Source organism: Hemiscyllium ocellatum, chromosome 5 (assembly GCF_020745735.1).
Source record: "Hemiscyllium ocellatum isolate sHemOce1 chromosome 5, sHemOce1.pat.X.cur, whole genome shotgun sequence".
NCBI lineage: Eukaryota > Metazoa > Chordata > Chondrichthyes > Orectolobiformes > Hemiscylliidae > Hemiscyllium > Hemiscyllium ocellatum.
This window is the reverse complement of record NC_083405.1, coordinates 30,553,028-30,662,271: the sequence shown is the minus strand read 5'-3', so window position 1 is coordinate 30,662,271 and position 109,244 is coordinate 30,553,028. Positions and strand designations below refer to the sequence as shown.

The window sequence follows — 109,244 nt, the reverse complement described above, 5'->3', positions numbered from 1 at the left end:
AAATACAAATCACCTCGTTGATACATTTTCATTTACTCCAGTTAAAATATTAACAATTACAAATACTTAAAAAGACGCAAACAAATTTAAGTACTGCAATAAACACAATAGTTAACTGCTTAGAGGTAAAGTGGAACTCTGTTAGGAATTTAGAGGTAAAGTGGAACTGAGTTATGATTGCTATAGAAGGGTGTGGTCCATTGAGAAGTGCTTGAGAATTGCAGAACAGCTGTAAGGCTATTGTATTTGAAGATACGTTCACTGACTTTTGACCATTGATGTGAGGTACATCTTTTAAATCAACCATGTTCATAGACATCATAATACACTTCTAGTGCAGGTGAGACTTGAACCCAGGTCTCCTGGTTCAGATGTAGGGACACTACCATGGCACCATAAGAGGGCCTTAAATTGTCCCCAGTGTGCTCATCCAAAGATTCTGCCTGGCAAGCTACCAGCACAAATGGCAGCAGGGGGACTTGTACTCACACCTCCAAAGAGAGTGGAGCCTTAGTCCAGTGCCTTAGACCACTCAGCCAGCACTGCATCTTTAGGATTACACTCTTGGAATTGACCACCACAATTCCTTTATCAAATTGCACTTATAAAGTTTGGCTGGAGGGCCTCCTGGCCCCCAGTGAATAGAGAACATCACTTCTTTTCATTTTCTTCAGTAAGTGTAGTGTCATAAAGTGTGGAATCTGCTCACTGCCATTTTGTGTTATTATTTGGTGTTCTCATTTTCAGACTGACTTCCAGCATCTGGCCCAGACACAATGCACTTTTGCTTTCAGAGACATTTCAGCAGCACTGGTTAGCTGTGCCTTGTGCTCACTTGTCACAATTTTGCATCCTTTTGCTGAGGCCTGAAGCCATTCAACAGCACAATTATCTCAGTTGGATAATACAATCATTTAAACTAGCAGGCATTACAAAGCATGTATGCTGGTTGCATCCAAAGAAATGGGGGAGGAATAATTCTGCACTGTGATGTTACACTTCTCTTGTCCAATTCTGTGACCATGGCCCTTAAACAGCCATTTATTCAAATACTATGCAACAGAAATGTTCAGAAAATAGAAGCACATGGTATTAAGCATACATGGTGACTTGGGTGTGAAACTGGCTAAGGGATACTAGAGAGTACTAAAAAGTCAGAGATATACAGCACAGAAACAGACCCTTCAGTCCAACTTGTCCATACTAACTAGATATCCTAAATAAATCTACTTCCATTTGACAGCACTTCGCGCATATCCCTTCAAACCCAAACTATTCATTTACCCACCCGGATGCTTTTTAAAATATTGTAATTGTACCAACCTCCACCACTTCCTCTGGCAGCTCATTCCATATACACACCACCCTCTGTGTGGAAAGATTACCTCTTAGGTTCCTTTTAATTCTTTCCCTTCCCACCTTAAACCAATGCCTTCTAATTTTGGATTCCCTCATCCCAGGGGAAAAATATTGCTCATTTACCCTGTCAAAGCCCCTCATGGTCTTATAAACCTCTATAAAGTCACCCCTTAACCTCTGACACTCCAGGGAAAATATCCGCAGTATCTTCAACTTCTTCCTGTAGCGCAAACCCTCCAACCCTGGCAACATCCTTGTAAATCTTTCCTGAACCCTTTCAAGTTTCACAACATCCTTCCTGTAACAGGGAGACCAGAATTGCACTCAGTATTCCAAAAGTGGCCTAACCAATGTCCTGTACAGCCGCAACATGTCCTCTTAACTCCTATATTCAATGCACTGACCGATAAAGGCAAGCATACCAAATGCCTTCTTCGCTATCTTATCTGTGATTCCAAAGTTTCTTTGTTCAGCAACACTCCCCAGGACCTGACCATTAAGTGTATGAGTCCTGCCCTGTTTGGCCTTTCCAACGTACAGCACATTTATCAAAATTAAACTCATCTGCCACTCCACCAGTCCATCTGATCAATCATCCCGTTGTACTCTGCAGTGACCTACTTCACTGTCCACTACACCTCCAATTTAATATCTTTCTAATGATGGGAGGTATACAGTGGGATTTCCTCCACCACCTTATCACTCCCATCCCTCTCCAGAGGAGTTTTAGATAAACTGATTCCCTTGCTTTATAGCTACATCATTTGGATGTTTGGGGGGTGTAGTTTTGAAGTCTGTGGATAATACATACATTTGGTTTAAAAGATAACAACAAAAGAATTTCCAAAAGATCATTCATACCAACATCTCAATGGCCATGACTGGTTCAGTTTATGATGTGCAATGCTGATCCTACCAAAGATATTTTAGTTTCAGTCATTCACTATAGCAGAACAATATAATTTTACAAACACATTAAATCAACAGCCTTAGGTTTCATTAGTCATGGTCTACTGTAATCAGCATTTGTGAATACCTTATGTTGGTCGGGTCAGGGAAAATATAAAAGTTTGCATTGATGCATAGATGTAGCTAATACTGTAAAGTTTTGAATTCATTAATGCTCCTATTACAAAGTTGGTACAGTGCTTAAAATATTCTTCAACAATTAGGAGTAAATAAGGAATAATGACACAGGATATCTAAATATAACATCTAAGGAAATCAGTGCCCCGTGAGCCAGAATTCTCACCATGCATGGTGTAAAGAGTTTGTGAGCAGCTGACTTAAAGATGCTGGAATACAGATGGAAATGACAAAGAAGTAGTCAGTACACAAGTATCTGAAGAGATTTAATTTGATCTGAGAGGAAGATTAATATTTGACCTATTGGCCTTGAACAGTAACAATATCAGAAGAGAGCTAGCTGTTGAGTGGAGGAAAATCGTCCTATGTAAATTCTAGGAGGGTGTTGTATACCAGAGTGGCAGTCTCAAATGTCATAAGACTGAGCTGTAAAAGGCTGATAGTGAGGGAAATAGAGGCACAGGGTTGTACTGAGATTGAGCAGATTATTTGCAGGAAGAAGCCAGGGTACCAGCTGTTAAGTGAAACCAAGTGGAAAACTGTGACCTATAGGAAACTATGTGAGGCACGTTGCTCTCTGATGGGTTCAAATGAGCTGACTATATCAGCACTGGAACAGATGCTAAATTAGTTTAAATATTTTTGGTCGGGGCCTCAGTCATGAACATTGCCCTCAAAAATCAGAACAGATCAAGTGCTCACATCATCAGCTCATCAACTGCTGATGTTGCAAATCTGAAATACACACTCATTTGGCTGGGCAACGTGAAAGGAAATGGACAGATTTTTTTGTGTGTGTAGACTCTGTCAAAAATACAAAGCAGCCATGAACAGCATTTAAAAAGGAACATTTAAATAGAGAGAGAAAAGCGGTAAACACAAAGCACACGGACATAGACAGTGGCCAGTGGAATGTTTCAATGGAAATCGGAGATGGTAAATGTAGAAGTGTTATTACAGAAGGTGTGCTGCCACTATTTACCAATCAAAAACCTCAAGGCTACTCCACCACATCCATTTTCAGCAGCCTCGGTGCAATCCATCAGGCAGTTGACTGCCTGGCTTTGTAGCTTCTGTCCATTTACAGGTGAAGCTCCCACCTACAAGAGCTGGCAGTCAGTCAGAGGAACACCAAACCTTCAATCTAAGCAAGTGGCCCAGGGAGTGCTGGCCAATACTATTACTGCTGCTGTTCTGGAGATGTAAGAGGTCCGAGAACCCAGGCAATTGCTCCAAGATTGCTAGGAAGTCACAAGCTTTTACTGGCAGCCTCCTGATATGCTTAGGGCCACTCTTTGTTAGCATTCTACCAGTATTATCTCTTATGTGACCCTTACTTGTACAGGTGCACGGGCTTCAATTTGCCTCCAGACATGATACAGCCGAGTCGAGAGTGTGGTGCTGGAAAAGCACAGCAGGTCAGGCAGCATCAGACGAGCAGGTGAATCGACATTTTGGGCAAAAGCCCCTCATCATACCATCCCTGCCATCCCTCATTTTTACCGTGTCAGAGTGACTCAAGATTAAATATAGATTTTACAATAGAAGTATAATTCTATTATCATTTTTATAATATAAAAATGAACATGAGATTTCAAAACACTTCCCATTACTGAAACAACAATGCTTTTTAATCCGTTTTGGCTGCAGTTCATGTTACTGCTGAAGCAATCAAATGAAAATCTTTATCTTTAGTGACTTTATTCTGGAATAGGATTCAAGGCAAATTACTCTTTACAGTACTGCTATAAATACCCAAAGTATTAATTTCATTAAATTAGGTTTACTGAACTGAATGGATATCAACAATTTAAAATTAATGTCAGACTTTTAACTCAAATGCAAAAAATTCATGTTTTGGATCATTTTAGAATTGATTTATGATATATGTGGTGCTAATTTTTAACCAGATGGATAGCTTACAAAGTTGTATTTTGTCTGTACAGTCCATGTCATACAATAACTCATATGATCCATTTTATGGTTGCACATGCTGCCATATATTGAGGAGATAGCCAGTAAATCCATGAAATTTATTCTAATTAGAAGGTAATTTTGAATTTCTATTGAACATAATTTGCCTGTAAACATTTGTTTAATTTTATGTTGATTCTGGTTTGTTTGTTGAAGTGAAATTTCATCTTTTGGTTTCTTCCTTTGGGATCAGTTAGTAATTTGGTTCTTTTGGGATTTGGTCTCCAAAGGGATTAAAACACTAATTCTAGTTCCATCAGCTAATAGAAACAACAATTTTTTGTTTATCATCTCTAAACTTGTCATAATCTTCTATACCATGATTGTTAAATTTCTTTTGCTTCAAGAATAATCTGAATTTCTCTAACCTAACCTTCAGGCATAACACCTCCCATCTCTGAAACAATTCTAGTGAATCTCCTTTGCACTACCGTGAGGACCCACACATCCTTCTTAAATTGTGGTATCTAGAATTGTCTGGCCAAACTAAATCACCCATAGTGTTAGGTGGATTAGTCAAGAGTAAATGTAGGGGAATGGGTCTGGTGGGTTGCTCTTCAGAGGGTTGGTGTGGACTTGTTGAGCTGAAGGGCCTGTTTCCACACTGTAGGGAATCGAAGCTAATCTTTCTACTCTCTAGTTAGGGACCAGCCATAGTTTCCTAAAGGTTAGGTATAATTTCCTTGCATTTGTATTCAAATCCTCTGAAGCCCAAGATCCTATTTGCTTTGCTACTTAGTCTCTCTTCATGTTTTACCAACATCAAAAGGTCAATGCACATAAATCTGATGGTTTTCTGTCCTTGCACACCTTTGAAAATGTACTTTATGTCTACATTGCTTCTAACTCTTTTGCCAAAAAGAATTACCTTACACTTCTTAGTATTAAATTCTACCTGCCACTAGTGCCTCCATTCTGGTAACCTATCTACATCCTATCTGACAAGTCCCCAAGTTTAGTGACATTGGCAAATTTTATTATTTCACTTTGTATTCCAATATCCAAGAGATTTACACATAAAAGCATGGTCCTAGCACTGACCCTTTGAAAAACATGATTTTTGACAATGTTCCAGCCTGAAAACAAATAACACAGTTATCTATTATCATCATTTTTAAATCTATGCTGACATTGACCCTCCAATTTCATGAAGGTGAATTTTTAAAGTAGCCTTTTAAATGTACTTTGTAAAGCACTTTAAAATCTGTGAAACCAACATCCACTTAATTCCCCTCATTAACCTTCATTGTTACTTCATCAAAAAGCTAAATTAGATTGGTCAAACATGATGTGTTTTAAATCTCTCCTTAGTTAAAATGATTATAATCATTTTGCTTCTTAATACTAATCAAATGGATTCTGTCCTGGTCACCTCAGGGACATTCCTTCTTTCCAACACATCTTTTTCCTATTCATCCCACTTCCCTTTTTCCCTTCCCTATCATTTCTGAATATTTTGCACCCTGGAAAATCTCCTTTAATGACTACATTTCAATTCATTGCTGCTCTCCCATACAACTTATCCATCAGTACCATGGTCTGGACTACACTCCAACCACTGAGTACGTGCTTGAGTTACCTGAGGATTTTTTTTAAACACTACCGCCTCTTCCTACTTTTCTGGTTGACCAACTATATAGGAGCCTCAACTCCTACTAACCGTGGGGTGACTACCTGCTGGGACATGTGATCCAAGAAATCCCATCTTTCCCGATGTTCCATAGTAACTCCAACTCCCCTCTGAGCTCAATCACAGGATGTTTGAGCTTGTCAGTTGGAGACACTTTCTAAACACATGAACCTCCGAGACCCACATTAAGTCCCATGTGACAGAGGAATTCCAAGAAACAGGGACCAGTTGCCCATTGGCGATCTAAAAAACAATCTGTCTTTACTCTTTTGTAATCTAATTGATCCTTTGTATAAACTATTAATTTTAATTAATGGCTCTAAATCAGTTCTGCATGAATACTCTCATACTGTGGGTAATGTTTAGCCTAACTGAAATTTTATTAAACTAGTCAAGCTACCAAAGTAATGCATTACTTTATAGATTCCTGATGCTAGCTTAGAGTTTAAAAAAAAAAGCAATAATACTCACCAAGCCATCAATTACTTGCTGTCCTGTGGTGTTACTGTGGCCATTGTGGGAATACACAAATCAGATCCATGCTCTCACCCTTTTATTCTCCAATACTGCTGCTCCCTCTCTCATTATTCCTTGCTCCTGGTGGTATCTTCGATCAGGTCCACACTGTTCCTCTACTTTCTCTCTTTATTCTCTCTCACTGCTGCATAACTCTCTAATCAGGACTACACAACACATATGAATAAATCAAAGATGATGGCAATTGAAGATAACAATTGAAATTTTAATGTAGTTGAAATTATACAAAGGTGAAACTGCTCCAGGATGATATGAGGTCTTGGTTTGTCTTATTCTATGGCTCCCCTATGCTTGTCCTAGTATTTGTGATGAAAATCAATGCTCGTTCTGTTAACCACCCAATTATTTAAAATAATTGCTAAGATTCTAGTGCTGGGAGAGTGTCCAATTTTACAATTAATTTGCAAGATTGAGCATGTCAAGGGAGGTAAGTTAGAGCAACTCCTCAGTTGGTTCAATGAATGCACACAGGACACATAGTGAACCCCTCACATCTAGAAATGTCCAATTAAATTCTTGGTTCAGTGCTGAATTTATTTACCTCAGTCGGAACAGAAGAAAGTTATTGATTCCAATGATTGGTGAGGATTTTGTGGGCAGCCATAATAGCATTTGCCGAAACACATCATGAGGATCTAGCAATCTTTGTGAATGCCACCTTTTCCAATGTTCTTCAGGCATCTCAAGGACTGGAAGCTCTGCATTTCTCAGACCTCACTATATTTGAAATCAATCTCCTCAGCCTCCACTGCAATTCCCAGATGCTAGGTCTATGTTTCTCTGGGTCGTGAGACCAACTTGAGGCACACACACTGCTGATGATGCTAGATATTAATGACTTTAGCGGGTGTCCTCTGGGGGCTACAGGACAAGATGACCCCAGCCTCCTCAGAGGGTCCTCCACCAGTATGGGTACACTGCCATTGACCCATAGCAACAAAGGCACTGGCAGAGAGGAAGGTTCACCTCTGGAGCAACCTGAGGCAGGTATTCGTCCTCCCTGCCCCTCGAGGTGAGCCAATACCTGAAAGTGGAGGTGCCGAGTCCCCCTTGTCGTTGCTAGAGCCACTGTGTGTTCTGCAACACTGCTGCTCTGGAAGATGATCACCAACCTTTATGTGGAGGCAATTAAGGTGCGACATGCCCAGACCCACAACAGGAGATAGAGCCTAAATGGCCCCTTCCCTGTTGTGTTCTGTTTCAGTGAGAGTCTTTGACAGCATTGTTTCCTTGTGGAACCTGTCATTTAGGACAGGGTGCAATAGATGAGAGACGTGCATGAGGCTGAAGAGGTGCCTGATCTGCAGCAGTCCTCAGAGTCTCCGAGACCTTGAGTTGTTGCTTCCCCCATCAGCTGTGGACCTGTGACAGTGATGGGCTCAGCAGGTCATGACTTCTCTAGCTGGGGCACCCACGGAAGTGATTGTCCCTGTGCTGATGCCTTCCTCAGAGGGGTCAGAGACACCATCCTCAGAGGTGATGGTGCTAATGGGGGGGGTGGCTGTGGCATCTTCTCCTTCCTCATCTTCCAGTGGCTGCTGCTCCTGGGAGTGGAGGAGAGAAAGAGCTAGTTGATGAACATGTATAGGCACTTACACAAGCAAGGTGTCTGCACGACTGGGAACAGGAGAGTGCAACCTTCCTCACTCACTTCTTGTGACAATCCTGTCTCAATTAGTGTAGGAATCATCATGGTCCTCCCCTGCTCCCTACTCTATGAAACGGATAAAGATATCCAGGACCCTCCACTGGTCTGGTCTCACTCACTGACTTTGTGAAGAATCTTGTCCTGAAAGAAGAGAAAGAGAAGTCTTGAGTGAGATGGCAATGGGCACTTCTAAGCATGCAAAGGCATGACATATGAACAGGAAACAGGAGGAAGAGTAGGCCATTTAGCTCCGTTAGTCTGTTCTGCCATTTAATATGATCATGGCTGATGATCCAATTCAGTAGCCTCTTACTTCTTTCTCACCATATCCTTTGATCCCTTTAAATCTATGAAGTACATCTATCTCCTTCTTAAAAACAGTCAATGTTTTAACCTCAACCACTTTCTGTGGTAGTTAATTCCACAGACTCAGCACTTTCTGGATGAAGTAATCTCAATCCTAATTGGCTTACGCCATATCCATAAATAGAGATGCCAGCTCCTGGACAGTCTTGAGCCCTCCCCAGGAAGCAATTAAGGGTGCACTGCACGGCAACTGTTCAAACATTGACAGCATGAGGTGTTTGTCAGCTCTTCCTCATCCCTGGTGGTGCTGAGACATGCAGACCGTAACCAATGTGACATACTAATGTAATGCCACAATTAGGCTCAGTGATGCCCTGATGTATGTCAGTTAACAATGAGAAGATAGTGCCCCTTAACCTTTCTGAGTTCAGGAGATTGCTCATGCTCTTCCTGCTCTGGATCTGGACGTTTTGCATCAGCCACTGGCACTGACCTAGGAAAATAGGAGTAGGAGAAGGTCACTGAGTCTGACTCACCATTCAATAAGATTCAATGGGGCGGCATGGTGGCTCAGTGGTGAGTACTGCTGCCTCACAGCACCAGGGACCTGTGTTCAATTCCACTCCCAGGCAACTGTGTGCAGTTTGCACATTCTTTCCGAGTCTGCATGGGTTTCCTCCCACAGTCCAAAGATGTATGGGTTAGGTGGATTGGCCATGTAAATTATCCAAGTGTCCATGGATGTGTAGGTTAAATGAATTAATCATGGGAAATCTAGGGGTTACAGCATAGCGTAGGGTGATGGTTCTGGACAGGATGCTTTATGGAGGGTTGGTGTGAACTCAATGGGCCATATAGCCTGCTTCCTCACTGTATGGACTCTATGATTCTAAGACCATGGCTGATCAAATATTTCAATGTTTTTTACTCACCCCATCCCAATATCCTGCTATGTCATTGGTAATCAAAAAATTACCAATTTCTACCTTAAACCAACTCAAAGTCTGAGCTTCTACAGCCTGCTATGGTAGAGAATTCCAAAGGTTCTCGACTTTCTGCGTAAAGGTTTCTTCTCATCTCAGACCTATGGAGTAGGGCCTTTTTTATAAGTAATCTCTGTGAAAGATATATCTGATCAATCTGCTTCCAACACTCACTTTATTTGATAGGAATCTTCAGTAATTGGTTGATCCAGTGTGATAGAGGAAAACCACTTGGATATCTAATGAGAAGGCACTCTGTTTGAACACGATGTAATTTATTGCCTGTTAGCAACTGAGTACAAGTTATATCTGTATGTGAAACATTGTTCCAGTGACTGTAAAGGAGACCTCAACATTAACTCTCTTTTGAATGATCAATCTTACATTGTACACCAGTAAGTCAATTATGATTGTGAAATGCTGTTGGCACTCAAAATAAATGTTTACTGCCAATCCAATGGACCATCAATTATATTGACACATTCTTGGTTGTTCTTTAGCTCCTGTTATTTTTGGTGGAGATGGCACCAGTGAGCAGGAGATGCCAGTGCCAGAAGGCAGGTCCCCTCAGAAGACGGAGAGCTGACATAATCTGCTCAACTGAGCACAGATACAATGCCTCAGGAGCCACTGACCAGCTGAGGCTCGCTGATGTCACAGAGGAGGACAAGCCCTCCATCTTTTTAGAGGCGCCTTCATCATTTTCTGCCTCCTCAGCTCCTCTATGGACAGAGCATTTGTGTTTCAGAGTCAAACAGTAATGCAGATGCAGCAGCCACACTGACACCTCCATGACAAGTATGATGTCACATACATCGTGACTTCAGGAAAAGAGCAGTGAGCGGCCTGCCACTACCTCTGCAAGGCCACAAGGGGAGCTCTGCAGAGAAGTGGCTGAATGCAGAGGCACCGTGTCATTCAAAACATTGAGCGGGATCATTGGGCATCTTCTTAACAACGATGTGCTCTATTTCCCTTTGATGACATGTTTCTATAAATAAGTGTAGTCAAGATTCAAGGCACACAATTGAGATTCCTTTCATCGGTGCAAATAATGTGGGTGGCACTGCTGTCTCACAGCGCCTGAGACCCGGGTTCAATTCCCGACTCAGGTGACTGTGTGGAGTTTGTATGTTCTCCCCATGTCTGCGTGGGTTTCCTCTGGGTGCTCCGGTTTCCTCCCACAGTCCAAAGATGTGCGGGTCAGGTGAATTAGCCATGCTAAATTGCCCGTAGTGTTAGGTAAGGGGTAAATGTAGGGGTATGGGTAGGTTGCACTTCGGCGGGTCGGTGTGGACTTGTTGAGCCGAAGGGCCTGTTTCCACACTGTAAGTAATCTAATCTAATCTAAATGGTTGGAGATAAAGATGTGATTGAACAGATGGGACTGCTTCAGTGGACAGGAGATTGTTTGATGATCGATGCTCTGACCTTCATCTTTAGTGGATGTATATTGATAATGATCCCAGAGTTGATGATGTCCCACACCCTTCCTCTGGACTCCGAGGACTCAGTTGAAACATCTCTGCTTCACCTTTTTGTGCAGCAAATTGGGGTTCTGTACCCTCCTGGTTTTTCTGAGCCTTGTTTCACTCAGCTTTCACCCTCAGGTGTAGCTCTGAGTCATTGCTCTCTCTTGTTCTTTCTTCTCAATATTCAATAATCCTCCACCCAGTGTTGAAGTCAAACAACTGAACGTGAATACTGCATGTGGGATGACCAGCTATATATCATTAGCTGAGTTATTGACAGACGGTTTGGACCAGATTCATATTGCTCACATGGTTAAGTAGGATCTCAAATCATTGCGAATCCACAAATCCCCAACTTCCAGACTGCTTACTATGTAGAACAACACAAAGGATAGGAATTGCACCAGTGCATTAGAACACACCAATATGTATTCATATTGAACCGCTATTTGATAACACAATCCAAAAAGCTTCACAAGAAAACAAAATGACAGAGCCATGTTAGGATATATTAGGGCAGCTGACCAAAAACTTGGTCAAACAAGTAGGTTTCAACAACTTGCTCGAGGAGGAAAACAATGCAGAAGTTTGAGAAGGGAATTCCAGGGTTTTGGGCAAAACAACTGTAGGCCAGCCACATAAATTTGAAGACGTTCCATGACCAGAATTGGAAGAATGCAAATACCCGCAGAGGGACCTGGGTACCCTAGGGGAAGAATCAAAAATGGTTAATGTACAGGCACAGCAAACTACCTCTGCATGGCCACAAGGGAAGCTCTGCAGAGAAGTGGCTGAATGCAGAGGTAAACTAATCGAATTTTACCATTTATCAAAAGAGGAGTTGAATACCACAGTATGCTTCAGTTACAAAGGGAACTGTAAACCATATCTGGAGTAAAGGCAGAAAATAATTTTCCTCTTATGGGGGAATCTGCAGGTCAATGTTTAAAGATCAGGGATTGCCCATTTTAAAATCGATTAGGCGATTTATTTTTCACTCAGAGGGCTGAGAATCTTGGAACTCTCTTCATATTCATGAATATTCTTAAGACAGATAAAGGTGGATAGATCCTTATTCAGGGAATGAAAGGTCATTGGTGGGTGGGTGGGAATGCAGATTTGAGATTATGATTGGATCAGCCATGATCTTATTAAATGACAGAACGAGGAGCTGAATGACCTGCTTCTGCTTTGTTTGATCATATTTTGGAGCTGGAGGTGCTCGCAGAGCTTTGGGGGGGGGGGGGGGTGAGGTCACGTTTGCCACCACAAGAAATTCATCCAATTATTGAGCTGAATAGCATTGCTCTTACTGAGACATCAATGAGGCGATGTCTAGCTCCCAGTTGAAGTTGAGAAACATGACAGCTTACACATTCAATTGGTTCCTCTTGTCTTCAGACCCTAATTGCTGAAGATTTGATGATGGAGTTGAATGTCGTAACAGTATTATAAAGCATGCTTCAAAAACTGCATTTCTATTGCCCTCACTCACAACTTGTGTCATGCAAGGGTACCAGTTTGGTTGCGTGAATAAGCGTACAGATTATTCTTGTCTATGGCATCAAATCATGCATTTTGAAACAGACCATGTGGAGAAAATTTGACCTTTACCAAAACTGAACCTCACTTAACAGTAATGAAGACTTGAAAGCTGTCACTTGCTGCTTTTTCTCCTGAAAAAGGAAAGCAAATAATTTCAAATAAAAATTGAGTGAACAGAATAACGTTGAATCTTTTTAGAAGAGTTGGGAATCTGTATGACCATCAGCAAACACAGAAAGCAAACTGGGTGGACCATGCTCTTGTATCATCTAGCAAACCTTATATTAATTTTCACAGATTGAAGGAGGCAAGGCTACAGGGATTTAATCATACCATTGAATATTTTGTGGTTATTATCTGGAGTGTACTTTCAGCAAGGATGGGAAAAGCACATCAATAACTTTCAAAAGAGTTGGATAAATACATAGAGCCATCACTGACTCCTGCTTTGCATCAAGTTATAATTTTAGGATTTTTGACCTGAAAATTTGAAGAACCTGGAGACAATATACTGTTGGTCAGTAAGGTGATGGGGAATAGGACTTGATATAGGATAGCAACTACAACTTTGGGAGAGTTTGATTTCTGTTATGAGCACAGTAGTATAAAATGACAGAGCTACTGACTGATTATGTCAATCAATCAGCATCAATTAGTCCATATTAGACTAAGATATCAATGATTCACCTCATCCTCAGACCTCTCCAGTGGTCCCCCACAAATCAATAACTGCCTTAACCCTCCCAAATTAATACTCATTTCAAAATCCTTCCCCTTCCCCATCAATGGCCCAACTGACCTCTGAACTTTGGCTCCACCCTCACCCCCAACAATAAATGACCCTGTTGACTGCCTACATCTCCAGCCCCTCCCCATGCTACCATCTTCTCTTGCATCTCTCCCCACATTACAGTTGCACTAATGTCTCCTGCAACCCCCCAATGTTCTTCAAAGGACGAATCGCTCTAACCCATCCCTAACATTACCCCAGCCTCTGCCAATCTCTCCAGGTTCCCAACCAACAGCAATGTCCCTACTGAGTTCTTGCAGCAAATCCTGTATCCACCTTCAACTTAACATCCCAATCGTTGCCTCTTTCACCATTTCCTGCTTATGTACAGCTACCAGAAGCTGACCATTCTAAAGCCCAGCCAGCTTCTCAATATGGTTGGTTGCATTTGAGAAAAGGTTTTCAAAAATGGGAATAATGAACTCTTTACTAATACAGAACATAATTATTGTTTAAAAAAAGCATTGTGTCAAATACTTTCATCTTGCACTCAGCAGGGCAACTTGCATAAAATACCCAGCAGAAAACAATGTTCATATTGCCTGAGAGGACAGTGCTGATACATCAACAAATGTACCCTGCTTGGTAGATGTATTGCCAATGAAGTATGTGCTATTTAATGATGACTGACAGTTAACTGAAAGGTAATGGCAATCATTCAGAATGCATAGGTAAACTGTAAACATTACTCATTTTTGTCTGGTGCAAAAGTAAAATGGGAAAGGTGGCCAAAACATGGCTTAAGGGAAATAAAGGACAGCATTGATACCAAGGAAGAGGTTATAAATTGGTTTGAAAATAAAAACAGATCTGAAGATGGAAGCAGTTCAGAATTTAGCAAAGGGAGACTAAAGGGATTGATTACGATGGGAGAGTATGAGAATAAATGTGCAGGAAACATAAGTACTAACTGAAGGAGTGTCTATTAGTATGTCAAGAGAAAGCTAGGTGAAGATCCCTGTCAGTCATTCGCAGGGGAATTTATAATGGGGAACAAAAAAATGCGTGACCAACTAAATATATACTTTGGTTTTGTGTTCATAAAGGAGGACACACATAACATACCAGAAATGCTGGGAAACACAGCAATTAATGAAAGGGAGGAACTGATAGAAATAAGAATTAGTGGGTAAATGATGAGGCAATTGATGAGATTGAAGGCCAATAATTCCCCTGGACCTGAGAATCTACATCTACAGAGTACTTAAGGAAGTGGATGCATTGGTGATCATCTTGCAAGATTCTGTAAACTCTGGAACAGTTCCTAAGATTGGAGAGCAGCTTATAAAACCCTGCTGTTTAAAAAACAGTAGCAGAAACAAAACCAGGAACTATAGATCAATCAATTGACGTTGGTAGTGGAGTCCATTTTGAAAGAATTCATAACAGAACGCTTGGAAACAGTGGCAGGGTTTGACAGTCAGCATGGATTTACAAACAGGAAATCATGCTTGACAAAACTACTGGAGTTCTTCAAGGATGTAACTGGTAGGCTTGAGCAGGGGAATCGATGAATGTTATGACTTTCAGGGAAGGTGTTTGACCAAGTCCCACGTAAGAAATTAGCATGTAAAATCAGAGGGCATGGGATTGTGGGTGGTGTATTGAGATGGATAGAAAACTGGTTGACACACAGGAAACAGTAAGAATAAACAAGTTATTTTCAGAATGACAGGCAATTGTACTGCAGGGATCAGTGCTTGGATCCCAGTTATTCACAATATATCAAAATTATGTCAATGAGGAACTAAATGTAATACCTCCAAATTTGTGCATGACACAGAATACACAGAGATGCTTCAATGTGTTTTGGAGAAGTTGACTAAGTGGCCAAGTGTATTACAGATGCAGTATTGTGTGGATAAAAGAGGGGTTATCCACTTTGGTCGCAGAAACAGCAAGACAGTTATCTGAATAGCTATAAACTGAGAGGGGGGGGAAATGTGCAATGAGTCTCGGATGTCTTCATGTATGTTGCTGATGATAAGCGTGCAAGTGCAGCAAGTAGTGAAGGGGGCAAATGGGGGCTTTCATAGTGACAAGATTAGAGTACTGGAGTGGGGATTTCTTGCAACAATTACACAGGGCCTTGGTGAGATCACATTTGGAAAATAGTGTACAATGTCCGGTTTACTTATCTAAGGGAGGATGTTTCTGCTGTAGAGGGAGTGCAGTGAAAGTTTGCTAGACTGATCCTTGGGATGGCAGATGAGGAGAGTTGGAATCAGTTTGGAGTATATTCACTGGGGTTCAGAAGAAGGAGCAGTTATCTAATGCAAACTTTCAAAATTCTAAACAGAGTAGACAGGGTATATTCAAGATGATCCCCACCTTGGCAGGGAGTCCAGAACCAGGGGTCACAGTCGAAGAATATGGGGTAAACGTCTTAGGACTGAGATGAGAACAATTTCTAAACTGATCGTCACCAAAATGTTTTAACACACACAGGATCATGTAACAAATACTGTCCAAGTGCAGAGTCACATTGAATGTTGGACATTTGTAAGTGTTGGCTGTTGGTTATTGTCAGTACCTCACTGATTGAGAATACCGAAATGGACATGCTGTTTGCTAAGATCTATCTTAAGGATGTGCAGCACACACTTGGTATCACACTGGCTCTGAAATTCATATATCATACTACTCAATTGTGAAAGATGCAGAGTGTCTATTAGTGCATCCTGTTAGTGACAAATACCACACATTTTGCCAGATATGGCCTTAGAACGATTCCTGATTTTCCACAATGTACAGTGAGAAATGATCTCATCAGGCAGTTATGTTCTGGCTTTGATTAACCCTATTTCAGCATGAAGCCTGCACAGTGAACTTATGATTAGGTTAGATTAGATTCCCTACAGTGTGGAAACAGGCCCTTCGGCCCAACCAGTCCACACTGACCCTCCGAAGACCCATTTCCCATTGAATGATGCACCTAATATTATGGGCAATTTAACATGGCCAATTCACCTGGTCTGCAGATCTTTGGGCTGTAGGAGGAAACCGGAGCATCTAGAGGAAACCCACGCAGACACGGGGAGAATGTGCAAACTCCACACAGACAGTCGCCAGAGGCTGGAGTTGAACCTGGGATCCTGGTGCTGTGAGGCAGCAGTGCTAACCACTGAGCCACTGCGCCGCCCTTTGAAAAGTACCCAATCTACCTCAACTTGCCCTGGAGGGGCAAAATATCTCAAATATTTGAAGAAATGGTGAAGCTAACAGTTTCATATGACTAATGTGCAGTCGCAGCAGTATGGTGTAAGTTAAACTCAAGTTCTTAGCTCAGACCTAGATTCCGCTTTTCTCTGGTAATCAGGACTTGCGACGTGGTCTTTTTCTCTCTTTTGCTCTGCTTCATAATTGAAAATGGTTTCATTAGGTAGTTCTGCTGCTTGGTACTTTTTAAAATAGTCATTGCCAAATTCATTATTTTAAACGATCAATTTATTGCTTAGGAATTGCTTATTTGTTTTCACAAAATTTGTGTTTGCTGTCTGGCAAACGTTATCATTCTGAAATTTGCTCATCAGTCCCATGCAGAAACAGAAAATAGGAGCAGGAGTAGTTATTCAACCTATTGAGGCCACTCCGTTATCCAACATAATAATGGCTGATCCTCCACCTTAACACGATCTCTTTTTCCCCATACTTCTTGATACATTTTGTTTCTAAGAATCATCTTCTTTCAATAACTTGGCCTCCACAGTCTTCTGTGGTAGAGAATTTGACAGGGTCACCGCCCTTTGAATGAAGAAATCACTTCAATATGACCCAACTCATATTCTAAGACTCTGTACAACTTTTCTTGAAATCAAAACTGCACTGTTTAGGTCTTATCTCAACAAGGTCCTCAGCGACTGCAGTAAGACTTTCTTGTTCATATACCCAACCCTTTTGCACTGAAAGCCAACATACTATGACTTTCCTAACAATTTGCTGCATTTGCATGCTTGTTCTCAGTGACTGGTATAGAAGGATATACTGACTACTTTGTACATTTATATGTACAATCTATAACTACTTAAACAATACTCCACCACTGTTTTTCCTACCAATATTGATACATTTACTCACATCTACATTAAACTGCATTTGCCAGGCATTTGTCCACTCACTAAATTTGCCTACATAATCTTGAATATTTTTAAATCAACTTCACCACTCTCAATGCCTTTGCGTCATCAGCAAATTTGAAAAATTACATTGGATTCCCTCATCCAAATTGTTGATATACATTTTGAATAGTTGGGGCCCCAAGCATTTACCCCTGCAGCTCCCACTTGTCACCACTATCCACTCTTATGCTTACTCTATACTTGCTGTTTGCTAACCAATTCCCAACCTATGCTGGTTAATCACCTACAAATGCCTTGTTGTCACACAAAAATCTCTGATTTGGGATTTCATCAAAAGCTCTCTGAAAATCCAAATACACTGCACCCATTAGTGCTCCCTCATTTATTCTACATGATTTCATTTAAATTTCTTCATTTATTTTAATTACATCCTCAAAAGAAATTCATAGGTTTATCAAATATAGTCTTCCTTTCATGAATCCATGTTGAGTGTGTGCAATCCTGTTAGTACTTATTAGGTGTCCTGTTAACACATGCTTCATAACATATTCCAGTGTTTTCGCTACTACTGATTGATGTTACACTGACTACTTCAACCTCCCATTCCCTCCCTACCTTCTTTTTAAATAGTGGAGCGATATTTGCCAATCTGCTAAAATGGTTCCAGAATCTATGGAACTTTGGCGAATGACAACAAATGCATCCATTATTTCCATGACCACCTCTACTAGCACAATGGAGTGTAGGTAATCAGGCCCCGAACATTTATCAGATTTTAGCTCTATGAATTTCCCCAGCATTTAGATTTGACGGTATATCTAATGCTCGATTAACAATACCTCTGCAGCATCATCTCTCCTTTAAGTTAATTAGCATCTTGTAATTTTGAACTTGATCAGTGTTGAGGAAGCATACCTTGTGTGCATTTGGGTCAGTTTCTTTGTCCCATAATTATATAAAAAGGAGGATTGTCTGAAGATCTGTATGTATTTGAATGCCAATTTGTTTTCTCTTGCATTTCTGGCAGTCATTTGATTCAAATGACTCAAGATGCTATGATTGTCAACGTATTCCCATTAACAATCCAATTATATCAAAAAATAATAAAAATGCAACATTTTATTAAATAAGTACAAAATTTATCCATATATATGTATATATACACACACACACACCACAAGTACACGTTCAGTTAAATAAATTCTCATGGCTATAATTACAGGCTAAGTCCATTTACTGCATCGTAGAAAGACTTCTAAAATCTAGACTAGGTTAAGTTAGTTCAGTTACCCCAGGTGATAAGTTGGCAGGACCATAAATTTGCCAAAGAAGAGTGTTGGCAACTTCTTCACATTGAGTAATAATTTTGAAATGTTCATGTCAACTTATTCTCTAGGTTCTTTTATAGCTCAGGCCTTTTCCCCAATTAGGTTTGGAGTTGACCTTGTGTTCCAGTCAGTTGTCTACAGAAGCCTGTGCATACAAATTGCATTGGAGATGGATTACTTTGGCACGTACCTTGGCCATTAATTCTTCTGTCCCTTTACATAATCAGGTAGAATACTGTTTCAACTTATCACTTCACTTCTGAAACATTGGACTGGAACAGCTAAAGTAGGGAGAGTTGCATGGATTAGTGTGTACAGACCTAGCCGAAACAACTCTGCTGCTTCGAGCAGAGGTCAGAAGTGTTTTTGCTGTAACATTCTCAAATTAGCTTTCATGTTAAATAAAGTTCAGTGGCAGTCTCCACAAATCATATTTAAAACATAATTACATTATAGCTGTGCAGGTTATGAAATAGATTAAAATTATGTCCATTGATTTAATCAAAATTCTCTATCACATCATAAATTATATTAAATTCATACATTATTAGATTTGGACTGACTGGATTTGCTTTTGGGTGATATTTTTAATCATTATATCAATTAGTGCCTCGAAAAAAAGCAAAATACTGCAGATGCTGGAAATCTGAACCAAACAGAAAATGTTGGAGAAACTCAGGTCTGGCAACATCTGCAGACAGACAAACAGAGTTATGGTTCTTCAGCGAAGAACTAAATTAACCAAAACATTATCCTATTTTGCTCTCCACAGATGCTGCCAGACCTGCTGAGCTTTCTCCAGCATTGGTGGACACTGCTCATCTGCTTAAGCTCATTGTGTCTCTAACAAGTGAAATGTACCATATTCAAGCAGATTCAATACAAAGAAAAGTCTTCGTATCAATCACTTTTAGAGGACATTAAGAACTCAAATTTACAAAATAGAGAACAAGCAATTATTTTCAGGATGAACACGCAATGTCATCAAACATAAATAGTGATCAGTGTTTCAAGTTAATTTGTAAATTTTCAGGCCCTGGTGGTCATTTTGCTAGAAGGTTTTCAAGGAATAAGGTGACATATCTGAACTCCAATATACTTGGATGAAAAGCACTAAATATGCCACTACCTTCAAACACACATGCAGAAATGTACCTCCATCGTCCATTACAGAGCACACACATAAAGTTTTGGAATTTAACAGAATGTAGTTCAACTGAAAGCAAAGGGCTTGGCTAAAACAGAAATTAATATTTTGCTGCATATTTCATTTTTGGTGAAAGGTGACCTAAAAATGTCATGTTTCTTCCTTTTCAATCAACATTATGAGGAACATTAATTTATCATTATACCACTTCATCGGATTCTAAATTATATTCTTCATACAAAGCATCCAAGATCTCTATTTGCTTCCCCATGGCCGGAAGATACTGGCTTAAATCTCTCTTCATTCCTTCATAGAAAGCCTCATTCAGTTCATCTCCTTCATTTACAGCAAGAGCTGCCATAAAGCCTTCATAAAATGGAGCTGCTCTTAATGCCAACTGTGAATGTGAGAATAAGGCAATTGCATTTATTCATGGTTTCACTGGAAAAAGGAATATTCAAATATACAAGCCATATTTTGAAAAGAAAAAAAACTTACTGCAAAGACACCTCTAACGACCCAACCGTGATATTGGCGTAATGTTCTACTGTACGATGTGTCTAAACAAGAGAACCAAAGAAAATTAACAGGACATGATTAACTGTACAAAAGTTATACACAACTGCAGGAGCCAATGTTCAGTCTGAAGCACATCAGCAATCTGTCAAACAATAGACTGACATCATGGAAATAGAACAAAAAGATTATATCAACAAATGCAGAAGCTATAGCTATTACCAGAATCTAGATGTGGTATACAGGATGTCCTACACACTGCACTGGCTTCAACAAATACTTTTCCACGTAAATTCAGTCATGTAAAGGTGACATCAAATCTCCCACTAATCAGCGTAATTAATTTGTGACTGGCATCCCCCAGGATCAAATGGAGTGAGTGTGCAAGAAAATGAACCATTCTTTAATTTTTTTTAAACTGAGTAGATCTGTAGAAGAGTAGGGTAGATCAACTTAATGCTCTTGCTCTTAATTGTTGTAATTGACTGTTTGTGTGTGGTGACATAATTGAACTAACAATCCAGACAATCAGCTTTATTATCTGAGGTCATGGATTCAAATCCCAGCACAGGAGTGAAAATTTGAATTCAATTAATAAAGCTAGAATCAAAAGCTAGTTTAATAGTTACCAATGAAATCAACATTGATTGTTGTAGAAAAATCCATCTGGTTCACTATCATCTTTTATGGAAGGAAAGCTGCATTGCTTACCTCGTCTGTCCTACATGTGACTCCGGGCCTTCAGCAATGCAGCTGACTTTGAAATGTCCTCTGAAATGGCTTAGCACATCATTCAATTGTATCAAACAACCACAAAGCATAAAGAAAGGAATGAACACCTAATATTAAGCCAGGCACCAGAAATGGCAACATATAACCCAGCCTTGTCAATGCTGCAAAGTCATCCTTAACAACATCAGGAGGCTTATGCCAACATAAGAAGAGCAAGCAACAGCATGACATTGTCAGGAAGGTAGGATTCTGAGAGTATGACAATGGCCTTGATACCAACACACCCAATCTTGGGATGTCACACCCCACTAGCAACTCAGTCCAACCAGGATTGGTAGTCAGAAGGGAGATCCTCGGTATTCCTCAACAATAAATCCATACTCCGTGGAGTCTCAAGGCCTCAGGTCAAATGTGGGCAAGGAAATGTCTTCGGATTACTTCCTACTACCCTCCTTGGCTGGTGAATCAGGTTTCCTCCATAGAGTACCACTGAAAGAAGGACTGAGTGGGCAAGGGCACAATGTATTCTGGGTGAAATTCTTCAATGTATATTGTGAGAAATACCCTGGTCACACCACCACTAACCAACTTGGCTGAATCCTAAAAGTACATAGATTGGGTCAGTGGGAGGTACTGAGGGAACCAGAGGGAAAAACCGTACTTGATCTCATCTTCACCATTCTAATAGTCGTAGATACATCCTTTCTTAGACACTGATGCAGAAAAGACAGATCACCTTTCCTCATGTTATACCAGAATGTAGTGGCAATATCACTGGGTTAGTAATCTGGGAGGACTAGACTAACTCTCACAGGATGGCTTCAAAATCCACCAACTTAGTTTGTGTAATTTAAATTCAATCAACAAATCTGAAGTTGAAAACTTGTGTTAATGAGGGTGACCACAAAACCTACCTGGTTCACTAATGTTCTTCAGGGAAGGAAATTTATCATCCTTACCTGGACTACATGTGACTCCAGACCCACAGTAACATGACGGACTCCTGCCTGCTGAAAATGCTCACCAAGACAACCAGTTCAAGGGCAATGAGAGATGGGCAGCACATACTGATAATCACATCCAACTGGGGGAGAAAGTGAGATCTGCAGATGCTGGAGATCAGACCTGAAAATGTGTTGCTGGAAAAGCGCAGGTCAGGCAGCATCCAAGGAACAGGAAATTCAACGATTCGGGCATAAGCCCTTCTTCAGGATTTCTGATGAAGGGTTTATGCCGAAACGTCGAATTTCCTGTTCCTTGGATGCTTCCTGACCAGCTGCGCAATCACATCCAATTAAAGACTAAAGAAAACAAAATCACATATTGCGCTGACCCACTTAAATTCTTTAAGCTAATTAAAGAATACTGTATTAAACAATAGAATTATATGGAAGGAGACATATATCAATGGACTGATTATTTTATGGATTAGGTGCCAAATGGAGGCCTTATGTCATAGAGATGTACAGCATGGAAACAGATCTTTCGGTCCAACTCGTCCATGCCGACCAGATATCCCAACCCAATCTAGTCCCACCTGCCAGCACCCGGCCCATATCCCTCCAAACCCTTCCTATTCATATACCCATCCAAATGCCTCTAAAAATGTTGCAATTGTACCAGCTTACACCACATCCTCTGCCAGCTCATTCCATACACATACCACCCTCTGCGTGAAAAAGTTGCCCCTTAGGTCTCTTTTATACCTTTCCCCTCTCACCCTAAACCTATCCCCTCTAGTTCTGGACTCTCCCACCCCAGGGAAAAGACTTTGCCTATTTACCCTATCCATGCCCCTCATAATTTTGTAAACCTCTAGAAGGTCACCCTTCAGCCTCCGACGCTCCAGGGAAAACAGCCCCAGCCTGTTCATCCTCTCCCTGTAGGTCAGATCCTCCAACCTTGGCAACATCCTTGTAAATCTTTTCTGAACCCTTTCAAGTTTCACAACATCTTTCCAAAGGAAGGAGACCAGAATTGCACGCAATATTCCAACAGTGGCCTAACCAATGTCATGTATAGTTGCAACATGAGTTCCCAACTCCTGTACTCAATACTCTGACCAATAAAGGAAGCATACCAAACGCCTTCTTCACTATCCTATCTATCTGCGACTTCACTTTCAAGGAGCTATGAACCTGCACTCCAAGGTCTCTTTGTTCAGCAACAGTCCCTAGGACCTTACCTATAAGTGTATAAGTCCTGCTAAGATTTACTTTCCCAACATGCAGCACCTCACATTTATCTGAATTAAACTCCATCTGCCACTTCTCAGCCCATTGGCCCATCTGGTCCAGATCCTGTTGTAATCGGAGGTAACCCTCTTCGCTGTCCACTACACCTCCAATTTTGGTGTCATCTGCAAACTTACAAACAGTACCTCTTATGCTGGCATCTAAATCAGACAAAAAGTAGAGGGCCCAGCACGGATCCTTGTGACACTCCACTGGTCACAGGCCTCCAGTCTGAAAAACAACCCTCCACCACCACCCTCTGCCCTCTACCTTTGAGCCAGTTCTGTCTCCGTCTTCTTGAGTAGTATTATCACATATTATCATTCAAAAAGCAGCTTTTATTGCTCAGCCACTTAAGGTCACAGCTCATAACTGCGATTGCCTGTAGTAACACTGACTACATTTTAAAGTCAATTCATTAGCTGTGAAATACAATTGAAATTTCCAAGGCTAAAAATGACAATCTATAAATATAAGTATTTCTGTCTTAAATATAGATTTTTAAGAACTCAAAAATAGGCGGAATCTATGGAAGCTTGATTTAAATATTTCAATGAGGTACCCCACCTCTCCAGAGTGAATTATAGATATAGTAAAACCTTTGTCGCATAAATCAGATCTTGTCCAGGTGAAGTACCACTGGAAGGAGCACAGAGGGTGGCAAGCACACAGAATGTATACAGGGTGGGGCCAGGTAGGTTGGGGTGTGTTCCAGCTATGTTCATCTGTAGTGGGGCTTTTAAAAAAATTGCGTCCAAAATATTGCTACTCCAATAAGAAAGGAAATGCACTACTTGTGCCGAATGATTCAGAGCACAAGTGTAGCCTTATTGTTTCCTCAATCTTGCCTTACAATCTCTAGCATACAATTAAGTTCAGGGTACAAAAAAAAACAAAAATGAAGAGTGAGCACAGGTTACCAGATTACAAAATGTAGAGCAATGAAAAAAGATCTTGTCCAGTTTAATTAGGAACTGGATTTTGACTTTTGGTTCATTTTGAATTGATTTAGTGAGACACAGCTCCTTTATCACAAAAGCAAAGGTATCCCTGGAAAGATACAGCCTGTCAAAAGAAGACTTAGGTTTCCTAATATCAAGTACAGAACTCCCCCAATTTGTTAGCGCACTACCAAATCACATTCTGTTGTTAGAGCCCACCCTAATTTCTCCTTTTTTAAAAATTAATTTTGATTTGGATCTGTGAACTTAAAACTGAGAGCTTAATATGACACTTGGACAATGGGATAACAGCTTGTGCTAAAAGGAAAATAAAACCAAACAGGTTCATTCACAAGGCCAAGGCTGGAAGTTAATTGCAAGTTGGTTCCTGGTCAAAAAACTTCTGTAAATATTTTGTTACCATGGATCAGCATTGTGTTTAAACAGATAGTAGAAGTTTCTACTAACGAAGTTAGAACAAGAGAATTGGTTCCAGCAAGTCTGGAAAATACCAGAAGATTTGTAAGCTCCCTGCCTAACATTCCATGAACAGCTCTTCAAAGCTCAGAGAATAGAAAACCAAGTATCACTGCCATTATCTGTGTGAACTGTAAAGGTGACACTGCTTGACATCTTTAGGAAATCTACCAAGAAACCATCATCTATACCTGTGGAACAAAACATCATGTAAACTGCTTAAGCAGTTGGTCAGTTGGTTATTTTCTTTTACTTAGACAAACAAACACTGTTAAGGGATGTCTGTTTTTTGTGTGAATGGGACTGAAAACAAACATTTTTCATAGAATCCCTACAGTGCAGAAATAGGCCATTCAGCCTATTGATCTGTCCTGACCCTCTGGAGGTGCATCCCACCCAGACTCATACACTATTTCCATGACTAATCCACATAGCGTACACATCCCTGGAGACTACAGACAATTTAGCACAGCCAAACCACCTAACCTGCACATTTTTGGTCAATGGGAGGAAATCAGAGCATCTGGCGGAAACCCATGCAGACACATAAAGAACACAATCAGCCACCTGAGGCTGGTTTAGAATCTGGGTCGCTAGTGCTGTGAGGCAGCAGTGCTGACCACTGAGCTGCCTTTTTTGGGGTTTAAAGCATATACTAATTCTATATTTGTTTAATTTTGCTTTACTAATGACATTGTATTATTAAGAAGCTGCTAAATCTCTTGTTTAAGATACAAACTGATGTCTAGTATTGATTAATCAGAGAGTCCGGGAATGGTTATTGAAAAAGCCTGGTTAAGCAGCACTAGGGTCAACTTTGACGCTCTTTGAAGGTTTTAATTTTGACTATTTTGGTCAAAAATTTGATTTGATTCGGCTGCCTGTCTCCATGTCATTATACTGTGGAATGTTCTTTCGCACTCACATTTTTAAATTAAACAGTGGCTTCATCTTGAGGTAGGGGTGTGTGTGTGTGTACGTGTGTGTGTACGTGTGTGTGTGTGTGTGTGTGTGTGTGTGTGTACGTACGCATGCAAGGAGTCATCAGAAGTTGTCTTGCCCAAAGTTTACCCCAAAAAAAAGCACCAAATAGATTGTATACATCTCATTGATATTTATTGTCACAGGAATCTGTTGGGTTTGCTTACTTGACAGCTATTGAGCACGCTTCAAAATGTAATTCATTCACTATAAAATGTTTTGGGTCATTCCAAGAAGGTGCTATTTAAAGCAGGTTCTTTCTTGTTGATTGACCTTTTTCTAGCTCTTTTTTACTATTTTGATTAAACAGAGTAACAAAAAGGCAATCCCACAAAAACAGTGGTTAATGCAGACTTACTTAGAGCTTTTTGGATATCCTTTTCTCCATTGTTCACTTCTTCCAGAAATCCTTTCAGAAACTTTAACCCTCTGTCATGTAAACATTGACAATGAGAATAATGGTGACTTTCACACATTATTACTTATTTCTTGATATATTTTATAACAATGCCTAGAACAAGTTCACTCACTAAAAGTATGGTGGATTTTGCTGATTTAGGCAATACTGAAAATTGCCACTAGGTGGAATATCTAAACAGAGCAATCTACAAAAATGGAAAAACTAACTAAATAGCTTTGAAAAGCTTGTGCACAACAGGTTCACAATTTAAAACATTGTACGTGCAAAGTTTGTCTAAACAAAGGCATATGAGCAACACTATTGCTTTCAAGAAAAAATGATATTATTTCAGGTAGCTGGCAAAAGAACATGGCATAACATTATGTTTTTTAATAAATGCAGAAGGTGATGGAAACATTAAATAATAACTTTCCAAAATGAATAGAAGTGCTTGAAGGGGGAAACAGAGGATTTTTGTTAAAGTGGGATTAAGAAGATAACTCTTTCAAAGAGCTGACATAGATATGACAGACCATCCTACAATGGTGTTCAGCCCACTGGGTTCCAAACCCTTTTAGTATCAGGCCTCACACTCCACAATGTCATTTCCTGTGAAAAATCACCTTCAGGTCCTCATAATCAACAAGTAAAAAAGAATAAAGTGTGAGGACAGAGGTAGTTAACTGGTCATGACATCAACTGCAGTCATACCTCTGATGGAATATGGAGTATCACTGGGAGAAAAATTAAGTAAACAAGTGATATTTAGCAGGTTTTCTCAAGCTACCTTCCCAAACATGTCTCGATACGCCAAGTTCACATGTTACTTGCTCCTTGCATTCATACACTCGCTGTAGGTGAAAAGGTCATCACTGCCAGGACCTTCCAGATCCCTGGCGCTGGCACCAGGTCAAGCACTGGCAGCCCAGAGCTGCCCTACACATCGCACACAATATAGGAAGGCAACCAAAAACAATGTCTCTCAGGACATATAGTTGGCACAGCTGACACTTTCTACATGCAAGTCCACATTCTTACACCTGTTGCTGTTTAAGAACCAAGAAACACAATTTGCCCATTCTTCACCTTATCCCATTTTAGAACCCAGTTTAAGTCTGTGCTACTCTCTCCTCAGTAGCAAGTGTAGCCCAGCATTCTTCAGTGGGAGACAATAGTGTAGAGGAAATCCTTCAAATTATTCAATCATTCATTCTTTAGTCAGCAACAACAAAAGCAAACAAAAAAAAATAACAGAAGCTGCATTTGTCTATCAGAACAGAAACTGACATGAAAAGACGGCCATTCACTCCATGCTGCGATTCCTGCTTTAGCAGCTGACATCATTCAAAGATGGTTTCCTGCAGAATCCTTCCTCGCCAGCAACATTGTGCCTTGCTCATCTGGAAGAAATGGCATCGAGGATGATAGACTCTGGGCCTCTTGTGCATCTCAAAGAGACCTTTAGCTGTGACATCATGTGGAGGATATTCAGCATTCACTGGATGTTGCTGCTGATACTGGGCTAGAGACAAAACAACTGCAGATTCTGGAATCCAAAGTAGACAGGCAGGAGGCTGGAAGAACACAGCAAGCCAGGCAGCATCAGGAGGTAGAGATGTGACATTGTGGATGTACACTGGTACTGGGCTGGCTGGGTGCACCTGTTCCTCCTTCATTTCTCTGTACCAATGCTGCACAATAGTGACAATATCACTGTTCTTTTTCCTAATTCACAGTTGGTGTGCATTGCTGGCTGTGCCAGCATTTATTCCCCATCCCTAGCTGCCCTGGAGAAACTGATGATGAGCTGACTTGCTAAGGTTCTGCAGTCTATGTTTATCCACAATGTCATCTGGGAGGGGAGTTGCAGCATTTTGACCCAGCAACACTGAAGGAACTGCAATTATTCTGAGTCAAGATGATGTTTGACTTGGAGGGGAAATTTGAAGGTGGTGATGTTCCATGTTTCTGCTGATCTCGTCCTTCAAGATGGTAGTGGTCACGGGTTTAGAAGATGCTATCTGAGGATTAGATTAGATTAGATTCCCTACAGTATGGAAACAGGCCCTTCGGCCCACACCAACCCTCCAAAGAGTAACCCACACAGACCCAATCCCCATATCTACCCCTGATTAATGCACCCAACGCTATGGGCAATTTAGCATGGCCAATTCACCTAACCTGCACATCTTTGCATTGTGGGAGGAAACCAGAGCACCCAGAGGAAACCCACGCAGACACGGGGAGAATTTGCAAGCTCCACACAGTCGCCCGAGGCTGGAATCTAACCTGGGTCCCTGGCGGTGTAAGGCAGCAATGCTAACCACTGTCTTTGATGAATGTCTGCAATGCATCTTGTAGATGGTACACACTGCTGCTCCTGAGTGTCAGTGGTGGTGGAGGGAGTGAGTGCCTGTGGATGCAGTGCCAATCAAGTGACTGCTTTGCCCTGGCTCTTGTCAAACTTCTTAAGTGTTGTTGGGGCTGCACCCATCCAGGTGAGTAGAAAATATTCCATCACACTCTGGATTTGTGCCTTGTAGATAGTGGACAGGCTTTAGGGAGTCGGGGGTGAGATGCTTGCTGCAGGATTCCTAGTGTTTCAGTGTAACTGCAGTTTGGTGAGCCTGGCATTTCTCACATACAGCTCGTTTGCCAGACAGAAATAAACACAATCGGACCACACATTAGGTCCCAGCTTTTTGCCATTTCCAATGTACATTTACCCTCCCATTAGCATGGAAGACAATGCTGATCATGCTTGGTTCAGTGATTTATATCCTCAGCCTGATGATCAGGGACCCCTACACAAAACCTCAATGTTCCTTTCTTCCTGATCATCCATCAGACCAATCAGTGCAGAGACTCCACATGTTCCCACACAACACACTGAATTACAACTTCATCTCACAACATGAACCCCCACCCATCCCTAGCCTGCCAGGCCAACTATCATCTGCACTGTCCCTTTGTTGTGGTCAGGGTGGTTCTGACTGCCAGTGATCTCCCTTCTCTCTGCAATCTTCCATATCATCCAAAGGGTTGCAGTAAAATGCTGAACCATATTGTAAGTGGATCAGAGATATGCCACGTGGATGCAGCAGGGTTGGTACCTATCCAATGCCAAGGTCTGTGAACGGGGAATGCATATGGTTGTTGCCCATGAAGCATGCCCTGGACTGTTCATTGCTGGTCTCCAAAATGGGGGTCTGGAGGGGTAAACAGTGAGCTCAAGTCTGACACTATTGTCAGGAATTATCAGCATTTAGTTGCTGTCCAGCAGGTGGGAGAATGGGAATTCCCAAAGAAATGATGTGAGATTAACTAAGGATATGACATTAATACATGCTAATGCATGCAAATGGACTTCTCGTTGCTCACTAGCAAGAATCCCATCTCGCAGTTCAACACTTGATTAGAAAATGGGCCTTACTGCATCAGCACAGAGAAGTCCCTCATCAGTGACCACACCCAACTTTCCCAACTTTCTTGCCAGTGCCCACATCGTTCAATGCTTGGGAAAACTGCACCTGCTGCCATTTTCCAGTAAGGCTCAGCACGTGCTAGAAGAAACTGAATCTCATTTTCCACCTGGGAACTCTCCAGCCTTCATAACCCAGTAAGTTCAATAATTATAGGGCCTGAGTATGTTCTTCCACGTCCTTCACCCACACCCACACAACAAGCCTTGTCATTACACGGTCTGCTTTCACCACAGTCAACCCATTTTCATCTAGTAATAGTCCCCATTAGCAGCTTTTCTTTCTCCCTGGCTTACCATTATCCATCCCTTTTGCTACCAGACTGCTGTTTTCTCCCTCTCTGGTCTCCATCTCCACCCATAGTTCACTTTCCCCCACCTCCCACTAATCTGAAGTTCTGAAGAAGAGTCGCTGGATTTGAGACATTGACTCTGTTTTCTCTCCACAGATGCTGCCAGATATGTTGAGTTTCTCCAGCAATTTCTATTTTTGTATGTACTCGTGGGTCGTGGGCTATCAGAGGCAATCTCTTTCAATAGAATCCAAGGAGAAGCAAATGTCTTGAAAAGAAGAAAGACTGAACAGAGAAAAATCAAAAGGAAAGGAACTTCCTTCGTAAATGACAATTAGATCTTACTTCAATGTCAGTCAACATTGTTATCAGTTTTAGAGTATTCACATAATGGCCTCTTTTAAACTCACATTGCGGTCACTATGGGGGACATATAATCTGACAACACAAAGCAGCCACAATTGAAAAGAATTGATGTATACAAATGCTTAAACCTTCCCAATTATCCATAATGTTCTAAGGCTCAATGAAGCAACAATGAAGACTATTAACAATCATCATTAAAAAATCCAATTACATACTTATACCCTCACTACAGGATAACCATATTCTCATTAGCGTGACCTGGTGTAGACAACTCTGTCTATTACACAGTAATACTCTTTAGAAAGTTCTCCAATTCAAATTTTGCTTTTGAAGCTAATTGTATGTAGCGCATATATAAAAGAGAGTGACTGCATTTTGGAACAGGAGGGACTCTTTAGAGACCTTAAATGAAAAAAAAAGCCTGTCAATTTGCAGCATTCGCTTTGATTGTCCCTTCATGTCAAATCAGACTGATACTCCTCGTTTGTCAGAGATGTGTGAAGAATGGGTTTGGAAAAGATTCAAGATTCACTAGCACCACAGCATGAAAGCACATTCCAAATATAAACCTACGGCTTCAGGGCTGAACCAATGAAGAATTTTTTTTCGTTGAAAAGAAGGTCAGAAAACTGCACATACATACCTCTTCAACCACAGGAGTGCCTCAGTGGCAGAGTTCCTCACTGTAGCCTCATCAGTTTCCAATTCATACAGTACTATCTTCTGAAGGGTAGTGAACCTTATGGAATCAGTGATGTATTTCTGATTTATTTTCTGAAAATAGAATACTTCTTTGCAACCATGATCAAACTTAATTGGTTTTAAAAAGCTGATATAATCTATTTTATAAATAATCATTGACGAACAGTGAATAAATGTCACCTTGAGGAATAAAATAACATATCCCTTACCTTAATATTGCCCACAAAATCTAATTTAACTGGAGCAAAGACCGTTGGGCCAAGTTTATCTGTGAGGGAAAAGCGACAGAGATTTAGTGTAAATACTGAAACTGAAATTAGAAGTAAAGAGGACATCTCTGCAATTCATAACCACTTGCAGCAGCTATCTAACCTTTATGATTTGAAAATAATTAGGCAAGCTGTTAGAAAAGTATTTATTTCAAAATTAAAATAAATGGGACATTGAAATCAGTTTCATCTATTCATTCAGAGGATGTAGCCATCACAAACTGGATCATCAGCAGCTTAGCTGTAATATCTTCGGTCACTTCATCCTAGACCCAATACCAGTTGGAAGCTACATTGTATATGGTTGAGACCCCAGCACTGATCCCTGCTGCACTTCTAGTTACAGTTTGTCAACCTGAAAATGGCTCATCTATCACTTTGCTTCTTATTAACTAACCAAGCTTCTTTCCATGCTAATTTGTTACTCTCCTCACGAGGTTTTTTTTTATTTTGTGCCATATTGTTTGCTGTGACAACATGTTGAATGCTTTTTGGAAATCCAGGTGGTTAGCTTGCTTGTTACTTTCTCAAAGAACTCTAATGAATTAGGCAAACTCCTTTTCACAATACAAATCAAGCAGAGTAAACAAAGTTTCACGATTTTCGAACCATCTTGCTGAAATACCTCCTTAATAATGTTTTTGAACTTGTTCTTTTTGAGAGACATTGGGCTAACTAGTCTATAGTTTCCCGCTTTCTATCTTCCTCCTTCCTTATATATTGGCTACATTTACAATTTTTGCTGAGACATTTCCAGAATCCAGGAAACTCTGGAACATTGAGTATCAGAAATAAAAGTGATGAACTTAGAGCATGGATCAGTATCTGGTGCTATGATGTTGTAGCCATAACAGAGACGTGGGTTTCTCAGGGGCAGGAATGGTTGCTGGATGTTCCAGGGTTTAGAGCATTTAAAAAGAATAGGGAGGGAGGAAAAAGAGGAGAGGGTGTAGCACTACTAATCAGAGAGGGTATCACAGCTATAGAAGCTTCCATTGTCGAGGAAGATCTGTCTACCGAGTCAGTATGGGTGGAAATTAGGAGGGAGCAGTCACCTCGTTAGGGGTTTACTACCGGCCCCCCAATAGCAGCAGGGAGATGGAAGAAAGCATAGGTAGGCAGAGTTTGGAAAAGTGTGGACGTAGTAGGGTTGTTGTAATGGGTGACTTTAAATTTCCCAATATTGATTGGAACCTCCTTCGAGCAGAAGATTTGAATGGAGCTGTTTTTGTAAGGTGTGTTCAGAAGGGTCTCCTAACTCAGTACGTTGACAGGCCGACAAGGGGAGAGACCATTCTAGACTTGGTGCTCGGAAACGAGCTGGGGCAGGTATCAGATCTTGTGGTGGGAGAGCATTTTGGTGAAAGTGATCACAACTGCCTCACATTCTACATAGCTATGGAGAAGGAGAGGATTAGGCAAAATGGGAGGATATTTAATTGGGGAAGAAGAAACTATGATGCGACTAGACATGAGTTAGGAGGCATGGGTTGGGAGCAATTGTTCCATGGTAAATGCACTAAAGACATGCGGAGACTGTTTAAGGAACAGTTGTTGCAAGTGATGAATAAATATGTTCCTCTGAGACAGGCAAGAAATGGTAAGATAAAGGAACCTTGGATGACGAGAGCTGTGGAGCTTCTTGTCAAAAGGAAAAAGGTAGCTTACATAAGGTGGAGGTAGCTAGGATCAAGCTCAGCTCTAGAGGATTACAGGTAGGCGAGGAAGGAGCTCAAAAATGGTCTGAGGAGAGCCAGGAGGGGGCATGAGAAAGGCTTGGCAGAACGGATTAAGGAGAACACAAAGGCATTTTACAATTATGTGAGGAATAAGAGAATGGTCAAAGAAAGAGTAGGGCCGATCAGGGATAGCATCGGGAATTTGTGTGTGGAGTCTGAGGAGGTAGGGGAAGTCCTAAATGAGTTTTTTGCTTCTGTCTTTACGAAAGAAACAAACTTTGTAGTGAATGAAACCTTTGAAGAGCAGGTGTGCATTCTGGAATGGATAGAGATAGAGGAAGCTGATGTGCTGAAAATTTTGTCAAACATTAAGATTGACAAATCGCCAGGCCCGGACCAGATTTGTCCTCGGCTGCTTGGGGAAACGAGAAATGCAATTGCTTCGCCACTTGCGAAGATCTTTGCATCCTCACTCTCCACTGGAGTTGTACCTGAGGACTGGAGAGAGGCAAATGTAATTCCTCTCTTCAAGAAAGGAAATAGGGAAATCCCCGGCAATTACAGACCAGTAAGTCTCACGTCTGTCGTCTGCAAGGTGTTAGAAAGGATTCCGAGGGATAGGATTTATGACCATCTGGAAGAGCATGGCTTGATTAAATGCAGTCAACACGGCTTTGTGAGGGGCAGGTTATGCCTCACAGACCTTATCGAGTTCTTTGAGATTGTGACTAGAAAAGTTGATGAGGGTCGAGCTGTGGATGTGGTGTAAATGGACTTCAGCAAGGCATTTGATAAGGTTCCCCATGGTAGGCTCATTCAGAAGGTCAGGAAGAATAGGATACAGGAGAGCTGTCTGGATACAGAATTGGCTGGCCAACAGAAGATAGCGAGTGGTAGTAGAAGGAAAATATTCTGCCTGGAAGTCTGTGGTGAGTGGTGTTCCACAGGGCTCTGTCCTTGGGCCTCCACTGTTTGAAATTTTTATTAATGACTTGGATGAGGGGATTGAAGGATGGGTCAGCAAGTTTGCAGACAACACAAAGGTTGGAGGTGTCGTTGACAGTATAGAGGGCTGTTGTAGGCTGCAGCAGGACATTGACAGGATGCAGAGGTGGGCTGAGAGGTGGCAGATGGAGTTCAACCTGGATAAATGCGAGGTGATGCATTTTGGAAGGTCGAATTTGAAAGTTGAGTACAGGATTAAGGATAGGATTCTTGGCAGTATGGAGGAACAGAGGGATCTTGGTGTGCAGGTACATAGATCCCTTAAAATGGCCACCCAAGTGGACAGGGTTGTTAAGAAAGCATATGGTGTTTTGGCTTTCATTAACAGGGGGATTGAGTTTAAGAGTCGTGAGATCTTGTTGCAGCTCTATAAAACTTTGGTTAGACTGCACTTGGAATACTGCGTCCAGTTCTGATCGCCCTATTATAGGAAAGATGTGGATGCTTTGGAGAGGATTCAGAGGAGGTTTACCAGGATGCTGCCTGGACTAGAGGACTTATCTTATGAAGAGAGGGTGACCGAGCTCAGACTTTTTCCATTGGAGAAAAGGAGGAGAGGGGACCTACTTGAGGTGTACAAGATAATGAGAGGCATAGATAGAGTCGATAGCCAGAGACTATTTCCCAGGGCAGAAATGACTAACGTGAGGGGTCATAGTTTTAAGCTGGTTGGAGGAAAGTATAGAGGGGATGTCAGAGGCAGGTTCTTTACACAGAGTTGTGAGAGCATAGAATGTGTTGCCAGCAGCAGTTGTGGAAGCAAGGTCATTGGGGACATTTAACAGGCTACTGGACATGCATATGGTCACAGAAATTTGAGGGTGCATACATGAGGATTAGTGGTCGGCACAACATCGTGGGCTGAAGGGCCTGTTCTGTGCTGTACTGTTCTATGTTCTATTACAAACAATACATTTACTATCTCTGCATTTTAAAATTTCAGAGAACAGGTCGTTTGGCCCAGCAATTTTCTACCTTTCCCCTAGTGATTATGATTGTTTTAACTTCCTTCATCCTTTTTACTTCTTGTTTGTCAACTGGATAGACTGAGGCTATTTTCCCGAGAACAGAGGCTGAGGGATGACCTTATACGAGTTTATAAAATCATGAGTAGCATAGATAGGTAAACAGACAAGGTGTTTTCCCCAAGTCCAAAATTAGAGGGTATAGGTTTAGGATGCGAGGAGAAAGATATAAAAGGGACCTAAGGGGCAACTTTTTCACACAGAGTTTGATGTGTGTATGGAATGAGTTGCCAGAGGAAGTAGTGGTAGTTAGTACAATTACAATATTTAAAAGGCATTTGAATGGGTGTATGAATAGGAAGGGTTTAGAGGGATAGGGGCCAAGTGCTAGCAAATGAGACTAAATTATGTTGGGATATCTGGTCGCTGGTCGGCATGGACGGGATGGACTGAAGGACCTGTTTCCATGTTGTATAGCTCTATGACTTTATTTTTCTGATTGTTTAGGTCTTCCACAGCAAGGATGAATAAAAGACCTGTAGAATACTCAAGAATAGACAACCGTATGAAGTTGTCCCAGATAGACTCTATAAATTCATTTTCCAGGCTGTGTTTGCCAAACCAATTCATGCAATTTGTTTAAGGTTAAGCTATGATTATTGAAGTTGCTTTTGATGTACCCCTATTATTTCTTCCTGTGTTCTCTGTTCTGTAGTGTAACCACTGTCAGGCAGCCTGTCATGTTCTCTTACAATATTATTACTTTTCTCCACACAAAAACTGCCTTTACATATAAATTTTCTGAAATAAGGTAATCTCTCATTACTACACAAACATCATCCTTAAATAGCAGAGCTAACCTACTGGTTTTACCTTCCTATCCTGTTAAAAAGTGAAAAATTCTTGAACATTTAGGTCGTAGATTTGATTAGATTACCTATAGTGTGGAAACAGGCCCTTCGGCCCAACAAGTCCACACCGACCCGCCGAAGCACAACCCACCCATACCCTACATTTGCCCCTTACCTAACACTACGGGCAATTTAGCATGGCCAATTCACCTGACGTGCACATCTTTGGACTGTGGGAGGAAACCGGAGCACCCGGAGGAAACCCACGCAGACACGGGGAGAACGTGCAAACTCCACACAGTCAGTCGCCTGAGGTGGGAGTTGAACCCGGGGCTCTGGCGCTGTGAGGCATGCCAAAAACATGCCAAATTAATGATCCTTGGGAAGAAGGAGTTGAAGCAACATAATCAAACTGTTTCCTTGGAGAGAGGAGGTAACAACGTGGGTGACACAGTGGCTCAGTGGTTAGTGCTGCTGCCTCACTATGCAATATCACCTGCTTTCAACAGGAAGGATCCAATGGTGTAAAATGCCAGGGTGACTCAACCTTCACAGTCAGGGAGATGATTATCTTGATTTATAGCTGGGAAAGTCCTCCTTCTCCCTTCTTGCAATGCTTCCCCTGTCTGCCTCCTTTGCTCCACGCCGTGGTCATGGTCACACCATCACATTCCTGATGATGGCCGAAACGTCAACTCTCCTTGCTCCTCGGTTGCTGCCTGACCTGCTGTGCTTTTCCAGCACCACACTCTCTGATCTCCAGCTTCTGCAGTCCTCACTTTCTCCTCTTTTCATGTAAGACAGTTTCATTAAGGAACAAACAAAAAGCCTCAGAAGGGTTTGTTTTCCTTAAAACAAAAACTGACCAGGTTAGAGTTAGTTCCCCTCTGTATTAATGGAAAAATCAGTGACGCATAAGAAAATAAGTAAGCAAGCAGCACAGCAAGAAAAGAGTTTTACTTATTAGGCTTTTATGGACAGGCCCATAGATGCATAGATTCATACAAACATGCAGATTAGGATTGGGAGGAGGTCATTTGGCCCCAGAATCTGTTCCATCATTTAATAATACTCCACCACTGATCACATTTCCATCTACTCCTGATAACCTGACACTCCCTTATCAACAATCTATCCATCTCTGTATTAAAAATATGTCAACACTATTTCCACAGCTTTTTGAGGAAAACAGTTCCAAAGACCTCTGATCCTTTAAGAGAAAAGAAATTCACCATCTCGGTCTTAAATGGATGACTCTTATTTTTAAATGATGACCTTGAATTCTAGATTCTCCCACAAAAGCAAAGATCGTCTCCACATCCAGACTGTCAGCTCCTTTAAGATCATATATTTAGATCAATCTGCCTTTTACTCTAAGTTCCGGCAGATGCAAGTGTAGCTTTTACAACCTCATTAGGCAACCAGACATTATTCAGGTAAACCTTCTCTGAACTACTCCCAGCACATTCACGTGACACCATGGAGTAGATTTCCATTCAATGCAATCAGAACTTGGGGCAGGGAGAGGGTAGATTGAAATATAACTTTACTGGGTATCTTGCTGCTGTCTCGTCACCATCAATTTAGTGATTTTCCATATGCATAACATGCCAATACAATGACACTATGAGCTGAATTTTTACTGACCCAACTCTCAGGAAGCAGTTTGTTCAGAAAGTCAGGGTGATGAGGAATCCATCATATGGGACTCCGCCACCATCACACCTCCCTGACACACTGCGGACATTTAACCCCACTTCGTGTTGGGGAAGTCAATAATTGGTTCTCCACCTGGGAAATGGGTTGATTAAGACTGGACTGACAGCAGGTCTCTGAAAGCTGTGATAACAGGAATGACCATGCCAGAAATGGGGGTTAACCAAAGGGTGCGTGCAACTGAGTAACATGGGCCGGGGATAGGAAGATTAGAGGACTCGTTATGAAGGGAATGTGAGATGTTGCAGCCTGGTGGGAGAGATGGAGAGAGGTGGTAACCACAGAGGCTCTCCAGGCAGTTCCCTGGATCCACAGATTAATAAGAAGGCACTCATCTTTGATCTGTCTAGTTGTCATCTTGAGGAAATAATTGGCTGGCATGAGATTTGAGAACCCCAGCCTCCAGCAGTAAAAGCTTGGAAACTGCACAACAGTCAGGCTTGCTGCATTGTTACGGTATTTGAAGTCGCCACCTACATCCTTGGAATGGATTGGTTGCCCATCCATCTTCCAGATTTGGTTAAATCTTGAAATGTGAGAATTCAGGTGGATTTGGAAAGAAACAGATTTCAACAGTTTTGATCAACCTCACCCCATTTTTAACCCACCACTCTACCCTAAACCCACCTGCTTTTCCAATTGTGATTCAATAGAATGTTCTAAAGCACTAATCTGTGATATAAATTATGGCATAATATTATACATTTCCCATGATCTGTGTCATAGTAATTTTAAGGTGCTCCTGTGTAGAATATAAAGATTGGCAGAATTAGATAAGCTGAGTTACTTTACAGCACATGAACAAGTCAATGTTCAGCTGGGTAATGGTTTATATAGAAACAGAGAGAACCACAATAATTAGGAACAGGAGAAGATCATTTGCTTTGTCAATCCCCTTGGCCACTCAACGTGATCATGGTTGATGTCCTCAGTGCCGTATGTCATACCCCTTGACACCTTTAGCCTCTCATACTCCATTTCTTTCTTCATCACATTCAGTGACTTGGTGTCCACAGCCTTTTGGAGGTGGAGACTTCCACAGGTTCAGTGCCCTCAGCGGAGAAATTTCTCTTCGCCTTCAATCTGCAATGGCATACCATTTATCTGGGACCATGGCTTCTTCTTCTGGACAACCACCACTACAATTCTCAATCTCCTGGGAAATATCAACCTCGACTCCCATTAGAATTTTATATGTTTGCATGAGATCCCTTATTGTTCTAAACTCCTGTGAATCCAGGCCCAGTTGACCCACTGTTTCTTCATACAACTAGCATGCCATCCAAGAAATCATACTATGAACAGATTGATTATTAGTTATAGCAGCAAATTTTAAAAGTCCAACTTGGGATTTTCTCTCTTTTCAGATGGGACTGTGGAACATGCTGCAAAAATGTCAATCTTCCACCAGCAATAACTGCCTACCCTATCAGCAATCAGCTGCTTAGTTACATCATATATGACCCTGACAGCTCTCCAATTATTTGTTTACAAGACAATCATTATCAGAAATGCAGATACCTCAGAGGTATGACAAAAAAAATCCTAGAAATTGCATGCTTTTTGCATTTTCTTTGCCTCCCTATCTTTGGACTTATTACTAACAAAAAAGGTTAAAAAGGTTAAATGATTCACACAAAATATTAGAGCACAATTACATTTGGGTTATGCCATGACTTAAAGATTTTTTAAAAAGTTACTTGCCAACAAAAGAAAACATTTTGAAATTAAAGGAGTATTAGAATAAGTTGCTTGCAACTCTCCCTCCATGATAGAACACACATTTTCTTTCAAATTTACCCATAAATATATTGCAGAAATTAAGGTGCAATTTCCTACCTAATACTGGAACTATTGCATAGCAAGATTCCAGAAATGGTAGAGTAGGAATACCATTCTCTTCCTCAAATTCGATATCATTAAATCTGAAAATGAAAACAGCGCATACCATTGGAAAGTATTGAGAACTATACAAACAAATTCCAGTGAACACTATCATTATGGAAGCTCAAATTTAAAAAATCAATAAATAGTGGATAGGTTATCATGGAGAAGTTGAAATGGTATCAATATCGGCACAGAAGTTCAATCAGGGCAAATACCATGCATAATCAGTAATAACAAAATAAAACAAGATAACATTACTTGACTGGTGGTCAGTTGAAACGGTATCAGCTATTTGAATAAATTTACATAATAAATTGCATCATATAGCCAAAATCAGAATTTGCTGACCTGTAAATCCATTCAGATTGTTTAAAGTATTAGATCAATGTTATGATTAGCTGAAACATATGTGTCCCAGTTTGATTATTAGATTAGATTACTTACAGTGTGGAAACAGGCCCTTCGGCCCAACAAGTCCACACCGACCCGCCACCCACCCATACCCCTACATATACCCCTTAGCTAACACTAGGGGCAATTTAGCATGGCCAATTCACCTGACCCGCACATCTTTGGACTGTGAGAGGAAACCGGAGCACCCGGAGGAAACCCACGCAGACACGGGGAGAATGTGCAAACTCCACACAGTCAGTCGCCTGAGGCGGGAATTGAACCCAGGTCCCTGGCGCTGTGAGGTAGCAGTGCTAACCACTGTGCCACCGTAACCTCCAGTCGGTAGAGACTAATTTTGAAACTTATTTTTCCCCCAATGATTAACTTCTGGCTAAATAATTGCAATTTTCATTGACAATTGAAAAGCTAATTTACTTTATCACTAGTAATTTCAATATTGGTTTTCCTTAACTCTGTACACAGTACATAAGTGGTGATTTATGCTACTTCTTTGGGAATTTCATCAACTTTACATTGACAGATTGAGGACAAGCATAACTTCATTATTTCTATCGCAATCTGTCACAATTCCTTTAAGAGAGTACTTCAAATGAAAGCATTAAAAGGGAAATACAGCTGTAAATCTTAACATCCCACCATACCCAGAGGATTTCATGCTATGGAAAAAAAAGTTTGTCCATGTTCCAAAGCATCACTAACCAGTTAGAAGGATGCCCTTTATTTCAAGGGCGAAACCAGACAAAGTTTAAATAAACAAAAAAAATTATCATTTGCTTAAAGAAAATTACAGTGATTACAAAATCAAAATGATTGAAATCCTGTTCCTGAAATGAAGCAATTTTTTTGGCAATGCATGGGGATTCTCATGCAGACTTTCCATACCTTTGTTCCATTGCACTGAAAAATGTCTGAATCTCTCTGTCTTCTGTTTCCGGCGTTGCATTTGTGTCACCCAGGTCCTCGCCACTTGTGGGAACTTCGTCTGCAAATTCAGAAGGCTGAAGTTCAACATTCACATCAGTCTTCTCAGAAGCTGCAACCACTACTTCAGTGTTGTCCATCCTCTCTGCTTATATGACAACAAGAAAGAAAAGCAGAGAATTAGAACAGACTTGGCAGAAGTCAAATTTTCATTGTTTAAAAGAATGCTCATTCGGATTAGGCTACTTATAAATTATAGACTGACACCGAATTAAATACCCAATGTATATTTTCTGGAACTAAGTTTTAATACAAACATCTTGGGTTTCCTGCAACAAGAGTAATTTACCCCAAAATAACCCAAGATCATTGACTCATTTGTTGTAGCACTGTATAGATAATGACTGTTAACATACTTTGCAAGAGGTTCAGTGGCAATCCGATAAGGCCAAGTTTTGCTTGCATCTGAAATGCTGCTATTCAAAGAAGTGGACTTTATAACCTCTGAGTAGCTGGGAAAATTACTGAAAAAAATGCTGAGCTGCAACTGCCTCCATTCAGTTTTAGTTCAGCATCATTTGCAGAAAACAAACACCAGCATTCATAACGGAAGCAGAGCCTGTATTGCATGGCAGCTTCGGAGATGCAGAGTGCTGCTGAGTTGCACCATGCACAGCTTAGGAATTTGCATACTATGAAGTACAGTGATTTCATTCTTCTACTTCACTCGTTCAGAACAAAAGATAATGGGAAACAAAAAGAAAATGCAATTGTTTGGAAGGATCCATTACTTAGGTTGTACAATCTTTCTTTTGTTGGGCTGATTTGAAAATCTTGTAATATTTTTCAAGAGCTTGCTGAGCTTTGAATACTCTGCTTAAAAATATTCACTGCTTTCATAAACGGTACTCTAAAATCCCCTTGTCCCATAAAACGGTCACAAGGTGCATTAAGCAATACATATGCAAAAAGCTTCTCAGAGACTTCAAACAATAAAGGTTCTTATGCAAACTATATGCTGTAGCAAGAATACTCTACTGAAGCAGCATCAGACCACTGCAAGAAGTACATTTAAAGTAGCTTCACCATTAGTGAGCATTCCAGGGAAGTTGAGGGAGTTTTCAGAATGCTCCAAAACATTAAGCTGTATTACAATGAATTCATTGGTCAAAGGCAGTGGGGGCAGGGACGGGGGTTTTGCACTTCACTCGTCATGTAACAAGCTTTCACCCACAGATTTTAATAGGGGAAAAATCGAAAGGTGCTTTAGAGGACCACTCTGGGCCTACCTAATTGGATTTTACTTCATTGGATTGAACATCATTGCTCAGCTTAATTCTTTTAACTTTCGTTTGAGAACTCCATCCAGTTACATACAAAATTCCCAATTTTGGTGTTATGCAAAAAAAAACTGTTGACTGGGTTTCTACTGCAGTGCACTTGTACTAACGTAATTTTATAACTTAAATAGGTTACAGTCAAGGATTCCATTCATTAGCTTGTTCCATTACCACACACTCCAAGCAGGGTTACAAACATTTAACCCACTCCAGGGCTTTGTCAATATGGCTCTCTTGACAGTTTGAAATGTTATTTATTCTTCAATTTATTGAATAACATACCTTCCATATTTTCTGCATTTTCCATTCTTGAGTTTAGTTGATGCTGATTGTCATTTTCTGACTGTGGTCTTCCCACAGTCTTGAAGTTGGCCTCGTCTATTGTCGATTCATTTTGAAAGTTATTCAGCTCATTCCTGCTATAAACAATAAACTTTATTATTTATATAAAATAGCTTTTCCAGATTCTGTCAGATCAGCAATAAAATCACACAAAATGATGCCTTCATTGAAATTCATTCATTAACAATAAAATTCTTTGGGACTTTAGCAGTGACAGCAATGTAATTTCACTATTACATCACCATTAATATGATACTATCATCCAACAAATTCCAAGTTATGCCTTTTCAAGCAAAGAAAGAATTTTAAATAAATTTACACTGTCTATTGTTTGGAAAACAAAGTATTTTTTTCCTCCACATTTCCAGGTAATTCCTTCATGTAATATTCTCAAGTAAGGAGAGGCAAATTACCTGTTTCCAAAACTATTAATATTTTCCCAAAGATTAACTACCAGGAAATATTTGAATGGAAGAAATTAAGCCTCCAGATCAGGTATGGGGAAGTGAAAAACAACAAGTGCACTAGCACTTGTGGGCGGCACGGTGGTTAGCACTGCTGCCTCACAGCGCCAGAGATCCGGGTTCAATTCTTGCCTCGGGCAACTGTCTGTGTGGAGTTTGCACATTCTCCCCGTGTCTGTGTGGGTTTCTTCCAGGTGCTCCGGTTTCGTCCCACAGTCCAAAAATGTGCAAGTTAGGTGAATTGGCCATGCTAAACTGTCCGTAGTGTTACGTGAAGGGGTAAACGTAGGGGAATAGGTCTGGTTGGCTTGCTCTTCGGAGGGTCGGTGTGGACTTGCTGGGCTGAAGGGCCTGTAAGTAATCTAATCTAATCTAGTTTTTACTTTGTACATCACTAATCTGTCTTTAGCCACTGACCAAAATTAATTGTTTTTATATGTTCCCAATTTTGATCAATTTTAACAAGACTGACCATGCTTTGGATCTACAATGACACCACTTGTTTTCACTCTCATAGCAGCAGCAGCAAGATCGTTTGATAATAGCAACTCAATCAACTTTTTTTTTCATAAAAGCCTTGGTTATTAGTTTTATGACTGTGAAACATGGCCAAAACAGAAAGCTTGCCACATTTATTGAGTTATCGGTCACTGAAAAAGAAATTCATAATTTGGAGCTCTGAGATTTTTAACAATTATGGGTAGCCAAATTTGAATGTCAATTCTGAATGGAGAAACTGCAAGTCTAACATTGTATTCCAAATGTTACTGATCTATGCAATACATTTGGCATGAAACCATTTGCGATAAGTTCTGACCTTTTTGTGCAACTGTAACTGGATTGATGATGGTGTTTAATCTACAAAAATGATAAAAGAACACAAATTAGAATAAAATGGCAACATCTCTAACTCCTCATTTAACAAATGATAAAATGTTGCTGATGAATTTTATAGTAACAATCATCCTGACCCTCACTGTTTCAAAAGCTTGCTTCATTGAGATATATGACCAATATCATTTAAATCTCAATCTAAAGTTTAAATGTGTCTTGTACAACAAGAAAACGGTCCTTAAAATTTCAACATTCCCAACTTAGGAGACTGATTGAGACTACAAAAGTATGTGACAAGTTCAGATTGTTGAATTAATCAATTAATGTCCAATTAGACCATTTTGGTATCGTCCTAGCATGTGGGACTACTGAACAAGTCGGATCCCAGAATGAAATCTGGCCTGATAAGACCATATTTTTATTTTAGTTAGTGTGGGGTCAGTCAACATCACAGAGTTTCTTTAACAGCAGAACAGCAGCTTATTACTCACAAACAAAACCAAAGTTATACAGATGCAAAATACAATGAGAAAACACTTTTAAAACATACAGTAAGATAAAGCTTGAATTAAGACAAATCCAGAAAAGCTAACTCTCGATATCTGATATTTAAATTTGAGTTAGTTGATTCTCCCCAGCTGTTGTTTCTTGTGAACAACATAATCTTCTTAAATGAATAGTCTCAAAACCTGCAGCTTGGACTTCTTAGCTTTTAATTATCTGCAAATTCCTAACCAAATCTGGTTGGTCTGTAATTTGCAAAAGCTTAAGTTTCCTCCTATGATAATATGTGTTTTGACTGAATGGTTTGATACTTATTTCTTGAAAAGAAACTATGATTGCTTCTGACCCCAGTCAGGGCTCACCAGAATTTGCTAAAAATTTTAATTCCCTAGGGATTGTCAATCCTTGACTACCCTTAAACAAAAACAATTTCAGGGCCTTCAGTACTCACACCACCTGTCATAAACCAACACAGTAAAAATAATCCTCCGTTACCAATCCAGGGTCCCTACTCTAACTTATTCTGAATTAGTCATTATCCTGGAAAGACTGCCTGATAGTTATTATGATAATGTTTCCAACCCGTCATGAAAGTATCCAACCACATGGGCTACTATTTTAAAATCCAAAGTCTACAAATGATATTTAAACATACAAGTTTCATCACAATTCCCTCTTTAAAATAAAATTGTATGATCCCAACTAATATCATTACTCATAAGTCAGATCCCAAACTGCAATTTGGCTCGATAAGAGTTTTTTTTTGTTTTAGCAAGGTGGACAGGTTTGCAATGCTTCAGATTTGGTTTTGACAATAAAACAGAAGTTTATTACTCAAAAGAAATGAAGATAAAATGAAATAAACTATTTACTTTGTGTCACATTTAAAGATTTTGAAACACACTGTAAAACACAATTCCATTTATCCCAATGAAATTCGAAAAAGAATTCCCTTCTTTATCATATCTACAACTAAACCATCAACTTAACCGATGTTTCAATTCCCAGTCTTGAGAAACTGATAGCCTCTACTTTAAGCCTGTATACAACTGGACTTTGGTAATGTAACTAAACAATTCTGGTCTGGAACTTCCAAACTAAATTCCTTACACTGAGGTAACCTATTTCTTAGCAGTTTGAAGCTTCCTTCTGGACAAATTGTTTACATATTCAACTTCAACCAGGAATTCTGCAGACTGAATGTAAACTGGTTTTCCAAGTAATGGGTCTTTCCTTTAGTCAACTAGCAACACAATTCCAGATCCTTCTAACTGAAATGTAATGCACTACAATGTTTATTTTGTTCACTTGCAAAACTTTTCTGATGTAAACAAATTCCCCTTAGCCTCCACAAATTCTCTTTTTTTTTAATCAAAGCTTCAGCGAGCCTTTTAATTGAATCATTACATTCTTTTAGCAACACAAAAGCCCACATACAATACATACAAACCTAAACTCAAAAATAAATTATTTTAAAATATATAATAAAAATTGCACACATTATATCAGAAAATCTAATAATTTTGGCTTTTATAAAAGAAGATAGTTTTAACATGTAATTTAAGGGAAGAGAGTTTCCATATAGAGCTAGGCATCTGCAGGATCTTCGACGATCTAAACTACAAGAACTATTCATCAAGGTTAATGAAGGTTGCAAATTCACAAATAAAAGACTTAGAGATAATTTAAAGAACAAATTATATGAGCAAACCTTGAAAATATCCAAAAACTGTAATATAAATTAGGTAAGATTGCAAATAGCTATAATGTCCGCCAATTTAATTGTGTTGCCTTAGTAGATGCTTTCACCCAAGGACATTGAAATGAATTGTAACACCAGCACTGAGATTTATACACAATGTTGATCAATTGTAAGGTAGGCAGAACACCAGTTTGGATTTCAGTCTTCTGTCAGTGCAAAGTAATAGTCACATTACCACAGCACAGCGGTAGTATGAAAATTCTTGTTTAACTTATTGTTGAAATGCTTCAGATATTTTCAGATTATTTGCTGCCCAGCTTATTTGATGATTATAAAAATGCATATTAAAAAACATTAAAAATACAACCATGTAGGAATTTTCCTTCTCGAACACCTGCTCTGGTTGTGTAGTTACTTCTCTCATAAAGGGATCAAGGAATATTAGCAAAGGGACAGAATTCAGATCAGTTTCTTTCCCCATTTATTAAAAGCTTTCTCATTTCATTTTCCTTTTTTTTAAATTGCTTTAATAGCAGCCATATAGCAGGATAATGAACTAGAGCTAAGCCAAAGAAATAAATATATTAAATGGTGTGTAACTTTAGTAAGGAAAGTGTGTTTGTGATCCAATTTATTAATAAATATCTCATGGTTCCAGGACTTTGTATTGCAATCAATTTGGACCTGCCAGAGCAAGTTAAAAAGACAGAGGTTTAAAAGAGATTCAGCATATATCATTTGAAGAGAGCCATTACCAATAGTGAATGTAAAAAAAAATTGCTTAAAAATCAAACATACTCTGTTTGGTTTTATGACCGTCACATGTGGGGAACTTGGAGGTGTCGGTTGAAACAGTTCAGGCCTCAAGGTAGCATTTGCAATTTGCATGCATTCGTCCAATGTCTTCATAAAGGTGTTGCAAGTTGATCGTAGAAGAGTTGCCATATCAATCTTCATGAAGAAAGAGGAACAAGAAATAGAACAATATCATTATTTTGTTTTAGGCTGTCTAGAGTGGGATTGTGACGGTGACAATACATTGGTGTGTTTGTCAGCCCATGATGCCATGACATTAATGGGTTCCTCAAAGTCAGTGTCAAAAATAGAGTAGCATGCAAATCACAATAAAATTATTGTGGGACTCCCCACCCTCCTTACAACAGTAAGAATCCCCCTTGAAAATCAGAATGTAAGTACTTACACAGGAGAACAGTACATGACTCAGTCGTTCTAGTAGACAAATAAAAATCAGGAAAAAGCCATGCCCTTAATATTATTTTATCTTAAATACCTTTTATTTTGCAGTGTTATGTCACTGTCAATACAAATGGTGTAAAAAATAACTATTTGCATATGATTGATTATCAGAGGGGGAGTCTGGTTTCCATAGCTTGCAAACAAATGTGGGGAATAGAAGATTAAAGTGCAGCTAGTGATATTTGTTTTGCCATCAACAGAGGAAACTACAAAATGACCTGGAATGTACAGGAGAACAAACTTAAAAAGACCAATGATATAACACCTTTGTTCTCTCTGGTTCCACATTTGGGATTTTAAAAGGTGTTAGTGAACATAAAACACTCAGCGTCAAATTTTGTCTTTAATAAGTTTCCATCAAAAGTAAAAGCCACACAGCACCAGAAATCCTAACATTCAGGATTAAGTAACAATTCCAAAAAAATGCAATTTCCTTTGGAGGGACGGTACACAAAGCAATAAGTTAGTGTGCACAAGTCTTGTTCTCAATTGATTCAAAGAGTTCTCTTTGGCTGCTCTCATTAGATAATTTTATAGCACCTCATTCAAATTGAGGAAGCAAACAATTACAAAAGATGGTTGGTCTGTTGGTTTCAGAAGCAGTGATGTCAGGACAACAATGGCTGCCTCCAGTACTGTTTGCTATTTTTCATTCAACAGTTCAAACACTGAGCCATGCAATTTTTAACCTTTGTGGATCTGACCTTCCTTCATCCGTCGTGCAACAAGATTCGTCTACACTATTTGTCCGTCATCAGTGCTTTAGAATGACACTAGAATTCCATAAGAATCGCAACTAGATTTTGAGGGGAGTGGAAATCTCACGCAGAGATTTCTGACACAAGATACAGATCAGAACTTATTCAGAAATGTGGATTTCCATACTGACTACTCGCTCATTGGGCAAAACAGTCAAGGGAAGAATTTTTCACAACAGTCATCTGTTATATTCTGTAATTTGAAAGGTCCAGAACCACAGACAGCCACTTCGACAGCTTCTATCAAATGGTAGAAACAAAAGGTTAGGGTGCGGAAGGTATGGTAGCAGTTAAGTAACATGCCAGCTGGATAGGACGCCAGTTAAATTGGTTACCAGGTGGGTAGGTGGTATGGTGTCAAATGGTTAGGCAGGGTAAGTGATACAGTGTTCAGGGTAAGTCAGATTTGGTGGGAGAAATAGCATCCAGCAGGGGCAGAAGTGAGGGGGTTGGATTCAGTGGGGTGAGGGTTTGGGTCTGAGACTACCTTAAAATCATGTACAAGAAAGGAGGTTTTACCTAGTCTATTTATGTAAATCAATTCATTGTTCTGTAATAGCTTCTGTAAGTAACTTCAATAGTTCTCTGGGAGAGAATGAAATAGTCCTTCCAACTTCACAAACACCTCCATATTATTCAATCTGACTACAGGTGGGTCAACGTTTGAGGTTCAATTTCTACTTTAAAGTATTAAATTATTAATAATTTAGTCATGAATCATTCTGATATTTTTATTCCACTCCAGACTATCTTCCTTGCTGTGGTATCGCTTTAACATATTAGAGTGATAACCTCCCTGATATTATCTGCTGTCTGGAGAACACATCACATAATTCAATTGTTAGAGTTTCTTTTGGACTTTATAAGGTCCAGTGAATCTGGCTTTTAGTAGTTCCTTGGAGACGGAAAACAGCATTAACTCATTGTCTGCAGCAAAAAAAATCCAAGCTTTTTATCAGCTCTAGTTTTCATTGCTTGTTGAGCATTTTCTGGCCAACTCTCATCATTTGGTTAGATCTTTTTCAGAAACTGGCACACAAGTCTCCAAAGATCGGTTTCTATGTATTGCTTTAATTAATGCCTGGATTCCTTATATTACATTCAAAGTGCCATGTTCTCACCCAACCCATCTATATCCCTCTGCAGACTCTTTGTGCCCCTCTCAGAGCTTACATTACTGCTTTAATTTTATCATCATAAAACTTGCTACACTCACCTCCCTCATCTAAGCCGTTGGGATAGATTGTAAGTAGCTAAGGCCTAAGTACTGAAATTTGCAGTATCCTGCCAGATACTTGAAAATTAGCACGGCCAGCATCACACCCTCGACTCTGATCTCCAGCATCTGCAGTCCTTACTGTCACCAAGATACTTGAAAATGTTCCAATTTATATCTACATTCCATTTTCTGTCCATTAAGTAAACCTTATTCCATACTAATACATTACCCCCAACCCACAAGTCCTAGTTTTGAATGGTAGCTTCTTGTGTGATACCTGGTTAGCACTGCTACCTCACAGCGCCTGAGACCCGGGTTCAATTCCCGACTCAGGCGACTGACTGTGTGGAGTTTGCACGTTCCCCCCCCCCGTGTCCACGTGGGTTTCCTCCAGGTGCTCCGGTTTCCTCCCACAGTCCAAAGATGTGCGGGTCAGGTGAATTGGCCATGCTAAATTGCCCGTAGTGTTAGGTAAGGGGTAAATGTAGGGGTATGGGTGGGTTGCGCTTCTGCGGGTCGGTATGGACTTGTTGGGCCGAAGGGCCTGTTTCCACACTGTAAGTAATCTAATCTAATCTACTCTGACAGAGTAATCTAACCTCACTGAGTGCTTTTTGAAAATTCAAATACACATATCCACTGGCTTCCCATTAACCATCTTAACAGCTGTGTCCTTAAAAAAACATAATTCTGCATTGATCATGCTTAACCATGTGATCATTTTATTTATGCATAATAAGAGACTAACTCATACAATTCACTGCTTTATCATTAGCAGTATTAGGTTTGTTAATTTCTTTGGAAACAGTTCTAGAACTTCAGGAATCTGAAATGCCAAAACCAAACGTGTCAATTATTCTGCAGCTACCTCCAGTACTATTCATTTTCTTATTCTGATGACTTTAAATTTTCTTATTCTTGCAAGACTTTTGGTATGCTATCATTTCTGGAATGCTTTTAATCCCTTCCATTGTGAATCAACAATAGTCAAGGATGGAATAAGAGGCAGGGAGGAAAATGGAGGAGAGTCAATAGCCAGACCAACCACAAGTAACGTTAAAAATCACACTACACCAGGTTATAATCCAACAGGTTTAATTGGAAGCACACTAGCTTTCGGAGCGACACTCCTTCATCAGGTGATAGTCCGAAAGCTAGTCCAACACTGGCATTCCAAATCATAACCACGAGTAAGTAAGTGTTATCCCTGCTTCTATTTGTTTACGTTCTTACAAATACAAAGCGCTGTTTAATGACCTTGTGAATTCATTATTCGAAATTACTATTACATCTATCTTTGCCTAAATTGGTCTATGTTTAAATGCTCTGATCACTTCCTACATGTACACTAAACAAAATCAGATAGTCATCATCTGTGTTTTTGTCTAGTTTACTAATTTTCTTTCCTCATTAATTCCTTGGTCCTCCATATCGGAGTTTTAAAACTCAGAATCCCCAGGCTTACTGCTCGTTTTAGCAAACTCCTTAGATGCCAGTTACTGTTTGTCTCCCACCATATAGACTCAGTGATGTACAGCATGGAAACATACTCTTCCGTCCAACTCGTCCATGCCAAGTAGATATCCCAAATTAATCCTGTCCCATTTGCCAGCACTTGGTCCATATTCCTCTAAAACCTTCCTATTCATAGACCCACCAAATACCTTTTAAATGTTATAATTGTACCAGCCTCCTCCACTTCCTCTGGCAGCTCATTCCATACATGCACCACCCTCTGCGTGAAAAAGTTAGCCCACAGGGCCTTTGGACCTGTTGGGCTGAATGGCCTGTTTCCACACTGTAAGGATACTATTCTATTCTATTTTATATCTTTCCCTTCTTACCCTGAACCTACGCCCTCTAGTTCTAGACTCCCCACCTTGTCTAATTATCCTATCCATGCCCCCCATGATTTTATAAACTTCTATGAAGTTATTCCTCAGCTTCCGACGCTCCAGGGAGAACAGCCCTAGCCTATTCAGCCTCTCCCTGCACTTCAAACTCTCCAACTCTGGCAACATTCTTGTAAATATTTTCTGAAGCCTTTCAAGTTTCATGACATCCTTTCAATAGGAGGGAGACCAGAACTGCATGCAACATTCTAAATGTGGCCTAACCAATGTCCTGTACAGCCGCAACATGACCTCACAACTCCTATACTCAATGCTCTGACCAATAAAGGAAAGCATACCAACTGCCTTCTTCACTATCCTCTCTACCTGCGACTCCACTTTCAAGGAACTATGAACCTGCACTCCAAGGTCTCTTTGTTCAGCAACACTCCCCAGGACATTATCATTAAGTGCATAAGTCCTCCTCTGATTTGCCTTTCAAAATGCAGCACCTTACATTTATCTAAATTTAAGTACAACCATAATGTTATCCCAAATCAAAAATGTCACACCCCCTTCCCCCTCCCTTTCTACCCTTCCTATAGTGTCAATATCCTTGAACATTAAGCTGCCAGCCCTGTCCTTCCCTGAGCCATGTTTCTTAATCGCCATGATATTTCAGTCCCATGGTCCAACCATACCCTGAGTTCATCTGTCTTAACTGTCAGGCCTAGTGCATTGAAATAAATGCAGTTTAATTTATCAGTCCAACCTCATTCTCTGCTTTTTTCCTGCCTGCCCTGACTGTTTGACTCTCTTCTTTTCCCAATTGCAGCCTTTTCTCACTATCTCCCTGAGCACGTCATTCTACTAAATGCACTCTATGCATTCTACTCTATGCACCTCAACAAGCTACAGACCTGGAAAATAGCACAGTCTTGCTGCTCTAAAAACACTATTCCAGGATAACCTAGTATCTATGTTTATGTTTTTAAAGTTTAATCAAGAGACGGATCTCAGTAAAGCAATAAAAAAAACTACTCTAAATCACTACTGTAGATTTCACAAAAATAAGCCACTTAGCTGCTCCCCTACATAGTGAAATTCACAGCTGACTTTGGAGAAACCTATTTGTTTCATTTTCTTAGAATGAACTCCAATGTCCAAAGATACTTGTTACTGGACAGCAGAAGCAGTCAGCTGTGCAGGTTCACTGTGCAAGATTACGTCTCCATTTTTTTTTACCTCTCACTGATCTCTGCTTTTTCAAGTGCTGTTGCTTTGATCCTTTTCCCCCCCCCCCAAAGTTCCAGCTTATAAAACAGTAAGCATTGCTCCAAAAATTCAAGGATATCAGCTCCAACCCTGAAAAAAAGAGCAGTCCTTACAGCCATAAAGTCTTCATGTCGTCCATCTTGGATTACCCAGAACCCTTTTCATAGTTATACCCAAACTGATGCTCCTGAACAGCAGGTGAATGATGCCTGTGTGCTCTGGTCTAATTATTGCTGCTCTGCCTTTTTTTTAAAAATTCATTTACACAATGCAAGCATCACTGATAAGACTAGTATTCACAGCCCATTCATAATTGCCTCTGCAGAAATAGAGAGCCTTCTGAAGCATTTCCATCACGCGGTGAATGTAGCCCATTTTGACTGTACCTATTTGTTACAACTGAATCAGTGTTGTGAAATTAAATCAGCAATAATTAGAAGTCAACCAAAAATGTCTATACAGGTTTTCTTTCCTAAATGTGAGATAAGAAACGTGATGGATTTTTACAACAATCTCGCAGTTCCCGGGTCCACCAATACTGGTCCTTTCCCTTTTTAAAAGATAAATTCAAATGTTTTTTAATAACACAAGTTAAATTCCTCAGATAATTGGTCCAATGTTCTGGATTGTTAGGTCAGTAACATAACCACAATGCTACTATATCACAAGGTATTCCCAGCTTGTCAATGAATCCACGTAAACCCAGGGTCTCAGCAAGGAGTGTAGGATTTGGTTTAAGAGATGGGTTAAAGTGGGGTATAACATTAAGGTAGGAGGTACCTCCAATGAACTGTAGAATTGAGCAAAAATCCCCTTTATCTAAAATACTGGACAAATGCCTGACCTCCGGCTGCAACAGAAAAAAAAACAGACGTTGCTGCAAAAACTCTGCAGGTCTGGCAGCATCTATGAAGAGAAATCAAAGTTAACGCTCTGATGACCCTTCCTCAGAACACAGAGTCAGAATGATTTCAGTCTGGGACTATTGTTCAAGCTGGAATTCTAATTCACACCTCCAAACCAAGAGAGCAATCTGACACTTAAGACTGAAACTAACTTCTACATCTCGGATTAACATTTTGGAACCTAACATTCAATTCAATAAATATTCATTCACAGACATTCAATCAGAATCAAGTTATATGCTCTTAACTATCAGGATGTGGAGGTGTCTCTGTTGGACTGGGGAGAGCAAAGTTAAAAAATCACACAACACCAGGTTATAGCTAGCTACCTGACAAAGGAGCAGAGCTCTAAAAGCTTGTACTTCCAAATAAACCTGTTGGACTATAACCTGGTGTTGTGCTTTTTAAATTTAACTATTAGGAAGCCAAATGACCTCACATGAAACACCAGAAACACAATGGTAACACAGTTTTGAGAGGAGGTAACGGGGCACCCAGTTTGTATAACTACTAGTCCCGATCTGAGGGAGTGTGAGAACCTTTTCAACAACAAGAGTTTGCAAAGACAGCTTCCCCACAGGCTCCAGCCCCAACAACAGCTTTGAAGCCAAGAATTTCAGAGGCCGAACAGAGAAGCTGAACAGGCAAGACAAACCAAGGGCATCATTGCAACAAAGGACATCTGAGAGGGGGAATGCCAACCAAGCGCTATCTGAACAAGAGCTTCCTGACACAGGCCTGTCCTAAGCCATGAGAAATGTTGGCAAGAGTCTCAGCAACCAGGTGCACTTTAAACCTGCATTTTCCTCAGTAGTGAGCTGAAAACTCTGGAGACCCCCAAAGTATCCAACCTAGTTAGCAGGGAGGCAATGACAGGTGGTGACAATGCAGGCACCCCAGCGCTAGGAAGTCTGATTAAAGTTTCTGTGATTAAAACTGTTTAGTTTCTAATCGCGTTTAGCCCAAGCTTAATTTAACTGTGTATTTAATTACTATCCTCTATATAGTTGATTGTGTCTATTTCACTCTTTATTACATTTACTTTCATTACTTGTACTCTACTTACATGTTGTATTTAATAGACACAGTGATTCTTTTGCCCTGAAACAACTGTCTACTGTCTTCTTCATTTCACATTCCTAAATAAGTCCAGTGTCAGAACCAAGGATCTGGGGGTGATTCGAACCAGCTAAAAATCAGCAAATTACCGATCACAAACCAGAAACCACAAGCCCCCCACCTCACCCTAGTTCCAAACTTCCAGCTCAGCACTGTCCCCATGACTTGTCCTTCCTGCCTATCTCCTTTTCCACCTATCCACTCCACCCTCTCCTCCCTGACCTATCACCTTCATCCTCTCCCCCACTCACCTATTGTACTCTATGCTACTTTCTCCCCACCCCCACCCTCCTCAAGCTAATCTCTCCACGCTTCAGGCTCACTGCCTTTATTCCTGATGAAGGGCTTTTGCCCGAAATATCAATTTTGCTGCTCCTTGGATGCTGCCTGAACTGCTGTGCTCTTCCAGCACCACTAACCCAAAGACGATCATCCCATCCTTTGCCCAACATTAGCCTACACAGCTGAAGGTGGGGTAAAATACTGCTGGGGCTGCATGAGATCCTTACATGACTATTAATTGACAAGTAAATTGTACCAATGTGGACAGGCTACCCAATACCACACCCCATCTTGCTGTAAGATTTCAGATGGGGTGCGGCAGGCAGGGTAGGGAATAGAAAGGACGTCCATTGGATTTTACATACCTCCTATCTTCAAAGCTTACAGCAGCCCACACAATTGGATTCCAATTCGGAATTTGGGTTAGCTTCACTATCACTTTCAATCTCCAGGGACAGGTATTATCCTTTTCCTATTTGAAGATAAACATTAAAATCCTGGCTCTCTCAACCTCAAAGTCAGCATCACCTATGGGAAGCTCAGTATAATGCCTTCTTTCATGTTTGGAAAACAAACAAACAGCTACTGGCTTTCATTGTTTATTGTGTGGAAATAACAAACTGCCCTATTCATAGTGTTCCTTTTGTTAACTAAGGATGCTCTTTTGCGATGGCTTTGCTCTCGGTACAAACGTATTTCATATACACATTTTCTTACATCATAGTCACCAACTTGTACCAGTCACTTGCTTCAGACTTCAGCAGCATGACAACTTCATTCGATGTGCACAGTGTTTCCAGTGAGTTCTAAACTACAAATAATTTTGAATGACATGCATGAGCTTTTATTTGTAACTGAGTCAACTAGTTATTTCTGTTTGTTCCTGTTGAATTTCAGTAAGTGTTCACTCAAGCAATTTTGGATGCTTTGACTGTCACTTAAGAACTAAAATAACGTATAGTATTTAAAGATGCACAAATATTTCCACTTCATGCTCAATATTTGCACCCACCTTCAATGAATGAATGAAACATGCCTATAAAAAAACAAATTTCACTCCGTCTGCTTTTGTAGGAACTACGTATCCATCACAAATTTACTACATTTCATAATTGTTTAAAATTTCCATTGTTGCTAAATTTTAATATTTTACAATTAATTCAATGGAAATTTCATTTGTTTTATATCTTCCTTCAAAACATTGTTATTTAGTAATTTCCTACTCTTGTCCAAATTGACACATTCACATTGCCTGAATGATCCAACTGTAATGCTGCCCACTGGGTTAAACTTGAAGCAGCTACTTAAGTTGCTTTTCACACTGTCTCAGGAATGTGTTGATTTCCATTTCAAGGAGGAGCTTGTAAATGATACCTTGCTTTCTTCTGCCAGTTTACCTCCTACTGATTAAACTACATTCTAACTTAAAATAACCACATTGAAAATGCAGTCAGTCGCAAGGCAGCATATAGGTTTGGCCCGGTTAGCTGCTTTGTCACAATCTAAGTCAACACTTCTGCATTATACCAATCATTTGGATTTGCTGGTGCTGGCCTGGGGTGTACAAAGTTAAAAATTACACAACACCAGGTTATAGTCCAACAGGTTTAATTGGAAACACTAGCTTTTGGGGCACTGCTCCTTCATCAAGTGGTTGTGGAGTATACAATTGTAGGACACAGAATTTATAGCAAAAGTTTACTGTGTGATGTAACTGAAATTATACATTGAAAAATACCTTGATTGTTTGTTAAGTCTCACATCTGTTAGAATGACTATGCTAGTTTCACTTCTTTCATATGTAAATCACAAAACATTTTTTAAAAGTTACGTTCTCAGGTTAACTTTAACAATTGGTGTCAGCCAGATAATGTGTTGAAGGTGTTAGCACCGTGTGTGCTGTTGTCTGTGCCATAATGTTTAGACTGATTCTAATTTTAAAAATGAGTTAACAGAGTCTTACATGGATTCATGCAGTTTTTGAGCAAAGTACAATGTAACTCTGCAAGTACAAATTCAAAGTACAATGTAACTCTGCAAGTATATGTGTGTGTGCGCACTTAGATGCAGCTTGTGATTCTTACGTACAGTGATGAGAAACCAGACAGTGATAACTCTTATTTTGAACAGCAGAGCGGTTACCTGGCACGTCCACCCTCTATCCGCAAACAGTAACATCGGCAAAACATCTTCACCAGATCATCATGGTTGTTCTCTAATTAACTCTGAAGATATTATACTAGTGCACTCTAACCTCCCTGACACCTTACATGGTAATGCTCCAGCCAAGTCGTTCTCTGCCCAGGGACACACATACACCTCCTGCGTTTGCACAGGATACATCTCAGCACTCTTAGCTAGCTCTCTTAGTGTTCACTGATTTGTGCTTACATGTACATACCCAGCATCTCTGGCTTGCCTGGACTTTTAGGACTGACAGAAAGCTTATCAGTGAGTCTTGATTGCCAGTACTTAACTGTCAAGGAAGTGGGCACGTTACTGTACATCTGTGTCACATCCATATCGTGTGCCAACAACTAATATGGCAAATACCTGTATGTGCTCCACGCAAGTGCAGCAGTCTTCAGGACAGTCAAGGAGGTTTATGGTCTGTCTGGGGGGGAGCTACTGCCATAGTCCATCAAGGGCATCATCCAATCTCAGGCCAGGTAGCTCGCTATGGACAGTCAGCCACAATATGCAACCAGAGTTGAAGCATTCATGTCATTCCGGTCTGGGGATTGAGCTACAGTCAGCCCTGCAGATAAGGTCGAGCAATCTGGGTGTTACAGGCAATTCAGTCCAGGAGCCATGGAGGCATCAGTCTGAGAGCTGCAGCTTGCATAGTCAGGGCTGACTTCAAAAGACAAACCGAGGGCGGTGCTTAGGCCACGATCAGCCCTGGGGTTATGGGAAGTAAACATCAGGGTGGTTCTCAGAGGGCTGTCCATGTAGTGTCTTGGGAAGTGTAAAACCTTCCTGTCAGGACTGGAGCTATTATGTTGGGCTGCAGAGGGCACAATAATAGTGAAGGGTAACTCCAAATTTAAACTCCAGACGCAAGGTACTAGAAGACTGGAGAATAGCCAATGTGGTTCTTTTGTTCAAGAAGTGAAACAGAGATAGTACAGGGTTTATTTGCATTTGGAGAAGAATGAACTTATTAAGGATACTTGGTTGAATTTTTTGAGGAAGTAACAAAGATGAATGACGACAGGAAGGCTGTGAATGTTGTATACATGGACTTTACTAAAGCAGTTACAAGGTCCTTCATGATCAGTTGGTCCTGAAGATCAAAATGCATGGAATCTATGGTGAGTTGGCAAGTTGGATACATAATTGGCTTGGCCATCAAAAACAGAGGGTAGTTGTGGAGGACTGTTTTCTGACTGGAGGTCTGTGACCAGTGGTATTCTGCAAAGATCAGTGCTGGGATGTTGGAGGCTGAGGAGCAACCAGATAAGAGTATTTAGAATTATGAGAAACATGGTGATTAGTCAGTGCCTCTTTCCCAGGGTGGAAATATCAAATACTAGGGGAATATATAGAGGTGAGAGGGAGAAGTTTAAAGTAGATGAGCAAGGAAAGCTTTGATAAAAAAACAGAGAGGGTAGTAGGTGCCTGGAATGTGTTGCCAGAGGTGATGGCAGAAGCAGATACAATAGCGAAGTTTAAGAGGCATTTAGACACACATAAGAGGAGGCAGGGAATAGAGAGATACATGTGAGGTACGGCAAATGGAATTAGCTTAGAATAGCATTATGGTCCATGTAGACATGGTGGACCAACGGTACTTTTCTATGTTCTGTAAGAATGGATCTAATATAGCATGGTAAGACATAGGTATTAGAAGAGGAGGAATGATTCACATGTCACCAACACCCTAGTTTCAATGGGAGCAGTGTATAGCGATAGTAACACTGGCAATGCCATAGCCAGGGGTCGCGAGGGAATAATAAGATACTGACTGTCAAGTAAAAGAGGGCTGAAGGAGTGGACAGGAACAGCTTCACAAAAGGGTACATGAAGAACCCTTCCACAATGAGCAGCAGGGGAAATTCTGACTTTCTGGCAGAGCTACAACTTTATCTCAGGAGCTTGGCCTGAATAGCATTCCACTGCAACCAAACCTGAATGGTGGCTGCCAGCACACTGTCAAGGATGCTGCCTGACCTGCTGTGCTTTTTCAGCACCACTCTAATCTTAACCAGAATCAAAGACATGCAGGTACGATCACAGGAAAAATGTGTGTGTGTGTGTGTCTGATATATTGTATCACAGCCCTGTAATAAAGCCTCATTTGTGTTAGGTCTGACTGCTCAGAAATCCCATCTCTGAGAAGCTGTTCTGCTTCTGATGTTCCTCACAATAACCTCCAGCAGCTGCTGCGAAGGCTCCAGGGGGAGAAACCACAGCAGCAGATCCCTTCAGTGTGCTGGGAGGGAGACTGGGGAAAACCAGAAATAGTGGCCTACATAAACAATTTTGATTTGAATGCAGGAGGGTTGTTCTGTTAGTTTGCAGATGGTATAAACATTGGTGGTGTGGTAAATAGTGAAGAGGAGAGCCTTAGATTACAGGCAGATATAGATGAGCCAGTCAGATGGGCTGACCAGTGACAACTGGAATTCAATGCAAATAAATGTGAGGTGACACATTTGTGCCAGACAAACAAGACAAAGGGAATACAGACAGGTAGTTAAAGTGGTTAAGGAGGCTCTGGGATATCCAAGGAATAGAATTTAAGACCAAGGAGATCATGCTGGAATTGTATAAAATGTTGGTTAGGTCACAGCCAGGGAATTGTATGCTGTTTTGGAATGCACATTATAGGAGGGATGTGATTGCACTGGAGAGGCTGCAGAGGAGATTTACCAGGATGCGTCCCGAGCTGCAGAGTTTTACATATGAGAACAGATCGAATAGATTGTTTTACTTGGAACAGCAAAACTGAGGGGGCACATGATTGAAATTACAAGAGGGAATAGATCGGGTACACAGAAAGGAACTTTTCTCTTGTTAGAGGGATCAATGACCAAGGGAAAGAGGTAGGAGGTTTGGAGGGGATGTCAGGAAAGAAGTTTTCACCCGGAGGGTGATGGGAATCTGGAATTCACTCCCTGTAAGGGTGGTAGAGGCAAAAACCTTCCTAACATTGAAGTAGAATTAAATGTGCATTGCAATGTCACAGCCAGGTAATGGAAAATGAGTAGAACAGTTAGGTTCTTGTCTTTGACCAGTGCAGACTTGAGGAGCCATGCGACCATATTATGTGCTGTAGGCTTGGATGACCCTAAATTGGAGTCCTCCTGACCAAACCACAGTGAAGGTGCATACTGAGAATGCCCTGAGGCATAATAGCTGAACTGTACTGCAACCAGTGCTCTGAAGGAGGGGGTGGCCATCTTGTCCCAGAAGCTATGAAGGTAACAACAATATTTAATCTTTATACAGCTGGCTCGTTCCAAGAATCCACTGGGGCACCTGTGTGGAATCTCCCAATCCTCAGCCCACAAATGGGCTAAGGATGGTACAAATGCAGTTTAAGAGACCATAAGACACCGGAGTAAGGCCATTCAGCCCATCGAGTCCACTCCGCCATTTAATCATGGCTGATGGGCATTTCAACTCCACTTACCCGCATTCTCCCCGTAGCCCTTAATTCCTTGTGACATCAAGAATTTATCAATCTCTGCCTTGAAGACATTTAACGTCCTGGCCTCCACTGCACTCTGTGGCAATGAATTCCACAGGCCCACCACTCTCTGGCTGAAGAAATGTCTCCGCATTTCCATTCTAAATTAACCCCCTCTAATTCTAAGGCTGTACCCACGGGTCCTAGTCTCCCTGCCTAACTGAAACAACTTCCCAGTACACACCCTTTCTAAGCCATGCATTATCTTGTAAGTTTGTATTAGATCTCCCCTCAATCTTCTAAACTCTAATGAATACAATCACAGGGTTCTCAGCCGTTCATCGTACGTTAGGTCTATCATTCCAGGGATCATCCGTGTGAATCTCCGCTGGACACGCTCCATTGCCAGTATGTCCTTCCTGAGGTGTGGGGCCCAAAATTGGACACAGTACTCCAAATGGGGCCTAACCAGAGCTTTATAAAGTCTCAGAAGCACATCACTGTTTTCATATTCCAACCCTCTTGAGATAAATGACAACATTTCATTTACTTTCTTAATTATAAACTCAACCTGCAACTATTAGAGAATCCTGGACTAGCATTCCCAGATCCCTTTATACTTTGGCTTTATGAATTTTCTCACTGTTTAGAAAATAAGGTCATAACTCATTATTTATTTTTCCTTCACAAGGTCAATCCTACGGCCCAACCAGTGGGGTTTTCCAACCTCACTAGCTTTCCCAGGTACTTTCCAGGGTCCAGGGTGCTTTCCAACATACATCATATTGTGAACTCCACATTAAAACATTGCTAAGCTCATGAACAGCAAATGTTTTTTATCAATCAACGTCCAATTCATCCATCACGATCATCTTAGAGGGCTGTGCCAGATATCCTGAAAGCTAACATGATGCTCCTCCTCTTAGACCATAAGACATTGGAGTGGAAGTAAGGGCATTCAGCCCATCGAGTCCACTCCGCCATTTAATCATGGCTGATAGACATTTCAACTCCACTTACCCGCATTATCCCCGTAGCCCTTAAATTCTTGATGTCACAAGGAATTATCAATCTCTGCCTTGAAGACATTTAGCGTCCCAGCCTCCACTGCACTCTGCGGCAATGAATTCCACAGGCCCACCACTCTCTGGCTGAAGATATGTCTCCACATTTCTGTTCTGAATTGACCCCCTCTAATTCTAAAAATGTGCCCATGGGTCCTAGTCTCCTTGCCTATTGGAAACAATTTCTGAGCGTCCACCCTTTCCAAGCCATGTACTACCTTGTAAGTTTCTATTAGATCTCCCCTTAATCTTCTAAACTCCAATGAGTACAATCCCAGGATCCTCAGCCATTCCTCGTATGTGGACCTACCATTCCAGGGATCATCTGTGTGAATCTCCGCTGGACACGCTCCAGCGCCAGTATGTCCTTCCTGAGGTGTGGGGACCAAAACTGGACACAGTACTCCAAATGGGGCCTAACCAGAGCTTTATAAAGTCTCAGTAGCACATTGCTGCTTTTATATTCCAACCCTCTTGAGATAAATGACAACATTGCATTCGTTTTCTTAATCACTGATTCACCTTTAGAGAATCCTCGACTAGCACTCCCACATCCCTTTGTACTTTGGCTTTATGAATTTTCTCACCGTTTAGAAAGTATTCCATGCTTGTATTCTTTTTTCCAAAGTGCAAGTCCTAGCATTTGCTCACATTGAACTTCATCAGCCATTTCCTGGACCACTCTCCCAAACTGTCTAGATCCTTCTGCAGCCTCCCACTTCCTCAGTACTACCTGTCTGTCCACCTATCTTCGTATCATCGGCAAACTTCGCCAGAATGCCCCCAGTCCCTTCATCCAGATCATTAATATATAATGTGAACAGCTGCGGCCCCAACACTGAACCCTGCGGGACACCGCTTGTCACTGGCTGCCATTCAGAAAAAGAACCTCTTATCCCAACTCTCTGCCTTCTGTCAGACAGCCAATCCTCAATCCATACCAGTAGCTCGCCTCGAACACCATGGGCCCTCACCTTGCTCAGCAGCCTCCCGTATGGCACCTTATCAAAGGCCTTTTGGAAGTCTAGATAGACCACATCCACTGGGTTTCACTGGTCTAACCCACTTGTCACCTCTTCAAAGAATTCCAACAGGTTTGTCAGACACGACCTCCCCTTACTAAATCAATGTTGACTTGTTCTAATCAGACTCTGCTCTTCCAAGAATTTAGAAACCTCATCCTTAATGATGGATTCTAGAATTTTACCAACAACCAAGGTTAGGCTAATTGGCCTATAATTTTCCATCTTTTGTCTTGATCCTTTCTTGAACAATGGGGATACAACAGCGGTCTTCCAATCATCTGGGACTTTTCCTGACTCCAGTGACTTTTGAAAGATCTCAACCAACGCCTCCGCTATTTCCTCAGCCACCTCCCTCAGAACTCTAGGATGTAGCCCATCGGGGCCAGGAGATTTATCAATTTTAAGACCTTTTAGCTTTTCTAGCCCTATCTCTTTTGTAATGGCAACCATACTCAACTCAGCCCCTGACTCCCTTTAATTGTTGGGATATTACTCATGTCTTCCACTGTGAAGACTGATGCAAAGTACTTATTAAGTTCTCCAGCTATTTCCTTATCTCCCATCACTAGGCTTCCAGCATCAGTTTGAAGTGGCACAACGTCTACTTTTGTCTGTCGTTTGTTTCTTATGTATTGAAAGAAACTTTACTATCATTTCTAATATTACTGACTAGCCTACCTTCATAGTTGATCCTCTCCTTCCTTATTTCTCTCTGTTTGTTTTTGTAGCCTTCCCAATCTTCTGATATCCCACTGCTCTTGGCAACTTTCTAGGCTCTTGTCAGCCATGGCTGTCTAATCCCTCCCTGGATAATCTTTCTTTTCTTGGGGATGAACCTCTGTACTGTGTCCTCAATTATACCCACAAACTCTTGCCATTCTTGCTGTCCTGTCTTCCCTGCTAGGCTCTGCTTCCCGTCGATTTTCGTCAGTTCCTCGCTCAAGCCCTCGTAATTACATTTGTTTAACGGTAACACCATTACATCCGATTTTGCCTTCTCTCTTTCAAACTATAGACTGAGCTCTACCATATTATGATCGCTGCTTCCTAAGTGTTCCCTTACTTTAAGATCTTTTGTAAATTCTGCCTCATTACATAGCACAAGGTCCAAAATAGCCTGCCCCCTTGTGGGCTCCATGTCAGGCTGTTCCAAAAGCCATCCTTTAAGCATTCCAAGAATTCCCTTTCTTTGGATCCACTGGCAACATTATTTACCCAGTCCACTTGCATATTGAAGTCCGCCATGATAACCGTGACCTTGCCTTTCTGACATGCCTTTTCTATTTCCTGGTACATGTTGCGCCTCTGGCGCTGACCACTGTTAGAAGGTCCCATTATGATTTTTTTGCCTTTGTGGTTCCTCAATTCCACCCACACAGACTCCACATAATCCGACCCTATGTCATTCAGTGCCATAGATTTAATTTTGTTCTTAACTAACAAGGCCACCCCACTCCCTCTGCCCACCTCCCTGTCTTTATGATAAATCCACTGTCATTATCACCTCTTTATTGATACTTTTGCTTCTGGAGCCATGACTCACCTTCTCTCGCCTAGTATAAATACCTCCCTTTTTTTAGCTTTGACAAAGGGTCAGTTAGACTCAAAACATCAGCTCTTTTCTTTCCTTACACATGCTGCCAGACCTGCTGAGATTTTCCAGCATTTTCTCTTTTGGTTTCAGATTCCAGCATCTGCAGTAATTTGCTTTTGTGAAGACATTATTCAGTTAGGTTAGATATTGTGTTGTTGCAAAGGTAAGCAGTTCCTGTTTCACAGCAAAAGCAAATGTGGTTTCTTTGTTTGGCCTTTCCTTGCCTTTCCTGTTTTGCAGGAAATTACTGTTAAAAATTGGTTGAACGCATTGTAACTTATGTAAGATGTTCCCACATGCAAAAATGTCAACATTGTATGACCTGATGGGTGTTAGGAGGAGCAAAACAGTCATTCAGACAGCATTATAACATTGCATGGTGCGAAAGAAAACTAGCTACTGAAGTTTGAGTCATGGTCATGTATCTGAAAACTATCTACTTGATGTTTCTATCACCTTTATCAGTTTGACAGGCATCCATTGGGCTTCCCCACCATTGTTCAGCCTTCAGTGAATGCTGTGATACAGACTGTGAGATTTATATACAATTTGCAGTACCATTTAAATCTGAATTTTGAATCAGTGGTAGGTGGATTTTCCAAAGAGTGTAATGGTTTGCTTGTAGATGTTTCTGCAGCCACAGTGACTTATTTTAAATATCTAGCAAGAATAACTTTCAGAACTAAATGGAGGGTTTATGACAGAGCAAGGTAAACTACTGAACATTAGGGATTGGTTAAAAAAAATACAGCCAGATCTCTGTCAGAGAAACAGGGTAGAACTTTCTTTTCTAGGTCATATCCCTAATGATGATGGCTGCAAAGCACAGTGCAAGGGACAGTTTCTGGTTTGCAATGTTTGAAGTGATGTGCAGCTATATTTCAAATCTGCTACCCATGTGACATGACCATCGGAAAGTACCAGCACTGGCAAGCACTTCCATCTCTGCTGCCACACAACTGAACAAGGATGCATTATTAGTGAAGTGAGCAGTGGCCATTTGGGTGAGAAACGTCATGGTGGGCCATGGTAACATCACTATGCCCCTCTATACTACATCCCAAAAATAACATTTCCATATAAGATGGGAAAATTCAGTCCTATAGTACTATGTGAAGAATAAGTTAGTTATTCCCATTGTTCTAGTCAATATTAGTACCAAACGAATATCACAATAGATCATCTGGTCTTTGATTTAGCACTGTTTGTGTGGCCTTGTGTCCAAACTGGCAGCTGCTTTGTCCAAATGACAATAGTGACTATATTTCAAAGTATTTCTCTGCCTGTGAAACACTGTTGCCATGTCCCACGTTCAAGAAAAATGTAAGTTTGTTCTTATGGTGCAAAATTTGATTAGATAAGTAGACTTGGGAAATGGTGCTATCAGAACAGGATGGACAAGCATGATTTAAACTATTTATTGGATTGGAGGGCAAATGATAACAGGGTACTGACTGAACTGAATAGCCTTCCAGAATATTGTCACTTTTGTTTATTTTGATGGTCTGTTTATTAATGGTATCTTTCCCCGATGGCTAGAATTGCTGTTAGCCTAATTCTTTTAATTGTGTTTAACCAAGTTCTGCTGCAATGTTTTGTTTCCACTGAGTTATTGAACATTCCATTCGATTAACTTGGCCATTTGCTCAGAAAAATAACTATCCTTCAAGATACTACATGTATTAGAAAAACATTAGCAGCAGTAGGCATATCTATTAACTAATACATACAATGCAATGCCACAGAATTAATATGTACCTCTGTATCAGTTGGGTTTGACTGGTTCGATTGTGCACTCGCTTTTAGGTTATTCACTTGGTGGAGGAGAAGATCACAATACAATCTCAGCTCGGAGACCTTCTTTTTCAGGGATTCAGTGTTTTCACTTATTTCTTTAGTTTAAAAAAAAGGAACTTAATATTAGTTGCTTTCCCTTGAATTTTCTATTAGCCAACTATGCTCTCACAGCTTTATACACATCATTATATCTTTTACAAGAGAAATTGGTTTGAAGTTTGTATCCAAATAGATAACAGCAAATCTTGCAAAGATAACTTCAACTTCTTCCTGCAACAACAGTTCACAAGTTTTCTAAATTATCACATAGCAATTTTCAAGCCTTTGGTTATTAGTGGTTATCCTTTATACAAAGAAAAACCCAGATAGTATTGTCAGATTATTCATTCACAGGAAGATATCTGAACTCAAGTCCATCCCCTCCTTACTCAGAATCCACATTCGTAAACTTCATTAGTGAGCAAACAGAGGCAGGCATATTGTATATACAGGCTACCTACGTGGTTCCTGAGCTTTTCAGAAATCAGAATTGAACAAAAATGGTCTGGATCTTAACTGCCCAACACAATCATGTATTATGTACTTGTCTCAAATATTCAGATAAATTTGACAGAACAGATAAAATAAATCTTCCAAAAATGACTAAGTAGGCTTCATAAGACATGAATGATAGAGATACCTTAAAACCATTTAATAATATCTATACTTTAGATTGAATAATCCCACTAAATCATATGTAATGGAAATTTAAGGGATCATATTTCATCGCCAGTAAAGCTAAATGTTTGAGGAGAAACTTCATAGCAAAATAAAAAGTCTTTGCTTTTAAAAAATGTTGCATTAACAGCATTAGGTAGAGTTGTGTCACTTTGAGTACAATAACCCAAAAACAATTAGGACAAATTCAGGAAAAACATTTTCTTCAGGGCACAATTTTTAATTCAAACATCAGTGAAGGCTGTGCTATGATATAATGAGGACTTAATTCTAATAAACATTCCAAGAATTGATGTGAAACATGTGGAAATGGAAGTTTTCACTTACACAGATTATGTGGTCATTATCACTATGCTGTTTGTGAGAGTTTGCCGTGCACAAACTAGCTGCTACAATTGCTAAATAACAACACAGTGATTACATTTAAATGTACTTAATTGGCTGTAAAGTGCTTTGACACACCCAGTTATTGCAAAATGCTTAAATCGAAGACTTTTATCTCTTTCTACTTCAACTTTTGGTCTTAGCTCCCACATTGATTTGAGAGGTATTACAGAGAGATCCGGGGTTAAGGAGCAAAGCTAAATATAACATAGTACATTGAAACTCAAAATGATTCTGCAAAGAACTGATAGGACATCAAAATAATATTACTAGAAACTCCTCAAATGTCTGTATAATGAGCCAAATTACCCAAATTTGGGGTATAAGGTGATGAGAAAGGAACACGGATGGAGGAAGATAAAGTGAAAAGGTAAGGTAAATTGTACCTGTAGTCTTACCAGACCACAGGGCTGCTCTGGGAAAGGGAAAAGGGATGACTGGTGGTGGTTTAACCTGTGTGTCACAGTCAAGGGGAGAAATTGAGAAAGGGTTCTTCATGGTAACTTCAGCTGGTGTGGGAACTGAGCTCTCACTTTTGGCATCACCCTGTATATTACAGGCCATGCATATTCCCAAACTTAAACCAGACACTGCAAAAATATATTTTTTTAAAAAGTAATATTACATCTTCGTCTGTGCAGCATTCAAAACAAGATTGATGAAATGGTTAGCACAGATACAAATCAACATGTGGGACCCAAAAGTCTTTGGAAACAAGGTTGCACAGTGACTAAGGCTGGGACCTGTGAATTGAAGAATATTTGACAAAACATAGGAAAGAAAGCTAGGAAGATGTTGGATTCTTTTGTTGGAAACATAGGAATAGGGGTACACCATTCAGATTATTAGGACTTGCTCTGCTATTCAATTGGATCATGGCTGATCATCTGCTCAAGTTATTTTCCTGCTTTATCTCCATACGGCATGGCTCTAGAAATCCCTCAAAACATGCTCAATAATTAAGCTTCCATAACCTTCTGGGACAGAAAATTTGAAAGATTCAAAACCTCTGAGCAAAGAAACTCTTCCACATTTCAGTCCCAAATAGCCTTTGCATAATGTTGAGAATGCAGGCTCCTATTCTGGACTCACCATCAAGGCAAATATGCTGTCTACCTTCCACCATGTCATCCCTGTAAGAATTTTAACAGTTTCATTAAATCACCTCGCATTGTTTACAAAGCAGACTGTTGAGTATTAGCTCAGCAGAGCAGGATGTACAAGAGATAAAAAGAAAGGAAAAATAACAGGTCACTTATAGTCATACAGAGGTACAGCATGGAAGCAGACCTTTTGGAGCAACTCATCTATGCCAACCAGCTATTCTACATTAATCTAGTCCCACTTGCCAGCACTTGGGCCATATCCCTCTAAACCCTTCCTAATCATATACCCATCCAGATGCCTTTTAAATGTTGTAATTGTACCAGCCTCCACCACTTCCTCTGGCAGCTCATTCGATACACGCACCAACCTCTGCATGAAAAAGTTGCCCCTTCGGTCCCTTTTAAATCTTTCCGCTCTCACCCTAAACCTATGCCCTCTAGTTCTGGACTCACCCACCACAGGGAAAAATCCTTGTCTATTTACTCTATCCATGCCCCTCATGATTTTATAAACCTCTGTTAAGGTCACCCCTCAGCCTCTGACGCTTCAAGGAAAACAGCCCCAGCCTATTCATCCTCTCCCTACAGCTCAAATCCTCCAACACTGGCAACATCCTTGTAAATCTTTTCTGAACCTTTTCAAGTTTCACAACATCCTTCCTATAGGAGGGAGATTACTTGAAGAATAGTTTATCGGCCACCTAGCATAGCTACCAACAGGGAAGATGAATTGGAAAAACTACTAAAGGGTGACAATCCCCAAGACTAGGTGGACTGTAGTCTAGGGTCTTGAAATAAATGGCTGCAGAGATAATGGTTGCTTTGGTTCCAATTATCCAAATTGTTTTTAATTCTGGAAGGGTGCCAGCACTGGAAAACAGCTAATGTATCTCTTCGTTTTGAGGAGAGCAGGAAATTATAGTTCAGTTAAGCTAACAGATCCCATACAGGTATTGTTGGAATCCATTATTAAAGGAGGTTCTCGCAGAAGATCGAAGAACAGGAAATCTTGGCAAGCAGAAGGGATACCTCAATAAACCCTGCAAATTGGCGCTATTGATCTGTGGTTCCCAGATTTTTCCTTCCAACCTAAGTCCAATATCTATTTGTTTGTTTATCTGTCTGTGTGCATGTGGAAGAATTTTAAAAGTGGCTTAGAGATTTGGCTAGTACAGCCACATGTTGATAGTTCACAGCTGCTTATTCATGTTTAGATATTGCTCATTTGTAATAAGTGGTAGTTCTTGTGAAGTGCAGGAACCTGGTCAGTGCTTTCTGCTAACTTACTTCCAACCGACAATTAAATCGGGACTTTGCGGGCTTTGATCAAATTGTTAACTTTTCTGCTGATCCTGGAGTGTAATGTGGCTTGTAAATTAGTGCACTTTCCCAAATGGGTCATGACAAAACAGAATGGAATATAATGAAAGGAAGTTTCACTGCAGCTGTATAAGCACATAGAGAAACTACAGTGAGAGCTTTGTGCAGTTTTTCTCACCTTGGAACATACATTAGCATTTGAAGCAGTTCACTCAACTCATTTCTCTGATGAATTATTGAATGGATTCAAAACACACCCACTGGAATTTAGAAGAATGAAAGATGATTTTATCATGATATATAAAAATCATGGAGATACTTGATAATGTTGGTAACTGAAAGGAAAGTTCCTCAAGTGACAGAAATTAGAACTAGTGGAAAGAGTTTAAGGATAGGAGGTATCCATTTTAAGGCTAAGATGAAGAGAATATTTTTCTCGCAAAGGGTCATTAGTCTGTGGAGTTCTTTCCCCCACAAAGCAGTGAAGGTTGGGTTGCTGAAATTATTTAAAAGAGAGTTAGATTTCTGACTGACAAGGGAGTTAAAGGGTGCAGACAGAAAAATAGGTTGTGGTCTATCAGTCATGATCTTACCAAATGTCAGAACAGGGTGGAATGATAAATAACGTATTCCAGCTCCAAAGCAATATTTTCCTATGCTCCTTATCAAAGCTGCAACAATACATTAAAATGGCAAATATCCAATTTTCCCCTCCTGCTCAAACACAAAGAACAAACATTGTCCTAGAATGCCACTGAATAAACTGTATTGTATTGTACAAACCTGAAGTTTCAAATCATAAGCACACATTTGGACAAATCTCTCAATTCCCTCCCTGAACCACACAGTCTCTTGTTAAAAGTGGAAACAGGGAACCATCTCATAGGCCTCCACCAAATCTTTGCTTTACGCACTCAGCAGCTTTTTTATTTCCCCTCAAATGTTTCTACTGTCATCTTCACAATGAAGTACTTCTTTGACAATTTTGTATAGAATCAGGTCCATACTGTAGGAATTCAATGATTCTAGGAGCAGGAAAGATAAACTGTACCACCAAGACACTTCAGAAAAGATCCTTTCAAATTCCTTTTGTGCAATGTATGCTCTGTTAAAGTGATACAAAAATAGTAGTCCTGTCCCAACAGTGAAAACAAAACTTACCTTTCTCTTTCTTTGTCCTGCTGTCCGTCAGACAAGCCTTGGAAGATCCCAAGGCGACAAGCCACCTCTGTCTGTCAGCAGCATTCGCAGCCTTCAGGTAGAAGTGTTGTTCCCCTGGAATGATCAGCTCCATTCTTGTGTTGTCACTATTATGCACTGCAAATGAAAGAAATGGATAATAATATCCCCGAGGGACGGGGGAAGCGTTGGTAGTGAAGATTGAGTGGTGACGAGAAAGATATAAAGACCATGAGCAGATTAATTAACCCAAAGTCTGCCATTCATACATCAAAGAGAAACCTAAACCAAAAATCTCAGGTTATTTTGCTGATAATGGTTGCTCCTACAAGGCAAAAACAGCCATCCGCACAGGTCTCCTATTTATGATCCACTTTCATTTGAAAATGATCCACAAGATTTTAAATCAATTGAAATTCACCCACAAAACAAACAGTTAAAACCGGACCATTAGGCCCAGATTTTTGTGGAGTCAGGTCAAGTTGAAAGGCTTTTAAAAATGATGTACAGGACTCAGTTCTGAAGTTCTTGGCCCCATGATGGAAACGTTTACCAGCCAAGGGCCACGGTACCTGCAGCCAGCGCTCAACTTTACCAACTCCATGGTAGGGGGGCATTTCAAACATCACTCTATCTTGATAGCATACTAGCCATACTTCATGGCAACTCAGAGGAATCGAGAACATGTCGAGACTCTTGTCTGGAGTCAGGAATCGAAAGAAAAACAGCCATTCTACATTCAATGGAAAACATTGCCTCTTGTCTTCTCAAGCTCTCAATGACAAATTTAATTTTGTGCAAACACACAAGGACATTGAAAATAGTCCATCAAGAAAAATCAGGTTATTCAATGTTATAAATGTATTAAACAAGCAAAGCACACACTCCGTACAAGCTATGTCAACTTGACTCCATCAGCGCATTAGCCACTCATGAATTACAGGCAAGCAATCTTAATGAAGCCACCTGGGGGGAAATTGATGTTTATCCATCTGTTCAACATACAGGAGTCTGACAGGTTTTTGAACATCAGAGCAGTACATATGCCAGGAATTCTACAGTGTTACACGAGTTAAATTTGGGAATATGTCTGACCTTGAACCTATCTCAATGATTGGAAAAGATCTATGTAGTCCAACATTGAAATTTAGGCACTTTGCAAATTTAAGCACTCAATATGAATGCTTGCCTGAGCATCAAAAATGGTAATGGGCTCAGCACTGTAAGCAATTGTGACACAGCTTGCAGTGCTGAGCAAACATTGGTTGATTGTCATCTTTATTCTTTGTAATAACTTCATCTTCCTCTGAAGATTTATTTTCAATGTCAATGTGTTTATTTACAGGGAATTAAGAGGTATTCTGTCATTAACACAATGTGTGGCTGTGTGCATGATCAGCATTTTTAAGAAATTGAAAGATGAACAATTTTATTGCCAGAGATTTTCAAAGTCTCTTTGCGTTTAGCTTCTATTTCAGGAGCAGAGACTGGTTAGGTTTGGAAATAGCTCATCAGTTCTGACCACCTAAGATGCTGAAAGAATGAATATATGCAATGCATGGGGAAATGAGAGATATGAGGGGGCATTGAGGGTGCTTTGAGATATGAAAGGAATGCAAAATATGTTAGCATGGATTGAAGATGGTATGAGTTGTGTGCTGAATGGTCAAGGTTATAACTGGGCTAATATCCCAGTAAATAGGTATGAATTCTAACCTGCTGACCTAACCACTTGCCCATCTCTGCTGCTGTCTCAGGTTTGCTTCTGGAGACAGCTAGCTGATCACGAACCCATGTCTTCCTCCACAACATGAAACTAGGGTAGGATTGCTCCTCCAGAATGGAGAATGGATTATTGGATCAGGAAAAATTCCCGACTCCTAATATCTATTTCCTTGATAAAAAATCCAGCTCAACGTTTCTGTACTCCACTCTATTCCTGTAGCCAGACCCATTTTCATCCAGATGCATTCACATGCAAAAAGGTTCACTGTCTGGTTGTTCACTGCATTTGGAATGGAAACAAAAGTGGGCACTATTGTTCTGTTGTGAAACCAATGGTCTTCAGCAGTAGCTCTGTGCATGAGCTGGCCCTTAGTCCCTCTGGTTACATGGAAAACCATTTAAAGGAGGATTTGTTGAAATAGATCATTTTAGCACCTTTTCAAATTTACTGCCAGAACAAAGGAAAAGATCTAGAGAAATGGATCGCTGGTCTATCCCAGTTGGAAAAACATTAAATGGATGGGGTTAATGGGGGGAATAGGCAGTATTTTGTGTTTCCTGCTACTTAGCTTTAAGAATATTGCTGAGAAATTAAATACACGGTCTGCATCTGGGTGCAAAGTGCCTAAATTTCAATGTTGGACTACATAGATCTTTTCCAATCACTGAGATAGGTTCAAGGTCAGACATTTTCCCAAATTTAACTCGTGTGACACTGTAGAATTCCTGGCATATGTACTGCTCTGATGTTCAAAAACCTCCTTGCAATACAAGTGGCCTGGATTCAAATACAGTAGTTATATTAGATCTTAGCATTGAAACAGATCAGAAATAGAGATCATAAAGAAAAGGTTGAGGGAGGATGCATGTTTTTTTTTGTCAATAAAAAAAAATATAGTGCCTCAATCCACATATCAGTTGTTTGGTTTTTCAGAAGAAAAGTCAGCTTCGTTCGCTGTGATTGAAGACTACCAACATAAACCGGTTGTGTTTGTTGTTGAAGCTTACAGAAAAATCATCATGAAATGGAGCACAAGACTAAACTAAGAAAAGTAAATATAGCTGTGGCATAAATTATTCCACATGGATGACACATTTACAAAAAATAAATATACATTTTAAATTACATGACTGGAACTACATAGATAATGAAAAACAAAACATCAGAAACATAAGGTATACCATTCTGTGTAACCAGCTTTTTCTATCAGAAGTTCAGTGTCCCATTGTACCTTTCGAAAACTGACTAAACCCAAATCTCATTGTTTTTCTCTCTGTCAGAGACTGATCATCCTGCAGATGTTATGCCATCCTTTAAAACCTCTGGAAGTTGGTGTAAAGAGAATTCCTCACTTGTTAAACAACATTCTTTTCATAATTCTGGTGTGTAAGCTGCTCAGAGGCAATATAACAAAAATATAAAAAAACAAAAACCTCTCCATATTAATTATAATTAAAATCCATTCTTCACACAGGTAAATACACCAAACAGCTTCAAAATAACATCCTTAATCAAAATTATTGCATCTTTATTCTGTACAATCCATTGACATAATTAAATTGGAATATAGAATTGCCAGCTTAAATGAAATAATTTTAATATATATTGCTTTATCATTTTATTTTCACTTGAAGTGATTAACACTGGAATTCATACTAAATGTTACCACACATTACATTCCTTCAAGGTATAACCCATATTTTGAACTACGAACTCCAGAAATGTACTGTTTTCACTGTTCAACACAGTATTTTTTTAAAAATTAAAACTTAATTATAGCCATAAAGAGTTAATACCAAATAAGGGAAGATACTAAATGCAAGAATTTTTAATGCCAAGTGTAACTTATAATGAAAATCTTTTTTGAGTCCAATTTTCTAATTATTCCATACCAGCAGGAAGGAAATGGAAATTGAAGGTCAAAGATGTTAAAAAATACCTTATATTTTACCTTGTATTTCACACACTGCCATCTTAATGCTGCCTTTGCAGCCCTTCCACGTGTCCTCTTGTGAATCATAATAGGACAAAATTCCTCCAGCAAGAATAAACCAGCGTGGCTGCCATCCTGTACAAAAAACATGAGTAATGTCAAGTTATTAAACTATAGAATAGCATACACATGTGTTTCTAACAAGACAAACTGGGACTATTTCGTCAATTATTTCAGAATTATCAGTGAATTCATATTTGCCAAAAATCCAGCAACAAGAAAACTCCCTTGTCCCTTAGCATCTATCTTTTCCAGCTTGGACTTCAAAATTAGGAATAGTATGTATAATTCTGAAAGCTCCTTTTAAGTCTCAATCTCTTTGTATCCAGTGTCTTGCCTTACAGAAATGGGTTTGAAGATAAATGTTCAGCTTAGGAAATGCAAACTGAAGTAACAGTCTAGAATTTACTTGAAGGGGCAAAGTTACAGCTTTCACCACTGACAGGCGTTACTTCACAGGCCTTAGGGAGTTTGACTAAACTGGCATCTAACCTATTGCAGTGCCCTCTATAGGGTGTCTGTGGCCTTATGAGCACAGCCAGCAGCTGCAATATTCTTCAACCAGACTGAAGTATCCTCACTAAAACATGCATACTGCCAGTCGGGAAGTAAACACAGGAAATAAAAATTAAATGTAAATTATGTACAAATAGTAAAATAAAGATTGCGACATGCTGGTGAGGTTAAAGGGAGAGATAGAAGAGAGAAAAACTGGAACTATTAAAGTTGCTTGGCATTAAATTTCTTCTCAGGGAGTAAGACTTCACATTTACAACATTAACTTTACAGAATTAGAGGTTGTTCAGTAGTAATTATTATTTATTACAACATCAAAGTTCCCTTAACTTTCATAGCCAGATATAGTGCAGTCCAGGTGAGCAAGCATTACAAGTTCACGCCAGTAAAGTGATCTCAATGCAAAATCTATGAGTTAGGAGTGTAACAGTATACACTATGGAGATAGAAAGCATCCCTGACACCAATTTACATTGAACTGTACATATGCAGATGCAACAAGTTGCTGTGAGATATAGCCAGAAATACTACTGAGAGCCAATAACAATCATTTTTAAAACTGGGGCAATACTTTTGACTGAAATATGCCAAAATATGTCCATTTAGACTATGCATCACTTAAAATTAGTATTATTGCAAATAGAAATAGTTTAGTTGTATCTTCGCTGCACAAGGAAGTCAAGATATGAAGGAAAACATTTTTTCTTTTGACCAAATGAATATCCAAAACTAAAATTCCACTGTCTCAAGAATCAAAGTGAGCTACTATTAACTTGAGGATAAAGAGGAAATCAGACAATTCTGGCCTCTATGAACACTGCTCAACTCTCACTTATGGTTCGTAAAACCACATTTCAACAATTATACCATCAAACTCAACCTTAAACTTTCACTGTGAAAGAAAAATTGCAAAAGATGATGGTGGAGGTAACTCCTCAAATATTGCCCTCAAATATAACAAAAGGTGTAATAGCAATCAATTTGGTGGTGTCTCTGCACAGATCCACACTGTTTCCACATTGGAGGGATTCCATAACCCACAACCATATATTTCTCCACAGAGCAGATCGAGACCATTTGACCCTCAAGTCTGCACCTACCTTCTGAAGGAAACCCACCCTATCCCTGTAATCCCGCATTTACCATGTCTAATCCTCCTAGCCTGCACATTCCTGGATTCGACAAGTGTAAATTGGCCAATCCACCTAATCTGCACATCTTTGGACTATGGGAGGAAACCCACATAAGACAGTCACTCAATGGTGGAATCGAACCTGGGAACCTGCATTATGAGGCAACAGTGTTAACCATTGTCCCACCCGAATCACACAGCCACATGGAGAGTGAGAGAGTCCTTAACCTCAACAAAAAAAATCTGGAATGCAAAGCTGCGTAATATTCTAAAAAAGCTAGCAGCATATACTTATAAAGCGTAAAGATAGAATTGTCACTGGAAATTTCATTTTGCATTGTTAGCAGATAAAATTTTCTGTTAACTAATTGGAACTAGCAGAAAATATTCTTTCGGAGGAAATCCATGCAGCATTCAACTTTTGGCTTGGAACGTCAAATATGACTTTTTGTTCAGCCTTCAACCCCTGCAGAGTACCAGAATACATGGATATTATCAATGATACATTACAGGAGATTCTTCTAAACAATAGAAGCCCTGGCAGAATTGCAAATAAGTCTGATAGCTTCCTGTTGATATGATAGCCTGATTAATAGATCTAGCAGGCCCTTAGGATTAACAGATCAGTGTCATGTATCAGCGCCATTTATATTTGACAGTGTTTAGTGTTTTCTTGTCTCAGTGTTGCTGAAAATACATTTACTCTGGTACTGCTCAAGGTATTTCAGAAGATTATACAGGCACCTATATCAAATAATGTGTAGGTGATGACATCTTCAACTTTTCAAGAGTGCATACAAAAATAATAGTTGTGCAGATCACTGCTACTTTTTGCCACTAATTTCGCATTACTTGCTAACATAATAACCACTTATTATATAGCATTTTTAACACAGTAGAGCAAACTCAAGCACTTTAGAGAAGTGTTATAAGATTTGGCACTAAACTTTATTGAGAAATGTTCAGACAGGTCAGCAAAAATTTGTACAAAGAAGTAGTTTTAAAGGAGAGGGGAAAGTCATACAGGTGTACAGCAGAGAGGCAGACACTTCTGTCCAACCCAATCTAGTCCCTTTTGCCAGCACTTGGCCCATATTCCTCCAAACCCTTCCTATTCATATACCCCTCCAGATGCCTTTTAAATGCTGTAATTGTACCAGCCTCCACCACTTCCTCCAGCAGCTCATTCCACACATGCACCACCCTCCATGTGAAAACGTGGCCCCTCAGGTCCCTTTTATATCTTTCCCCTCTCGCCCTAAACCTATGCCCGCTAGATCTGGACACCCCCACCCCAGGGAAAAGACCTTGTCTATTATCCTATCCATGTCTCTCATGATTGTAAAAACATCTGTAAAGGTCACTCCTCAGCCTCAGACACTCCAGTGAAAACAGCCCTAGCCTATTCAGCCTCTCCTTATAGCTCAAGTCCTCCAACCCTGGCAACATCCTTGTAAATCTTTTCTCAACCCTTTCAACTTTACAACATTCCTTCTGATACGAAGGAGACAAGAACTGCACACTATATTCCAAAAGTGGCCTAACCAATGTCTTGTACAGCCACAACATGACCTCCCAACTCCTGTATTCAATACAATAAAGGAAAGCATACCAAATGGCTTCTTCACTATCATATCTACCTATTTCAAGGAACTATGAACCTGCACTCCAAGGTCTCTTTGTTCAACAACACTCCCTTAAGACCTTACCATTAAGTGTATAAGTCCTGTTAAGTGTAAATCCTGTTCCTCAGGTTTCCGTCCAACAAGTTGTCCACTACTGTTGTCAGGCTCACCGGTCTATAGTTCCCTGGCGTTTCCTTACCACCTTGCTTTAAGGGAGAGAAATCCAGATGTGTGGTTTGGATAACTGAATGCATAGAGCCAGTGGTGGATTAATCAAAATTGGGGATACACAAGTGCCAGGATTAGAGAAGCAATGAGATTTTATAGGGTTGTAATGCAGAAGTAGAGGCAAGGCCAGGGAGAGACTTGAACACATTGATAAGATTTTTACAATTGAAGTACTGCCAACTATCACATTCTCCAGTAAATTCAGCTCTTATCCAACTGCTTTGTTCAGGTGACATAGCATTTTAGACTACAATCAGCTTAAAAAACATTAAAGTCATGGTCCAAACTACACCTGCTCCCTTGGTCACATTCTCTCTGATTACAATCAATAATCCACCACTTAAGACCACAGGTACATTTTGCCATCTTGATAATGTTCTCTCTCAGAATATCACAATCAATACCAACATTACACAACAGAATTGGAAAGACCTGCTCTGCCTTTGTGAAGCCCAAACAATGACCCAGCAGGAAAAAGGAGTTACACTGCCAGAAGTATTTACGCAACCTTAATTGCTCTCCGCACCTTCTAAATTGACGGTAGGGCTGCATCTGCTGTTGGTGACACATCCAGAAACTTAACCATTTTCACTTGCACTGTCTATCCTACTACTGGTATTGAGTGGAAAGTCAAGATGTCGAACACCAACATCCTCAAGTCTTTAATATAACTGTTATTCAAAACACAATCAAATAGCTCCAGTTGCATTTGCCAGAACGGATGATTATAGGATTTCCTGAATAACTTTCTATAAGCTAGCTGCAGTATTGATATTACAAGAGACATGGAGAAGACAAAACACTACAATATTAACCCCATACCCTCAAAAGTTCAGCCACTAAAATAAAAATGGTAGGTCTACCAAGCTAGTTTGAATAATTTGGCAATTGATTTTCTAATAACATAAACAGAGAGGGCTGGAGAAACTCAGCAAACTGGCAGTATCTATAGTGAGATGAAAAGAAGTTACATTGAGTTCAGCATGACCCTCCTTCAGAGATAATGCTGGTCTCAAAAGATTAACTGTTTCTTCCACAGATCCCTCCAGATCGGAGGTTCTCCAGCTCTTTCTCTTTTATTTTCAAACTTCCAGTATCTGTAGAATTTTGCTTTTAGCTGAATGAAGAAATCATTTTCCTGGTTCATATGGTTTTCAGTGTTATGTGCTGCCAGAAACAGGTTTTTCTCCTGTCAGTAAATCCATAATAACCGAGGCCACATTAAATATAGAAATCTGTCCACAACAACATGGGCAACCATCCAAATCCAGAGAGATAAGCTACTGATTGCAGGAACCAAAACCAAGGGTCAACAAAATAAAATAAAGAGCTGTGGATGCTGGAAATCTGAAACAAAAATAGAAATTACTGGAGAAACTCAGCAGGTCTGGCAACATCTGCAGTGAGTAAATATACATTTAAACTGCAGTGACCTTCTTCAGGATTAAATCAGGATCACTAGACTAAAGGCATTAACTCTATTTTTTCTCCAGATATGCTGCCAAACCTGCTGTGTCTCTCCAGCAATTCCTGTTTTTGCTAAGGCTCATTGATCTATAGAGGAGAACTGCTTGAAGCTAACAAACTATGTAGCCAGCCTACACAAAATTCAAGTAGCCTCCAGATGCTTGTCCAGACAAAATTCTTCAATCCACCAAAACATTAGTCTGCAAGGCTGGCTGGGTCAGAATGAGTCATGGTTAGCGTGGTGCTGGAAAAGCACAGCAGGTCAGGCAGCATCCGAGGAGCAGGAAAATCGACATTTCCGGCAGGAGACCCTCATCAGGATTCCTGATGAAGGGCTCCTGCCCGAAACGTCGATTTTCCTGCTCCTCGGGTACTGCCTGGCCTGCTGTGCTTTTCCAGCACCACTCTAATCTTGACTCTGATCTCCAGCATCGGCAGTCCTCACTTTTACCCGGATCGGAGTGAGAACCATTCTAACCCAATAATGGATATGTCTCCCCTGGCCCCAGTAAGCCAGCATGAAGTACTGATAAATAACACGTCACTGGGCCACTCGGATCCTGTTTGGGAAATATTACAATACCGAGACAGCCACAGAGGTTAACTTGGTTCTAAGCTTCCCTAGTCAAATATATTGGGAGAAACCACCTGACACCAAACATAGTCCACCCATCTTGGTACTTAAATGCAGTGGTATATAAGCAGATTATTAGTAAGCAATTGCTTAGACTAATATGTCGGATAAATGGTTTTAGTAAAGCAAATGCTCACTGTTGATTAATCCTCCTACGGAGTTATCAGTGACAGCCACATCAAGCTATGGCCATGAAAACTTTACATAAATCCATTTGCAGCTTCCTTCTGAATCTCTCAAGTGAGTCAGAAAAATTGAAATATAAAGTGATTTTCCTGAAAACAAGGGAACTGAAAGGACAAGAGTAGACAAGACACCAAAACTACAGTTGTAGAGTAAATGCACAATCTGGAAATAATTCACTTCTGTATAATATAAAGTTGTTACAATCCAAGACCAAGCATAACAAATGTGCTGAGTGAAACTGTGAATTCTTTCCTACTTTGTATTTGTCTACAAATGACTGAACTTCTGAGATAACACTGTTCAACCAACATTGTCATCAATACGACAAACCTCTATGTGTTTACAATCAACCACACTGATTTACTGATGGCACCTATGAAGAGGTGTGTGTGTGTACAGATCCACACAGAACTCTCTCCTGAACAGCAGAATTCAAGTGGCACTCAGGTAATGTGAATGGAATGATGTCAGAATAAAACTCTAAATATTCAAAATGATGGGTGCACTAAATCCATTATTGTACATTGTAAGTTATACTTCAGTATGAAGTAACAATTCAATTGATTCCAAATAAAGTAAGTAAATTGCAGAACATTTTAAACTCTAATTAAAATTAACTTGTAAATCAGTCTTATGTTATTGAAAGATAATTTTAAAGAAACCTCGAGCATAATTACTGCTCAGTCATATAATGCTGAAGAACTGGAGCATGGGAAATTCCTTCAATAATTTCCCTCACTTCAGTTTTCTAAAATAAAACAAGGAATGATCATAAGTAAGCATGCATGACATTTCCAATCTTATTAATCGAAATGAAATGTTAATAAAAAAAAGGACCAAGGAAAACAGACTTGTTTAAAGCACATGCATTGAGAGATAGTGAAATCCAGTCTTTACCAAAAAAAGGAGTGAAGGTCGACATACTGAAGCCTTCTTATCGAAATATATCCTCAATGACTTTTAGAGTCAAAGAATGCCAAAAAGATTAGATCTAACGTGACAACAGCAGCTTTACTCGCCACCGTGTGACCTAGATACCTCACTACAGAGTCCGAATGCTGGTTACAGCTTACTCGGTGTACAAGCAGGAGGCTGGAAGAGCACAGCAAGCCCAGCAGCATCGGGAGGTGCACGAAGTCGACATTTGGAGCAGTTCATACTAAATCCTATTTACACTGTCTTCATGTTCAGGCCGAGACCCCTAAAAAGACATTTTTAAAAAAATAAAAATGCAATCACATTAAGTCCAGCGGCTAGGTTTTAGAGGCCCTGCCACGATCTTAGAAGGCCTGTCAACTGGAGATAAAACAAAACATCGCTTCGGTCACTAATGCAAAGAGCTGACAGGAGCACTCAGCACACACCCAAGCCTGCTTTGTAAGCTGAATTCAAAGCCGAACACAAAAACAAATCTCACGCTTGAAATAAAAGAGAACGGATTACCACTGAGATAATTGGTCCATTTATAAAGCATGCCTTCCATGGTAAGTGTACGGATTCCCTGCCATTCACTTGCTAGCTAACTCACGATACCATTCCCACTCCATTGATACACACTGCAACAATTCAGAACAGCCGAACGCAACCAGGAACAGACCCGGGTGCGTGATGTGCTATGATTGACAGCTCAACGGAACCACTCGCTAGAGAACGCTGCTGGCATTGTTGGGGATCCGGGCGAGAATCCAATCAGCGGCGGGCGGCGGCCGCCTCGCCCCGCAGCCCTGCACCAATCAGCGCTGAGAAGAAGGAAGATCCCCGCCCACCAACATCCTCGGTGGTTGGGGTTGGTTGTTGCGTTTCCATGTTGTCGAACGCTCCCTGGGAGCGTGCGGATTCCTTTGTGACGTCGGCTGCGAAGGGGGCGGGGTTTGTGCGAGAGTGGAGTGTGAGCAAGTTGGACGTGCCACGTCTACATGGGTTTGGGGCTGAGCACAGCAGGGAGGGAAGGGGAAGACAGTGGGGGCAATTAAAGAAAGGGATATACTCTCAAGAAAAAAAGAAGTGGGCAAAAAACAGTTTTGCATACTATGTTGCCTAAAGGTCTGCAAGCTTCCCTCGCACTCGTTTTCACCTTTGTGCTGGGTTATGCCAGCAGTGCCCTGATTCCAGAGGCTGATGTGAAAATCGATGTGCTGCAAAAGCCTTTCCTCTGTCACCGAAAGACCAAACTAGGTGACCAGTTACTGGTCCATTATGCTGGATTTTTTGAGAATGGCACCATGTTTCATTCCAGGTAAGTCTGTGAGGTTCAAGACTGAATGGATATTTCCGACTTTAAAAGTGTCACTAACTTTCCAAGTTGCCTGATGAGCAAAGCTGAGAGTCGGATTATAACAGTGAAGTAAGAGTTTTGCATTTACACTAATGTGCCTTTTACAATATGAGGATATCCGTAAGTGATTAATACATAACCAGGTGGTACACCTCAGTTATTGGTTGAAACACGAAGCGGTTAGGAGACCGGGAAAGCTCCTCTACTGTTAGAATAGTGTCTGTGAGAGTCTTAGTCCATCATTTTGTGTATATATGAAAATGGCACCTCCAAGAGTGCATACTCTTAGCAGCATTGGTGCTTTAGTACCAAAGCTGGAGACTCTGCAGTGACACCACTGAGGTGTGTGCAACAATGTTGCACTTTTCCCATTGTTTTCCAGTCCTGCCTTTGATTCCTGACTCCCTCCATAAACTACTTAACGTTGTTTAAATATTAACTGGCAGCAATATAACTCCAGAAAGAATTCAGTTGCCAAATTTTAATATTGCAAGGCAGCCCAGGTGTGATATATGTTACTTGTATGCAGATAATGGGCATTAATTAGGGATTTACTTTTGCTGCTATAAATGGGGCATTTCACTTTTCTTTCAATTCAGTTTGAATTCTAGGCTTACACTGGGATATATTGCCATGAACTGGTATTCCAGCACCTAAGATGTTCCAGTACAGCTACAACCTGGACTCTTATTGAACAATCTAGTAAATTGCTCAGTAATGCCCTGACCACAAAAGCTAGACAAATCCAAACTGCCAATGACCCCTACATCATTCCAAGTTGTCAAAGCTGTTGAAAGTGCTGTTCAAGCAGCACTTGCTTCTCAATGATAGGGATGGTACGGTGCCTGGTATCACAGCACCAGGGTCCAAGGTTCAATTCCAGCCTCGGGCGACTGTGTGGAGTTTGTATATTCTCCCCGTGTCTGTGTGGGTTTCCTCCGGATGCTCTGGTTTCCTACCACAGTCCAAAGATGCACAGATCAGGTGAATTGGCCATGTTAATTTGTCCATAGCATTAGATGCATTAGTCAGAGGGAAATGGGTCTGGGTGAATTACTCTTCGGAGGGTCGGTGTGGACTAGTTGGGCCGAAGCACCATAGGGAATCTAATCTAATCTGCCCACTGACTTTGTGTTTAGCTGCTGAGCTGTTGGTCTCATTACAGTTTTAGTCTCAACATGGAAAAATAGAGCTGAAATCTGAATTACATCAAGGTAGCATTTGACCAAAGAGCCTGATTAAAAGTTGACGAATCGGCAATCAGGAGGCTCCACTGGTTGGGGGTCATAGCAGGTACAGAGGAAGATGGTTATGATTGTTGAAAGTCAGTCACCTCTGTTCCAGGACTGTAGAAGTTCATCAGGTATATATTTCCTAATCATCCTGTCCAGAGATGCTACACACACCTTGACAGCAGGTGGAACTTGAACCCAGGTCATGGTGATACATACAGAAGGAGACCCTTTGGTCTGTCCAACCAACCCATGCCCATTGTAATCCCAAGTAAACTAGTCCCACCTCCCTGTGCTTGGCCCATATCCCTCCAAGCCTTTCTTATTCATGTACTTATTCAAATGGCTGTTAAGTGTCAAATATCATTCACATATACGGTTGGCTGGCAATGGCCATCAAGGACAGGAACAAAATTTAACTATTGCTGAATTCCCTATTATCAACATCCCACAGATTACTATTGATCAGATATTGAACTGGACTCGCAATATAAATACAGTGGCTACAAGCTTAGGTCAGATACTAGAATTCCTGTGCTAAGTTACTCATATCATCGCTCCTCAAAACTATCCACCATTTTGAAGCCACAAGTTATGATGGAAAACTCTCCACTCTTCTAGATAAGTGATGGAAGAAGGCAGCTCACCATCACCTCCAGAGCAATTAAAAATGTGCAATAAATTCCAACATCCAATGATCAAACAAAACAAAGGTCATTCTAACTTCAAAATAACTTGTGGAACAATACGTACAAAAAATAAACAAAAAAGTTTAGAGAATATTAGCTGTTATCTTAAGGGGGCTGAGTTACAAAGTGAAAGTAGTTATGCTTCCTTTATTTGGAGTCTTTCTCCATCCAACACATCGCATTCAGTGTTAGGCATTACACCTTTGACATGATATGTTGGATGTTGAGAGGCTGTCTATTAAGTTTTTCAATGATACTGGGGCACAGAGGTTAAATTATCATTACAGTTTGTATAAACTTGGCTTGAATAAACACCATTAAATAATGATGGATTGCAGTCTTTAAAATGTCAAAAAGATCTAATAAGGGAGTTATAGAAAAACTGTTTCCCCTGTTGGGAGAATCATGAACAAGAGGGCATAACATAAAACTAGAGCTAACAGATTTAGGAAGGCAATTCTTTGTGTCTGTGACAAGGATAAATTTTCCCTCCTTGTTCCTTCTTGACTTGTCTGCGGCTTTTGCTATGGATGACCACACTATCCTTCTTCAATTCCACTCTAAATATTGTCCAACTGGATGACCTTGTATTATTCTATCTTCACTTACCTAATTGTAATTGGGATATTATTTGAAAGAGCTTCTCTTTCCACTTCAATGTCCCCAAAAGATCTATCCTTAGTACATTCCTAGTTCTCATCTAAATTCTGTGCCTCAGCAAGATTAGTGAAAAACATGTCAAATATTGAGAGATAATTTATGCCAACAGCCAGCTCTATTTCATTACCAGCTGTCAAGACTCTTTCACTTTTGTTAAATTATTCAACTGCTTATCTGATATCCAGTACTGTGTACCAATTTAAATATTGGTGTGATTGAATAAAGTGATTGTTTCAAACTCTGTTTTCCACATACTGACTCCATTATTCTCTGGCAATTCAGACAAGACCATGATATTTGCAACATGAATGTCATTTTTAATGAACTTCCAGCCATATATTCATACCATCACTAACTATCTATGCCTCTTACATCAAATGATACTGTCTTTGCCTCAAGCTATCTGTTGCTGAATCTGTCAATCATATCTTTGTTGCCTTTAAACTTCAGTATTCCAGGTTGGTCTCCAACATTGTTTTTCATTCACTTGAACTCCAAATTGCTGGTGTCCATGTCCTTACTTGCACCATGCCCTATTTGTCTGTCAACCCTGTTCTCACTGTGCATCATTTTTTGGATTCTCATTATATTAAAATCTTATCATTGCCTCTTCCTTCCTGTTATGCAATTTCCTCGAACCCCTAACGTTTGTGCACATCTAATTCTGCTGCCTTACGCATCTCTGATTTTAATTGCTCTACCATAGGTGACTATGATATCAGCTGCAAAACTCTGGAATTCCCTCCCCAAACTCGAGCTCTTTCTCCTCCTTTTAAGATGTTCCTTAAAACCAACCACTTTAACCACATTTTTGGTAATCTACCCTTGGATGACTCGGTGTAAATTTTTGATTGAGTCATCCTGTGAAGCGCCTTTGGATAGAGTCATACAGCACAGAAAGAGGCCATTCAGCCCATCAACTCGACATCAGATAAATAAACTAGACACCTAATCCAATCGCACCATCCAGCCTCTGCCCTGTAGTCTTGCAAGTTACAGTGCTTCAGATAGAGATCCAGGTTCATTTTAAACAAGTTGAGGGCTTCTGTCTCCATAACCAAATTAGGCACCAGATTCCAAATATCCACCACCCTCTGGTTGCAAAAGGTTTTCCTTGTGTCCCCCCAGTCCTTATACCAATCACCTTAAATCTGTACCCCTGGTACCAGACCTGTCCGTTTGGAGAAAATGGGGCTCTGCTCTCCAATGTATCCAAGTACCTCATTATTTTGTACATCTCAAGTAAAGCCCTGAACTGCTTTGTTCTTATGGAATTAACCATAGCCTAGCCAGCTTTTCCTTATAGCTGCAATTTTAGTGACTTTGCCACATTTTCATAAATCTTGTCTGTACTCTCTCTGGAACAATTTCATCATTCCTGTAATCCGGTCATCACAATTGCACACATACTCCAGTTATGCCCTAACTTGTGCCTTGTGTACTTGCAGAATTACATTCTTAATTTTATATTAACTGCCTCATTCAATAACAAAAAGCATCAGGTATTCCTTCTTTACAACGTTATCTACGTGCCATGCCAGCGTCTGTGACCTGTTGTCAGGCATTTCATGGTCTCTCAGTTCCTCTGGCCCACTCAACATGCTCACATTTACCATGTATTCCCTTGCTTTAATACATAACCTAACATTTCTGTCAATTGAAGTCTATTTGCCATTTATTTGTCCACTTAACCAAACCATTCAGATCTTCCTGCAGTCAACAACCATTCTGTTCAGCATCAACAACATGACCCACTTTTGTGTCATGTGAAAAATTTCTAATCATGCCATTCCATCTAAGTTTAATTCACCAAGATATACCTCAAACTGCAAAGGACCCAACCTTTGGAACACCGCTGGCAACTACTTTCCAATCGCAGAAACATCTTTCAACCATTAGCCATTTTTTCTTTCTGTTGAGCCAATTTTGTATCTAACTCATTTCATTCCTCTATCCTCTGGGCTTCACTTTTTCTGACCAGTCAGCCATTTGGGATCTTGTCTCATGCCCTATTAATATGAATATAGTCAACATCCACTGCATGATCGTCATCAATTCTCCTTGTTACCTCCTCAAAGTTTAATTATCTTCCCATAACAAAACCATGTTGACAATCCCTGATGAGTGCCTTTCTCAGTAAGAATTAATCCTCATTCTCAGTATTAATTCCAATAATTTGCTGACCACTGGGGTCAGATAGATCAGTCATAATTATTTTGACAATCCCTCTTGTATTGTTGAAATAATGGTACAACATTTGCAAATCTCCAACCCTCTGGTACCTTGTCTGTATCTACTGAGATTGGAAAATAATCCTCAGAGCATCCACTATTTCTTCCCTGGCTTCCTTTAGCAGTCTAGATAGGTGATTCATTCACATTCAATGAAATCAGTCCACAATATCACCATTTTACATCTTCATAACCAAAAGCTTTGTTGCCCGAACCCTTAATTACATTCTCTCAAATATCTTAATTATATTAAAAAGACTAATGCACATAACAAAGTGTGATGCAATTAATTTTTTTATTTATTTCTTTGCGGTACATTTATCACTTTTGCAATAAAAGAATGATGAAACATATACTTGTATCGAATAAAAAACAAAAGGACTGACTGTAGGTGCTAGAAATCAGAAACAAAAATAGAATTTGCTGGAAAAGTTCAGGTCGAGTAGCATCTGTGGGGAGAAATCGGAGTTAACATTCGTCAGACCATTCTTAGGAAGGGTCACCAGACCTGAAATGTTAACTCTGATTTCTGTCCACAGATACTGCCAGATGTGTTGAGCTTGTCCAGCAATTTCTGTTTTTGTTTGTGACCTACTTGTATCTCTGGCTCAAATTTTGGTGCTGAAACTATTTTATTGTATTTCAGTCACAAGGACAACAATGGCGAGGCAGTTTGGTTCACACTTGGGATCAAAGAAACACTTGTAGGCTGGGACAGAGGTTTACGTGAGATGTGTGCAGGAGAGAAGAGGAAGCTAGTCATTCCCCCAAGCCTGGCATATGGAAAAGAAGGAAAAGGTATTGTACCCAGGTTTAACAACACAAAGTGTTTTACTATACTTCATCCATGAAATATAACTTGCTAATATTTACCTTTTATTTCAGCTGCACGTACTTAAAATATTTTCCTGTATACTTAACCACCAACTTAGGAATGACTTTGCAAATTTTATCATCTGGATCAGATATGATTACTAGACACTGAGATGCTTATCAGAGCATTTATAGTAATACTGATTGGAAAATTCTGATTGTTCAAACCTTTTCATTTCTAATTATCTTGCAATATTTGTGAATTTACTCTGCCTAAAATACATCTTGTTGTTTCAGTGCTTTATATTTAATATGCTACGTATCGACCAGTCTGACATCCAACCGGTTTGTTGTAGCTGAAATTCAGGAAAATAATAAAACCACAAGAGCTGGAGTGAGTTAGATAAATTGGAGTGTAAAAGCATAGAAGTCCTGTAGTCCCAGGGATCATGTCAAGGATATAAAGGCAACAAAGTCCTACTCAGGGTTCATACAACTGTTTTGCGTTGTTAACCAAATGGAGACCTAAAACCCTTATGAAGAGATATGAATTTTCCGTGATTGATGCAAAGGATCACCGCAATATTTCACATTTTAAGGCATTTAGTGTAACAAAAATGAAAATCGACATTGAAACATTATTTAATAGACAATTAATATATTAAACAAATAATATTACAAACCCAAAAGGATTTAAAAAAAAACCTTATACTGCATTTGTACATTTTCAGTAGATAGAGTCTGATATATAAAGGTCAATTTTCTCCTGATTTTAACAGAATTGAGTCTCTTTGCTCTTGATCTTTTAAAAACAATTCTTTCATTTAATCTTCTGGGAAGAATTAAATGGATTGAAATCGTAAGGTAGCCTCCAGCGACTCCTTGGTCTTTAAATCTTCTCTCTGTAAACCTCCTCTCTTCAAACAGGAAATTTGCCCTCATGGGCAAACTGTTTGATAATAACCAGAAATTGGTCATTTATCTGTGTCACACATTGTGCAGCATCTGGTCAGATTCCTTATGCAAGGAACAAAACCAGATATTGTTTAACATTACAAGCAAAATATCCTGCATCAACTTTTTCTCACCTTTACCAACTAATGTACTAAATAGTTCTAACATGAAAATTGTTAATGTTTTACAAATAAATTACTAACCATCCTATGCTTTCTTTGTTTGGTTAACAGCTAACATGGTCATGCATGCTCAGTGAATTTTCTTGAAGTCTTCGTTACCCAGTGACTTTTGCATGCTGTTGTGACTTATACTTTCTGGAAAGGTTGGCTACAAGTGAGTGAAAAGGATACCACAAATGAAAACATTTGACCTATCATAACTGTGCATCATGATTTTATGCCACATAGTAATAAAACAAGCAAGCTCTTCTTCCAGAGTATATGCATGGATGTATTACTGCCAGCAGCTGAGACCCACACAATGTTTAAATGTCAGTAAATGTTAAGACTGTTGAGACTAGTTAAACATGAAATATTGAATGACAAAACCATTAACGTTAGCAGTGAAGTTTCCTGAACCCTGGTAGCTTGACAGTACTCACTGGTAAGGCTCATTGCCACCAAAACAGGTACATCAGGGCCCAGCAAGGATTCAGTAGTCCCAAAGGTTAGTGTGATGACATTCTGGTACTCAGCAGATTTGCGATTGATATTATCAGGAGGTGTCCAGATACTTGGGCCCATACTGGGTACCCACAAGTGAGGAGAGTCTGCAAAACATGACAGTCATTAACTCCTGTGTGGATAGTTACCAGCTACCCCCGGCCATACAGTCAAATCAAGTAGAAATGATAGAATATGAATCTCAAAACTTGGCTGTTTATAGATTTTATTCATCAGATTATTCTGATCAGTTTTAATAGTTACCTGTGGGCATGGCTTGACAATACAAAATCAGCCCTAAATATTTGCTCAGTTGAGCATCTCATCCAGAGTGGTTGGTGAAACAAACTGAAAAATGCTACAGCAGGTGCTCTTGTGTGATGGATCATAGCTGAGCGAGCTTTATTCCACATCCTATCATGCCTTATCTGTTGTGAGTCCTCAGTACTGGACACCTGAAATCTGAAGTGTTCATTTTCTACAGAATTTAAAACAGTTTCATAAGTTCAAAAAGTAAATAGGATTCATGTATAGAGTATAACAATTCATATAAAGATACATGCCCGCATTTTCGCCTGTCTCCAAGTATGTCTTGATATCTTCATCAATTACATGACAAGTAAATCAAGTTTGCGGGACACTGTTAATTTTTCTGATGACTTGGCAGAAGTGGAAGCAAGAGAATGAGTTGTTTCTTAATTTTGAGTGCAAGTATTCAGTTTCACAACTAAAACCAGTTCTTTTGTATAGGAAAAATTCCACCTGAAAGCACGTTGGTATTTGAAATTGAACTCCTTGACATCCGAAATGGACCACGGTCACATGAATCATTTCAGGAGATGGACCTCAATGATGACTGGAAATTGTCCAGACATGAAGTAAGATTCTTTTATTTATAAATATTCTCGCCATATTCAGGTTAAAGTCTAAACAAAAAGAACCTGAAAACCAGGAAAAACAATGCAATAAAAACAGTCCAGAATACAGGAAGAAAGTAATCAAGAAAGACTCCAGATTTTTAAGATCACAAAATTAAAAGGTATCATGCCATTAAGATTTAATTACTCCCAAATCCACCAGCCTTAACTTTTACCGATATGTTTAGCAGGTTACAAGTTGGTTAATACTACATTCAAACATTTCATATATTTTTATGTTAAATCTAAGTAATCTTTGCACAATGGGAAGGAAAGATCACATTAGAGTGAGACATGGCCTGAGTGATTATATAGTTTGGGAGTTTGGAGGTAGAAGACAGGAAATTATAGGCTGATTTAGCCTGGTCAATTGTTGGTAAAAATTTTAGAATCTCTTATTAAAGATGAGATTGCGGAGTACTTGGAAATGCATGGTTTTAAAAAAAAAGGGCTGGGTCACCATGACTTCCTCAAGGTGAGGTCATGCCTGACAAATCTGTTAGAATTCTTTGAGGAAGTAAAAGCAAACTAAACAAGTTCATTTCCAAAGGGTTAGAATACAAGGGCAAAGGTGTATTGCTGAGGCTGTGTACACTCTGGTCAGACCGCATATGGAATTTTTTGAGCAGTTGGGCCCCATATCTAAGAAAGGATGTGCTGCCCGTTGAGGTCCAGAGAATGTTCACAAGAGTGATCCTGGGGATGAAGAGCCTGTCATGTGAGAGGTGGTTGAGGACTCTGGCACTGCACTCGAAGGAGTTTAGACGGATGAGTGGGTGATCTGATCGAAACTGACAGAATACTGAGAGGCCTGGATAGAGTTGATGTGGAGAATATGTTTCTACTAGTAAGAGAGACTAGGACCCAATGGCATAGCCTGAGTGTGAAGGGATGAACTTTTAGAACTGAGATAAGGAGGAATTTCTTCAGCCAAAGCATGGCTAATCAGTGGAATACATTACCACAGAAAGCTGTGGAAGCCAAGTCATTGAGTGTATTTAAGTCTGAGATAGATAGGTATTGATCAGTAAGGGGATCAATGGTTATAGGGGAAAGGCATGAGAATGGGATTGAGAAACCCATCCGTTATAATGGAATAGCAGAGCAGACCCAGTGGGCCAAATGGCCTAATTCTGCTCTTAAATCTTATGGTCTTAATGTTATAGAGAAGCTTGTGAAGAAGCAAGAAAAATCACAGCAAGTCTTTACATTTAAAAGATGCATGTGCAGAAGCCAGAAGTTGCTTTTTGATTATTCTAAAATAACAGTAAATGCTCACAACTTCAATGATTTTTATATCTCAACAACCAGGTTACTGGGTTCCTTGTCTCATTTTTCATAACTGCTGTCTGCTTTTCCATTGTCTTTCATCCGACCTCACTGTTTGCCCTCAGGTTGTCTCTTGTTGGTTTTAACTCTGTCATATGCTTTGGCTATTCATCTCATTGTTGTAGTTCCTGTGCTATTGGTAAATAATACAGATTAAATTGTGAAAATTTCAAACAGGCTCATTTAACAACTCAATTACTATGAATGCAACCTGTTTCTAGCATGTTCTGCTGGTCTGCATATGGCAGTAGATCATGTGGCTTCATTCTGGTTCATGCCTTATTAGTTTAATCAGCTCTTAAACTTTAGTTTCTGTATTTGTTGAATGTACTGTTTTCTTTGCATTATTTTCCTAATATTTATCTTAATATATCTGCATATACCCTGACAATGAGAAATGCTCAGACAGAAAATGGTATTTGTACTACTTTAACAAACGTTTTTTCACCCTGTTTTTCTGGACTATATCTTTATTTTGAAAACAATTCATTTTGTTGGATTAAAAGCCAGTTGTTCATGCAACATTTTAACTATAAATAAACAATATTTAGTTACTTTACTTGCGTAAACTCTTGTCGGTAGAAAGATTTTGGGTATTTTTCAATGAGGTTTGCCTGTGAACCTATCCCTTTTTGTGAAATTATTGATAATTTTGAGAGAGTACAAAATGACTCTGTGCCTACATGATCACCCGCAATAAACAACTAGAAAATATTGTCCATTCCAAACTTTTATGTGATAAATCACATCTTGCCTCCAACTAGTTCAGGTCGCTCTTCCTTAAAAGCTGAAAGTGCTGAAGAAACCCAGCAGGTATTATGAGAACTCTGGATGAACTGAGTTTATGTTGAGTCTGATCTGAGTCCTCTTCAGCAAAGGCCATTTTTCCATTTGCACAATGCTGTCACTGAAGTACATTGATACAATTAATGGAGCCATTGTTGCAACTGGTACCTACAACTGAATTACACATAAGTAGGTTTCCTGATCCACCTTAAAAATATTAATAAAGTAAATCACCAGTCGGCATACCGTGATCATTTCATGTCTGCTCATGTACAGTACATATGCACTTCATAATTGTGTAATTTCAAACATAATTTAGTAAGCAAGTACCTGTTGGAAGATCTTACCCAAAAAGTAAATCTTGTGTATGTAAATGTTTAAAATATATTTGTAATTGATCTATGTAAATTCAAAGTGTTTTACATAAAACAATGTTAAAGTTTAGTCATTTGGTAGTATAGAATTTGAATATTGCTGGGAAAAGAGGCACTGATGTTTTTCTCTTGCACTCATCATGACAGAACTTTGTATTCTTGCAATAATTGTGACCTGATAGGTATTGATGAAATTCATTGACTGTTTTTTAAGCAACATTTTAATTTATTTTAACAGTATTACCATTTCCATCTCTCCAGTATTTTTTAAACTTATAAAATTTCTACATTTTAGAGATTGTGTGCTTTTGAATGTTCCTTGCTGCTAAATTTAATCCTGAACTATCTTTGCAAATTAGGTGAAAGAATATCTTCGCAGAGAATTTGACAAATATAAAGTTGAACAAAATGACACCCAACAGGACTCTATGGTCAACGACATCTTTAAGAATGAAGATGAAGATGAAGATGGATACATTTCTGCTAGAGAATTTACATATAAACATGATGAGCTATAAATGAATGGTCCTGTTCCCTCCTAGTATATTTGGATGTTACATTTGTTATTTTAAGTGTTTATTTTTCAAAGTAGCAAAGAATAACTCCCCTGTAAAATAAGCCTGAAAAATGCAATTTTTAAAAAAGTTTTGTTTTAAAATTTAATCCGATATATTCTATGAGATGAATGGATACATTTGGAATGTTTTACCTCTTATTTTGAATGTTTTATATAATAATATTGACATTCGCTCAGTAAGTGCAGACATTTCTGTGGGAATTAATGTCAGTCATAATTACATGACCATCATTGAGATACTTCTATGGAATTTGAAGCCCTATACTGATTCTTTATATTAATTGTGAAAGGGGTTACTCTCCTCAATTTGAATAGCTAAATTCTTATTTTTTGCACCCAACTGGATTTGTGATATAAAAGAGGGTATAGGTGACCAAAATATTAAGCCAATCTGTGCCTTAGCGGTGAGCTCCACACTCCTTTTGTCACTGGAATGTTTTTTGTACCTGAAAATACCTCCAGAGTGTATTTAAGTATATGTAAGGAAGGCTTTTTGTCACAGTACAAAATGTGGCAATTATTCTATCTTGATTTTTAGCTTTTACCCATCCTAATCTGCCGCAATAACAAATTTCATTTAGATGCCATTAATTGGAATAACTTTGTCTGTTTTAATTATGAATGTTATTTATTATTGCTCATGTTAAACTGTAACCAAGATAATTTACAGATGGGGAAAGACCATTTGGCTAATGTAATTCATCTACTTGGAGATCCACCAGTTCATCAAACATCACATTCCAGTTTCTTCTTGGGTGCTAGAGTTTTTGACTCAACTATTCAATTTGACATGTTCACTTTATGTATATGACTTTTAGAGAGAATCCTAAACTCATTAGTTTGCATCCCTGTCCCACACTCTCTATTTAATATAGTATTTATTTTATACACTAAGATTATCTTTTAAATGCCTCCTTTCCATGCTGCAGACCTTAAGTTTCTCATGTTTTTCCTCACAATTCAGACTTTTTAGCATCAGCCTTCGAGCCGTTCCTTGCTCTATCTTAAGCACTTGAATGGCTGTTTTGTTTCAGCAACTTGATCATATGCAATGCTCAAAGTATGGCTTGACCAGAGTGCAACATTATTTGGCTCTATTTCTTTCTGACTTGTATTGTCTATGTACTTCAACATTCCACTGACCTTGTTGAAATCATGCTCTGCATTGTTTGTATCTGTTATATGTCAAGTCTATAGTCTTAGACTTTTGTTTGCTGATAATCTGCTGAGTGAAAGCTCAAACTCACATTTGTTGATGAGTAATAATTAACTAGTGAATGTTCTCCTTGCAAAGGGAGAGCTCTACATCAGAGTTGACTCCACGTGATGGAGTCAACAGAAGGAAATTAATCCTTTAGAACAGTGTCGCAAAGTCAATACTTGATCAAGGAGATATCACCATGTTCTAGAATGCTTTTGGTAATTGATCAGCCATGCTGACTCATTGATGGGACTAGGAATGAGAGACCAGGAACATTTTTCTTAGTCATCAATTGCTCAGCAGGTTGAACCCTGTAAACAGAAACTCTATTCATGTAGATTTCTCAGAAATTTCACTTGATAAATCCACATGAATGATGGATGGGAGACAGGTGATAGGTTATACATGACAAGTTTTGGCAAATCCAATTAAAATGAGTCTCACCCAAGTTACAACTCCCTAAGGTTAGTGATGATAATAGTTCTGTCTTTACGCTTGACCAAATAGTTTATCTCATCGTAGGCAAAATGTTCACTTCTTCCCACCCGACAAAATGAGGACAGTGATGGATTGTATGAAACGGGCTGCTGCAGCCTGGAGGTCAAACAGCGATTGACTTTGAATCCCAGAAATATAGATTGTTTTTGATCCACTTGTTCAGATTTGTTTTGACGTATCTGTGGAGCAAGTGGTACTTGAATCTCGGCCTATTGGACAAGAGATAGGGACATATCACAAGAGTCTATAAATTATATTTCAACCTCTTCCCAGCTGCTGTGGAATTTGAACCACATTCCCAGAATATTAGCATAGACCTATGGGTTACTAGTCCAGTGGCATTACCACACACTGGCTTTTTAACAATGGCATAGGGCTCAATCCTGAGGTGAAATGTTGCATGTTGTAATGACTGAGCTAGTCAGACATATCCTAGAATAGTATGATTAAGCAATTCAACAAGCCCAGATTTTGGTCCTTTGACAAAGGTATTTCAAGTGCTGAGGACTCTGGTTTGGGGGTGACAATGTTTTAATTCTTCTGGCAATATGAACTTGCTTAATTCATCATGGGAACACTGTATTTTTACAGAGTGGGCCCAACGGGTGTACGCAATTAGCTTTGTCTTTCAAACTCCAGATGGCTGTGTACGGGTTTCTTTTGAGTGTTCCTGAATTGAATTCCTGGTGATATGCCTCTGGGACCAGTTTAAATGCACTAAGGCTGTCAGCTTTTATCTGTTTATAATCAAGGGACAATAAACCTCTCAAGCTTTTTTCCTGGTTAATTGACCCTGAATCATTAGGGCCCATGTTTCTTGTGGCCATCATAGCTGTCCTGTTACCTTTAGAAAGATGGTGAAAAAGGATTCCACCTCACCTCTTTCAAATTTAGGTAGAAAAGAGCATCAAGGCTTGGTTCTGAGGCAGTGAGATTGTTACTGGAGATGGTGAGGGGGGGTGGGGGTTTCTCTATGGTAGTTTATATCTGTACTTTTCTGGATCAGTTATTCCAATTCTAATTTTTTAAGAGTTGAAACCTCCAATTATCTCTCTCTTTGTTTTGGTTTAAACTTGAAGAACAGCCTCAACCTTTCCAGTTCTAGCTGGGTGAGGTCTTTCTCAGTTTCCGATTTGATCACTCCATTTTACTGTTTCAATATGGACTGTGGTTAAAGTGCTGGAACAGCATCTATAGCACATCAGCCATAAGAGTCGTACAGCATGGAAGCAGATCCTTCAGTCCAACCGGTCCATGCTGAACTAAGCTAATCCCAGCTCCCTTTTCAAGGCCATATCCCTCCAAACATTTTCTATTCATGTACTTATCTAAGTGTCTTTTTTTTTATAATGGTATTTTTATTGAAAAAAAAGGACATTTTAAAAAGCTTTTTACAAAATTATAAAGTAATACAAACAGGTATAAACACTAATATACAATTAAATACATATTTTAAAAATAAATAATAACCAAAACACAAAAAAGGGAAGAAAGCCCAACTAACTGCTAATCTATCTTCCAAACAACCAAAACACAAAATAGAATATCATACATTGCCAGTGTAAAAAAAAACAATAATTTTCCCAGATGTCCTCCCACATTTCTAAAGAGATTTCTAACCCCAATTCTTGGTTCCAAGTTTTAAACAGTCGTTCCATGTCTTTTGATACCTCATTATACAATGAGTGATAAAGAGTACTGACCGAGGGTGGATCCATTGGCCATAGCATTCTTCTTTCCCTATCCGATTTGTAGGGACTGTCTAATAATGTGGTATAATCTCGTATTTGGAGATGCCGAGAAAGGTCTCCATTAGGCAGTGCAAACTTCTGTTGCAACTGCTCAAAAGACACCATAACTTCCCCATCGAACATGTCCCCTAAGCAAGAGATACCTCTGGACCTCCAGGTTTTAAATGTAGCATCTGTCAGCCTTGGCCGAAAACCCAATGCTCCCACTATAGGAGTATAAGGATAGGTTTTCTGTAGGTTATCCTCATCTTGCTGCATTATCCTCCAGGCTTTAATTGTATTTAATACAATAGGGTGTTTGCAACAGTCCATAATAGCTCTCATCTAAAAATAAAAGATTGATGAGAACACATTTTGCTTGGGAGGTCTCAATGTCTAACCAAATTGATTCTGGGTCAGAAGAGACTCAATCAGCTACATAAGATAAAAAAAAGAGCTCAACTGATCCCTCCCGAAGTCTGGAAAATCCAGTCCTCCCCTTGCCTGTGGAAGCTGCAGCTTTTCTAATTTGATAAGGGGCCATCCATGATTCCAAATAAAGGAACCAAGCCAGCCGTGTAGCTTATGCAATGCCAGTCTCGGCAACATCAGAGGGAACATTCTCAGGATATAGGAGATGAGGCAGAATATTCATTTTAACTAGAGCTTCTCTGCCTAGCCAGGATATTGGGAGATCTCCCCAGCGTTGTAGGTCCTGCCTTATTTTCTCTAGTAGGGGCACAAAATTGGCTTTATACGGCTGACCAAATACTGGGGTGATAAAAATACCTAAGTACAGAAGACCCTCCAGTGACCACTGAAAGGGAAAGCAATCGCTGTCTGATAAATTGGATAAACTAGCGAGACCACCCAACGGCATAGCCTCCGGTTTCATAAAATTGATTTTATAGCCTCAGAACCTACTAAATAGATTGATCATTTGAATTAGGCAGGGCACGGATATCCAAGGGTTACTTAAGAAAAGGAGGACATCATCTGCATAGAGAGTGATTTTATGCTACCCAAACCAACCCTCTGAGCCGTTATGTTCGAGTCGGTTCGTATAGCTTCAGCTAGTCGTTGGATTAGTAGCGTGAATAATAACGGTGAGAGAGGACATTCCTGACGACAGCCCCAACCAACACTGAAGCTATCCGAGCCTAAACCATTGGTGATCACAGCTGCTTTGGGGTCATTGTATAATATTGAGACCCATTTAGAAAATACCTCTCCGACACCGAACCTTTCCAGTGTATAAAAAATATATGACCATTCTACCCAATCAAATGCCTTCTATGCATCCAAGGAGACAACTATCCCCCGTATTCTTCCTTGTTGACCGGCTTGTATCATATTTAAGACCCTTCTAATATTGTTAGTTGATCTACAGCCTTTGATAAACCCTGTCTGGTCCTCTTTTATGATATATGGTAAGACCCTCTCCAATCTTAAGGCTAATGTTTTAGAAAGGATTTTAAAATCCACATTTAGCAAGGATATTGATCTATATGATGAACAATCTTCTGGGGCCTTTTTTTAAGAATGAGAGAAATATTTGCTTCTCTCAACGAAGGCGGGAGGCAGCCCTGATTATGTGAGTAATTATACATGTCTATAAGTGGACTAGCCAGTTCCCCTATAAATTCTTTATAAAACTCAACCTGGAATCTGTCTGGTCCAGGTGCTCTTTGCCACTCTAAAGCTGTCTAATTGTATATAGTACTTCCTGGGTTGTCAGAGGAGCATTCAGGATTGACACCTGCTCCAAGGTTAAGTCTGGAAAGGCCAAGTTTTTAAAGAAGGACTCCATCTTCTTAGTTCTATCCTCACAGTCCTGTGATTTATACAGTTCAAAATAGAACTTTCTAAAAGCTGTATTGATCCTTTTACAATCACAAGTCAAAGTACCAGCACTTTCTCTAATGGACATAACTTGAGGGGCCTTTTTTTCCCTAGCAAGATACACTAGGTATCTGCCTGGCTTGTCGCCATGTTCACATAATCTTTGCTTTGCAAATAATATTGCCCTCTTTGCTGTTTGGGTAAGTACAGTATTCAAGGCTGCCCTAATGGCTGTGATCCTTTGTAGCTTAGTAATGGAGGGCCTATCAATATACGCTGTCTCAGCTGCCTTCAAGCGACCCTCGAGCAGGTGCAGTTGTTCTCCCTTTTGTCTTTTCTGGGTCACAGAATATAAGATGACCAAACCTCGCGCATAAGCCTTAATGGTCTCCCACATCATCGACAGGTTACTGGCCACACCTGAATTAGTTTCCAAAAAGGTTTTGATTCCTGAGAAAAAAAATTCATAAATTTGCTATCCTTCATTAAGAAAGAATCCATATGCCAATGTTGGGGGCCAGTCCCATCATCCCTCGTCTTAACTTCCATATATACTGTGGCATGATCAGAGATTGCTATATTACGTATTTTGCAAGACAATATGGAATTCAAAAGGGTCGAGGAAGCAAAGAATTTATCAATTCTAGTATGACACTTGTGTGGGTTAGAGTAGAAAGTAAAGTCTCTGCCCTGGGGGTGAAGACACCTCCACACATTTACTAGACCTAGCTCCTTATTCAGAACTGCCAATTGTCTAGATCTAAGAGATATACGCATAGTACTCTTGGGTATCCAATCTGTCTCTGAGTCCATAATACAATTAAAATCTCCTCCTATAATTGTATGGCAGGACCCCAAAAGCCATCAACTTGGAGAATGTCTCCATTACAAATCTGAAGGGGTGCGCTGGGGGGATGATAAAGATTTAAAATCCCATTCTCCTCTCCATATGTTAGGGCTTTGATCAGTATATACCGCCCAGACTCAGCTTTTATCTGGCTTAAGAATTTGAAAGGAAGATTCTGCTGAATGAGAATGTCTACTCCCCTACTTTTTGAACTAAAAGATGAGGAAAAGGCCTGGTGTCAAATCCACCCTGTTGTAATTTTAAGTGCTCTTTGTCAAGTAGATTAGTCTCCTGTAAGAGAGCTATATCAATCCTTTCTTTTTGAGGTTTGATAATATCTTCTTCCTCTTGATTAATGAATTACTCCCCTTGACATTCCAGGTGCACCACCTAAGTGAATATCATCCAGGCAAGCTCAAGACCCCCCAGGAGGAAGAACCCCACCCAAAACACCTTGAATAAAGACCATGGAAAATTCACAAAAGCAAAAATTCTTTAAGACATTTACACCAACACAATTAAAAACTATTCCTAAGTAAAGAAAACAATACAAAACACATTTGAAAGGAGATCTTCCCCCTTGCTCCCAGGGGACGTAACTACCTGTCAATAACCACACCATAACCTCTCCTAACTAGTGCCCCGCCCTCGAGCCAGGCATTATAAAATGGAGCAGACAAATTCGAGTGTTCAATGAAACCAAAGTTGAAAGTAAGTGACCCACCTTCCCCGACACCAACACCTAGTGCGTTGAGCAAGCATAATACATGATATAAACATATAAAACTACAAAGTTACGATCCCAGCAATTATTAGAAAATTAAGTATAGATGACAAAAGAAGAGAACCCCACTTTAAAAAAATGGTAGACAAAACAAACCCCCCCACACACACAAATCAAATAAGCCGCACGGCCTTTTGTAAAAAAAAATCACATAGTGAATAAGCCCCCTTCCCCACCCCCCGGAGAAGATAATGAAAATAAAAAGGATGGAGAAGGAAAAACGGGTAAACCAAGGGTGGGGGGAATAATCAAATCATTGTTCATATAGTTTAAGTCTCACTGTCTATTTAAGAGAGTTCAAAAATTCTTTAGCCTTCTCCGGTGATCCAAAGTTATATATGGATCCTTCGTGGCTGAAGTGCAACATTGCCGGGTAACGCAAGGAATATTGGATATTTAGGTCTCTTAGACGCTTCTTCGCCTCATCGAATGCCCTCCTCTTGCGGACCTCAGCTGCAGAAAAATCCTGGAATAACATTATTCTGGCACCCTTGTGCATCATGGCCTGGGGATCCTTCCCCAGGACTCTGGAGGCTTCCAGGAGCATCTATTCTCTCCATAACATTGGAGCCGGAGCAGAACCGGGTGGGGGTGCAGGTCCAACCCAGGCCTGCATACAGCAACCCGGTGGACCCACTCCATCCGCACCTGGCCTGGTCCCGACTCCAACTTTAATATCTGAGGGAGCCATTGCTCCAAAAAAACTGTGAGCTGGCCTTCCTCTTCCCGTTTGGGAAGGCCCAGCAATCTAATACTTTCTCGATGGCCCCGATTGTCGAATCGATGTGCTCTTCCAAAGTCCGGATTCGCTGCTCGAGAGCCCGGACCCAGCCCACAGCTGACTTGGCAGCAGTCTCCGAGGTTGTGGCCTTTAGCTCCGCCCCTCTGACGCACTGTTCGAGTTTTTCAATTTCTCGGTCATGCTTCTGCAGCACGACCGAGAACGACCCCCACCTGGTCCTGGATTTTTCGATGAAGGCATCGATCCTCTCCTGCAACTTGTTGATCACGGAGAGCAGGCTCACCTCTGCAGGTAGGTCCCCCGGGTAGGCCGCGGACGTCTCTGCTGCTGCTGGACGGGGTGGGGAAGGGTCCCTGCCTGTTGCGAACTGCGGGAATCTTTGCCCTTAGTCATTTTAATAACAACATCAAACTTAAAATGACTAATTATGCTGATCAAAAGCTATTTTAAATGATTTAAAAAGTGTGGTGAAGGCAGGTGCCCCACTTTGCCCGAGTCTTAGGCAGAGGACTACAGACTCAGACTTGCTGGGTCGCCGCCATCTTGAAACTCCCACCTAAGTGTCTTTTAAATAGAACTGTGCTCGCATTCATCGCTTCCTGAGGAAATTTATTCCACACACGAACCACCCTCTGTGTAGGCAAAAATTGCCCCCATGTCTTTTTTAAATCACTCTCATCTCACCTTAAAAATATCACGCCTAGTTGGAAATCCTCCATCCTAGGGAAAAGGCGTCTACCATGAACACTATCTATACACCTCATGATTTTACAAACCTCTGTAAAATCATCCCTCAACCTCCTTTACTCCAATTTAAAAATTCCTGGTCTATCCAGTCTTTCTTTATAACTCATACCTTCCATACCCGGAAACATCCTGGCAGATCTCCATTGAACCCTCCCCAGCTTGATAATATCCTTCCTAGAACTGGACATATTATCCCAGAAGAAGCCTCACCAATGTCCTGTATAACTTCAACATGACTTCCCTACTCCTATACCCAAAGGACTGAGCAATGAGGGCAAACATGCTAAACGCTTCTTATACACTCTATAAGTGAATCAAACTTCAAAGAATTATGTACCTGAACAGCTAGGTCCCTCTGTTCTACAAGGTAAAAACAGTGACTGCAGATGCTGGAAACCAGATTCTGGATCAGTGGTGCTGGAAGAGCACAACAGTTCAGGCAGCATCCAAAGTGCAGCGAAAGCGACGTTTCGGGCAAAAGCCCTTCTCTGTTCTACAACATTACCCAAAGCCCTATCATAAATTGTGTAAATCCTGCCCATGTTTGTTGTACCAAATGCACTGACTACCCAATATTTATCCAAATTAAACTCCATCTGCCTCGTCTTTTTGGCTTTCTGTCAATTTATCTGATCAGCGTTCAGAGATGTTCCTGGTTCTCTTGTCAAGAGTCTTTTGCTCGAGCAGTGCCTTCCCATCAAAATATTCCCTTGTTCCAGTAGAACCAAAATGATCTGCTGTTTCTTTAGTGTATGTTATGCATTCACTGCTTTTTGTTTTCAGTTGGTTTCTTTCAATCCATTTCAGGCCCATTTTAAAATGTTGGACTCTGGTCATATTTTTGTACTTTTTGTTGTTTTTTATAATCCCAGATGTAAGGTTCTGATTCGGAACAAAGGGGGAAGAGGGTAGGGAGCTCAGTTTTGTGTCTTTTGATCAGTTTTAGCTGGAATGCCTATACAATGCAGGGGGATTCAGAAGCTTCCAGAAATGCAATCATGTGATCAACAGAAGTTTTTTTTTGTCAAGCAACGCTGACCATTTTTAAAACAAACAGAAGTAAAATATGGAAATAAAGCTGAGAATACAGTTTTTGTGGATGTCTCTGGTTCTTGTATGACTATAATGCTTAATTATATGGTCTGTGACATCATAGCTTTAGAAGAATTGAGGTCAAGTCTATCCTTTTAGTTGTGAGGAAGATGATTGTGTTATTTTCATCAACAGGTAAAGAGATTAGAAAGCAGTTTGAATGCATTGTGTAAATCTCTAATAATCCATCTCAGTCAAAAACTAGTAGTGAAACAAGTGCTATCAGATGCCAATCAAATTTTGAGAAATCAAAAATGGATTAAAAATGGATAATTTGTAAGATGATGCTAAAGTGCTTCATATTTAATATTAATATATAGATTTGAAAAGTGCGACCACAGGACTTCTCTTGATCCTTGGTTTCGCTCCCACTGCTAGACTATCTAATCTGCTAATATGCATTTGAACACTAAAACTACTTCACCCTGAAAATGAACATCACAATCAAGCTCTAGTACTTACAGACACTTTTCTGTTCAGATTACTGATTCTATTGGACTCCTTTTCTAGACTAGTTGCTGTATTCCTCTCCACATATGGCTCTGAACCAGAATACTTGGTCTCTAATGCTCCAAGCTGACTCTACATAGAGTCATAGAGATGTACAGCTTGGAACCAGACCCTTCGATCCAACCCGTCCATGCCGACCAGATATCCCAACCCAATCTAGTCCCACCTGCCAGCACCCAGTCCATAACCCTCCAAACCCTTCCTATTCATATACCCATCCAAATGCCTCTTAAATGTTGCAATTGCACCAGCCTCCACCACATCCTCTGCCAGCTCATTCCATACATGTACCACTCTCTGCGTGAAAAAGTTGCCCCTTAGGTCTCTTATATCTTTCCCCTCTCATCCTAAACCTATGCCCTCTAGTTCTGGACTCCCCGACCCTAGGGAAAAGACTTTGTCTATTTACCCTATCCATGCCCTCATAATTTTGTAAACCTCTGTAAGGTCACCTCTCAGCTTCCGATGCTCCAGGGAAAACAGCCCTAGCCTGTTCAGCCTCTCCCTATAGCTCAATCCTCCAACCCTGGCAACATCCTTGTAAATTTTTTTTAACCCTTATAAGTTTCACAACATCTTTCCGATAGGAAGGAGACCAGAATTGCACGCAATATTCCAACAGTGGCCTAACCAATGTCCTGTACAGCCACAACATGACCCCCCCGACTCCTGTACTCAATACTCTGACCAATAAAGGAAAGCATACCAAACGCCTTCTTCACTATCCTATCTACCTGCGACTCCACTTTCAAGGAGCTATGAACCTGCACTCCAAGGTCTCTTTTCAGCAACACTCCCTTGGACCTTACCATTAAGTGTATAAGTCCTGCTAAGATTTGCTTTCCCAAAATGCAGCACCTCGCATTTATCTGAATGAAATTCTATCTGCCACTTCTCAGCCCATTGGCTCATCTGGTCAAGATCTGTTGTAATCTGAGGCAATCCTCTTCACTGTCCACTACACCTCCAATTTTGGTGTCATCTGCAAACATACCAACTGTACCTCTTATGCTCACATCCAAATCATTTATGTAAATGACAAATAGTGGAGGGCCCAGCACCAATCCACTGGTCACAGGCCTCCAGTCAGAAAAACAACCCTCCACCACCACCCTCTGTCTTCTACTTTTGAGCCAGTTCTGTTCTCCCTGTATTCCATGAGATCTAACCTTGCTAATCGGTCTCCCATGGGGAACCATGTCGAACGCCTTACTGAAGTCCATATAGATCACATCTACCGCTCTGCCCTCATCAATCCTCTTTGTTACGTCTTCAAAAAACTTAATCAAGTTTGTGAGACATGATTTCCCATGCACAAAGCCATGTTGACTATCCCTAATCACTCCTTGCCTTTCCAAATACATGTACATCCTGTCCCTCAGGATTCCCTCCAACAACTTGCCCACCGCTGAGGTCAGGTTCACTGGTCTATAATTCCCTGACTTGTCCTTACCACCCTTCTTAAAAAGTGGCACCACATTTGCCAACCTCCAGTCTTCCAGCACCTCACTTGTAACTATTAATAATACAAATATAACAACAAGAGGCCCAACAATCACTTCTCTAGCTCCCCACGGAGTTCTTGGGTACACCTGATCAGATCCTGGGGATTTATCCACCTTTACCCATTTCAAGCCATCTAGCACTTACTCCTTTGTAATCTGGACACTTTGCAAGATGTCATCATCTATTTCCCTACAGTCTATATTTTCCATATCCTTTTTCACAGTAAATACTGATGCAAAATGCTCATTTAGTATCTCCCCCATTTTCTGTGGCTCCACATAAAGGCTGCCTTGCTGATCTTTGAGGGGCCCTATTCTCTCCCTCGTTACCCTTTTGTCCTTAATGTATTTGTAAAAACCCTTTAGATTGTCCTTAATTATTCTTTTACAAATTGACTTCATCTTACTGCACATTCTCAAAAATGTGACTTCTCAATGGTCTGACCATCTAACACAAATGCCCTCTGCCACTTTACACACCAGATCTAAGCCTAATATAAATTCCTTTTTTTTTTCATCTTAATCCTTCCTCTCCTGTCTTCTTGCGTTCCCCTTCCTATTATCCTCTTTGCCAACTTTCACTTTTCCCTCTCAAGTACTTTGCTTCTGTGGATTTCAACGTCAACTCATCAATACTATGTTGTGCTTAGTTTCCTGATCATCCCAGGTTTTAATCTTTCTCCCTGTGCCAACTATGGCATTCCTATTCACTTATTGCTCTTAGTCTGGTGGATGTCATTGGTATGAATAATGCATATAAAAGTGGTGGAGTATTGTGACAGCAAGTCTTGTAGATGATAGTCAACTTATAGCAGTGACAGTGATGAGAGTAGATGATTAAGGTGATGAATAGGCTTCCAATCAGTGGCACCCAACTTGACCTGGGTGATGTTAATCTTCTTATATATTGATGGGAGCTTCAGAAAATGACCAGTATTCCAATTCACAGTTGAGCTTTGTCTTGCAGATATTGGAGAGACTTTGAGAGGTGAGATACAAAACCACTTGTTGCAGAATACCCAGTCTCCAACATCTGCTCATTGTAAAAGGATTTACATTGCTACTCGAGTTAAACTTCTGGTCTGTATCGATCCTCAGGATGTTGGTGGCGGTTCTGACAATGGTAATGCCTTAAAAGGCAAGGGTAGTTGCTTTGACATTTTTTTCCTGGAGCTTCCATCACTTGATACTTGTTGAAATACAAATATTACTTGTCACTTATCAGCCCAAGCCACAGTGCTATTCATGGCTTGCTGTATACGAGCATGCAATGCTGAATTATCTGAGGAATTGTGAATTGAGGTGACTGTCTCAGAGCGCAGCTTCTAAAACTATTAAACCACCGTTACTGTTTAAGCCAATCTCATGAGTTTTCCACCTGATAAAGTGGTTTAAGCTTATGCCCAGTGTTCCTCAGGAGTGGTTGGTCATCTTGCACTGTGAGGGAACTTGTGGAAATTTTAGTCGTCTGGTATATAAAGTTGATTATAGGGGGGAAGGACTAGGACAAATGTTGAACATAATATTGTTAATATGGAGAGCACAGATTGTTTAGCTAAAGTTTCTGTCAGTTACCTCCTACCAACCAGTAAGTGTTGAATCCATTCGATATTCTAATAATTCGTTGTGCTATCTGCATTCTCTTTTTAAGGATAAGATACAAATAGGATCCTCCCACAACACCTTTCAAACCTGTAACCTATAGCACTTACAAGGACAAGGGCAGCAAATGTTTGGAAATACAGTAACACAACCATTAAGTTTCCCTCAAGCAACACATTCTTCTGACTTGAAAATACTTCACTGTTGCTTCACTGTCAGAATTAAAACTCTGGAAGGTCCTCTCTAATAATATTGTGGCTGTCCATAGCTCCTAGGACTGCAGTGGTTGCAGGAGGCAGTTCATCACCACTATCTCCAGAGCATTTTGGATTTGCTGTAAATATTGGTCTAGACTGTGATGCACATATCCCAAAAATGAATTTAAAAATTACACCTCCTTCAGTAATATTCCACAAACAGAGCGGCCAAGATCTTATTTAATAGCAGGGTACTTCAAAGAGCTGTTTGGCCTTCGCCCTCTAATGTATACGTTCATGTACGAGCCGACAGAAAGTTTCTGAAATGAGCAATGAGATAATTGGCCAGTGAGTCTGTTTTGAGTAATGCTGATCAAGGGATTAACATTTACCATTGTTGTTTGTTCCTTGAATCAAGAATGACACGCACTCTGGGTTGCAAGTTTCAGCTATGAGTTTTCATGTGCCTGAGCAGGCTAATTGTCTATCCACAGATCTTTGGGCACATGACACAGGACATCCCAAGACATTTATAGTCTTTTCCTCAAGCTGAGAGTTCACCTGAGTTTTTCCAGTAATTTCTGTTTTGTTTCTGATTTGCAGCATCTGCAATTCTTTGGGTTTTTTTTTGTTTTGGGGAAACACCTGTTCTTTTCAAACATGATTTATCTCCCTTTTTGAAGCCAGTTGCAACTGTTGCATTCATGAAATTAGGGAGTTTACCTTCCTTCCAAATCAGCTGTATGTGTAAATGGTGTTTTATGTGAGCAAAAGCCCACCAGTTTTGAAGTCCTTAGCTGGAACATCATGAAAGCCACAGGTTTTGTTGTTTTTCATCCATGTGATTGCTTGTGCAGATTGCCTATTGATGGATGTCCACCAATATATTCCACCCGTGCTATTGCCGAATAGCTTGAGAGTATCAGCTACCATTATGGATTGTTGAGGGAACATTGGCCATCTCTTTTTTCGAATAGAGTCATAGAATCTCTTATATCCTCAGGGGGCGCACAAAGCTTAGCATCCTGGCTTTAGCCGGGATCAGCCTTGATATAAGTTGCATGAATTGGGAAAATTCTTGGCTTCACCTACATGCCACAGATGAAAGTGATTGCAAAGACAGAGTTTTCATCATGGGGCAGTGCTGGATGCAGTTGGCCAGCTGATCCAGGAAAGAAATCGGAAGTAGTCACATGGACCTCTGTCAGTCCTGTGAGATTTTGTCCTGGTTATAATAGAAAAGGGAAGGCGTCTATTCACACCCTCTCACCTCTCACACACTTGCAATGCCACCTCATTGTCTTCTACCACAGTGCCGCCATCCTCATCTCAAGTTATGGCACTTCCTTGCCCATGCATCCACTTAACACTATCAAGACAAAATGAGCCCTGTAATGATAAAAGAATGTGTAAAACAATTTTCTAAAAGTAATTATTTCATAAATTTCTGCTCACTTTGGTAAACAAAATCCTTTAATTACAAGACAATAACTGTCTCATTCATCCAGACCTTTCACTGTATGATTACCATTTTGAAACACCAGACCCCAGGAAAAACCTGACTTGGTAAGTAGCTTCATATATCCATTGTACAATGTTTATTTAAATAAGGTAAAGAATGCTTGCAAACTCTTTTACTCTGACACCAAGGGCATAAGTGGCCATGGGATGGGGGTAGTGGCTAAGAAGGGCTTTTCATCTGGACAGTGGTACACAAAATGCTGTGAATTATGACACATTGAAAGGTTGGCCTGAATCCATGAAAATAGTGGTGGAGTGGGCTGTGACTATCACCAATATGAGGCTGATCAGGTCAGGAGTGACTTGAACCAGTCCACATTCTCAAAAGGTACTCCTGAAAGTCAAAACACTGGGAATGGAGTTGATAAACACAGAATTAAATACAGGTCATTATTTCTACACTTGCTTGGAGTGTCCCCGTACCCTCCTTTTCTCATCCTCAATGCTTTTCAAGGACAGCTTGTTCCCTGCTGTTTTTAGACTTCTGAACGGACCTCTCAAATTTCAAATCTAATGTTGATGTTGCTTTTTGTGCACTTTCTTTGCAGTCATAACTTTGTATTCCTTGCTCTGTTCAATGATCTTTGTGTCTTTGAATGTTCTGATCTGCTGTCTGTATGCAAAACAGAACTTTACATTGTGCTTGGGTGCACGTGACAATAATAAATCAATTCAAATCAAATCACTTCTGTAACCAACCCATGACACCTTCAAATACTGCAAATGAAAACAAATCTGGCAGTATCTGTGGAGAAACAGACCTAATATTTTGAAATTCAATATATACAATCTCTTCACACTTGCGGGCAGACCTGCTAAATTTCTCCAGACTTCCTGTCTTTAAGACATTCTCCAAGATGTTCAGTGTTTTATTTCTGTCTTCAAATACCCAATCCTGACCACATAACAAATGTAACTTGACTATGGCTGGTTTCTCAATCACCCTCAAATTAACCATCAGGACTCCTATACTCCTTTGTTGACAGTACTGACCCTCCCCTTTAGGTCCATCATCCAGCTTACAAATGCCTCCTGGAAACACTAACTGA

The 109,244-nt window shown here is 40.1% G+C and overlaps 2 protein-coding genes across 4 annotated transcripts; one reads left to right on the top strand and one right to left on the bottom strand.

Moving 5' to 3' along the window:
* Positions 1-18,554: 18,554 nt before the first annotated feature.
* On the bottom strand, positions 18,555-81,476 carry plekha8 (pleckstrin homology domain containing, family A (phosphoinositide binding specific) member 8). Of its 3 annotated transcripts, none has more exons than XM_060825374.1 (14): positions 81,319-81,476; positions 74,046-74,162; positions 70,351-70,506; positions 65,624-65,757; positions 46,699-46,851; positions 43,678-43,718; positions 42,337-42,473; positions 40,676-40,862; positions 39,332-39,417; positions 31,217-31,275; positions 30,949-31,079; positions 26,124-26,194; positions 20,383-20,444; positions 18,555-20,281 (listed from the first exon to the last, which is right to left on the bottom strand). In XM_060825374.1, exons 1-14 carry the CDS (start codon positions 81,356-81,358, stop codon positions 20,084-20,086), a joined length of 1,572 nt encoding a protein of 523 aa, XP_060681357.1. In that variant the 5' UTR covers positions 81,359-81,476; the 3' UTR covers positions 18,555-20,083. The 3 variants fall into 3 exon arrangements, with proteins under 3 accessions (XP_060681357.1, XP_060681358.1, XP_060681359.1); XM_060825375.1 differs by having other exon boundaries at positions 40,676-40,859; XM_060825376.1 differs by having other exon boundaries at positions 42,337-42,470.
* Positions 81,477-81,770: 294 nt separating this feature from the next.
* fkbp14 (FKBP prolyl isomerase 14) lies at positions 81,771-96,010 on the top strand. The gene is made up of 4 exons (XM_060825373.1): positions 81,771-82,111; positions 87,609-87,760; positions 90,145-90,272; positions 93,160-96,010. Exons 1-4 carry the CDS (start codon positions 81,906-81,908, stop codon positions 93,316-93,318), a joined length of 645 nt encoding a protein of 214 aa, XP_060681356.1. The 5' UTR covers positions 81,771-81,905; the 3' UTR covers positions 93,319-96,010.
* Positions 96,011-109,244: the final 13,234 nt, after the last annotated feature.

Excerpts from the sequence above, each read along its gene's own strand:
- plekha8 (XM_060825374.1), bottom strand. The coding sequence starts at position 81,358 with ATGGAAGGCATGCTTTATAAATGGACCAATTATCTCAGTG. Across the intron at positions 74,163-81,318 it reads ATGGACCAATTATCTCAGTG|GATGGCAGCCACGCTGGTTT; the intron begins GTAATCCGTTCT and ends TTTTTTGTACAG. Across the intron at positions 39,418-40,675 it reads TTCAGTGCAATGGAACAAAG|ATTTAATGATATCGAATTTG; the intron begins GTATGGAAAGTC and ends TTTCATTTTCAG.
- fkbp14 (XM_060825373.1), top strand. The coding sequence starts at position 81,906 with ATGTTGCCTAAAGGTCTGCAAGCTTCCCTCGCACTCGTTTTCACCTTT. Across the intron at positions 87,761-90,144 it reads ATATGGAAAAGAAGGAAAAG|GAAAAATTCCACCTGAAAGC; the intron begins GTATTGTACCCA and ends TCTTTTGTATAG. Across the intron at positions 90,273-93,159 it reads GGAAATTGTCCAGACATGAA|GTGAAAGAATATCTTCGCAG; the intron begins GTAAGATTCTTT and ends TTTGCAAATTAG.